Source organism: Ovis canadensis, chromosome 10 (genome assembly GCF_042477335.2).
Source record: "Ovis canadensis isolate MfBH-ARS-UI-01 breed Bighorn chromosome 10, ARS-UI_OviCan_v2, whole genome shotgun sequence".
NCBI lineage: Eukaryota > Metazoa > Chordata > Mammalia > Artiodactyla > Bovidae > Ovis > Ovis canadensis.
This window is the reverse complement of record NC_091254.1, coordinates 8,171,817-8,313,981: the sequence shown is the minus strand read 5'-3', so window position 1 is coordinate 8,313,981 and position 142,165 is coordinate 8,171,817.

Genomic DNA, 142,165 nt, shown 5'->3' with positions numbered 1-142,165 from the left:
CCGTTTCCGCCTCCTAGCTCGAGATGAGGGATCCTTTCCTGTTTCATAGGGAAAGAATTCCCGGCGTTCCCGTCGCATCTCAAGAGGAGGCGCTCTCCACAGGAAAGGCGAGAGGAACTCCAGGGTCGTGCCACCATTCCAAGAGTCCCCCAGATGTGTCAGTCCATTCCAGAGGAACCTGTTTTCCCTGCACTGCCTTGACGTTCAAGCCAAGGATCGACTCCCACCACGTGTGCACGTGGTACAGCCCTGTGGGAAAGCCTCGTGGGAAAGCCTCGTGGGAAAGACTCGAGGGAAAACCATAGATCCTTTGATCCACGCGGCGGACTGCGTGACACTGCTGCTACCGCTCTGGAGGAAAGCGCAAGTGCATGCCCGCATTCGAGACGAGGACTGACTCCCCTGGGGAGACTCCAGAAGTACCCCAAGATCCATGTCAGCACTGGAGAGGAATCCTCAGGTTCCGGCCCCGACTCCACACAAGTTCTTAGGCCCCGGCATCGACGGGAGAGGAATCCCGAGAGGCCCCCGATGAACTCGCATGGGGACTGGCCTTTCCTGAGGCCACCAGAGCGGGTCCCTGAGGTCCCCGTCGTAAGTCGAGAGCACCTGCCGCAACTCGAGGAAATCCAGGAGGTTTTGCCCTCCAAGCGAGATGAGGCCCATTTCCACTGAGGCTTCTCGAGGCTAATCACGTCTAACCACTGGAACTTCCAAAGGGTCCTTCACACCCTTGCTGCAACTCAAGAAGTTCCCCGACATAACCGTCTCCACTCGAGAGGAAGCACGTGGGGTCCCGCACACATCCAGGGGAGCCCCGTTTCCGCCTCCTAGCTCGAGATGAGGGATCCTTTCCCTGTTTCATAGGGAAAGAATTCCCGGCGTTCCCGTCGCATCTCAAGAGGAGGCGCTCTCCACAGGAAAGGCGAGAGGAACTCCAGGGTCGTGCCACCATTCCAAGAGTCCCCCAGATGTGTCAGTCCATTCCAGAGGAACCTGTTTTCCCTGCACTGCCTTGACGTTCAAGCCGAGGATCGACTCCCACCACGTGTGCACGTGGGACAGCCCTGTGGGAAAGCCTCGTGGGAAAGCCTCATGGGAAAGACTCGAGGGAAAACCATAGATCCTTTGATCCACGCGGCGGACTGCGTGACACTGCTGCTACCGCTCTGGAGGAAAGCGCAAGTGCATGCCCGCATTCGAGACGAGGACTGACTCCCCTGGGGAGACTCCAGAAGTACCCCAAGATCCATGTCAGCAGTGGAGAGGAATCCTCAGGTTCCGGCCCCGACTCCACACAAGGTCTTAGGCCCCGGCATCGATGGGAGAGGAATCCCGAGAGGCCCCCGAGGAACTCGCATGGGGACTGGCCTTTCCTGAGGCCACCAGAGCGGGTCCCTGAGGTCCCCGTCGTAAGTCGAGAGCACCTGCCGTAACTCGAGAAAATCCAGGAGGTTTTGCCCTCCAGGCGAGATGAGGCCCATTTGCGCTGAGGCTTCTCGAGGCCAATCACATCTAACCCCTGGAACTTCCAAAGGGTCCTTCACACCATTGCTGCAACTCAAGAAGTTCCCCGACATACCCGTCTCCACTCGAGAGGAAGCACGTGGGGTCCCGCACACATCCAGGGGAGCCCCGTTTCCGCCTCCTAGCTCGAGATGAGGGATCCTTTCCCTGTTTCGTAGGGAAAGAATTCCCGGCGTTCCCGTCGCATCTCAAGAGGAGGCGCTCCCCACAGGAAAGGCGAGAGGAACTCCAGGGTCGTGCCACCATTCCAAGAGTCCCCCAGATGTGTCAGTCCATTCCAGAGGAACCTTTTTTCCCTGCACTGCCTTGACGTTCAAGCCGAGGATCGACTCCCACCACGTGTGCACGTGGGACAGCCTTGTGGGAAAGCCTCGTGGGAAAGCCTCGTGGGAAAGACTCGAGGGAAAACCATAGATCCTTTGATCCACGCGGCGGACTGCGTGACACTGCTGCTACCGCTCTGGAGGAAAGCGCAAGTGCATGCCCGCATTCGAGACGAGGACTGACTCCCCTGGGGAGACTCCAGAAGTACCCCAAGATCCATGTCAGCACTGGAGAGGAATCCTCAGGTTCCGGCCCCGACTCCACACAAGGTCTTAGGCCCCGGCATCGACGGGAGAGGAATCCCGAGAGGCCCCCGAGGAACTCGCATGGGGACTGGCCTTTCCTGAGGCCACCAGAGCGGGTCCCTGAGGTCCCGGTCGTAAGTCGAGAGCACCTGCAGCAACTCGAGGAAATCAAGGAGGTTTTGCCCTCCAGGCGAGATGAGGCCCATTTCCGCTGAGGCTTCTCGAGGCTAATCACGTCTAACCACTGGAACTTCTAAAGGGTCCTTCACAACCTTGCTGCAACTCAAGAAGTTCCCCGACATACCCGTCTCCACTCGAGAGGAAGCACGTGGGTCCCGCACACATCCAGGGGAGCCCCGTTTCCGCCTCCTAGCTCGAGATGAGGGATCCTTTCCCTGTTTCGTAGGGAAAGAATTCCCGGCGTTCCCGTCGCATCTCAAGAGGAGGCGCTCTCCACGGGAAAGGCGAGAGGAACTCCAGGGTCGTGCCACCATTCCAAGAGTCCCCCAGATGTGTCAGTCCATTCCAGAGGAACCTGTTTTCCCTGCACTGCCTTGACGTTCAAGCCGAGGATCGACTCCCACCACGTGTGCACGTGGGACAGCCCTGTGGGAAAGCCTCGTGGGAAAGCCTCGTGGGAAAGACTCGAGGGAAAACCATAGATCCTTTGATCCACGCGGCGGACTGCGTGACACTGCTGCTACCGCTCTGGAGGAAAGCGCAAGTGCATGCCCGCATTCGAGACGAGGACTGACTCCCCTGGGGAGACTCCAGAAGTACCCCAAGATCCATGTCAGCACTGGAGAGGAATCCTCAGGTTCCGGCCCCGACTCCACACAAGGTCTTAGGCCCCGGCATCGACGGGAGAGGAATCCCGAGAGGCCCCCGAGGAACTCGCATGGGGACTGGCCTTTCCTGAGGCCACCAAAGCGGGTCCCTGAGGTCCCCGTCGAAAGTCGAGAGCACATGCCGCAACTTGAGGAAATCCAGGAGGTTTTGCCCTCCAGGCGAGATGAGGCCCATTTCCGCTGAGGCTTCTCGAGGGTAATCACGTCTAACCACTGGAACTTCCAAAGGGTCCTTCACACCCTTGCTGCAACTCAAGAAGTTCCCCGACATACCCGTCTCCACTCGAGATGAAGCACGTGGGTCCAGCACACATCCAGGGGAGCCCCGTTTCCGCCTCCTAGCTCGAGATGAGGGATCCTTTCCCTGTTTCGTAGGGAAAGAATTCCCGGCGTTCCCGTCGCATCTCAAGAGGAGGCGCTCTCCACAGGAAAGGGGAGAGGAACTCCAGGGTCATGCCACCATTCCAAGAGTCCCCCAGATGTGTCAATCCATTCCAGAGGAACCTGTTTTCCCTGCACTGCCTTGACGTTTAAGCCGAGGATCAACTCCCACCACGTGTGCACGTGGGACAGCCCTGTGGGAAATCCTCGTGGGAAAGCCTCGTGGGAAAGACTCGAGGGAAAACCATAGATCCTTTGATCCACGCGGCGGACTGCGTGACACTGCTGCTACCGCTCTGGAGGAAAGCGCAAGTGCATGCCCGCATTCGAGACGAGGACTGACTCCCCTGGGGAGACTCCAGAAGTACCCCAAGATCCATGTCAGCACTGGAGAGGAATCCTCAGGTTCCGGCCCCGACTCCACACAAGGTCTTAGGCCCCGGCATCGACGGGAGAGGAATCCCGAGAGGCCCCCGAGGAACTCGCATGGGGACTGGCCTTTCCTGAGGCCACCAGAGCGGGTCCCTGAGGTCCCCGTCGTAAGTCGAGAGCACCTGCCGCAACTCGAGGAAATCCAGGAGGTTTTGCCCTCCAAGCGAGATGAGGCCCATTTCCACTGAGGCTTCTCGAGGCTAATCACGTCTAACCACTGGAACTTCCAAAGGGTCCTTCACACCCTTGTTGCAACTCAAGAAGTTCCCCGACATAACCGTCTCCACTCGAGAGGAAGCACGTGGGGTCCCGCACACATCCAGGGGAGCCCCGTTTCCGCCTCCTAGCTCGAGATGAGGGATCCTTTCCCTGTTTCGTAGGGAAAGAATTCCCGGCGTTCCCGTCGCATCTCAAGAGGAGGCGCTCTCCACAGGAAAGGCGAGAGGAACTCCAGGGTCGTGCCACCATTCCAAGAGTCCCCCAGATGTGTCAGTCCATTCCAGAGGAACCTGTTTTCCCTGCACTGCCTTGACGTTCAAGCCGAGGATCGACTCCCACCACGTGTGCACGTGGGACAGCCCTGTGGGAAAGCCTCGTGGGAAAGCCTCGTGGGAAAGACTCGAGGGAAAACCATAGATTCTTTGATCCACGCGGCGGACTGCGTGACACTGCTGCTACCGCTCTGGAGGAAAGCGCAAGTGCATGCCCGCATTCGAGACGAGGACTGACTCCCCTGGGGAGACTCCAGAAGTACCCCAAGATCCATGTCAGCACTGGAGAGGAATCCTCAGGTTCCGGCCCCGACTCCACACAAGGTCTTAGGCCCCCGCATCGACGGGAGAGGAATCCCGAGAGGCCCCCGAGGAACTCGCATGGGGACTGGCCTTTCCTGAGGCCACCAAAGCGGGTCCCTGAGGTCCCCGTCGAAAGTCGAGAGCACATGCCGCAACTTGAGGAAATCCAGGAGGTTTTGCCCTCCAGGCGAGATGAGGCCCATTTCCGCTGAGGCTTCTCGAGGGTAATCACGTCTAACCACTGGAACTTCCAAAGGGTCCTTCACACCCTTGCTGCAACTCAAGAAGTTCCCCGACATACCCGTCTCCACTCGAGATGAAGCACGTGGGTCCAGCACACATCCAGGGGAGCCCCGTTTCCGCCTCCTAGCTCGAGATGAGGGATCCTTTCCCTGTTTCGTAGGGAAAGAATTCCCGGCGTTCCCGTCGCATCTCAAGAGGAGGCGCTCTCCACAGGAAAGGGGAGAGGAACTCCAGGGTCATGCCACCATTCCAAGAGTCCCCCAGATGTGTCAATCCATTCCAGAGGAACCTGTTTTCCCTGCACTGCCTTGACGTTTAAGCCGAGGATCAACTCCCACCACGTGTGCACGTGGGACAGCCCTGTGGGAAATCCTCGTGGGAAAGCCTCGTGGGAAAGACTCGAGGGAAAACCATAGATCCTTTGATCCACGCGGCGGACTGCGTGACACTGCTGCTACCGCTCTGGAGGAAAGCGCAAGTGCATGCCCGCATTCGAGACGAGGACTGACTCCCCTGGGGAGACTCCAGAAGTACCCCAAGATCCATGTCAGAACTGGAGAGGAATCCTCAGGTTCCGGCCCCGACTCCACACAAGGTCTTAGGCCCCGGCATCGACGGGAGAGGAATCCCGAGAGGCCCCCGAGGAACTCGCATGGGGACTGGCCTTTCCTGAGGCCACCAGAGCGGGTCCCTGAGGTCCCGGTCGTAAGTCGAGAGCACCTGCAGCAACTCGAGGAAATCAAGGAGGTTTTGCCCTCCAGGCGAGATGAGGCCCATTTCCGCTGAGGCTTCTCGAGGCTAATCACGTCTAACCACTGGAACTTCTAAAGGGTCCTTCACAACCTTGCTGCAACTCAAGAAGTTCCCCGACATACCCGTCTCCACTCGAGAGGAAGCACGTGGGTCCCGCACACATCCAGGGGAGCCCCGTTTCCGCCTCCTAGCTCGAGATGAGGGATCCTTTCCCTGTTTCGTAGGGAAAGAATTCCCGGCGTTCCCGTCGCATCTCAAGAGGAGGCGCTCTCCACGGGAAAGGCGAGAGGAACTCCAGGGTCGTGCCACCATTCCAAGAGTCCCCCAGATGTGTCAGTCCATTCCAGAGGAACCTGTTTTCCCTGCACTGCCTTGACGTTCAAGCCGAGCATCGACTCCCACCACGTGTGCACGTGGGACAGCCCTGTGGGAAAGCCTCGTGGGAAAGCCTCGTGGGAAAGACTCGAGGGAAAACCATAGATCCTTTGATCCACGCGGTGGACTGCGTGACACTGCTGCTACCGCCCTGGAGGAAAGTGCAAGTGCATGCCCGCATTCGAGACGAGGACTGACTCCCCTGGGGAGACTCCAGAATTACCCCAAGATCCATGTCAGCACTGGAGAGCAATCCTCAGGTTCCGGCCCCGACTCCACACAAGGTCTTAGGCCCCGGCATCGACGGGAGAGGAATCCCGAGAGGCCCCCGAGGAACTCGCATGGGGACTGGCCTTTCCTGAGGCCACCAGAGCGGGTCCCTGAGGTCCCCGTCGTAAGTCGAGAGCACCTGCCGCAACTCGAGGAAATCCAGGAGGTTTTGCCCTCCAGGCGAGATGAGGCCCATTTCCGCTGAGGCTTCTCGAGGCTAATCACGTCTAACCACTGGAACTTCCAAAGGGTCCTTCAAACCCTTGCTGCAACTCAAGAAGTTCCCCGACATACCCGTCTCCACTCGAGAGGAAGCACGTGGTGTCCCGCACACATCCAGGTGAGCCCCGTTTCCGCCTCCTAGCTCGAGATGAGGGATCCTTTCCCTGTTTCGTAGGGAAAAAATTCCCGGCGTTCCCGTCGCATCTCAAGAGGAGGCGCTCTCCACAGGAACGGCGAGAGGAACTCCAGGGTCGTGCGACCATTCCAAGACTCCCCCGGATGTGTCAGTTCATTCCAGAGGAACCTGTTTTCCCTGCACTGCCTTGACGTTCAAGCCGAGGATCGACTCCCACCACGTGTGCACGTGGGACAGCCCTGTGGGAAAGCCTCGTGGGAAAGCCTCGTGGGAAAGACTCGAGGGAAAACCATAGATCCTTTGATCCACGCGGCGGACTGCGTGACACTGCTGCTACCGCTCTGGAGGAAAGCGCAAGTGCATGCCCGCATTCGAGACGAGGACTGACTCCCCTGGGGAGACTCCAGAAGTACCCCAAGATCCATGTCAGCACTGGAGAGCAATCCTCAGGTTCCGGCCCCGACTCCACACAAGGACTTAGGCCCCGGCATCAACGGGAGAGGAATCCCGAGAGGCCCCCGAGGAACTCGCATGGGGACTGGCCTTTCCTGAGGCCACCAGAGCGGGTCCCTGAGGTCCCCGTCGTAAGTGGAGAGCACTTGCCGCAACTCGAGAAAATCCAGGAAGTTTTGCCCTCCAGGCGAGATGAGGCCCATTTCCGCTGAGGCTTCTCGAGGCTAATCACATCTAACCACTGGAACATCCAAAGGTTCCTTCTCACCCTTGCTGCAACTCAAGCAGTTCCGCGACATACCCGTCTTCACTCGAGAGGAAGCACGAGGGTCCCGCACACATCCAGGGGAGCCCCGTTTCCGCCTCCTAGCTCGAGATGAGGGATCCTTTCCCTGTTTCGTAGGGAAAGAATTCCCGGTGTTCCCGTCGCATCTCAAGAGGAGGCGCTCTCCACAGGAAAGGCGAGAGGAACTCCAGGGTCGTGCCACCATTCCAAGAGTAGCCCAGATGTGTCAGTCCATTCCAGAGGAACAGGTTTTCCCTGCACTGCCTTGACGTTCAAGCCGAGGATCGACTCCCACCACGTGTGCACGTGGGACAGCCCTGTGGGAAAGACTCGTGGGAAAGCCTCGTGGGAAAGACTCGAGGGAAAACCATAGATCCTTTGATCCACGCGGCGGACTGCGTGACTCTGCTGCTACCGCTCTGGAGGAAAGCGCAAGTGCATGCCAGCAGTCGAGACGAGGACTGACTCCCCTGGGGAGACTCCAGAAGTACCCCAAGATCCATGTCAGCACTGGAGAGGAATCCTCAGGTTCCGGCCCCGACTCCACACAAGGTCTTAGGCCCCGACATCGACGGGAGAGGATCCCGAGAGGCCCCCAGGAACTCGCATGGGGACTGGCCTTTCCTGAGGCCACCAGAGCGGGACCCTGAGGTCCCAGTCGTAAGTCGAGAGCACCTGCCGCAACTCGAGAAAATCCAGGAGGTTTTGCCCTCCAGGCGAGATGAGGCCCATTTCCGCTGAGGCTTCTCGAGGCTAATCACGTCTAACCACTGGAACTTCCAAAGGGTCCTTCACACCCTTGCTGCAACTCAAGACGTTTCCCGACATACCCGTCTCCACTCGAGAGGAAGCACGTGGGGTCCCGCACACATCCAGGGGAGCCCCGTTTCCGCCTCCTAGCTCGAGATGAGGGATCCTTTCCCTGTTTCGTAGGGAAAGAATTCCCGGCGTTCTCGTCGCATCTCAAGAGGAGGCGCTCTCCACAGGAAAGGCGAGAGGAACTCCAGGGTCGTGCCACCATTCCAAGAGTCCCCCAGATGTGTCAGTCCATTCCAGAGGAACCTGTTTTCCCTGCACTGCCTTGACGTTCAAGCCGAGGATCGACTCCCACCACGTGTGCACGTGGGACAGCCCTGTGGGAAAGCCTCGTGGGAAAGCCTCGTGGGAAAGACTCGAGGGAAAACCATAGATCCTTTGATCCACGCGGCGGAGTGCGTGACACTGCTGCTACCGCTCTGGAGGAAAGCGCAAGTGCATGCCCGCATTCGAGACGAGGACTGACTCCCCTGGGGAGACTCCAGAAGTACCCCAAGATCCATGTCAGCACTGGAGAGGAATCCTCAGGTTCCGGCCCCGACTCCACACAAGGTCTTAGGCCCCGGCATCGACGGGAGAGGAATCCCCAGAGGCCCCCGAGGAACTCGCATGGGGACTGGCCTTTCCTGAGGCCACCAGAGCGGGTCCCTGAGGTCCCCGTCGTAAGTCGAGAGCACCTGCCGCAACTCGAGAAAATCCAGGAGGTTTTGCCCTCCAGGCGAGATGAGGCACATTTCCGCTGATGCTTTTCGAGGCTAATCACGTCTAACCACTGGAACTTCCAAAGGGTCCTTCACACCCTTGCTGCAACTCAAGAAGTTCCCCGACATACCCGTCTCCACTCGAGAGGAAGCACGAGGGGTCACGCACACATCCAGGGGAGCCCCGTTTCCGCCTCCTAGATCGAGATGAGGGATCCTTTCCCTGTTTCGTAGGGAAAGAATTCCCGGCGTTCCCGTCGCATCTCAAGAGGAGGCGCTCTCCACAGGAAAGGCGAGAGGAACTCCAGGGTCGTGCCACCATTCCAAGAGTCCCCCGGATGTGTCAGTCCATTCCAGAGGAACCTGTTTTCCCTGCACTGCCTTGACGTTCAAGCCGAGGATCGACTCCCACCACGTGTGCACGTGGGACAGCCCTTTGGGAAAGCCTCGTGGGAAAGCCTCGTGGGAAAGACTCGAGGGAAAACCATAGATCCTTTGATCCACGCGGCAGACTGAGTGACACTGCTGCTACCGCCCTGGAGGAAAGCGCAAGTGCATGCCCGCATTCGAGACGAGGACTGACTCCCCTGGGGAGACTCCAGAAGTACCCCAAGATCCATGTCAGCACTGGAGAGGAATCCTCAGGTTCAGGCCCCGACTCCACACACGGTCTTAGGCCCCGGATTCGACGGGAGAGGAATCCCGAGAGACCCCCGAGGAACTCGCATGGGGACTGGCCTTTCCTGAGGCCACCAGAGTGGGTCCCTGAGGTCCCCGTCGTAAGTCGAGAGCACCTGCCGCAACTCGAGAAAATCCAGGAGGTTTTGCCCTCCAGGCGAGATGAGGCCCATTTCCGCTGAGGCTTCTCGAGGCCAATCACATCTAACCACTGGAACTTCCAAAGGTTCCTTCACACGCTTGCTGCAACTCAAGAAGTTCCCCAACATACCCGTCTCCACTCGAGAGGAAGCACGTGGTGTCCCGCACACATCCAGGGGAGCCCCGTTTCCGCCTCCTAGCTCGAGATGAGGGATCCTTTCCCTGTTTCGTAGGGAAAGAATTCCCGGCGTTCCCGTCGCATCTCAAGAGGAGGCGCTCTCCACAGGAAAGGCGAGAGGAACTCCAGGGTCGTGCCACCATTCCAAGAGTCCCCCAGATGTGTCAGTCCATTCCAGAGGAACCTGTTTTCCCTGCACTGCCTTGACGTTCAAGCCGAGGATCGACTCCCACCACGTGTGCACGTGGGACAGCCCTGTGGGAAAGCCTCGTGGGAAAGCCTCGTGGGAAAGACTCGAGGGAAAACCATAGATCCTTTGATCCACGCGGCGGACTGCGTGACACTGCTGCTACCGCTCTGGAGGAAAGCGCAAGTGCATGCCCGCATTCGAGACGAGGACTGACTCCCCTGGGGAGACTCCAGAAGTACCCCAAGATCCATGTCAGCACTGGAGAGGAATCCTCAGGTTCCGGCCCCGACTCCACACAAGGTCTTAGGCCCCGGCATCGACGGGAGAGGAATCCCCAGAGGAACTCGCATGGGGACTGGCCTTTCCTGAGGCCACCAAAGCGGGTCCCTGAGGTCCTCGTCGTAAGTCGAGAGCACATGCCGCAACTCTAGAAAATCTCGGAGGTTTTGCCCTCCAGGCGAGATGAGGCCCATTTCCGCTGAGGCTTCTCGAGGCCAATCACATCTAACCACTGGAACTTCCAAAGGGTCCTTCACACCCTTGCTGCAACTCAAGAAGGTCCCCGACATACCCGTCTCCACTCGAGAGGAAGCACGTGGGGTCCCGCACACATCCAGGGGAGCCCCGTTTCCGCCTCCTAGCTCGAGATGAGGGATCCTTTCCCTGTTTCGTAGGGAAAGAATTCCCGGCGTTCCCGTCGCATCTCAAGAGGAGGCTCTCTCCACAGGAAAGGCGAGAGGAACTCCAGGGTCGTGACACCATTCCAAGAGTCCCCCAGATGTGTCAGTCCATTCCAGAGGAACCTGTTTTCCCTGCACTGCCTTGACGTTCAAGCCGAGGATCGACTCCCACCACGTGTGCACGTGGGACAGCCCTGTGGGAAAGCCTCGTGGGAAAGCCTCGTGGGAAAGACTCGAGGGAAAACCACAGATCCTTTGATCAACGCGGCGGACTGCGTGACACTGCTGCTACCGCTCTGGAGGAAAGCGCAAGTGCATGCCCGCATTCGAGACGAGGACTGACTCCCCTGGGGAGACTCCAGAAGTACCCCAAGATCCATGTCATCACTGGAGAGGAATCCTCAGGTTCCGGCCCCGACTCCACACAAGGTCTTAGGCCCCGGCATCGACGGGAGTGGAATCCTGAGAGGCCCCCGAGGAACTCGCATGGGGACTGGCCTTTCCTGAGGCCACCAGAGCGGGTCCCTGAGGTCCCCGTCGTAAGTCGAGAGCACCTGCCGCAACTCGAGAAAATCCAGGAGGTTTTGCCCTCCAGGCGAGATGAGGCCCATTTCCGCTGAGGCTTCTCGAGGCCAATCACATCTAACCACTGGAACTTCCAAAGGGTCCTTCACACCATTGCTGCAACTCAAGAAGTTCCCCGACATACCGTCTCCACTCGAGAGGAAGCCCGTGGGGTCCCGCACACATCCAGGGGAGCTCCGTTTCCGCCCCCTAGCTCGAGATGAGGGATCCTTTCCCTGTTTCGTAGGGAAAGAATTTCCGGCGTTCCCGTCGCATCTCAAGAGGAGACGCTCTCCACAGGAAAGGCGAGAGGAACTCCAGGGTCGTGCCACCATTCCAAGAGTCCCCCAGATGTGTCAGTCCATTCCAGAGGAACCTGTTTTCCCTGCACTGCCTTGACGTTCAAGCCGAGGATCGACTCCCACCACGTGTGCACGTGGGACAGCCCTGTGGGAAAGCCTCGTGGGAAAGCCTCGTGGGAAAGACTCGAGGGAAAACCATAGATCCTTTGATCCACGGGGCGGACTGCGTGACACTGCTGCTACCGCTCTGGAGGAAAGCACAAGTGCATGCCCGCATTCGAGACGAGGACTGACTTCCCTGGGGAGACTCCAGAAGTACCCCAAGATCCATGTCAGCACTGGAGAGGAATCCTCAGGTTCCGGCCCCGACTCCACACAAGGTTTTAGGTCCCGGCATCGACGGGAGAGGAATCCCGAGAGGCCCCCGAGGAACTCGCATGGGGACTGGCCTTTCCTGAGGCCACCAGAGTGGGTCCCTGAAGTCCCCGTCGTAAGTCGAGAGCACCTGCCGCAACTCGAGAAAATCCAGGAGGTTTTGCCCTCCAGGCGAGATGAGGCCCATTTCCGCTGAGGCTTCTCGAGGCCAATCACATCTAACCACTGGAACTTCCAAAGGTTCCTTCACACGCTTGTTGCAACTCAAGAAGTTCCCCGACATACCCGTCTCCACTCGAGAGGAAGCACGTGGTGTCCCGCACACATCCAGGGGAGCCCCGTTTCCGCCTCCTAGCTCGAGATGAGGGATCCTTTCCCTGTTTCGTAGGGAAAGAATTCCCGGCGTTCCCGTCGCATCTCAAGAGGAGACGCTCTCCACAGGAAAGGCGAGAGGAACTCCAGGGTCGTGCCACCATTCCAAGAGTCCCCCAGATGTGTCAGTCCATTCCAGAGGAACCTGTTTTCCCTGCACTGCCTTGACGTTCAAGCCGAGGATCGACTCCCACCACGTGTGCACGTGGGACAGCCCTGTGGGAAAGCCTCGTGGGAAAGCCTCGTGGGAAAGACTTGAGGGAAAACCATAGATCCTTTGATCCACGCGGCGGACTGCGTGACACTGCTGCTACCGCTCTGGAGGAAAGCGCAAGTGCATGCCCGCATTCGAGATGAGGACTGACTCCCCTGGGGAGACTCCAGAAGTACCCCAAGATCCATGTCAGCACTGGAGAGGAATCCTCAGGTTCCGGCCCCGACTCCACACAAGGTCTTAGGTCCCGGCATCGACGGGAGAGGAATCCCGAGAGGCCCCCGAGGAACTCGCATGGGGACTGGCCTTTCCTGAGGCCACCAGAGCGGGTCCCTGAGGTCCCCGTCGTAAGTCGAGAGCACCTGCCGCAACTCGAGAAAATCCAGGAGGTTTTGCCCTCCAGGCGAGATGAGGCCCATTTCTGCTGAGGCTTCTCGAGGCCAATCACATCTAACCACTGGAACTACCAAAGGGTCCATCACACGCTTGCTGCAACTCAAGAAGTTCCCCGACATACCCGTCTCCACTCGAGAGGAAGCACGTGGTGTCCCGCACACATCCAGGGGAGCCCCGTTTCCGCCTCCTAGCTCGAGATGAGGGATCCTTTCCCTGTTTCGAAGGGAAAGAATTCCCGGCGTTCCCGTCGCATCTCAAGAGGAGGCGCTCTCCACAGGAAAGGCGAGAGGAACTCCAGGGTCGTGACACCATTCCAAGAGTCCCCCAGATGTGTCAGTCCATTCCAGAGGAACCTGTTTTCCCTGCACTGCCTTGACGTTCAAGCCGAGGATCGACTCCCACCACGTGTGCACGTGGGACAGCCCTGTGGGAAAGCCTCGTGGGAAAGCCTCGTGGGAAAGACTCGAGGGAAAACCATAGATCCTTTGATCCACGCGGCGGACTGCGTGACACTGCTGCTACCGCTCTGGAGGAAAGCGCAAGTGCATGCCCGCATTCGAGACGAGGACTGACTCCCCTGGGGAGACTCCAGAAGTACCCCAAGATCCATGTCAGCACTGGAGAGGAATCCTCAGGTTCCGGTCCCGACTCCACACAAGGTCTTAGGCCCCGGCATCGACGGGAGAGGAATCCCCAGAGGAACTCGCATGGGGACTGGCCTTTCCTGAGGCCACCAAAGCGGGTCCCTGAGGTCCTCGTCGTAAGTCGAGAGCACATGCCGCAACTCTAGAAAATCTCGGAGGTTTTGCCCTCCAGGCGAGATGAGGCACATTTCCGCTGAGGCTTCTCGAGGCCAATCACATCTAACCACTGGAACTTCGAAAGGGTCCTTCACACCCTTGCTGCAACTCAAGAAGGTCCCCGACATACCCGTCTCCACTCGAGAGGAAGCACGTGGGGTCCCGCACACATCCAGGGGAGCCCCGTTTCCGCCTCCTAGCTCGAGATGAGGGATCCTTTCCCTGTTTCGTAGGGAAAGAATTCCCGGCGTTCCCGTCGCATCTCAAGAGGAGGCGCTCTCCACAGGAAAGGCGAGAGGAACTCCAGGGTCGTGACACCATTCCAAGAGTCCCCCAGATGTGTCAGTCCATTCCAGAGGAACCTGTTTTCCCTTCACTGCCTTGACGTTCAAGCCGAGGATCGACTCCCACCACGTGTGCACGTGGGACAGCCCTGTGGGAAAGCCTCGTGGGAAAGCCTCGTGGGAAAGACTCGAGGGAAAACCACAGATCCTTTGATCAACGCGGCGGACTGCGTGACACTGCTGCTACCGCTCTGGAGGAAAGCGCAAGTGCATGCCCGCATTCGAGACGAGGACTGACTCCCCTGGGGAGACTCCAGAAGTACCCCAAGATCCATGTCATCACTGGAGAGGAATCCTCAGGTTCCGGCCCCGACTCCACACAAGGTCTTAGGCCCCGGCATCGACGGGAGTGGAATCCTGAGAGGCCCCCGAGGAACTCGCATGGGGACTGGCCTTTCCTGAGGCCACCAGAGCGGGTCCCTGAGGTCCCCGTCGTAAGTCGAGAGCACCTACCGCAACTCGAGAAAATCCAGGAGGTTTTGCCCTCCAGGCGAGATGAGGCCCATTTCCGCTGAGGCTTCTCCAGGCCAATCACATCTAACCACTGGAACTTCCAAAGGGTCCTTCACACCATTGCTGCAACTCAAGAAGTTCCCCGACATACCGTCTCCACTCGAGAGGAAGCCCGTGGGGTCCCGCACACATCCAGGGGAGCTCCGTTTCCGCCCCCTAGCTCGAGATGAGGGATCCTTTCCCTGTTTCCTAGGGAAAGAATTTCCGGCGTTCCCGTCGCATCTCAAGAGGAGACGCTCTCCACAGGAAAGGCGAGAGGAACTCCAGGGTCGTGCCACCATTCCAAGAGTCCCCCAGATGTGTCAGTCCATTCCAGAGGAACCTGTTTTCCCTGCACTGCCTTGACGTTCAAGCCGAGGATCGACTCCCACCACGTGTGCACGTGGGACAGCCCTGTGGGAAAGCCTCGTGGGAAAGCCTCGTGGGAAAGACTCGAGGGAAAACCATAGATCCTTTGATCCACGGGGCGGACTGCGTGACACTGCTGCTACCGCTCTGGAGGAAAGCGCAAGTGCATGCCCGCATTCGAGACGAGGACTGACTTCCCTGGGGAGACTCCAGAAGTACCCCAAGATCCATGTCAGCACTGGAGAGGAATCCTCAGGTTCCGGCCCCGACTCCACACAAGGTTTTAGGTCCCGGCATCGACGGGAGAGGAATCCCGAGAGGCCCCCGAGGAACTCGCATGGGGACTGGCCTTTCCTGAGGCCACCAGAGCGGGTCCCTGAGGTCCCCGTCGTAAGTCGAGAGCACCTGCCGCAACTCGAGAAAATCCAGGAGGTTTTGCCCTCCAGGCGAGATGAGGCCCATTTCCGCTGAGGCTTCTCGAGGCCAATCACATCTAACCACTGGAACTTCCAAAGGTTCCTTCACACGCTTGCTGCAACTCAAGAAGTTCCCCGACATACCCGTCTCCACTCGAGAGGAAGCACGTGGTGTCCCGCACACATCCAGGGGAGCCCCGTTTCCGCCTCCTAGCTCGAGATGAGGGATCCTTTCCCTGTTTCGTAGGGAAAGAATTCCCGGCGTTCCCGTCGCATCTCAAGAGGAGGCGCTCTCCACAGGAAAGGCGAGAGGAACTCCCGGGTCGTGACACCATTCCAAGAGTCCCCCGGATGTGTCAGTCCATTCCAGAGGAACATGTTTTCCCTGCACTGCCTTGACGTTCAAGCCGAGGATCGACTCCCACCACGTGTGCACGTGGGACAGCCCTGTGGGAAAGCCTCGTGGGAAAGCCTCGTGGGAAAGACTCGAGGGAAAACCATAGATCCTTTGATCCACGCGGCGGACTGCGTGACACTGCTGCTACCGCTCTGGAGGAAAGCGCAAGTGCATGCCCGCATTCGAGACGAGGACTGACTCCCCTGGGGAGACTCCAGAAGTACCCCAAGATCCATGTCAGCCCTGGAGAGGAATCCTCAGGTTCCGGCCCCGACTCCACACAAGGTCTTAGGCCCCGGCATCGACGGGAGAGGAATCCCAAGAGGAACTCCAATGGGGACTGGCCTTTCCTGAGGCCACCAGAGCGGGTCCCTGAGGTCCTCGTCGTAAGTCGAGAGCAACTGCCGCAACTCGAGAAAATCCAGGAGGTTTTGCCCTCCAGGCGAGATGAGGCCCATTTCCTCTGAGGCTTCTCTAGGCCAATCACATCTAACCACTGGAACTTCCAAAGGGTCCTTCACACCCTTGCTGCAACTCAAGAACTTCCCCGACATACCCGTCTCCACTCGAGAGGAAGCACGTGGGGTCCCGCACACATCCAGGGGAGCCCCGTTTCCGCCTCCTAGCTCGAGATGAGGGATCCTTTCCCTGTTTCGTAGGGAAAGAATTCCCGGCGATCCCGTCGCATCTCAAGAGGAAGCGCTCTCCACAGGAAAGGGGAGAGGAACTCCAGTGTCGTGCCACCATTCCAAGAGACCCCCTGATGTGTCAGTCCATTACAGAGGAACCTGTTTTCCCTGCACTGCCTTGACGTTCAAGCCGAGGATCGACTCCCACCACGTGTGCACGTGAGACAGCCCTGTGGGAAAGCCTCGTGGGAAAGCCTCGTGGGAAAGACTCGAGGGAAAACCATAGATCCTTTGATCCACGCGGCGGACTGGGTGACACTGCTGCTACCGCTCTGGAGGAAAGCGCAAGTGCATGCCCGCATTCGAGACGAGGACTGACTCCCCTGGGGAGACTCCAGAAGTACCCCAAGATCCATGTCAGCACTGGAGAGGAATCCTCAGGTTCCGGCCCCGACTCCACACAAGGTCTTAGGCCCCGGCATCGACGGGAGAGGAATCCCGAGAGGCCCCCGAGGAACTCGCATGGGGACTGGCCTTTCTTGAGGCCACCAGAGTGTGTCCCTGAGGTCCCCGTCGTAAGTCGAGAGCACCTGCCGCAACTCGAGAAAATCCAGGAGGTTTTGCCCTCCAGGCGAGATGAGGCCCATTTCCACTGAGGGTTCTCGAGGCTCATCACGTCTAACCACTGGAACTTACAAAGGGTCCTTCACACCCTTGCTGCAACTCAAGAACTTCCCCGACATACCAGTCTCCACTCGAAAGGAAGCACGTGGGTTCCCGCACACATCCAGGGGAGCCCCGTTTCCGCCTCCTAGCTCGAGATGAGGGATCCTTTCCCTGTTTCGTAGGGAAAGAATTCCCGGCGATCCCGTCGCATCTCAAGAGGAAGCGCTCTCCACAGGAAAGGCGAGAGGAACTCCAGGGTCGTGCCACCATTCCAAGAGACCCCCAGATGTGTCAGTCCATTACAGAGGAACCTGTTTTCCCTGCACTGCCTTGACGTTCAAGCCGAGGATCGACTCCCACCACGTGTGCACGTGAGACAGCCCTGTGGGAAAGCCTCGTGGGAAAGCCTCGTGGGAAAGACTCGAGGGAAATCCATAGATCCTTTGATCCACCCGGCGGACTGCGTGACACTGCTGCTACCGCTCTGGAGGAAAGCGCAAGTGCATGCCCGCATTCGAGACGAGGACTGACTCCCCTGGGGAGACTCCAGAAGTACCCCAAGATCCATGTCAGCACTGGAGAGGAATCCTCAGGTTCCGGCCCCGACTCCACACAAGGTCTTAGGCCCCGGCATCGACGGGAGAGGAATCCCCAGAGGCCCCCGAGGAACTCGCATGGGGACTGGCCTTTCCTGAGGCCACCACAGCGGGTCCCTCAGGTCCCCGTCGTAAGTCGAGAGCACCTGCCGCAACTCGAGAAAATCCACGAGGTTTTGCCCTCCAGGCGAGATGAGGCCCATTTCCGCTGAGGCTTCTCGAGGCTAATCACTTCTAACCACTGGAACTTCCAAATGGTCCTTCACACCCTTGCTGCAACTCAAGAAGTTCCCCGACATACCCGTCTCCACTCGAGAGGAAGCACGTGGTGTCCCGCCCACATCCAGGGGAGCTCCGTTTCCGACTCCTAGCTCGAGATGAGGGATCCTTTCCCTGTTTCGTTAGGAAAGAATTCCCGGCGTTCCCGTCGCATCTCAAGAGGAGGCGCTCTCCACAGGAAAGGCGAGAGGAACTCCAGGGTCGTGCCACCATTCCAAGAGTCCTCCAGATGTGTCACTCCATTCCAGAGGAATCTGTTTTCCCTGCACTGCCTTGACGTTCAAGCCAAGGATCGACTCCCACCACGTGTGCATGTGGGACAGCCCTGTGGGAAAGCCTCGTGGGAAAGCCTCGTGGAAAAGACTCGAGGGAAAACCATAGATCCTTTGATCCACGCGGCGGACTGCGTGACACTGCTGCTACCGCTCTGGAGGAAAGCGCAAGTGCATGCCCGCATTCGAGACTAGGACTGACTCCCCTGGGGAGACTCCAGAAGTACCCCAAGATCCATGTCAGCACTGGAGAGGAATCCTCAGGTTCCGGCCCCGACTCCACACAAGGTCTTAGGCCCCGGCATCGACGGGAGAGGAATCCCCAGAGGCCCCCGAGGAACTCGCATGGGGACTGGCCTTTCCTGAGGCCACCAGAGCGGGTCCCTGAGGTCCCCATCGTAAGTCGAGAGCACCTGCCGCAACTCGAGAAAATCCACGAGGTTTTGCCCTCCAGGCGAGATGAGGCCCATTTCCGCTGAGGCTTCTCGAGGCTAATCACGTCTAACCACTGGAACTTCCAAAGGGTCATTCACACCCTTGCTGCAACTCAAGAAGTTCCCCGACATGCCCGTCTCCACTCGAGAGGAAGCACGTGGGGTCCCGCACACATCCAGGGGAGTCCCGTTTCCGCCTCCTAGCTCGAGATGAGGGATCCTTTCCCTGTTTCGTAGGGAAAGAATTCCCGGCGATCCCGTCGCATCTCAAGAGGAAGCGCTCTCCACAGGAAAGGGGAGAGGAACTCCAGGGTCGTGCCACCATTCCAAGAGACCCCCAGATGTGTCAGTCCATTACAGAGGAACCTGTTTTCCCTGCACTGCCTTGACGTTCAAGCCGAGGATCGACTCCCACCACGTGTGCACGTGAGATAGCCCTGTGGGAAAGCCTCGTGGGAAAGCCTCGTGGGAAAGACTCGAGGGAAAACCATAGATCCTTTGATCCACGCGGCGGACTGCGTGACACTGCTGCTATCGCTCTGGAGGAAAGCGCAAGTGCATGCCCGCATTCGAGACGAGGACTGACTCCCCTGGGGAGACTCCAGAAGTACCCCAAGATCCATGTCAGCACTGGAGAGGAATCCTCAGGTTCCGGCCCCGACTCCACACAAGGTCTTAGGCCCCGGCATCGACGGGAGAGGAATCCCCAGAGGCCCCCGAGGAACTCGCATGGGGACTGGCCTTTCCTGAGGCCACCAGAGCGTGTCCCTGAGGTCCCCATCGTAAGTCGAGAGCACCTGCCGCAACTCGAGAAAATCCACGAGGTTTTGCCCTCCAGGCGAGATGAGGCCCATTTCCGCTGAGGCTTCTCGAGGCTAATCACGTCTAACCACTGGAACTTCCAAAGGGTCATTCACACCCTTGCTGCAACTCAAGAAGTTCCCCGACATACCCGTCTCCACTCGAGAGGAAGCACGTGGGGTCCCGCACACATCCAGGGGAGTCCCGTTTCCGCCTCCTAGCTCGAGATGAGGGATCCTTTCCCTGTTTCGTAGGGAAAGAATTCCCGGCGATCCCGTCGCATCTCAAGAGGAAGCGCTCTCCACAGGAAAGGGGAGAGGAACTCCAGGGTCGTGCCACCATTCCAAGAGACCCCCAGATGTGTCAGTCCATTACAGAGGAACCTGTTTTCCCTGCACTGCCTTGACGTTCAAGCCGAGGATCGACTCCCACCACGTGTGCACGTGAGACAGCCCTGTGGGAAAGCCTCGTGGGAAAGCCTCGTGGGAAAGACTCGAGGGAAAACCATAGATCCTTTGATCCACGCGGCGGACTGCGTGACACTGCTGCTACCGCTCTGGAGGAAAGCGCAAGTGCATGCCCGCATTCGAGACGAGGACTGACTCCCCTGGGGAGACTCCAGAAGTACCCCAAGATCCATGTCAGCACTGGAGAGGAATCCTCAGGTTCCGGCCCCGACTACACACAAGGTCTTAGGCCCCGGCATCGACGGGAGAGGAATCCCCAGAGGAACTCGCATGGGGACTGGCCTTTCCTGAGGCCACCATAGCGGGTCCCTGAGGTCCTCGTCGTAAGTCGAGAGCACCTGCCGCAATTCGAGAAAATACAGGCGGTTTTGCCCTCCAGGCGAGATGAGGCCCATTTCCGCTGAGGCTTCTCGAGGCCAATCACATCTAACCACTGGAAGTTCCAAAGGGTCCTTCACACCCTTGCTGCAACTCAAGAATTTCCCCGACATACCCGTCTGCACTCGAGAGGAAGCACGTGGGGTCCCGCACACATCCAGGGGAGCCCCGTTTCCGCCTCCTAGCTCGAGATGAGGGATCCTTTCCCTGTTTCGTAGGGAAAGAATTCCCGGCGTTCCCGTCGCATCTCAAGAGGAGGCGCTCTCCACAGGAAAGGCGAGAGGAACTCCAGGGTCGTGCCACCATTCCAAGAGTCCCCCAGATGTGTCAGTCCATTCCAGAGGAACCTGTTTTCCCTGCACTGCCTTGACGTTTAAGCCAAGGATCGACTCCCACCACGTGTGCACGTGGGACAGCCCTGTGGGAAAGCCTCGTGGGAAAGCCTCGTGGGAAAGACTCGAGGGAAAACCATGGATCCTTTGATCCATGCGGCGTACTGCGTGACACTGCTGCTACAGCTCTGGAGGAAAGCGCAAGTGCATGCCCGCATTCGAGACGAGGACTGACTCCCCTGGGGAGACTCCAGAAGTACCCCAAGATCCATGTCAGCACTGGAGAGGAATCCTCAGGTTCCGGCCCCGACTCCACAGAAGGACTTAGGCCCTGGCATCGACGGGAGAGGGATCCCGAGAGGCCCCCGAGCAACTCGCATGGGGACTGGCTTTTCCTGAGGCCACCAGAGCGGGTCCCTGAGGTCCCCGTCGTAAGTCGAGATCACCTGCCGCAACTCGAGAAAATCCAGGAGGTTTTGCCCTCCAGGCGAGATGAGGCTCATTTCCGCTGAGGCTTCTCGAGGCTAATCACGTCTAAATCCTGGAACTTCCAAAGGGTCCTTCACAACCTTGCTGCAACTCAAGAAGTTCCCCGACATACCCGTCTCCACTCGAATGGAAGCACGTGGGGTCCCCCACACATCCAGGGGAGCCCCGTTTCCGCCTCCTAGCTCGAGATGAGGGATCCTTTCCCTGTTTCGTAGGGAAAGAATTCCCGGCGTTCCCGTCGCATCTCAAGAGGAGGCGCTCTCCACAGGAAAGGCGAGAGGAACTCCAGGGTCGTGACACCATTCCAAGAGTCCCCCAGATATGTCAGTCCATTCCAGAGGAACCTGTTTTCCCTGCACTGCCTTGACGTTCAAGCCGAGGATCGACTCCCACCACGTGTGCACGTGGGACAGCCCTGTGGGAAAGCCTCGTGGGAAAGCCTCGTGGGAAAGACTCGAGGGAAAACCATAGATCCTTTGATCCACGCGGCGGACTGCGTGACACTGCTGCTACCGCTCTGGAGGAAAGCGCAAGTGCATGCCCGCATTCGAGACGAGGACTGACTCCCCTGGGGAGACTCCAGAAGTACCCCAAGATCCATGTCAGCACTGGAGAGGAATCCTCAGGTTCCGGCCCCGACTCCACACAAGGTCTTAGGCCCTGGTATCGACGGGAGAGGAATCCCGAGAGGCCCCCGAGGAACTCGCATGGGGACTGGCCTTTCCTGAGGCCACCAGAGCGGGTCCCTGAGGTCCCCGTCGTAAGTCGAGAGCACCTGCCGCAACTCGAGAAAATGCAGGAGGTTTTGCCCTCCAGGCGAGATGAGGCCCATTTCCGCTGAGGCTTCTCGAGGCCAATCACATCTAACCACTGGAACTTCCAAAGGGTCCTTCTAACCATTGCTGCAACTCAAGAAGTTCCCCGACATACCCGTCTCCACTCGAGAGGAAGCACGTGGTGTCCCGCACACATCCAGGGGAGCCCCGTTTCTGCCTCCTAGCTCGAGATGAGGGATCCTTTCCCTGTTTCGTAGAGAAAGAATTCCCGGCGTTCTCGTCGCATCTCAAGAGGAGGCGCTCTCCACAGGAAAGGCGAGAGGAACTCCAGGGTCGTGCCACCATTCCAAGAGTCCCCCAGATGTGTCAGTCCATTCCAGAGGAACCTGTTTTCCCTGCACTGCCTTGACGTTCAAGCCGAGGATCGACTCCCACCACGTGTGCACGTGGGACAGCCCTGTGGGAAAGCCTCGTGGGAAAGCCTCGTGGGAAAGACTCGCGGGAAAACCATAGATCCTTTGATCCACGCGGCGGACTGCGTGACACTGCTGCTACCGCTCTGGAGGAAAGCGCAAGTGCATGCCCGCATTCGAGACGAGGACTGACTCCCCTGGGGAGACTCCAGAAGTACCCCAAGATCCATGTCAGCACTGGAGAGGAATCCTCAGGTTCCGGCCCCGACTCCACACAAGGTCTTAGGCGCCGGCATCGACGGGAGAGGAATCCCCAGAGGCCCCCGAGGAACTCGCATGGGGACTGGCCTTTCCTGAGGCCACCAGAGCGGGTCCCTGAGGTCCCCGTCGTAAGTCGAGAGCACCTGCCGCAACTCGAGAAAATCCAGGAGGTTTTGCCCTCCAGGCGAGATGAGGCCCATTTCCGCTGAGGCTTCTCGAGGCTAATCACGTCTAACCACTGGAACTTCCAAAGGGTCATTCACACCGTTGCTGCAACTCAAGAACTTCCCCGACATACCCGTCTCCACTCGAGAGAAAGCACGTGGGGTTCCGCACACATCCAGGGGAGCCCCGTTTCCTCCTCCTAGCTCGAGATGAGGGATCCTTTCCCTGTTTCGTAGGGAAAGAATTCCCGGCGATCCCGTCGCATCTCAAGAGGAAGCGCTCTCCACAGGAAAGGGGAGAGGAACCCAGGGTCGTGCCACCATTCCAAGAGACCCCCAGATGTGTCAGTCCATTTCAGAGGAAACTGTTTTCCCTGCACTGCCTTGACGTTCAAGCCGAGGATTGACTCCCACCACGTGTGCACGTGGGACAGCCCTGTGGGAAAGCCTCGTGGGAAAGCCTCGTGAGAAAGGCTCGAGGGAAAACCATGGATCCTTTGATCCATGCGGAGGACTGCGTGACACTGCTCCTACAGCTCTGGAGGAAAGCCCAGGTTCATGCCCGCATTCGAGACGAGGACTTACTCCCCTGGGGAGACTCCAGAAGTACCCCAAGATCCATGTCAGCACTGGAGAGGAATCCTCAGGTTCCGGCCCCGACTCCACACAAGGTCTTAGGCCCCGGCATCGACGGGAGAGGAATCCCCAGAGGAACTCGCATGGGGACTGGCCTTTCCTGAGGCCACCAGAGCGGGTCCCTGAGGTCCTTGTCGTAAGTCGAGAGCACCTGCCGCAACTCGAGAAAATCCAGGAGGTTTTGCCCTCCAGGCGAGATGAGGCCCATTTCCGCTGAGGCTTCTCAAGGCTAATCACGTCTAACCACTGGAACTTCCAAAGGGTCCTTCACACCCTTGCTGCAACTCAAGAACTTCCCCGACATACCCGTCTCCACTCGAGAGGAAGCACGTGGGGTCCCTCACACATCCATGGGAGCCCCGTTTCCGCCTCCTAGCTCGAGATGAGGGATCCTTTCCCTGTTTCGTAGGGAAAGAATTCCTGGCGTTCCCGTCGCATCTCAAGAGGAGGCGCTCTCCACAGGAAAGGGGAGAGGAACTCCACTGTCGTGCCACCATTCCAAGAGACCCCCAGATGTGTCAGTCCATTCCAGAGGAACCTGTTTTCCCTGCACTGCCTTGACGTTCAAGCCGAGGATCGACTTCCACCACGCGTGCACGTGGGACAGCCCTGTGGGAAAGTCTCGTGGGAAAGCCTCGTGGGAAAGACTCGAGGGAAAACCATAGATCCTTTGATCCACGCGGCGGACTGCGTGACACTGCTGCTACCGCTCTGGAGGAAAGCACAAGTGCATGCCCGCATTCGAGACGAGGACTGACTCCCCTGGGGAGACTCCAGAAGTACCCCAAGATCCATGTCAGCACTGGAGAGGAATCCTCAGGTTCCGGCCCCGACTCCACACAAGGTCTTAGGCCCCGGCATCGACGGGAGAGGAATCCCGAGAGGCCCCCGAGGAACTCGCATGGGGACTGGCCTTTCCTGAGGCCACCAGAGCGGTTCCCTGAGATCCCCGTCGTAAGTCGAGAGCACCTGCCGCAACTCGAGAAAATCCAGGAGGTTTTGCCCTCCAGGCGAGATGAGGCCCATTTCCGCTGAGGCTTCTCGAGGCCAATCACATCTAACCACTGGAACTTCCAAAGGGTCCTTTACACCATTGCTGCAACTCAAGAAGTTCCCCGACATACCCGTCTCCACTCGAGAGGAAGCACGTGGGGTCCCGCACACATCCAGGGGAGCCCCGTTTCCGCCTCCTAGCTCGAGATGAGGAATCCTTTCCCTGTTTCGTAGGGAAAGAATTCCAGGCGTTCCCGTCGCATCTCAAGAGGAGGCGCTCTCCACAGGAAAGGCGAGAGGAACTCCAGGGTCATGCCACCATTCCAATAGTCCCCCAGATGTGTCAGTCCATTCCAGAGGAACCTGTTTTCCCTGCACTGCCTTGACGTTCAAGCCGAGGATCGACTCCCACCACGTGTGCACGTGGGACAGCCCTGTGGGAAAGCCTCGTGGGAAAGCCTCATGGGAAAGACTCGAGGGAAAACCATAGATCCTTTGATCCACGCGGCGGACTGCGTGACACTGCTGCTACCGCTCTGGAGGAAAGCGCAAGTGCATGCCCGCATTCGAGACGAGGACTGACTCCCCTGGGGAGACTCCAGAAGTACCCCAAGATCCATGTCAGCACTGGAGAGGAATCCTCAGGTTCCGGCCCCGACTCCACACAAGGTCTTAGGCCCCGGCATCGACGGGAGAGGAATCCCGAGAGGCCCCCGAGGATCTCGCATGGGGACTGGCCTTTCCTGAGGCAACCAGAGCGGGTCCCTGAGGTCCCCGTCGTAAGTCGAGAGCACCTGCCGCAACTCGAGAAAATCCAGGAGGTTTTGCCCTCCAGGCGAGATGAGGCCCATTTCCGCTGAGGCTTCTCGAGGCCAATCACGTCTAACCACTGGAACTTCCAAAGGGTCCTTCACACCCTTGCTGCAACTCAAGAAGTTCCCCGACATACCCGTCTCCACTCGAGGGGAAGCATGTGGTGTCCCGCACACATCCAGGGGAGCCCCGTTTCCGCCTCCTAGCTCGAGATGAGGGATCCTTTCCCTGTTTCGTAGGGAAAGAATTCCCGGCGTTCCCGTCGCATCTCAAGAGGAGGCGCTCTCCACAGGAAAGGCGAGAGGAACTCCAGGGTCGTGCCACCATTCCAAGAGTCCCCCAGATGTGTCAGTCCATTCCAGAGGAACCTGTTTTCCCTGCACTGCCTTGATGTTCAAGCCGAGGATCGACTCCCACCACGTGTGCACGTGGGACAGCCCTGTGGGAAAGCCTCGTGGGAAAGCCTCGTGGGAAAGACTCGAGGGAAAACCATAGATCCTTTGATCCACGCGGCCGACTGCGTGACACTGCTGCTACCGCTCTGGAGGAAAGCGCAAGTGCATGCCCGCATTCGAGACGAGGACTGACTCCCCTGGGGAGACTCCAGAAGTACCCCAAGGTCCATGTCAGCACTGGAGAGGAATCCTCAGATTCCGGCCCCTACTCCACACAAGGTCTTAGGCCCCGGCATAGACGGGAGAGGAATCCCGAGAGGCCCCCGAGGAACTCGCATGGGGACTGGCCTTTCCTGAGGCCACCAGAGCGGGTCCCTGAGGTCCCCGTCGTAAGTCGAGAGCACCTGCCGCAACTCGAGAAAATCCAGGAGGTTTTGCCCTCCAGGCGAGATGAGGCCCATTTCCGCTGAGGCTTCTCGAGGCCAATCACGTCTAACCACTGGAACTTCCAAAGGGTCCTTCACACCCTTGCTGCAACTCAAGAAGTTCCCCGACATACCCGTCTCCACTCGAGAGGAAGCATGTGGTGTCCCGCACACATCCAGGGGAGCCCCGTTTCCGCCTCCTAGCTCGAGATGAGGGATCCTTTCCCTGTTTCGTAGGGAAAGAATTCCCGGCGTTCCCGTCGCATCTCAAGAGGAGGCGATCTCCACAGGAAAGGCGAGAGGAACTCCAGGGTCGTGCCACCATTCCAAGAGTCCCCCAGATGTGTCAGTCCATTCCAGAGGAACCAGTTTTCCCTGCACTGCCTTGATGTTCAAGCCGAGGATCGACTCCCACCACGTGTGCACGTGGGACAGCCCTGTGGGAAAGCCTCGTGGGAAAGCCTCGTGGGAAAGACTCGAGGGAAAACCATAGATCCTTTGATCCACGCGGCCGACTGCGTGACACTGCTGCTACCGCTCTGGAGGAAAGCGCAAGTGCATGCCCGCATTCGAGACGAGGACTGACTCCCCTGGGGAGACTCCAGAAGTACCCCAAGGTCCATGTCAGCACTGGAGAGGAATCCTCAGATTCCGGCCCCGACTCCACACAAGGTCTTAGGCCCCGGCATAGACGGGAGAGGAATCCCGAGAGGCCCCCGAGGAACTCGCATGGGGACTGGCCTTTCCTGAGGCAACCAGAGCGGGTCCCTGAGGTCCCCGTCGTAAGTCGAGAGCACCTGCCGCAACTCGAGAAAATCCAGGAGGTTTTGCCCTGCAGGCGAAATGAGGCCCATTTCCGCTGAGGCTTCTCGAGGCCAATCACGTCTAACCACTGGAACTTCCAAAGGGTCCTTCACACCCTTGGTGCAACTCAAGAAGTTCCCCGACATACCCGTCTCCACTCGAGAGGAAGCACGTGGTGTCCCGCACACATCCAGGGGAGCCCCGTTTCCGCCTCCTAGCTCGAGATGAGGGATCCTTTCCCTGTTTTGTAGGGAAAGAATTCCAGGCGTTCCCGTCGCATCTCAAGAGGAGGCGCTCTCCACAGGAAAGGCGAGAGGAACTCCAGGGTCGTGCCACCATTCCAAGAGTCCCCCAGATGTGTCAGTCCATTCCAGAGGAAACTGTTTTCCCTGCACTTCCTTGACGTTCAAGCCGAGGATCGACTCCCACAACGTGTGCACGTGGGACAGCCCTGTGGGAAAGCCTCGTGGGAAAGCCTCATGGGAAAGACTCGAGGGAAAACCATAGATCCTTTGATCCACGCGGCGGACTGCGTGACACTGCTGCTACCGCTCTGGAGGAAAGCGCAAGTGCATGCCCGCATTCGAGACGAGGACTGACTCCCCTGGGGAGACTCCAGAAGTACCCCAAGATCCATGTCAGCACTGGAGAGGAATCCTCAGGTTCCGGCCCCGACTCCACACAAGGTCTTAGGCCCCGGCATCGACGGGAGAGGAATCCCGGCAGGCCCCCGAGGAACTCGCATGGGGACTGGCCTTTCCTGAGGCCACCAGAGCGGTTCCCTGAGATCCCCGTCGTAAGTCGAGAGCACCTGCCGCAACTCGAGAAAATCCAGGAGGTTTTACCCTCCAGGCGAGATGAGGCCCATTTCCGCTGAGGCTTCTCGAGGCCAATCACATCTAACCACTGGAACTTCCAAAGGGTCCTTCACACCATTGCTGCAACTCAAGAAGTTCCCCGACATACCCGTCTCCACTCGAGAGGAAGCACGTGGGGTCCCGCACACATCCAGGGGAGCCCCGTTTCCGCCTCCTAGCTCGAGATGAGGAATCCTTTCCCTGTTTCGTAGGGAAAGAATTCCCGGCGTTCCCGTCGCATCTCAAGAGGAGGCGCTCTCCACAGGAAAGGCGAGAGGAACTCCAGGGTCGTGACACCATTCCAAGAGTCCCCCAGATGTGTCAGTCCATTCCAGAGGAACCTGTTTTCCCTGCACTGCCTTGACGTTCAAGCCGAGGATCGACTCCCACCACGTTTGCACGTGGGACAGCCCTGTGGGAAAGCCTCGTGGGAAAGCCTCGTGGGAAAGACTCGAGGGAAAACCATAGATCCTTTGATCCACGCGGCGGACTGCGTGACACTGCTGCTACCGCTCTGGAGGAAAGCAGAAGTGCATGCCCGCATTCGAGACGAGGACTGACTCCCCTGGGGAGACTCCAGAAGTACCCCAAGATCCATGTCAGCACTGGAGAGGAATCCTCAGGTTCCGGCCCCGACTCCACACAAGGTCTTAGGCCCCGGCATCGACGGGAGAGGAATCCCGAGAGGCCCCCGAGGAACTCGCATGGGGACTGGCCTTTCCTGAGGCAACCAGAGCGGGTCCCTGAGGTCCCCGTTGTAAGTCGAAAGCACCTGCCGCAACTCGAGAAAATCCAGGAGATTTTGCCCTCCAGGTGAGATGAGGCCCATTTCCGCTGAGGCTTCTCGAGGCCAATCACATCTAACCACTGGAACTTCCAAAGGGTCCTTCACACCCTTGCTGCAACTCAAGAAGTTCCCCGACATTCCCGTCTCCACTCGAGAGGAAGCACGTGGGGTCCCGCACACATCCAGGGGAGCCCCGTTTCCGCCTCCTAGCTCGAGATGAGGGATCCTTTCCCTGTTTTGTAGGGAAAGAATTCCCGGCGTTCCCGTCGCATCTCAAGAGGAGGCGCTCTCCACAGGAAAGGCGAGAGGAACTCCAGGGTCGTGACACCATTCCAAGAGTCCCCCAGATGTGTCAGTCCATTCCAGAGGAACCTGTTTTCCCTGCACTGCCTTGACGTTCAAGCCGAGGATCGACTCCCACCACGTGTGCACGTGGGACAGCCCTGTGGGAAAGCCTCGTGGGAAAGCCTCGTGGGAAAGACTCGAGGGAAAACCATAGATCCTTTGATCCACGCGGCGGACTGCGTGACACTGCTGCTACCGCTCTGGAGGAAAGCAGAAGTGCATGCCCGCATTCGAGACGAGGACTGACTCCCCTGGGGAGACTCCAGAAGTACCCCAAGATCCATGTCAGCACTGGAGAGGAATCCTCAGGTTCCGGCCCCGACTCCACACAAGGTCTTAGGCCCCGGCATCGACGGGAGAGGAATCCCGAGAGGCCCCCGAGGAACTCGCATGGGGACTGGCCTTTCCTGAGGCAACCAGAGCGGGTCCCTGAGGTCCCCGTCGTAAGTCGAGAGCACCTGCCGAACTCGAGAAAATCCAGGAGGTTTTGCCCTCCAGGCGAGATGAGGCCCATTTCCGCTGAGGCTTCTCGAGGCCAATCACATCTAACCACTGGAACTTCCAAAGGGTCCTTCACACCCTTGCTTCAACTCAAGAAGTTCCCCGACATACCCGTCTCCACTCGAGAGGAAGCACGTGGGGTCCCGCACACATCCAGGGGAACCCCGTTTCCGCCTCCTAGCTCGAGATGAGGGATCCTTTCCCTGTTTCGTAGGGAAAGAATTCCCGGCGTTCCCGTCGCATCTCAAGAGGAGGCGCTCTCCACAGGAAAGGCGAGAGGAACTCCAGGGTCGTGCCACCATTCCAAGAGTCCCCCAGATGTGTCAGTCCATTCCAGAGGAACCTGTTTTCCCTGCACTTCCTTGACGTTCAAGCCGAGGATCGACTCCCACAACGTGTGCACGTGGGACAGCCCTGTGGGAAAGCCTCGTGGGAAAGCCTCATGGGAAAGACTCGAGGGAAAACCATAGATCCTTTGATCCACGCGGCGGACTGCGTGACACTGCTGCTACCGCTCTGGAGGAAAGCGCAAGTGCATGCCCGCATTCGAGACGAGGACTGACTCCCCTGGGGAGACTCCAGAAGTATCCCAAGATCCATGTCAGCACTGGAGAGGAATCCTCAGGTTCCGGCCCCGACTCCACACAAGGTCTTAGGCCCCGGCATCGACGGGAGAGGAATCCCGAGAGGCCCCCGAGGAACTCGCATGGGGACTGGCCTTTCCTGAGGCCACCAGAGCGGTTCCCTGAGATCCCAGTCGTAAGTCGAGAGCACCTGCCGCAACTCGAGAAAATCCAGGAGGTTTTGCCCTCCAGGCGAGATGAGGCCCATTTCCGCTGAGGCTTCTCGAGGCCAATCACATCTAACCACTGGAACTTCCAAAGGGTCCTTCACACCATTGCTGCAACTCAAGAAGTTCCCCGACATACCCGTCTCCACTCGAGAGGAAGCACGTGGGGTCCCGCACACATCCAGGGGAGCCCCGTTTCCGCCTCCTAGCTCGAGATGAGGAATCCTTTCCCTGTTTCGTAGGGAAAGAATTCCCGGCGTTCCCGTCGCATCTCAAGAGGAGGCGCTCTCCACAGGAAAGGCGAGAGGAACTCCAGGGTCGTGACACCATTCCAAGAGTCCCCCAGATGTGTCAGTCCATTCCAGAGGAACCTGTTTTCCCTGCACTGCCTTGACGTTCAAGCCGAGGATCGACTCCCACCACGTGTGCACGTGGGACAGCCCTGTGGGAAAGCCTCGTGGGAAAGCCTCGTGGGAAAGACTCGAGGGAAAACCATAGATCCTTTGATCCACGCGGCGGACTGCGTGACACTGCTGCTACCGCTCTGGAGGAAAGCGCAAGTGCATGCCCGCATTCGACACGAGGACTTACTCCCCTGGGGAGACTCCAGAAGTACCCCAAGATCCATGTCAGCACTGGAGAGGAATCCTCAGGTTCCGGCCCCGACTCCACACAAGGTCTTACGCCCCGGCATCGACGGGAGAGGAATCCCGAGACGCCCCCGAGGAACTCGCATGGGGACTGGCTTTCCTGAGGCCACCAGAGCGGGTCCCTGAGGTCCCCGTCGTAAGTCGAGAGCACCTGCCGCAACTCGAGAAAATCCAGGAGGTTTTGCCCTCCAGGCGAGATGAGGCCCATTTCCGCTGAGGCTTCTCGAGGCTAATCACATCTAACCACTTGAACTTCCAAAGGGTCCTTCACACCCTTGCTGCAACTCAAGAAGTTCCCCGACATACCCGTCTCCACTCGAGAGGAAGCACGTGGTTTCCCGCACACATCCAGGGGAGCCCCGTTTCCGCCTCCTAGCTCGAGATGAGGGATCATTTCCCTGTTTCGTAGGGAAAGAATTCCCGGCGTTCCCGTCGCATCTCAAGAGGAGGCGATCTCCACAGGAAAGGCGAGAGGAACTCCAGGGTCGTGCCACCATTCCAAGAGTCCCCCAGATGTGTCAGTCCATTCCAGAGGAACCTGTTTTCCCTGCACTGCCTTGACGTTCAAGCCGAGGATCGAATCCCACCACGTGTGCACGTGGGACAGCCCTGTTGGAAAGCCTCGTGGGAAAGACTCGTGGGAAAGACTCGAGGGAAAACCATAGATCCTTTGATCCACGCGGCGGACCGCGTGACACTGTTGCTACCGCTCTGGAGGAAAGCGCAAGTGCATGCCCGCATTCGAGACGAGGACTGACTCCCCTGGGGAGACTCCAGAAGTACCCCAAGATCAATGTCAGCACTGGAGAGGAATCCTCAGGTTCCGGCCCCGACTCCACACAAGGTCTTAGGCCCCGGCATCGACGGGAGAGGAATCCCGAGAGGCCCCCGAGGAACTCGCATGGGGACTGGCCTTTCCTGAGGCCACCAGATCGGGTCTCTGAGGTCCCCGTCGTAAGTCGAGAGCACCTGCCGCAACTCGAGAAAATCCAGGAGGTTTTGCCCTCCAGGCGAGATGAGTCCCATTTCCGCTGAGGCTTCTCGAGGACAATCACATCTAACCACTGGAACTTCCAAAGGGTCCTTCACACCCTTGCTGCAACTCAAGAAGTTCCCCGACATACCCGTCTCCACTCGAGAGGAAGCACGTGGGGTCCCTCACACATCCAGGGGAGCCCCGTTTGCGCCTCCTAGCTCGAGATGAGGGATCCTTTCCCTGTTTCGTAGGGAAAGAATTCCCGGCGTTCCCGTCGCATCTCAAGATGAGGCGCTCTCCACAGGAAAGGCGAGAGGAACTCCAGGGTCGTGCCACCATTCCAAGAGTCCCCCAGATGTGTCAGTCCATTCCAGAGGAACCTGTTTTCCCTGCACTGCCTTGACGTTCAAGCCGAGGATCGACTCCCACCACGTGTGCACGTGGGACAGCCCTGTGGGAAAGCCTCGTGGGAAAGCCTCGTGGGAAAGACTCGAGGGAAAACCATAGATCCTTTGATCCACGCGGCGGACTGCGTGACACTGCTGCTACCGCTCTGGAGGAAAGCGCAAGTGCATGCCCGCATTCGACACGAGGACTTACTCCCCTGGGGAGACTCCAGAAGTACCCCAAGATCCATGTCAGCACTGGAGAGGAATCCTCAGGTTCCGGCCCCGACTCCACACAAGGTCTTACGCCCCGGCATCGACGGGAGAGGAATCCCGAGACGCCCCCGAGGAACTCGCATGGGGACTGGCTTTCCTGAGGCCACCAGAGCGGGTCCCTGAGGTCCCCGTCGTAAGTCGAGAGCACCTGCCGCAACTCGAGAAAATCCAGGAGGTTTTGCCCTCCAGGCGAGATGAGGCCCATTTCCGCTGAGGCTTCTCGAGGCTAATCACATCTAACCACTTGAACTTCCAAAGGGTCCTTCACACCCTTGCTGCAACTCAAGAAGTTCCCCGACATACCCGTCTCCACTCGAAAGGAAGCACGTGGTTTCCCGCACACATCCAGGGGAGCCCCGTTTCCGCCTCCTAGCTCGAGATGAGGGATCCTTTCCCTGTTTCGTAGGGAAAGAATTCCCGGCGTTCCCGTCGCATCTCAAGAGGAGGCGATCTCCACAGGAAAGGCGAGAGGAACTCCAGGGTCGTGCCACCATTCCAAGAGTCCCCCAGATGTGTCAGTCCATTCCAGAGGAACCTGTTTTCCCTGCACTGCCTTGACGTTCAAGCCGAGGATCGAATCCCACCACGTGTGCACGTGGGACAGCCCTGTGGGAAAGCCTCGTGGGAAAGACTCGTGGGAAAGACTCGAGGGAAAACCATAGATCCTTTGATCCACGCGGCGGACCGCGTGACACTGCTGCTACCAGTATGGAGGAAAGCGCAAGTGCATGCCCGCATTCGAGACGAGGACTGACTCCCCTGGGGAGACTCCAGAAGTACCCCAAGATCAATGTCAGCACTGGAGAGGAATCCTCAGGTTCCGGCCCCGACTCCACACAAGGTCTTAGGCCCCGGCATCGACGGGAGAGGAATCCCGAGAGGCCCCCGAGGAACTCGCATGGGGACTGGCCTTTCCTGAGGCCACCAGATCGGGTCTCTGAGGACCCGTCGTAAGTCGAGAGCACCTGCCGCAACTCGAGAAAATCCAGGAGGTTTTGCCCTCCAGGCGAGATGAGTCCCATTTCCGCTGAGGCTTCTCGAGGACAATCACATCTAACCACTGGAACTTCCAAAGGGTCCTTCACACCCTTGCTGCAACTCAAGAAGTTCCCCGACATACCCGTCTCCACTCGAGAGGAAGCACGTGGGGTCCCTCACACATCCAGGGGAGCCCCGTTTGCGCCTCCTAGCTCGAGATGAGGGATCCTTTCCCTGTTTCGTAGGGAAAGAATTCCCGGCGTTCCCGTCGCATCTCAAGATGAGGCGCTCTCCACAGGAAAGGCGAGAGGAACTCCAGGGTCGTGCCACCATTCCAAGAGTCCCCCAGATGTGTCAGTCCATTCCAGAGGAACCTGTTTTCCCTGCACTGCCTTGACGTTCAAGCCGAGGATCGACTCCCACCACGTGTGCACGTGGGACAGCCCTGTGGGAAAGCCTCGTGTGAAAGCCTCGTGGGAAAGACTCGAGGGAAAACCATAGATCCTTTGATCCACGCGGCGGACTGCGTGACACTGCTGCTACCGCTCTGGAGGAAAGCGCAAGTGCATGCCCGCATTCGACACGAGGACTTACTCCCCTGGGGAGACTCCAGAAGTACCCCAAGATCCATGTCAGCACTGGAGAGGAATCCTCAGGTTCCGGCCCCGACTCCACACAAGGTCTTACGCCCCGGCATCGACGGGAGAGGAATCCCGAGACGCCCCCGAGGAACTCGCATGGGGACTGGCTTTCCTGAGGCCACCAGAGCGGGTCCCTGAGGTCCCCGTCGTAAGTCGAGAGCACCTGCCGCAACTCGAGAAAATCCAGGAGGTTTTGCCCTCCAGGCGAGATGAGGCCCATTTCCGCTGAGGCTTCTCGAGGCTAATCACATCTAACCACTTGAACTTCCAAAGGGTCCTTCACACCCTTGCTGCAACTCAAGAAGTTCCCCGACATACCCGTCTCCACTCGAGAGGAAGCACGTGGTTTCCCGCACACATCCAGGGGAGCCCCGTTTCCGCCTCCTAGCTCGAGATGAGGGATCCTTTCCCTGTTTCGTAGGGAAAGAATTCCCGGCGTTCCCGTCGCATCTCAAGAGGAGGCGATCTCCACAGGAAAGGCGAGAGGAACTCCAGGGTCGTGCCACCATTCCAAGAGTCCCCCAGATGTGTCAGTCCATTCCAGAGGAACCTGTTTTCCCTGCACTGCCTTGACGTTCAAGCCGAGGATCGACTCCCACCACGTGTGCACGTGGGACAGCCCTATGGGTAAGCCTCGTGGGAAAGCCTCGTGGGAAAGACTCGAGGGAAAACCATAGATCCTTTGATCCATGCGGCGGACTGCGTGACACTGCTGCTACCGCTCTGCAGGAAAGCGCAAGTGCATGCCCGCATTCGAGACGAGGACTGACTCCCCTGGGGAGACTCCAGAAGTACCCCAAGATCCATGTCAGCACTGGAGAGGAATCCTCACGTTCCGGCCCAGACTCCACACAAGGTCTTAAGCCCCGGCATCGACGGGAGAGGAATCCCCAGAGGAACTCGCATGGGGACTGGCCTTTCCTGAGGCCACCAGAGCGGGTCCCTGAGGTCCTGGTCGTAAGTCGAGAGCACCTGCCGCAACTCGAGAAAATCCAGGAGGTTTTGCCCTCCAGGCGAGATGAGGCCCATTTCCGCTGAGGCTTCTCGAGGCTAATCACGTCTAAATACTGGAACTTCCAACGGGTCCTTCACACCCTTGCTGCGACTAAAGAAGTTCCCCAACATACCCGTCTCCACTCCAGAGGAAGCACGTGGGGTCCCGCACACATCCAGGGGAGCACCGTTTCCGCCTCCTAGCTCGAGATGAGGGATCCTTTCCCTGTTTCGTAGGGAAAGAATTCCCGGCGTTCCCGTCGCATCTCAAGAGGAGGCGCTCTCCACAGGAAAGGCGAGAGGAACTCCAGGGTCGTGCCACCATTCCAAGAGTCCCCCAGATGTGTCAGTCCATTCCAGAGGAACCTGTTTTCCCTGCACTGCCTTGACGTTCAAGCCGAGGATCGACTCCCACCACGTGTGCACGTGGGACAGCCCTGTGGGAAAGCCTCGTCGGAAAGCCTCGTGGGAAAGACTCGAGGGAAAACCATAGATCCTTTGATCCACGAGGCGGACTGCGTGACACTGCTGCTACCGCTCTGGAGGAAAGCGCAAGTGCATGCCCGCATTCGAGACGAAGACTGACTCCCCTGGGGAGACTCCAGAATTACCCCAAGATCCATGTCAGCACTGGAGAGGAATCCTCAGGTTCTGGCCCCGACTTCACACAAGGACTTAGGCCCCGGCATCGACGGGAGAGGAATCCCGAGAGGCCCCCGAGGAACTCGCATGGGGACTGGCCTTTCCTGAGGCCACCAGAGCGGGTCCCTGAGGTCCTCGTCGTAAGTCGAGAGCACCTGCCGCAACTCGAGAAAATCCAGGCGGTTTTGCCCTCCAGGCAAGATGAGGCCCATTTCCGCTGAGGCTTCTCGAGGCCAATCACATCTAACCAATGGAACTTCCAAAGGGTCCTTCACACCCTTGCTGCAACTCAAGAAGTTCCCCGACATACCCGTCTCCACTAGAGAGGAAGCACGTGGGGTCCCGCACACATCCAGGGGAGCCCCTTTTCCGCCTCCTAGCTCGAGATGAGGGATCCTTTCCATGTTTCGTAGGGAAAGAATTCCCGGCGTTCCCGTCGCATCTCAAGAGGAGGCTCTCTCCACAGGAAAGGCGAGAGGAACTCCAGGGTCGTGACACCATTCCAAGAGTCCCCCAGATGTGTCAGTCCATTCCAGAGGAACCTTTTTTCCCTGCACTACCTTGACGTTCAAGCCGAGGATCGACTCCCACCACGTGTGCACGTGGGACAGCCCTGTGGGAAAGCCTCGTGGGAAAGCATCGTGGGAAAGACTCGAGGGAAAACCATAGATCCTTTGATCCACGCGGCGGACTGCGTGACACTGCTGCTACCGCTCTGGAGGAAAGCGCAAGTGCATGCCCGCATTCGAGACGAGGACTGACTCCCCTGGGGAGACTCCAGAAGTACCCCAAGATCCATGTCAGCACTGGAGAGGAATCCTCAGGTTCCGGCCCCGACTCCACACAAGGTCTTAGGCCCCGGCATCGACGGGAGAGGAATCCCGAGAGGCCCCCGAGGAACTCGCATGGGGACTGGCCTTTCCTGAGGCCACCAGAGCGGGTCCCTGAGGTCCCCGTCGTAAGTCGAGAGCACCTGCCGCAACTCGAGAAAATCCAGGAGGTTTTGCCCTCTAGGCGAGATGAGGACCATTTCCGCTGAGGCTTCTCGAGGCCAATCACATCTAACCACTGGAACTTCCAAAGGGTCTTTCACACCATTGCTGAAACTCAAGAAGATCCCCGACATACCCGTCTCCACTCGAGAGGAAGCACGTGGGGTCCCTCACACATCCAGGTGAGCCCCGTTTCCGCCTAATAGCTCGAGATGAGGGATCCTTCCCTTTTTCGTAGGGAAAGAATTCCCGGCGTTCCAGTCGCATCTCAAGAGGAGGCGCTCTCCACAGGAAAGGCGAGAGGAACTCCAGGGTCGTGCCACCATTCCAAGAGTCCCCCAGATGTGTCAGTCCATTCCAGAGGAACCTGTTTTCCCTGCACTGCCTTGACGTTCAAGCCGAGGATCGACTCCCACCACGTGTGCACGTGGGACAGCCCTGTGGGAAAGCCTCGTGGGAAAGCCTCGTGGGAAAGACTCGAGGGAAAACCATAGATTCTTTGATCCACGCGGCAGACTGCGTGACACTGCTGCTACCGCTCTGGAGGAAAGCAGAAGTGCATGCCCGCATTCGAGACGAGGACTGACTCCCCTGGGGAGACTCCAGAAGTACCCCAAGATCCATGTCAGCACTGGAGAGGAATCCTCAGGTTCCGGCCCCGACTCCACACAAGGTCTTAGGCCCCGGCATCGACGGGAGAGGAATCCCGAGAGGCCCCCGAGGAACTCGCATGGGGACTGGCCTTTCCTGAGGCAACCAGAGCGGGTCCCTGAGGTCCCCGTCGTAAGTCGAGAGCACCTGCCGAACTCGAGAAAATCCAGGAGGTTTTGCCCTCCAGGCGAGATGAGGCCCATTTCCGCTGAGGCTTCTCGAGGCCAATCACATCTAACCACTGGAACTTCCAAAGGGTCCTTCACACCCTTGCTGCAACTCAAGAAGTTCCCCGACATACCCGTCTCCACTCGAGAGGAAGCACGTGGGGTCCCTCACACATCCAGGGGAGCCCCGTTTGCGCCTCCTAGCTCGAGATGAGGGATCCTTTCCCTGTTTCGTAGGGAAAGAATTCCCGGCGTTCCCGTCGCATCTCAAGATGAGGCGCTCTCCACAGGAAAGGCGAGAGGAACTCCAGGGTCGTGCCACCATTCCAAGAGTCCCCCAGATGTGTCAGTCCATTCCAGAGGAACCTGTTTTCCCTGCACTGCCTTGACGTTCAAGCCGAGGATCGACTCCCACCACGTGTGCACGTGGGACAGCCCTGTGGGAAAGCCTCGTGGGAAAGCCTCGTGGGAAAGACTCGAGGGAAAACCATAGATCCTTTGATCCACGCGGCGGACTGCGTGACACTGCTGCTACCGCTCTGGAGGAAAGCGCAAGTGCATGCCCGCATTCGAGACGAGGACTGACTCCCCTGGGGAGACTCCAGAAGTACCCCAAGGTCCATGTCAGCACTGGAGAGGAATCCTCAGGTTCCGGCCCCGACTCCACACAAGGTCTTACGCCCCGGCATCGACGGGAGAGGAATCCCGAGACGCCCCCGAGGAACTCGCATGGGGACTGGCTTTCCTGAGGCCACCAGAGCGGGTCCCTGAGGTCCCCGTCGTAAGTCGAGAGCACCTGCCGCAACTCGAGAAAATCCAGGAGGTTTTGCCCTCCAGGCGAGATGAGGCCCATTTCCGCTGAGGCTTCTCGAGGCTAATCACATCTAACCACTTGAACTTCCAAAGGGTCCTTCACACCCTTGCTGCAACTCAAGAAGTTCCCCGACATACCCGTCTCCACTCGAAAGGAAGCACGTGGTTTCCCGCACACATCCAGGGGAGCCCCGTTTCCGCCTCCTAGCTCGAGATGAGGGATCCTTTCCCTGTTTCGTAGGGAAAGAATTCCCGGCGTTCCCGTCGCATCTCAAGAGGAGGCGATCTCCACAGGAAAGGCGAGAGGAACTCCAGGGTCGTGCCACCATTCCAAGAGTCCCCCAGATGTGTCAGTCCATTCCAGAGGAACCTGTTTTCCCTGCACTGCCTTGACGTTCAAGCCGAGGATCGAATCCCACCACGTGTGCACGTGGGACAGCCCTGTGGGAAAGCCTCGTGGGAAAGACTCGTGGGAAAGACTCGAGGGAAAACCATAGATCCTTTGATCCACGCGGCGGACCGCGTGACACTGCTGCTACCGCTCTGGAGGAAAGCGGAAGTGCATGCCCGCATTCGAGACGAGGACTGACTCCCCTGGGGAGACTCCAGAAGTACCCCAAGATCAATGTCAGCACTGGAGAGGAATCCTCAGGTTCCGGCCCCGACTCCACACAAGGTCTTAGGCCCCGGCATCGACGGGAGAGGAATCCCGAGAGGCCCCCGAGGAACTCGTATGGGGACTGGCCTTTCCTGAGGCCACCAGATCGGGTCTCTGAGGACCCGTCGTAAGTCGAGAGCACCTGCCGCAACTCGAGAAAATCCAGGAGGTTTTGCCCTCCAGGCGAGATGAGTCCCATTTCCGCTGAGGCTTCTCGAGGACAATCACATCTAACCACTGGAACTTCCAAAGGGTCCTTCACACCCTTGCTGCAACTCAAGAAGTTCCCCGACATACCCGTCTCCACTCGAGAGGAAGCACGTGGGGTCCCTCACACATCCAGGGGAGCCCCGTTTGCGCCTCCTAGCTCGAGATGAGGGATCCTTTCCCTGTTTCGTAGGGAAAGAATTCCCGGCGTTCCCGTCGCATCTCAAGATGAGGCGCTCTCCACAGGAAAGGCGAGAGGAACTCCAGGGTCGTGCCACCATTCCAAGAGTCCCCCAGATGTGTCAGTCCATTCCAGAGGAACCTGTTTTCCCTGCACTGCCTTGACATTCAAGCCGAGGATCGACTCCCACCACGTGTGCACGTGGGACAGCCCTGTGGGAAAGCCTCGTGTGAAAGCCTCGTGGGAAAGACTCGAGGGAAAACCATAGATCCTTTGATCCACGCGGCGGACTGCGTGACACTGCTGCTACCGCTCTGGAGGAAAGCGCAAGTGCATGCCCGCATTCGACACGAGGACTTACTCCCCTGGGGAGACTCCAGAAGTACCCCAAGATCCATGTCAGCACTGGAGAGGAATCCTCAGGTTCCGGCCCCGACTCCACACAAGGTCTTACGCCCCGGCTTCGACGGGAGAGGAATCCCGAGACGCCCCCGAGGAACTCGCATGGGGACTGGCTTTCCTGAGGCCACCAGAGCGGGTCCCTGAGGTCCCCGTCGTAAGTCGAGAGCACCTGCCGCAACTCGAGAAAATCCAGGAGGTTTTGCCCTCCAGGCGAGATGAGGCCCATTTCCGCTGAGGCTTCTCGAGGCTAATCACATCTAACCACTTGAACTTCCAAAGGGTCCTTCACACCCTTGCTGCAACTCAAGAAGTTCCCCGACATACCCGTCTCCACTCGAGAGGAAGCACGTGGTTTCCCGCACACATCCAGGGGAGCCCCGTTTCCGCCTCCTAGCTCGAGATGAGGGATCCTTTCCCTGTTTCGTAGGGAAAGAATTCCCGGCGTTCCCGTCGCATCTCAAGAGGAGGCGATCTCCACAGGAAAGGCGAGAGGAACTCCAGGGTCGTGCCACCATTCCAAGAGTCCCCCAGATGTGTCAGTCCATTCCAGAGGAACCTGTTTTCCCTGCACTGCCTTGACGTTCAAGCCGAGGATCGACTCCCACCACGTGTGCACGTGGGACAGCCCTATGGGTAAGCCTCGTGGGAAAGCCTCGTGGGAAAGACTCGAGGGAAAACCATAGATCCTTTGATCCATGCGGCGGACTGCGTGACACTGCTGCCACCGCTCTGGAGGAAAGCGCAAGTGCATGCCCGCATTCGAGACGAAGACTGACTCCCCTGGGGAGACTCCAGAAGTACCCCAAGATCCATGTCAGCACTGGAGAGGAATCCTCACGTTCCGGCCCAGACTCCACACAAGGTCTTAAGCCCCGGCATCGACGGGAGAGGAATCCCCAGAGGAACTCGCATGGGGACTGGCCTTTCCTGAGGCCACCAGAGCGGGTCCCTGAGGTCCTGGTCGTAAGTCGAGAGCACCTGCCGCAACTCGAGAAAATCCAGGAGGTTTTGCCCTCCAGGCGAGATGAGGCCCATTTCCGCTGAGGCTTCTCGAGGCTAATCACGTCTAAATACTGGAACTTCCAACGGGTCCTTCACACCCTTGCTGCGACTAAAGAAGTTCCCCAACATACCCGTCTCCACTCCAGAGGAAGCACGTGGGGTCCCGCACACATCCAGGGGAGCACCGTTTCCGCCTCCTAGCTCGAGATGAGGGATCCTTTCCCTGTTTCGTAGGGAAAGAATTCCCGGCGTTCCCGTCGCATCTCAAGAGGAGGCGCTCTCCACAGGAAAGGCGAGAGGAACTCCAGGGTCGTGCCACCATTCCAAGAGTCCCCCAGATGTGTCAGTCCATTCCAGAGGAACCTGTTTTCCCTGCACTGCCTTGACGTTCAAGCCGAGGATCGACTCCCACCACGTGTGCACGTGGGACAGCCCTGTGGGAAAGCCTCGTCGGAAAGCCTCGTGGGAAATACTCGAGGGAAAACCATAGATCCTTTGATCCACGAGGCGGACTGCGTGACACTGCTGCTACCGCTCTGGAGGAAAGCGCAAGTGCATGCCCGCATTCGAGACGAAGACTGACTCCCCTGGGGAGACTCCAGAATTACCCCAAGATCCATGTCAGCACTGGAGAGGAATCCTCAGGTTCTGGCCCCGACTTCACACAAGGACTTAGGCCCCGGCATCGACGGGAGAGGAATCCCGAGAGGCCCCCGAGGAACTCGCATGGGGACTGGCCTTTCCTGAGGCCACCAGAGCGGGTCCCTGAGGTCCTCGTCGTAAGTCGAGAGCACCTGCCGCAACTCGAGAAAATCCAGGCGGTTTTGCCCTCCAGGCAAGATGAGGCCCATTTCCGCTGAGGCTTCTCGAGGCCAATCACATCTAACCAATGGAACTTCCAAAGGGTCCTTCACACCCTTGCTGCAACTCAAGAAGTTCCCCGACATACCCGTCTCCACTAGAGAGGAAGCACGTGGGGTCCCGCACACATCCAGGGGAGCCCCTTTTCCGCCTCCTAGCTCGAGATGAGGGATCCTTTCCATGTTTCGTAGGGAAAGAATTCCCGGCGTTCCCGTCGCATCTCAAGAGGAGGCTCTCTCCACAGGAAAGGCGAGAGGAACTCCAGGGTCGTGACACCATTCCAAGAGTCCCCCAGATGTGTCAGTCCATTCCAGAGGAACCTTTTTTCCCTGCACTACCTTGACGTTCAAGCCGAGGATCGACTCCCACCACGTGTGCACGTGGGACAGCCCTGTGGGAAAGCCTCGTGGGAAAGCATCGTGGGAAAGACTCGAGGGAAAACCATAGATCCTTTGATCCACGCGGCGGACTGCGTGACACTGCTGCTACCGCTCTGGAGGAAAGCGCAAGTGCATGCCCGCATTCGAGACGAGGACTGACTCCCCTGGGGAGACTCCAGAAGTACCCCAAGATCCATGTCAGCACTGGAGAGGAATCCTCAGGTTCCGGCCCCGACTCCACACAAGGTCTTAGGCCCCGGCATCGACGGGAGAGGAATCCCGAGAGGCCCCCGAGGAACTCGCATGGGGACTGGCCTTTCCTGAGGCCACCAGAGCGGGTCCCTGAGGTCCCCGTCGTAAGTCGAGAGCACCTGCCGCAACTCGAGAAAATCCAGGAGGTTTTGCCCTCTAGGCGAGATGAGGCCCATTTCCGCTGAGGCTTCTCGAGGCCAATCACATCTAACCACTGGAACTTCCAAAGGGTCTTTCACACCATTGCTGAAACTCAAGAAGATCCCCGACATACCCGTCTCCACTCGAGAGGAAGCACGTGGGGTCCCTCACACATCCAGGTGAGCCCCGTTTCCGCCTAATAGCTCGAGATGAGGGATCCTTCCCTTTTTCGTAGGGAAAGAATTCCCGGCGTTCCAGTCGCATCTCAAGAGGAGGCGCTCTCCACAGGAAAGGCGAGAGGAACTCCAGGGTCGTGCCACCATTCCAAGAGTCCCCCAGATGTGTCAGTCCATTCCAGAGGAACCTGTTTTCCCTGCACTGCCTTGACGTTCAAGCCGAGGATCGACTCCCACCACGTGTGCACGTGGGACAGCCCTGTGGGAAAGCCTCGTGGGAAAGCCTCGTGGGAAAGACTCGAGGGAAAACCATAGATCCTTTGATCCACGCGGCAGACTGCGTGACACTGCTGCTACCGCTCTGGAGGAAAGCAGAAGTGCATGCCCGCATTCGAGACGAGGACTGACTCCCCTGGGGAGACTCCAGAAGTACCCCAAGATCCATGTCAGCACTGGAGAGGAATCCTCAGGTTCCGGCCCCGACTCCACACAAGGTCTTAGGCCCCGGCATCGACGGGAGAGGAATCCCGAGAGGCCCCCGAGGAACTCGCATGGGGACTGGCCTTTCCTGAGGCAACCAGAGCGGGTCCCTGAGGTCCCCGTCGTAAGTCGAGAGCACCTGCCGAACTCGAGAAAATCCAGGAGGTTTTGCCCTCCAGGCGAGATGAGGCCCATTTCCGCTGAGGCTTCTCGAGGCCAATCACATCTAACCACTGGAACTTCCAAAGGGTCCTTCACACCCTTGCTTCAACTCAAGAAGTTCCCCGACATACCCGTCTCCACACGAGAGGAAGCACGTGGGGTCCCGCACACATCCAGGGGAACCCCGTTTCCGCCTCCTAGCTCGAGATGAGGGATCCTTTCCCTGTTTCGTAGGGAAAGAATTCCCGGCGTTCCCGTCGCATCTCAAGAGGACGCGCTCTCCACAGGAAAGGCGAGAGGAACTCCAGGGTCGTGCCACCATTCCAAGAGTCCCCCAGATGTGTCAGTCCATTCCAGAGGAACCTGTTTTCCCTGCACTGCCTTGACGTTCAAGCCGAGGATCGAGTCCCACCACGTGTGCACGTGGGACAGCCCTGTGGGAAAGCCTCGTGGGAAAGCCTCGTGGGAAAGACTCGACGGAAAACCATAGATCCTTTGATCCACGCGGCGGACTGCGTGACACTGCTGCTACCGCTCTGGAGGAAAGCGCAAGTGCATGCCCGCATTCGACACGAGGACTTACTCCCCTGGGGAGACTCCAGAAGTACCCCAAGATCCATGTCAGCACTGGAGAGGAATCCTCAGGTTCCGGCCCCGACTCCACACAAGGTCTTAGGCCCCGGCATCGACGGGAGAGGAATCCCGAGACGCCCCCAAGGAACTCGCATGGGGACTGGCCTTTCCTGAGGCAACCAGAGCGGGTCCCTGAGGTCCCCGTCGTAAGTCGAGAGCACCTGCCGCAACTCGAGAAAATCCAGGAGGTTTTGCCCTCCAGGCGAGATGAGGCCCATTTCCGCTGAGGCTTCTCGAGGCCAATCACATCTAACCACTGGAACTTCCAAAGGGTCCTTCACACCCTTGCTGCAACTCAAGAAGTTCCCCGACATACCCGTCTGCACTCGAGAGGAAGCACGTGGTGTCCCGCACACATCCAGGGGAGCCCCGTTTCCTCCTCCTAGCTCGAGATGAGGGATCCTTTCCCTGTTTCGTAGGGAAAGAATTCCCGGCGTTCCAGTTGCATCTCAAGAGGAGGCACTCTCCACAGGAAAGGCGAGAGGAACTCCAGGGTCGTGACACCATTCCAAGAGACCCCCAGATGTGTCAGTCCATTACAGAGGAACCTGTTTTCCCTGCACTGCCTTGACGTTCAAGCCGAAGATCGACTCCCACCACGTGTGCACGTGGGACAGCCCTATGGGTAAGCCTCGTGGGAAAGCCTCGTGGGAAAGACTCGAGGGAAAACCATAGATCCTTTGATCCACGCGGCGGACTGCGTGACACTGCTGCTACCGCTCTGGAGGAAAGCGCAAGTGCATGCCCGCATTCGAGACGAGGACTGACTCCCCTGGGGAGACTCCAGAAGTACCCCAAGATCCATGTCAGCACTGGAGAGGAATCCTCAGGTTCTGGTCCCGACTCCACACAAGGTCTTAGGCCCCGGCATCGACGGGAGAGGAATCCCGAGAGGCCCCCGGGGAACTCGCATGGGGACTGGCCTTTCCTGAGGCCACCAGAGCGGGTCCCTGAGGTCCCCGTCGTAAGTCGAGAGCACCTGCCGCAACTCGAGAAAATCCAGGAGGTTTTGCCCTCCAGGCGAGATGAGGCCCATTTCCGCTGAGGCTTCTCCAGGCTAATCACGTCTAAATACTGGAACTTCCAACGGGTCCTTCACACCCATGCTGCGACTAAAGAAGTTCCCCAACATACCCGTCTCCACTCCAGAGGAAGCACGTGGGGTCCCGCACACATCCAGGGGAGCACCGTTTCCGCCTCCTAGCTCGAGATGAGGGATCCTTTCCCTGTTTCGTAGGGAAAGAATTCCCGGCGTTCCCGTCGCATCTCAAGAGGAGGCGCTCTCCACAGGAAAGGCGAGAGGAACTCCAGGGTCGTGCCACCATTCCAAGAGTCCCCCAGATGTGTCAGTCCATTCCAGAGGAACCTGTTTTCCCTGCACTGCCTTGACGTTCAAGCCGAGGATCGACTCCCACCACGTGTGCACGTGGGACAGCCCTGTGGGAAAGCCTCGTGGGAAAGCCTCGTGGGAAAGACTCGAGGGAAAACCATAGATCCTTTGATCCACGCGGCGGACTGCGTGACACTGCTGCTACCGCTCTGGAGGAAAGCGCAAGTGCATGCCCGCATTCGAGACGAAGACTGACTCCCCTGGGGAGACTCCAGAATTACCCCAAGATCCATGTCAGCACTGGAGAGGAATCCTCAGGTTCCGGCCCCGACTCCACACAAGGTCTTAGGCCCCGGCATCGACGGGAGAGGAATCCCGAGAGGCCCCCGAGGAACTCGCATGGGGACTGGCCTTTCCTGAGGCCACCAGAGCGGGTCCCTGAGGTCCCCGTCGTAAGTCGAGAGCACCTGCCGCAACTCGAGAAAATCCAGGCGGTTTTGCCCTCCAGGCGAGATGAGGCCCATTTCCGCTGAGGCTTCTCGAGGCTAATCACGTCTAACCACTGGAACTTCCAAAGGGTCCTTCACACCCTTGCTGCAACTCAAGAAGGTCCCCGACATACCCGTCTCCACTCGAGAGGAAGCACGTGGGGTCCCGCACACATCCAGGGGAGCCCCGTTTCCGCCTCCTAGCTCGAGATGAGGGATCCTTTCCCTGTTTCGTAGGGAAAGAATTCCCGGCGTTCCCGTCGCATCTCAAGAGGAGGCGCTCTCCACAGGAAAGGCGAGAGGAACTCCAGGGTCGTGCCACCATTCCAAGAGTCCCCCAGATGTGTCAGTCCATTCCAGAGGAACCTGTTTTCCCTGCACTGCCTTGACGTTCAAGCCGAGGATCGACTCCCACCACGTGTGCACGTGGGACAGCCCTGTGGGAAAGCCTCGTGGGAAAGCCTCATGGGAAAGACTCGAGGGAAAACCATAGATCCTTTGATCCACGCGGCGGACTGCGTGACACTGCTGCTACCGCTCTGGAGGAAAGCGCAAGTGCATGCCCGCATTCGACACGAGGACTTACTCCCCTGGGGAGACTCCAGAAGTACCCCAAGATCCATGTCAGCACTGGAGAGGAATCCTCAGGTTCCGGCCCCGACTCCACACAAGGTCTTAGGCCCCGGCATCGACGGGAGAGGAATCCCGAGAGGCCCCCGAGGAACTCGCATGGGGACTGGCCTTTCCTGAGGCCACCAGAGCGGGTCCCTGAGGTCCCCGTCGTAAGGCGAGAGCACCTGCCGCAACTCGAGAAAATCCAGGCGGTTTTGCCCTCCAGGCGAGATGAGGCCCATTTCCGCTGAGGCTTCTCGAGGCTAATCACGTCTAACCACTGGAACTTCCAAAGGGTCCTTCACACCCTTGCTGCAACTCAAGAAGTTCCCCGACATACCCGTCTCCACTCGAGAGGAAGCACGTGGGTCCCGCACACATCCAGGGGAGGCCCGTTTCCGCCTCCTAGCTCGAGATGAGGGATCCTTTCCCTGTTTCGTAGGGAAAGAATTCCCGGCGTTCCCGTCGCATCTCAAGAGGAGGCGCTCTCCACAGGAAAGGCGAGAGGAACTCCAGGGTCGTGCCACCATTCCAAGAGTCCCCCAGATGTGTCAGTCCATTCCAGAGGAACCTGTTTTCCCTGCACTGCCTTGACGTTCAAGCCGAGGATCGACTCCCACCACGTGTGCACGTGGGACAGCCCTGTGGGAAAGCCTCGTGGGAAAGCCTCGTGGGAAAGACTCGAGGGAAAACCATAGATCCTTTGATCCACGCGGCGGACTGCGTGACACTGCTGCTACCGCTCTGGAGGAAAGCGCAAGTGCATGCCCGCATTCGAGACGAGGACTGACTCCCCTGGGGAGACTCCAGAAGTACCCCAAGATCCATGTCAGCACTGGAGAGGAATCCTCAGGTTCCGGCCCCGACTCCACACAAGGTCTTAGGCCCCGGCATCGACGGGAGAGGAATCCCGAGAGGCCCCCGAGGAACTCGCATGGGGACTGGCCTTTCCTGAGGCCACCAGAGCGGGTCCCTGAGGTCCCCGTCGTAAGTCGAGAGCACCTGCCGCAACTCGAGAAAATCCAGGAGGTTTTGCCCTCCAGGCGAGATGAGGCCCATTTCCGCTGAGGCTTCTCGAGGCCAATCACATCTAACCACTGGAACTTCCAAAGGGTCCTTCACACCCTTGCTGCAGCTCAAGAAGATCCCCGACATACCCGTCTCCACTCGAGAGGAAGCACGTGGGGTCCCGCACACATCCAGGGGAGCCCCGTTTCCGCCTCCTAGCTCGAGATGAGGGATCCTTTCCCTGTTTCGTAGGGAAAGAATTCCCGGCGTTCCCGTCGCATCTCAAGAGGAGGCGCTCTCCACAGGAAAGGCGAGAGGAACTCCAGGGTCGTGCCACCATTCCAAGAGTCCCCCAGATGTGTCAGTCCATTCCAGAGGAACCTGTTTTCCCTGCACTGCCTTGACGTTCAAGCCGAGGATCGACTCCCACCACGTGTGCACGTGGGGCAGCCCTGTGGGAAAGCCTCGGGGGAAAGCCTCGTGGGAAAGAGTCGAGGGAAAACCATAGATCCTTTGATCCACGCGGCGGACTGCGTGACACTGCTGCTACCGCTCTGGAGGAAAGCGCAAGTGTATGCCCTCATTCGAGACGAGGACTGACTCCCCTGGGGAGACTCCAGAAGTACCCCAAGATCCCTGTCAGCACTGGAGAGGAATCCTCAGGTTCCGGCCCCGACTCCACACAAGGTCTTAGGCCCCGGCATCGACGGGAGAGGAATCCCGAGAGGCCCCCGAGGAACTCGCATGGGGACTGGCCTTTCCTGAGGCCACCAGAGCGGGTCCCTGAGGTCCCCGTCGTAAGTCGAGAGCACCTGCCGCAACTCGAGAAAATCCAGGAGGTTTTGCCCTCCAGGCGAGATGAGGCCCATTTCCGCTGAGGCTTCTCGAGGCTAATCACGTCTAACCACTGGAACTTCCAAAGGGTCCTTCACACCCTTGCTGCAACTCAAGAAGTTCCCCGACATACCCGTCTCCACTCGAGAGGAAGCACGTGGTGTCCCGCCCACATCCAGGGGAGCTCCGTTTCCGACTCCTAGCTCGAGATGAGGGATCCTTTCCCTGTTTCGTAGGGAAAGAATTCCGGGCGTTCCCGTCGCATCTCAAGAGGAGGCGCTCTCCACAGGAAAGGCGAGAGGAACTCCAGGGTCGTGCCACCATTCCAAGAGTCCCCCAGATGTGTCAGTCCATTCCAGAGGAACCTATTTTCCCTGCACTGCCTTGACGTTCAAGCCAAGGATCGACTCCCACCACGTGTGCACGTGGGACAGCCCTGTGGGAAAGCCTCGTGGGAAAGACTCGTGGAAAAGACTCGAGGGAAAACCATAGATCCTTTGATCCACGCGGCGGACTGCGTGACACTGCTGCTACCGCTCTGGAGGAAAGCGCAAGTGCATGCCCGCATTCGAGACGAAGACTGACTCCCCTGGGGTGACTCCAGAAGTACCCCAAGATCCATGTCAGCACTGGAGAGGAATCCTCAGGTTCCGACCCCGACTCCACACAAGGACTTAGGCCCCGGCATCGACAGGAGAGGAATCCCCAGAGGCCCCCGAGGAACTCGCATGGGGACTGGCCTTTCCTGAGGCCACCAGAGCGGGTCCCTGAGGTCCTTGTCGTAAGTCGAGAGCACCTGCCGCAACTCGAGAAAATCCAGGAGGTTTTGCCCTCCAGGCGAGATGAGGCCCATTTCCGCTGAGGCTTCTCGAGGCCAATCACATCTAACCACTGGAACTTCCAAAGGGTCCTTCACACCCTTGCTGCAACTCAAGAAGATCCCCGACATACCCGTCTCCACTCGAGAGGAAGCACGTGGGGTCCCGCACACATCCAGGGGAGCCCCGTTTCCGCCTCCTAGCTCGAGATGAGGGATCCTTTCCCTGTTTCGTAGGGAAAGAATTCCCGGCGTTCCCGTCGCATCTCAAGAGGAGGCGCTCTCCACAGGAAAGGCGAGAGGAACTCCAGGGTCATGCCACCATTCCAAGAGTCCCCCAGATGTGTCAGTCCATTCCAGAGGAACCTGTTTTCCCTGCACTGCCTTGACGTTCAAGCCGAGGATCGATTCCCACCACGTGTGCACGTGGGACAGCCCTGTGGGAAAGCCTCGGGGGAAAGCCTCGTGGGAAAGACTCGAGGGAAAACCATATATCCTTTGATCCACGCGGCGGACTGCGTGACACTGCTGCTACCGCTCTGGAGGAAAGCGCAAGTGCATGCCCGCATTCGAGACGAGGACTGACTCCCCTGGGGAGACTCCAGAAGTACCCCAAGATCCATGTCAGCACTGGAGAGGAATCCTCAGGTTCCGGCCCCGACTCCACACAAGGTCTTAGGCCCCGGCATCGACGGGAGAGGAATCCCGAGAGGCCCCCGTGGAACTCGAATGGGGACTGGCCTTTCCTGAGGCCACCAGAGCGGGTCCCTGAGGTCCCTGTCGTAAGTCGAGAGCACCTGCCGCAACTCGAGAAAATCCAGGAGGTTTTGCCCTCCAGGCGAGATGAGGCCCATTTCCGCTGAGGGTTCTGGAGGCTAATCACGTCTAACCACTGGAACTTCCAAAGGGTCCTTCACACCCTTGCTGCAACTCAAGAAGTTCCCCGACATACCCGTCTCCACTCGAGAGGAAGCACGTGGGTCCCGCACACATCCAGGGGAGCCCCGTTTCCGCCTACTAGCTCGAGATGAGGGATCCTTTCCCTGTTTTGTAGGGAAAGAATTCCCGGCGTTCTCGTCGCATCTCAAGAGGAGGCGCTCTCCACAGGAAAGGCGAGAGGAACTCCAGGGTCGTGCCACCATTCCAAGAGACCCCCAGATGTGTCAGTCCATTCCAGAGGAACCTGTTTTCCCTGCACTGCCTTGACGTTCAAGCCGAGGATCGACTCCCACCACGTGTGCACGTGGGACAGCCCTGTGGGAAAGCCTCGTGGGAAAGCCTCGTGGGAAAGACTCGAGGGAAAACCATAGATCCTTTGATCCACGCGGCGGACTGCGTGACACTGCTGCTACCGCTCTGGAGGAAAGCGCAAGTGCATGCCCGCATTCGAGACGAGGACTGACTCCCCTGGGGAGACTCCAGAAGTACCCCAAGATCCATGTCAGCACTGGAGAGGAATCCTCAGGTTCCGGCCCCGACTCCACACAAGGTCTTAGGCCCCGGCATCGACGGGAGAGGAATCCCCAGAGGAACTCGCATGGGGACTGGCCTTTCCTGAGGCCACCAGAGCGGGTCCCTGAGGTCCCCGTCGTAAGTCGAGAGCACCTGCCGCAAGTCGAGAAAATCCAGGAGGTTTTCCCTCCAGGCGAGATGTGGCCCATTTCCGCTGAGGCTTCTCGAGGCCAATCACATCTAAACACTGGAACTTCCAAAGGGTCCTTCACACCCTTGCTCTAACTCAAGAAGTTCCCCGACATACCCGTCTCCACTCGAGAGGAAGCACGTGGGGTCCCGCAAAAATCCTGGGGAGCCCCATTTCCGCCTCCTAGCTCGAGATGAGGGATCCTTTCCCTGTTTCGTAGGGAAAGAATTCCCGGCGTTCCCGTCGCATCTCAAGAGGAGGCGCTCTCCACAGGAAAGGCGAGAGGAACTAGAGGGTCGTGCCACCATTCCAAGAGTCCCCCAGATGTGTCAGTCCATTCCAGAGGAACCTGTTTTCCCTGCACTGCCTTGACGTTCAAGCCGAGGATCGACTCCCACCACGTGTGCACGTGGGGCAGCCCTGTGGGAAAGCCTCGTGGGAAAGCCTCGTGGGAAAGAGTCGAGGGAAAACCATAGATCCTTTGATCCACGCGGCGGACTGCGTGACACTGCTGCTACCGCTCTGGAGGAAAGCGCAAGTGTATGCCCTCATTCGAGACGAGGACTGACTCCCCTGGGGAGACTCCAGAAGTACCCCAAGATCCCTGTCAGCACTGGAGAGGAATCCTCAGGTTCCGGCCCCGACTCCACACAAGGTCTTAGGCCCCGGCATCGACGGGAGAGGAATCCCGAGAGGCCCCCGAGGAACTCGCATGGGGACTGGCCTTTCCTGAGGCCACCAGAGCGGGTCCCTGAGGTCCCCGTCGTAAGTCGAGAGCACCTGCCGCAACTCGAGAAAATCCAGGAGGTTTTGCCCTCCAGGCGAGATGAGGCCCATTTCCGCTGAGGCTTCTCGAGGCTAATCACGTCTAACCACTGGAACTTCCAAAGGGTCCTTCACACCCTTGCTGCAACTCAAGAAGTTCCCCGACATACCCGTCTCCACTCGAGAGGAAGCACGTGGTGTCCCGCCCACATCCAGGGGAGCTCCGTTTCCGACTCCTAGCTCGAGATGAGGGATCCTTTCCCTGTTTCGTAGGGAAAGAATTCCGGGCGTTCCCGTCGCATCTCAAGAGGAGGCGCTCTCCACAGGAAAGGCGAGAGGAACTCCAGGGTCGTGCCACCATTCCAAGAGTCCCCCAGATGTGTCAGTCCATTCCAGAGGAACCTATTTTCCCTGCACTGCCTTGACGTTCAAGCCAAGGATCGACTCCCACCACGTGTGCACGTGGGACAGCCCTGTGGGAAAGCCTCGTGGGAAAGACTCGTGGAAAAGACTCGAGGGAAAACCATAGATCCTTTGATCCACGCGGCGGACTGCGTGACACTGCTGCTACCGCTCTGGAGGAAAGCGCAAGTGCATGCCCGCATTCGAGACGAAGACTGACTCCCCTGGGGTGACTCCAGAAGTACCCCAAGATCCATGTCAGCACTGGAGAGGAATCCTCAGGTTCCGACCCCGACTCCACACAAGGACTTAGGCCCCGGCATCGACAGGAGAGGAATCCCCAGAGGCCCCCGAGGAACTCGCATGGGGACTGGCCTTTCCTGAGGCCACCAGAGCGGGTCCCTGAGGTCCTTGTCGTAAGTCGAGAGCACCTGCCGCAACTCGAGAAAATCCAGGAGGTTTTGCCCTCCAGGCGAGATGAGGCCCATTTCCGCTGAGGCTTCTCGAGGCCAATCACATCTAACCACTGGAACTTCCAAAGGGTCCTTCACACCCTTGCTGCAACTCAAGAAGATCCCCGACATACCCGTCTCCACTCGAGAGGAAGCACGTGGGGTCCCGCACACATCCAGGGGAGCCCCGTTTCCGCCTCCTAGCTCGAGATGAGGGATCCTTTCCCTGTTTCGTAGGGAAAGAATTCCCGGCGTTCCCGTCGCATCTCAAGAGGAGGCGCTCTCCACAGGAAAGGCGAGAGGAACTCCAGGGTCATGCCACCATTCCAAGAGTCCCCCAGATGTGTCAGTCCATTCCAGAGGAACCTGTTTTCCCTGCACTGCCTTGACGTTCAAGCCGAGGATCGATTCCCACCACGTGTGCACGTGGGACAGCCCTGTGGGAAAGCCTCGGGGGAAAGCCTCGTGGGAAAGACTCGAGGGAAAACCATATATCCTTTGATCCACGCGGCGGACTGCGTGACACTGCTGCTACCGCTCTGGAGGAAAGCGCAAGTGCATGCCCGCATTCGAGACGAGGACTGACTCCCCTGGGGAGACTCCAGAAGTACCCCAAGATCCATGTCAGCACTGGAGAGGAATCCTCAGGTTCCGGCCCCGACTCCACACAAGGTCTTAGGCCCCGGCATCGACGGGAGAGGAATCCCGAGAGGCCCCCGTGGAACTCGAATGGGGACTGGCCTTTCCTGAGGCCACCAGAGCGGGTCCCTGAGGTCCCTGTCGTAAGTCGAGAGCACCTGCCGCAACTCGAGAAAATCCAGGAGGTTTTGCCCTCCAGGCGAGATGAGGCCCATTTCCGCTGAGGGTTCTGGAGGCTAATCACGTCTAACCACTGGAACTTCCAAAGGGTCCTTCACACCCTTGCTGCAACTCAAGAAGTTCCCCGACATACCCGTCTCCACTCGAGAGGAAGCACGTGGGTCCCGCACACATCCAGGGGAGCCCCGTTTCCGCCTACTAGCTCGAGATGAGGGATCCTTTCCCTGTTTTGTAGGGAAAGAATTCCCGGCGTTCTCGTCGCATCTCAAGAGGAGGCGCTCTCCACAGGAAAGGCGAGAGGAACTCCAGGGTCGTGCCACCATTCCAAGAGACCCCCAGATGTGTCAGTCCATTCCAGAGGAACCTGTTTTCCCTGCACTGCCTTGACGTTCAAGCCGAGGATCGACTCCCACCACGTGTGCACGTGGGACAGCCCTGTGGGAAAGCCTCGTGGGAAAGCCTCGTGGGAAAGACTCGAGGGAAAACCATAGATCCTTTGATCCACGCGGCGGACTGCGTGACACTGCTGCTACCGCTCTGGAGGAAAGCGCAAGTGCATGCCCGCATTCGAGACGAGGACTGACTCCCCTGGGGAGACTCCAGAAGTACCCCAAGATCCATGTCAGCACTGGAGAGGAATCCTCAGGTTCCGGCCCCGACTCCACACAAGGTCTTAGGCCCCGGCATCGACGGGAGAGGAATCCCCAGAGGAACTCGCATGGGGACTGGCCTTTCCTGAGGCCACCAGAGCGGGTCCCTGAGGTCCTTGTCGTAAGTCGAGAGCACCTGCCGCAACTCGAGAAAATCCAGGAGGTTTTGCCCTCCAGGCGAGATGAGGCCCATTTCCGCTGAGGCTTCTCGAGGCCAATCACATCTAACCACTGGAACTTCCAAAGGGTCCTTCACACCCTTGCTGCAACTCAAGAAGATCCCCGACATACCCGTCTCCACTCGAGAGGAAGCACGTGGGGTCCCGCACACATCCAGGGGAGCCCCGTTTCCGCCTCCTAGCTCGAGATGAGGGATCCTTTCCCTGTTTCGTAGGGAAAGAATTCCCGGCGTTCCCGTCGCATCTCAAGAGGAGGCGCTCTCCACAGGAAAGGCGAGAGGAACTCCAGGGTCGTGCCACCATTCCAAGAGTCCCCCAGATGTGTCAGTCCATTCCAGAGGAACCTGTTTTCCCTGCACTGCCTTGACGTTCAAGCCGAGGATCGACTCCCACCACGTGTGCACGTGGGGCAGCCCTGTGGGAAAGCCTCGTGGGAAAGCCTCGTGGGAAAGAGTCGAGGGAAAACCATAGATCCTTTGATCCACGCGGCGGACTGCGTGACACTGCTGCTACCGCTCTGGAGGAAAGCGCAAGTGTATGCCCTCATTCGAGACGAGGACTGACTCCCCTGGGGAGACTCCAGAAGTACCCCAAGATCCCTGTCAGCACTGGAGAGGAATCCTCAGGTTCCGGCCCCGACTCCACACAAGGTCTTAGGCCCCGGCATCGACGGGAGAGGAATCCCGAGAGGCCCCCGAGGAACTCGCATGGGGACTGGCCTTTCCTGAGGCCACCAGAGCGGGTCCCTGAGGTCCCCGTCGTAAGTCGAGAGCACCTGCCGCAACTCGAGAAAATCCAGGAGGTTTTGCCCTCCAGGCGAGATGAGGCCCATTTCCGCTGAGGCTTCTCGAGGCTAATCACGTCTAACCACTGGAACTTCCAAAGGGTCCTTCACACCCTTGCTGCAACTCAAGAAGTTCCCCGACATACCCGTCTCCACTCGAGAGGAAGCACGTGGTGTCCCGCCCACATCCAGGGGAGCTCCGTTTCCGACTCCTAGCTCGAGATGAGGGATCCTTTCCCTGTTTCGTAGGGAAAGAATTCCGGGCGTTCCCGTCGCATCTCAAGAGGAGGCGCTCTCCACAGGAAAGGCGAGAGGAACTCCAGGGTCGTGCCACCATTCCAAGAGTCCCCCAGATGTGTCAGTCCATTCCAGAGGAACCTATTTTCCCTGCACTGCCTTGACGTTCAAGCCAAGGATCGACTCCCACCACGTGTGCACGTGGGACAGCCCTGTGGGAAAGCCTCGAGGGAAAGCCTCGTGGAAAAGACTCGAGGGAAAACCATAGATCCTTTGATCCACGCGGCGGACTGCGTGACACTGCTGCTACCGCTCTGGAGGAAAGCGCAAGTGCATGCCCGCATTCGAGACGAAGACTGACTCCCCTGGGGAGACTCCAGAAGTACCCCAAGATCCATGTCAGCACTGGAGAGGAATCCTCAGGTTCCGACCCCGACTCCACACAAGGACTTAGGCCCCGGCATCGACGGGAGAGGAATCCCCAGAGGCCCCCGAGGAACTCGCATGGGGACTGGCCTTTCCTGAGGCCACCAGAGCGGGTCCCTGAGGTCCCCGTCGTAAGTCGAGAGCACCTGCCGCAACTCGAGAAAATCCAGGCGGTTTTGCCCTCCAGGCGAGATGAGGCCCATTTCCGCTGAGGCTTCTCGAGGCTAATCACGTCTAACCACTGGAACTTCCAAAGGGTCCTTCACACCCTTGCTGCAACTCAAGAAGTTCCCCGACATACCCGTCTAAACTCGAGAGGAAGCACGTGGTGTCCCGCACACATCTAGGGGAGCCCCGTTTCCGCCTCCTAGCTCGAGATGAGGGATCCTTTCCCTGTTTCGTAGGAAAAGAATTCCCGGAGTTCCCGTCGCATCCCAAGAGGAGGCGCTCTCCACTGGAAAGGCGAGAGGAACTCCAGGGTCGTGCCACCGTTCCAAGAGTCCCCCAGATGTGTCAGTCCATTCCAGAGGAACCTGTTTTCCCTGCACTGCCTTGACGTTCAAGCCGAGGATCGCCTCCCACCACGTGTGCACGTGGGACAGCCCTGTGGGAAAGCCTCGTGGGAAAGCCTCGTGGGAAAGACTCGAGGGAAAATCATAGATCCTTTGATCCACGCGGCGGACTGCGTGACACTGCTGCTACCGCTCTGGAGGAAAGCGCAAGTGCATGCCCGCATTCGAGACGAGGACTGACTCCCCTGGGGAGACTCCAGAAGTACCCCAAGATCCATGTCAGCACTGGAGAGGAATCCTCAGGTTCCGGCCCCGACTCCACACAAGGTCTTAGGCCCCGGCATCGACGGGAGAGGAATCCCGAGACGCCCCCGAGGAACTCGCATGGGGACTGGCCTTTCCTGAGGCCACCAGAGCGGTTCCCTGAGTTCCCCGTCGTAAGTCGAGAGCACCTGCCGCAACTCGAGAAAATCCAGGAGGTTTTGCCCTCCAGGCGAGATGAGGCCCATTTCCGCTGAGGCTTCTCGAGGCTAATCACGTCTAACCACTGGAACTTCCAAAGGGTCCTTCACACCCTTGCTGCAACTCAAGAAGTTCCCCGAAATACCCGTCTCCACTCGAGAGGAAGCACGTGGTGTCCCGCCCACATCCAGGGGAGCTCCGTTTCCGACTCCTAGCTCGAGATGAGTGATCCTTTCCCTGTTTCGTAGGGAAAGAATTCCGGGCGTTCCCGTCGCATCTCAAGAGGAGGCGCTCTCCACAGGAAAGGCGAGAGGAACTCCAGGGTCGTGCCACCATTCCAAGAGTCCCCCAGATGTGTCAGTCCATTCCAGAGGAACCTATTTTTCCTGCACTGCCTTGACGTTCAAGCCAAGGATCGACTCCCACCACGTGTGCACGTGGGACAGCCCTGTGGGAAAGCCTCGTGGGAAAGACTCGTGGAAAAGACTCGAGGGAAAACCATAGATCCTTTGATCCACGCGGCGGACTGCGTGACACTGCTGCTACCGCTCTGGAGGAAAGCGCAAGTGCATGCCCGCATTCGAGACGAGGACTGACTCCCCTGGGGAGACTCCAGAAGTACCCCAAGATCCATGTCAGCAGTGGAGAGGAATCCTCAGGTTCCGGCCCCGACTCCACACAAGGTCTTAGGCCCCGGCATCGATGGGAGAGGAATCCCGAGAGGCCCCCGAGGAACTCGCATGGGGACTGGCCTTTCCTGAGGCCACCAGAGCGGGTCCCTGAGGTCCCCGTCGTAAGTCGAGAGCACCTGCCGTAACTCGAGAAAATCCAGGAGGTTTTGCCCTCCAGGCGAGATGAGGCCCATTTGCGCTGAGGCTTCTCGAGGCCAATCACATCTAACCACTGGAACTTCCAAAGGGTCCTTCACACCATTGCTGCAACTCAAGAAGTTCCCCGACATACCCATCTCCACTCGAGAGGAAGCACGTGGGGTCCCGCACACATCCAGGGGAGCCCCGTTTCCGCCTCCTAGCTCGAGATGAGGGATCCTTTCCCTGTTTCGTAGGGAAAGAATTCCCGGCGTTCCCGTCGCATCTCAAGAGGAGGCGCTCCCACAGGAAAGGCGAGAGGAACTCCAGGGTCGTGCCACCATTCCAAGAGTCCCCCAGATGTGTCAGTCCATTCCAGAGGAACCTTTTTTCCCTGCACTGCCTTGACGTTCAAGCCGAGGATCGACTCCCACCACGTGTGCACGTGGGACAGCCTTGTGGGAAAGCCTCGTGGGAAAGCCTCGTGGGAAAGACTCGAGGGAAAACCATAGATCCTTTGATCCACGCGGCGGACTGCGTGACACTGCTGCTACCGCTCTGGAGGAAAGCGCAAGTGCATGCCCGCATTCGAGACGAGGACTGACTCCCCTGGGGAGACTCCAGAAGTACCCCAAGATCCATGTCAGAACTGGAGAGGAATCCTCAGGTTCCGGCCCCGACTCCACACAAGGTCTTAGGCCCCGGCATCGACGGGAGAGGAATCCCGAGAGGCCCCCGAGGAACTCGCATGGGGACTGGCCTTTCCTGAGGCCACCAGAGCGGGTCCCTGAGGTCCCGGTCGTAAGTCGAGAGCACCTGCAGCAACTCGAGGAAATCAAGGAGGTTTTGCCCTCCAGGCGAGATGAGGCCCATTTCCGCTGAGGCTTCTCGAGGCTAATCACGTCTAACCACTGGAACTTCTAAAGGGTCCTTCACAACCTTGCTGCAACTCAAGAAGTTCCCCGACATACCCGTCTCCACTCGAGAGGAAGCACGTGGGTCCCGCACACATCCAGGGGAGCCCCGTTTCCGCCTCCTAGCTCGAGATGAGGGATCCTTTCCCTGTTTCGTAGGGAAAGAATTCCCGGCGTTCCCGTCGCATCTCAAGAGGAGGCGCTCTCCACGGGAAAGGCGAGAGGAACTCCAGGGTCGTGCCACCATTCCAAGAGTCCCCCAGATGTGTCAGTCCATTCCAGAGGAACCTGTTTTCCCTGCACTGCCTTGACGTTCAAGCCGAGGATCGACTCCCACCACGTGTGCACGTGGGACAGCCCTGTGGGAAAGCCTCGTGGGAAAGCCTCGTGGGAAAGACTCGAGGGAAAACCATAGATCCTTTGATCCACGCGGCGGACTGCGTGACACTGCTGCTACCGCTCTGGAGGAAAGCGCAAGTGCATGCCCGCATTCGAGACGAGGACTGACTCCCCTGGGGAGACTGCAGAAGTACCCCAAGATCCATGTCAGCACTGGAGAGGAATCCTCAGGTTCCGGCCCCGACTCCACACAAGGTCTTAGGCCCCGGCATCGACGGGAGAGGAATCCCGAGAGGCCCCCGAGGAACTCGCATGGGGACTGGCCTTTCCTGAGGCCACCAAAGCGGGTCCCTGAGGTCCCCGTCGAAAGTCGAGAGCACATGCCGCAACTTGAGGAAATCCAGGAGGTTTTGCCCTCCAGGAGAGATGAGGCCCATTTCCGCTGAGGCTTCTCGAGGGTAATCACGTCTAACCACTGGAACTTCCAAAGGGTCCTTCACACCCTTGCTGCAACTCAAGAAGTTCCCCGACATACCCGTCTCCACTCGAGATGAAGCACGTGGGTCCAGCACACATCCAGGGGAGCCCCGTTTCCGCCTCCTAGCTCGAGATGAGGGATCCTTTCCCTGTTTCGTAGGGAAAGAATTCCCGGCGTTCCCGTCGCATCTCAAGAGGAGGCGCTCTCCACAGGAAAGGGGAGAGGAACTCCAGGGTCATGCCACCATTCCAAGAGTCCCCCAGATGTGTCAATCCATTCCAGAGGAACCTGTTTTCCCTGCACTGCCTTGACGTTTAAGCCGAGGATCAACTCCCACCACGTGTGCACGTGGGACAGCCCTGTGGGAAATCCTCGTGGGAAAGCCTCGTGGGAAAGACTCGAGGGAAAACCATAGATCCTTTGATCCACGCGGCGGACTGCGTGACACTGCTGCTACCGCTCTGGAGGAAAGCGCAAGTGCATGCCCGCATTCGAGACGAGGACTGACTCCCCTGGGGAGACTCCAGAAGTACCCCAAGATCCATGTCAGCACTGGAGAGGAATCCTCAGGTTCTGGTCCCGACTCCACACAAGGTCTTAGGCCCCGGCATCGAAGGGAGAGGAATCCCGAGAGGCCCCCGAGGAACTCGCATGGGGACTGGCCTTTCCTGAGGCCACCAGAGCGGGTCCCTGAGGTCCCCGTCGTAAGTCGAGAGCACCTGCCGCAACTCGAGAAAATCCAGGAGGTTTTGCCCTCCAGGCGAGATGAGGCCCATTTCCGCTGAGGCTTCTCGAGGCTAATCACGTCTAAATACTGGAACTTCCAACGGGTCCTTCACACCCATGCTGCGACTAAAGAAGTTCCCCAACATACCCGTCTCCACTCCAGAGGAAGCACGTGGGGTCCCGCACACATCCAGGGGAGCACCGTTTCCGCCTCCTAGCTCGAGATGAGGGATCCTTTCCCTGTTTCGTAGGGAAAGAATTCCCGGCGTTCCCGTCGCATCTCAAGAGGAGGCGCTCTCCACAGGAAAGGCGAGAGGAACTCCAGGGTCGTGCCACCATTCCAAGAGTCCCCCAGATGTGTCAGTCCATTCCAGAGGAACCTGTTTTCCCTGCACTGCCTTGACGTTCAAGCCGAGGATCGACTCCCACCACGTGTGCACGTGGGACAGCCCTGTGGGAAAGCCTCGTGGGAAAGCCTCGTGGGAAAGACTCGAGGGAAAACCATGGATCCTTTGATCCATGCGGAGGACTGCGTGACACTGCTCCTACAGCTCTGGAGGAAAGCGCAGGTGCATGCCCGCATTCGAGACGAGGACTGACTCCCCTGGGGAGACTCCAGAAGTACCCCAAGATCCATGTCAGCACTGGAGAGGAATCCTCAGGTTCCGGCCCCGACTCCACACAAGGTCTTAGGCCCCGGCATCGACGGGAGAGGAATCCCCAGAGGAACTCGCATGGGGACTGGCCTTTCCTGAGGCCACCAGAGCGGGTCCCTGAGGTCCTTGTCGTAAGTCGAGAGCACCTGCCGCAACTCGAGAAAATCCAGGAGGTTTTGCCCTCCAGGCGAGATGAGGCCCATTTCCGCTGAGGCTTCTCGAGGCCAATCACATCTAACCACTGGAACTTCCAAAGGGTCCTTCACACCCTTGCTGCAACTCAAGAAGATCCCCGACATACCCGTCTCCACTCGAGAGGAAGCACGTGGGGTCCCGCACACATCCAGGGGAGCCCCGTTTCCGCCTCCTAGCTCGAGATGAGGGATCCTTTCCCTGTTTCGAAGGGAAAGAATTCCCGGCGTTCCCGTCGCATCTCAAGAGGAGGCGCTCTCCACAGGAAAGGCGAGAGGAACTCCAGGGTCGTGCCACCATTCCAAGAGTCCCCCAGATGTGTCAGTCCATTCCAGAGGAACCTGTTTTCCCTGCACTGCCTTGACGTTCAAGCCGAGGATCGACTCCCACCACGTGTGCACGTGGGACAGCCCTGTGGGAAAGCCTCGTGGGAAAGCCTCGTGGGAAAGAGTCGAGGGAAAACCATAGATCCTTTGATCCACGCGGCGGACTGCGTGACACTGCTGCTACCGCTCTGGAGGAAAGCGCAAGTGTATGCCCTCATTCGAGACGAGGACTGACTCCCCTGGGGAGACTCCAGAAGTACCCAAAGATCCATGTCAGCACTGGAGAGGAATCCTCAGGTTCCGGCCCCGACTCCACACAAGGTCTTAGGCCCCGGCATCGGCGGGAGTGGAATCCCGAGAGGCCCCCGATGAACTCGCATGGGGACTGGCCTTTCCTGAGGCCACCAGAGCGGGTCCCTGAGGTCCCCGTCGTAAGTCGAGAGCACCTGCCGCAACTCGAGAAAATCCAGGCGGTTTTGCCCTCCAGGCGAGATGAGGCCCATTTCCGCTGAGGCTTCTCGAGGCTAATCACATCTAACCACTAGAACATCCAAAGGGTCCTTCACACCCTTGCTGCAACTCAAGAAGGTCCCCGACATACCCGTCTCCACTCGAGAGGAAGCACGTGGGGTCCCGCACACATCCAGGGGAGCCCCGTTTCCGCCTCTTAGGTCGAGATGAGGGATCCTTTCCCTGTTTCGTAGGGAAAGAATTCCCGGCGTTCCCGTCGCATCTCAAGAGGAGGCGCTCTCCACAGGAAAGGCGAGAGGAACTCCAGGGTCATGCCACCATTCCAAGAGTCCCCCAGATGTGTCAGTCCATTCCAGAGGAAACTGTTTTCCCTGCACTGCCTTGACGTTCAAGCCGAGGATCGACTCCCACCACGTGTGCACGTGGGACAGCCCTGTGGGAAAGCCTCGTGGGAAAGCCTCGTGGGAAAGACTCGAGGGAAAACCATAGATCCTTTGATCCACGCGGCGGACTGCGTGACACTGCTGCTACCGCTCTGGAGGAAAGCGCAAGTGCATGCCCGCATTCGAGACGAGGACTGACTCCCCTGGAGAGACTCCAGAAGTACCCCAAGATCCATGTCAGCACTGGAGCGGAATCCTCAGGTTCCGGCCCCGAATCCACACAAGGTCTTAGGCCCTGGCATCGACGGGAGAGGAATCCCGAGAGGCCCCCGAGGAACTCGCATGGGGACTGGCCTTTCCTGAGGCCACCAGAGCGGTTCCCTGAGATCCCCGTCGTAAGTCGAGAGCACCTGCCGCAACTCGAGAAAATCCAGGAGGTTTTGCCCTCCAGGCGAGATGAGGCCCATTTCCGCTGAGGCTTCTCGAGGCCAATCACATCTAACCACTGGAACTTCCAAAGGGTCCTTCACACCCTTGCTGCAACTCAAGAAGTTTCCCGACATACCCGTCTGCACTCGAGAGGAAGCACGGGGGGTCCCGCACACATCCAGGGGAGCCCCGTTTCCGCCTCCTAGCTCGAGATGAGGGATCCTTTCCCTGTTTCGTAGGGAAAGAATTCCCGGCGTTCCCCTGGCATCTCAAGAGGAGGCGCTCTCCACAGGAAAGGCGAGAGGAACTCCAGGGTCGTGCCACCATTCCAAGAGTCCCCCAGATGTGTCAGTCCATTCCAGAGGAACCTGTTTTCCCTGCACTGCCTTGACGTTCAAGCCAAGGATCGACTCCCACCACGTGTGCACGTGGGACAGCCCTGTGGGAAAGCCTCGTGGGAAAGCCTCGTGGAAAAGACTCGAGGGAAAACCATAGATCCTTTGATCCACGAGGCGGACTGGGTGACACTGCTACTACCGCTCTGGAGGAAAGCGAAAGTGCATGCCCGCATTCGAGACGAAGACTGACTCCCCTGGGGAGACTCCAGAAGTACCCCAAGATCCATGTCAGCACTGGAGAGGAATCCTCAGGTTCCGGCCCCTACTCCACACAAGGACTTAGGCCCCGGCATCGACGGGAGAGGAATCCCGAGAGGCCCCCGAGGAACTCGCATGGGGACTGGCCTTTCCTGAGGCCACCAGAGCGGGTCCCTGAGGTCCCCGTCGTAAGTCGAGAGCACCTGCCGCAACTCGAGAAAATCCAGGAGGTTTTGCCCTCCAGGCGAGATGAGGCCCATTTCCGCTGAGGCTTCTCGAGGCTAATCACGTCTAACCACTGGAACATCCAAAGGGTCCTTCACACCCTTGCTGCAACTCAAGAACTTCCCCGACATACCCGTCTGCACTCGAGAGGAAGCACGTGGTGTCCCGCACACATCCAGGGGAGCCCCGTTTCCGCCTCCTAGATCGAGATGAGGGATCCTTTCCCTGTTTCGTAGGGAAAGAATTCACGGCGTTCCCGTCGCATCTCAAGAGGAGGCGCTCTCCACAGGAAAGGGGAGAGGAAATCCAGGGTCATGCCACCATTCCAAGAGACCCCCAGATGTGTCAGTCCATTACAGAGGAACCTGTTTTCCCTGCACTGCCTTGATGTTCAAGCGGAGGATCCACTCCCACCACGTGTGCACGTGGGACAGCCCTGTGGGAAAGCCTCGTGGGAAAGCCTCGTGGGAAAGACTCGAGGGAAAACCATAGATCCTCTGATCCACGCGGCGGGCTGCGTGACACTGCTGCTACCGCTCTGGAGGAAAGCGCAAGTGCATGCCCGCATTCTAGACGAGGACTGACTCCCCTGGGGAGACTCCAGAAGTACCCCAAGATCCATGTCAGCACTGGAGAGGAATCCTCAGGTTCCGGCCACGACTCCACAGAAGGACTTAGGCCCCGGCATCCATGGGAGAGGGATCCCGAGAGGCCCCCGAGGAACTCGCATGGGGACTGGCCTTTCCTGAGGCCACCAGAGCGGGTCCCTGAGGTCCCTGTCGTAAGTCGAGAGCACCTGCCGCAACTCGAGAAATTCCAGGAGGTTTTGCCCTCCAGGCGAGATGAGGCCCATTTCCTCTGAGGCTTCTCGAGGCTAATCACGTCTAACCACTGGAACATCCAAAGGGTCCTTCACACCCTTGCTGCAGCTCAAGAACTTCCCCGACATACCCGTCTCCACTCGAGAGGAAGCACGTGGGGTCCCGCACACATCCAGGGGTGCCCCGTTTCCGCCTCCTTGCTCGAGATGAGGGATCCTTTCCCTGTTTCGTAGGGAAAGAATTCCCGGCGTTCCCGTCGCATCTCAAGAGGAGGCGCTCTCCACAGGAAAGGGGAGAGGATCTCCAGGGTCGTGCCACCATTCCAAGAGACCCCCAGATGTGTCAGTCCATTACAGAGGAACCTGTTTTCCCTGCACTGCCTTGACGTTCAAGCCGAGGATCGCCTCCCACCACGTGTGCACGTGGGACAGCCCTGTGGGAAAGCCTCCTGGGAAAGACTCGAGGGAAAACCATAGATCCTTTGGTCCATGCGGCGGACTGCGTGACACTGCTGCTACCGCTCTGGAGGAAAGCGCAAGTGCATGCCCGCATTCGAGACGAGGACTGACTCCCCTGGGGAGACTCCAGAAGAACCCCTAGATCCATGTCAGCACTGGAGAGGAATCCTCAGGTTCCGGCCCCGACTCCACACAAGGACTTAGGCCCTGACATCGACGGGAGAGGAATCCCCAGAGGTCCCCGAGGAACTCGCATGGGGACTGGCCTTTCCTGAGGCCACCAGAGCGGGTCCCTGAGGTCCCCGTCGTAAGTCGAGAGCACCTGCCGCAACTCGAGAAAATCTAGGAGGTTTTGCCCTCCAGGCGAGATGAGGCCCATTTCCGCTGAGGCTTCTCGAGGCCAATCACGTCTAACCACTGGAACTTCCAAAGGGTCCTTCACACCCTTGCTGCAACTCAAGAAGTTCCCCGACATACCCGTCTCCACTCGAGAGGAAGCACGTGGGGTCCCGCACACATCCAGGGGAGCACCGTTTCCGCCTCCTAGCTCGAGATGAGGGATCCTTTCCCTGTTTCGTAGGGAAAGAATTCCCGGCGTTCCCGTCGCATCTCAAGAGGAGGCGCTCTCCACAGGAAAGGCGAGAGGAACTCCAGGGTCGTGCCACCATTCCAAGAGTCCCCCAGATGTGTCAGTCCATTCCAGAGGAACCTGTTTTCCCTGCACTGCCTTGACGTTCAAGCCGAGGATCGACTCCCACCACGTGTGCACGTGGGACAGCCCTGTGGGAAAGCCTCGTGGGAAAGCCTCGTGGGAAAGACTCGAGGGAAAACCATGGATCCTTTGATCCATGCGGAGGACTGCGTGACACTGCTCCTACAGCTCTGGAGGAAAGCGCAGGTGCATGCCCGCATTCGAGACGAGGACTTACTCCCCTGGGGAGACTCCAGAAGTACCCCAAGATCCATGTCAGCACTGGAGAGGAATCCTCAGGTTCCGGCCCCGACTCCACACAAGGTCTTAGGCCCCGGCATCGACGGGAGAGGAATCCCCAGAGGAACTCGCATGGGGACTGGCCTTTCCTGAGGCCACCAAAGCGGGTCCCTGAGGTCCTTGTCGTAAGTCGAGAGCACCTGCCGCAACTCGAGAAAATCCAGGAGGTTTTGCCCTCCAGGCGAGATGAGGCCCATTTCCGCTGAGGCTTCTCGAGGCCAATCACATCTAACCACTGGAACTTCCAAAGGGTCCTTCACACCCTTGCTGCAACTCAAGAAGATCCCCGACATACCCGTCTCCACTCGAGAGGAAGCACGTGGGGTCCCGCACACATCCAGGGGAGCCCCGTTTCCGCCTCCTAGCTCGAGATGAGGGATCCTTTCCCTGTTTCGTAGGGAAAGAATTCCCGGCGTTCCCGTCGCATCTCAAGAGGAGGCGCTCTCCACAGGAAAGGCGAGAGGAACTCCAGGGTCGTGCCACCATTCCAAGAGTCCCCCAGATGTGTCAGTCCATTCCAGAGGAACCTGTTTTCCCTGCACTGCCTTGACGTTCAAGCCGAGGATCGACTCCCACCACGTGTGCACGTGGGACAGCCCTGTGGGAAAGCCTCGTGGGAAAGCCTCGTGGAAAAGACTCGAGGGAAAACCATAGATCCTTTGATCCACGCGGCGGACTGCGTGACACTGCTGCTACCGCTCTGGAGGAAAGCGCAAGTGTATGCCCTCATTCGAGACGAGGACTGACTCCCCTGGGGAGACTCCAGAAGTACCCCAAGATCCATGTCAGCACTGGAGAGGAATCCTCAGGTTCCGGCCCCGACTCCACACAAGGTCTTAGGCCCCGGCATCGGCGGGAGTGGAATCCCGAGAGGCCCCCGATGAACTCGCATGGGGACTGGCCTTTCCTGAGGCCACCAGAGCGGGTCCCTGAGGTCCCCGTCGTAAGTCGAGAGCACCTGCCGCAACTCGAGAAAATCCAGGAGGTTTTGCCCTCCAGGCGAGATGAGGCCCATTTCCGCTGAGGCTTCTCGAGGCTAATCACATCTAACCACTAGAACATCCAAAGGGTCCTTCACACCCTTGCTGCAACTCAAGAAGGTCCCCGACATACCCGTCTCCACTCGAGAGGAAGCACGTGGGGTCCCGCACACATCCAGGGGAGCCCCGTTTCCGCCTCTTAGGTCGAGATGAGGGATCCTTTCCCTGTTTCGTAGGGAAAGAATTCCCGGCGTTCCCGTCGCATCTCAAGAGGAGGCGCTCTCCACAGGAAAGGCGAGAGGAACTCCAGGGTCATGCCACCATTCCAAGAGTCCCCCAGATGTGTCAGTCCATTCCAGAGGAAACTGTTTTCCCTGCACTGCCTTGACGTTCAAGCCGAGGATCGACTCCCACCACGTGTGCACGTGGGACAGCCCTGTGGGAAAGCCTCGTGGGAAAGCCTCGTGGGAAAGACTCGAGGGAAAACCATAGATCCTTTGATCCACGCGGCGGACTGCGTGACACTGCTGCTACCGCTCTGGAGGAAAGCGCAAGTGCATGCCCGCATTCGAGACGAGGACTGACTCCCCTGGAGAGACTCCAGAAGTACCCCAAGATCCATGTCAGCACTGGAGCGGAATCCTCAGGTTCCGGCCCCGAATCCACACAAGGTCTTAGGCCCTGGCATCGACGGGAGAGGAATCCCGAGAGGCCCCCGAGGAACTCGCATGGGGACTGGCCTTTCCTGAGGCCACCAGAGCGGTTCCCTGAGATCCCCGTCGTAAGTCGAGAGCACCTGCCGCAACTCGAGAAAATCCAGGAGGTTTTGCCCTCCAGGCGAGATGAGGCCCATTTCCGCTGAGGCTTCTCGAGGCCAATCACATCTAACCACTGGAACTTCCAAAGGGTCCTTCACACCCTTGCTGCAACTCAAGAAGTTTCCCGACATACCCGTCTGCACTCGAGAGGAAGCACGGGGGGTCCCGCACACATCCAGGGGAGCCCCGTTTCCGCCTCCTAGCTCGAGATGAGGGATCCTTTCCCTGTTTCGTAGGGAAAGAATTCCCGGCGTTCCCCTGGCATCTCAAGAGGAGGCGCTCTCCACAGGAAAGGCGAGAGGAACTCCAGGGTCGTGCCACCATTCCAAGAGTCCCCCAGATGTGTCAGTCCATTCCAGAGGAACCTGTTTTCCCTGCACTGCCTTGACGTTCAAGCCAAGGATCGACTCCCACCACGTGTGCACGTGGGACAGCCCTGTGGGAAAGCCTCGTGGGAAAGCCTCGTGGAAAAGACTCGAGGGAAAACCATAGATCCTTTGATCCACGAGGCGGACTGGGTGACACTGCTACTACCGCTCTGGAGGAAAGCGAAAGTGCATGCCCGCATTCGAGACGAAGACTGACTCCCCTGGGGAGACTCCAGAAGTACCCCAAGATCCATGTCAGCACTGGAGAGGAATCCTCAGGTTCCGGCCCCTACTCCACACAAGGACTTAGGCCCCGGCATCGACGGGAGAGGAATCCCGAGAGGCCCCCGAGGAACTCGCATGGGGACTGGCCTTTCCTGAGGCCACCAGAGCGGGTCCCTGAGGTCCCCGTCGTAAGTCGAGAGCACCTGCCGCAACTCGAGAAAATCCAGGAGGTTTTGCCCTCCAGGCGAGATGAGGCCCATTTCCGCTGAGGCTTCTCGAGGCTAATCACGTCTAACCACTGGAACATCCAAAGGGTCCTTCACACCCTTGCTGCAACTCAAGAACTTCCCCGACATACCCGTCTGCACTCGAGAGGAAGCACGTGGTGTCCCGCACACATCCAGGGGAGCCCCGTTTCCGCCTCCTAGATCGAGATGAGGGATCCTTTCCCTGTTTCGTAGGGAAAGAATTCCCGGCGTTCCCGTCGCATCTCCAGAGGAGGCGCTCTCCACAGGAAAGGGGAGAGGAAATCCAGGGTCATGCCACCATTCCAAGAGACCCCCAGATGTGTCAGTCCATTACAGAGGAACCTGTTTTCCCTGCACTGCCTTGATGTTCAAGCGGAGGATCCACTCCCACCACGTGTGCACGTGGGACAGCCCTGTGGGAAAGCCTCGTGGGAAAGCCTCGTGGGAAAGACTCGAGGGAAAACCATAGATCCTCTGATCCACGCGGCGGGCTGCGTGACACTGCTGCTACCGCTCTGGAGGAAAGCGCAAGTGCATGCCCGCATTCTAGACGAGGACTGACTCCCCTGGGGAGACTCCAGAAGTACCCCAAGATCCATGTCAGCACTGGAGAGGAATCCTCAGGTTCCGGCCACGACTCCACAGAAGGACTTAGGCCCCGGCATCCATGGGAGAGGGATCCCGAGAGGCCCCCGAGGAACTCGCATGGGGACTGGCCTTTCCTGAGGCCACCAGAGCGGGTCCCTGAGGTCCCTGTCGTAAGTCGAGAGCACCTGCCGCAACTCGAGAAATTCCAGGAGGTTTTGCCCTCCAGGCGAGATGAGGCCCATTTCCTCTGAGGCTTCTCGAGGCTAATCACGTCTAACCACTGGAACATCCAAAGGGTCCTTCACACCCTTGCTGCAGCTCAAGAACTTCCCCGACATACCCGTCTCCACTCGAGAGGAAGCACGTGGGGTCCCGCACACATCCAGGGGTGCCCCGTTTCCGCCTCCTTGCTCGAGATGAGGGATCCTTTCCCTGTTTCGTAGGGAAAGAATTCCCGGCGTTCCCGTCGCATCTCAAGAGGAGGCGCTCTCCACAGGAAAGGGGAGAGGATCTCCAGGGTCGTGCCACCATTCCAAGAGACCCCCAGATGTGTCAGTCCATTACAGAGGAACCTGTTTTCCCTGCACTGCCTTGACGTTCAAGCCGAGGATCGCCTCCCACCACGTGTGCACGTGGGACAGCCCTGTGGGAAAGCCTCGTGGGAAAGACTCGAGGGAAAACCATAGATCCTTTGGTCCATGCGGCGGACTGCGTGACACTGCTGCTACCGCTCTGGAGGAAAGCGCAAGTGCATGCCCGCATTCGAGACGAGGACTGACTCCCCTGGGGAGACTCCAGAAGAACCCCTAGATCCATGTCAGCACTGGAGAGGAATCCTCAGGTTCCGGCCCCGACTCCACACAAGGACTTAGGCCCTGGCATCGACGGGAGAGGAATCCCCAGAGGTCCCCGAGGAACTCGCATGGGGACTGGCCTTTCCTGAGGCCACCAGAGCGGGTCCCTGAGGTCCCCGTCGTAAGTCGAGAGCACCTGCCGCAACTCGAGAAAATCTAGGAGGTTTTGCCCTCCAGGCGAGATGAGGCCCATTTCCGCTGAGGCTTCTCGAGGCCAATCACGTCTAACCACTGGAACTTCCAAAGGGTCCTTCACACCCTTGCTGCAACTCAAGAAGTTCCCCGACATACCCGTCTCCACTCGAGAGGAAGAACGTGGTGTCCCGCACATATCCAGGGGAGCCCCGTTTCCGCCTCCTTGCTCGAGATGAGGGATCCTTTCCCTGTTTCGTAGGGAAAGAATTCCCGGCGTTCCCGTCGCATCTCAAGAGGAGGCGCTCTCCACAGGAAAGGCGAGAGGAACTCCAGGGTCGTGCCACCATTCCAAGAGTCCCCCAGATGTGTCAGTCCAGTCCAGAGGAACCTGTTTTCCCTGCACTGCCTTGACGTTCAAGCCGAGGATCGACTCCCACCACGTGTGCACGTGGGACAGCCCTGTGGGAAAGCCTCGTGGGAAAGCCTCGTGGGAAAGACTCGAGCGAAAACCATAGATCCTTTGATCCACGCGGCGGACTGCGTGACACTGCTGCTACCGCTCTGGAGGAAAGCGCAAGTGCATGCCCGCATTCGAGACGAGGACTGACTCCCCTGGGGAGACTCCAGAAGTACCCCAAGATCCATGTCAGCACTGGAGAGGAATCCTCAGGTTCCGGCCCCGACTCCACACAAGGTCTTAGGCCCCGGCATCGACGGGAGTGGATCCCGAGAGGCCCCCGATGAACTCGCATGGGGACTGGCCTTTCCTGAGGCCACCAGAGCGGGTCCCTGAGGTCCCCGTCGTAAGTCGAGAGCACCTGCCGCAACTCGAGAAAATCCAGGAGGTTTTGCCCTCCAGGCGAGATGAGGCCCATTTCCGCTGAGGCTTCTCGAGGCTAATCACATCTAACCACTAGAACATCCAAAGGGTCTTTCACACCCTTGCTGCAACTCAAGAAGTTCCCCGACATACCCGTCTGCACTCGAGAGGAAGAACGTGGTGTCCCGCACATATCCAGGGGAGCCCCGTTTCCGCCTCCTAGCTCGAGATGAGGGATCCTTTCCCTGTTTCGTAGGGAAAGAATTCCCGGCGTTCCCGTCGCATCTCAAGAGGAGGCGCTCTCCACAGGAAAGGCGAGAGGAACTCCAGGGTCGTGCCACCATTCCAAGAGTCCCCCAGATGTGTCAGTCCATTCCAGAGGAACCTGTTTTCCCTGCCCTGCCTTGACGTTCAAGCCGAGGATCGACTCCCACCACGTGTGCACGTGGGACAGCCCTGTGGGAAAGCCTCGTGGGAAAGCCTCGTGGGAAAGACTCGAGGGAAAACCATAGATCCTTTGATCCACGCGGCGGACTGCGTGACACTGCTGCTACAGCTCTGGAGGAAAGCGCAAGTGCATGCCCGCATTCGAGACGAGGACTGACTCCCCTGGGGAGACTCCAGAAGTACCCCAAGATCCATGTCAGCACTGGAGAGGAATCCTCAGGTTCCGGCCCCGACTCCACACAAGGTCTTAGGCGCCGGCATCGACGGGAGAGGAACCCCGAGAGGCCCACGAGGAACTCGCATGGGGACTGGCATTTCCTGAGGCCACCAGAGCGGGTCCCTGAGGTCCCCGTCGTAAGTCGAGAGCACCTGCCGCAACTCGAGAAAATCCAGGAGGTTTTGCCCTCCAGGCGAGATGAGGCCCTTTTCCGCTGAGGCTTCTCGAGGCTAATCACATCTAACCACTAGAACATCCAAAGGGTCTTTCACACCCTTGCTGCAACTCAAGAAGTTCCCCGACATACCCGTCTGCACTCGAGAGGAAGAACGTGGTGTCCCGCACATATCCAGGGGAGCCCCGTTTGCGCCTCCTAGCTCGAGATGAGGGATCCTTTCCCTGTTTCGTAGGGAAAGAATTCCCGGCGTTCCCGTCGCATCTCAAGAGGAGGCGCTCTCCACAGGAAAGGCGAGAGGAACTCCAGGGTCGTGCCACCATTCCAAGAGTCCCCCAGATGTGTCAGTCCATTCCAGAGGAACCTGTTTTCCCTGCACTGCCTTGACGTTCAAGCCGAGGATCGACTCCCACCACGTGTGCACGTGGGACAGCCCTGTGGGAAAGCCTCGTGGGAAAGCCTCGTGGGAAAGACTCGAGGGAAAACCATAGATCCTTTGATCCACGCGGCGGACTGCGTGACACTGCTGCTACCGCTCTGGAGGAAAGCGCAAGTGCATGCCCGCATTCGAGACGAGGACTGACTCCCCTGGGGAGACTCCAGAAGTACCCCAAGATCCATGTCAGCACTGGAGAGGAATCCTCAGGTTCCGGCCCCGACTCCACACAAGGTCTTAGGCCCCGGCATCGACGGGAGAGGAATCCTGAGAGGCCCCCGAGGAACTCGCATGGGGACTGGCCTTTCCTGAGGCAACCAGAGCGGGTCCCTGAGGTCCCCGTCGTAAGTCGAGAGCACCTGCCGCAACTCGAGAAAATCCAGGAGGTTTTGCCCTCCAGGCGAGATGAGGCCCATTTCCGCTGAGGCTTCTCGAGGCCAATCACATCTAACCACTGGAACTTCCAAAGGGACCTTCACACCCTTGCTGCAACTCAAGAAGTTCCCCGACATACCCGTCTCCACTCGAGAGGAAGCACGTGGGGTCCCGCACACATCCAGGGGAACCCCGTTTCCGCCTCCTAGCTCGAGATGAGGGATCCTTTCCCTGTTTCGTAGGGAAAGAATTCCCGGCGTTCCCGTCGCATCTCAAGAGGAGGCGCTCTCCACAGGAAAGGCGAGAGGAACTCCAGGGTCGTGCCACCATTCCAAGAGTCCCCCAGATGTGTCAGTCCATTCCAGAGGAACCTGTTTTCCCTGCACTGCCTTGACGTTCAAGCCGAGGATCGAGTCCCACCACGTGTGCACGTGGGACAGCCCTGTGGGAAAGCCTCGTGGGAAAGCCTCGTGGGAAAGACTCGACGGAAAACCATAGATCCTTTGATCCACGCGGCGGACTGCGTGACACTGCTGCTACCGCTCTGGAGGAAAGCGCAAGTGCATGCCCGCATTCGACACGAGGACTTACTCCCCTGGGGAGACTCCAGAAGTACCCCAAGATCCATGTCAGCACTGGAGAGGAATCCTCAGGTTCCGGCCCCGACTCCACACAAGGTCTTAGGCCCCGGCATCGACGGGAGAGGAATCCCCAGAGGCCCCCGAGGAACTTGCATGGGGACTGGCTTTCCTGAGGCCACCAGAGCGGGTCCCTGAGGTCCCCGTCGTAAGTCGAGAGCCCCTGCCGCAACTCGAGAAAATCCAGGAGGTTTTGCCCTCCAGGCGAGATGAGGCCCATTTCCGCTGAGGCTTCTCGAGGCTAATCACATCTAACCACTTGAACTTCCAAAGGGTCCTTCACACCCTTGCTGCAACTCAAGAAGTTCCCCGACATACCCGTCTCCACTCGAGAGGAAGCACGTGGTTTCCCGCACACATCCAGGGGAGCCCCGTTTCCGCCTCCTAGCTCGAGATGAGGGATCCTTTCCCTGTTTCTTAGGGAAAGAATTCCCGGCGTTCCCGTCGCATCTCAAGAGGAGGCGATCTCCACAGGAAAGGCGAGAGGAACTCCAGGGTCGTGCCACCATTCCAAGAGTCCCCCAGATGTGTCAGTCCATTCCAGAGGAACCTGTTTTCCCTGCACTGCCTTGACGTTCAAGCCGAGGATCGAATCCCACCACGTGTGCACGTGGGACAGCCCTGCGGGAAAGCCTCGTGGGAAAGACTCGTGGGAAAGACTCGAGGGAAAACCATAGATCCTTAGATCCACGCGGCGGACTGCGTGACACTGCTGCTACCGCTCTGGAGGAAAGCGGAAGTGCATGCCCGCATTCGAGACGAGGACTGACTCCCCTGGGGAGACTCCAGAAGTACCCCAAGATCAATGTCAGCACTGGAGAGGAATCCTCAGGTTCCGGCCCCGACTCCACACAAGGTCTTAGGCCCCGGCATCGACGGGAGAGGAATCCCGAGAGGCCCCCGAGGAACTCGCATGGGGACTGGCCTTTCCTGAGGCCACCAGATCGGGTCTCTGAGGTCCCCGTCGTAAGTCGAGAGCACCTGCCGCAACTCGAGAAAATCCAGGAGGTTTTGCCCTCCAGGCGAGATGAGTCCCATTTCCGCTGAGGCTTCTCGAGGACAATCACATCTAACCACTGGAACTTCCAAAGGGTCCTTCACACCCTTGCTGCAACTCAAGAAGTTCCCCGACATACCCGTCTCCACTCGAGAGGAAGCACGTGGGTTCCCTCACACATCCAGGGGAGCCCCGTTTGCGCCTCCTAGCTCGAGATGAGGGATCCTTTCCCTGTTTCGTAGGGAAAGAATTCCCGGCGTTCCCGTCGCATCTCAAGAGGAGGCGCTCTCCACAGGAAAGGCGAGAGGAACTCCAGGGTCGTGCCACCATTCCAAGAGTCCCCCAGATGTGTCAGTCCATTCCAGAGGAACCTGTTTTCCCTGCACTGCCTTGACGTTCAAGCCGAGGATCGACTCCCACCACGTGTGCACGTGGGACAGCCCTGTGGGAAAGCCTCGTGGGAAAGCCTCGTGGGAAAGACTCGAGGGAAAACCATAGATCCTTTGATCCACGCGGCGGACTGCGTGACACTGCTGCTTCTACCGCTCTGGAGGAAAGCGCAAGTGCATGCCCGCATTCGAGACGAGGACTGACTCCCCTGGGGAGACTCCGGAAGTACCCCAAGATCCATGTCAGCAATGGAGAGGAATCCTCAGGTTCCGGCCCCGACTCCACACAAGGTCTTAGGCCCTGGCATCGACGGGAGAAGAATCCCGAGAGGCCCCCGAGGAACTCTCATGGGGACTGGCCTTTCCTGAGGCCACCAGAGCGGGTCCCTGAGGTCCCCGTCGTAAGTCGAGAGCACCTGCCGCAACTCGAGAAAATCCAGGAGGTTTTGCCCTCCAGGCGAGATGAGGCCCATTTCCGCTGAGGCTTCTCGAGGCTAATCACGTCTAACCACTGGAACTTCCAAAGGGTCCTTCACACCCTTGCTGCAACTCAAGAAGTTCCCCGACATACCCGTCTCCACTCGAGAGGAAGCACGTGGTGTCCCGCCCACATCCAGGGGAGCTCCGTTTCCGACTCCTAGCTCGAGATGAGGGATCCTTTCCCTGTTTCGTAGGGAAAGAATTCCGGGCGTTCCCGTCGCATCTCAAGAGGAGGCGCTCTCCACAGGAAAGGCGAGAGGAACTCCAGGGTCGTGCCACCATTCCAAGAGTCCCCCAGATATGTCAGTCCATTCCAGAGGAACCTATTTTCCCTGCACTGCCTTGACGTTCAAGCCAAGGATCGACTCCCACCACGTGTGCACGTGGGACAGCCCTGTGGGAAAGCCTCGAGGGAAAGCCTCGTGGAAAAGACTCGAGGGAAAACCATAGATCCTTTGATCCACGCGGCGGACTGCGTGACACTGCTGCTACCGCTCTGGAGGAAAGCGCAAGTGCATGCCCGCATTCGAGACGAAGACTGACTCCCCTGGGGAGACTCCAGAAGTACCCCAAGATCCATGTCAGCACTGGAGAGGAATCCTCAGGTTCCGACCCCGACTCCACACAAGGACTTAGGCCCCGGCATCGACGGGAGAGGAATCCCCAGAGGCCCCCGAGGAACTCGCATGGGGACTGGCCTTTCCTGAGGCCACCAGAGCGGGTCCCTGAGGTCCCCGTCGTAAGTCGAAAGCACCTGCCGCAACTCGAGAAAATCCAGGCGGTTTTGCCCTCCAGGCGAGATGAGGCCCATTTCCGCTGAGGCTTCTCGAGGCTAATCACGTCTAACCACTGGAACTTCCAAAGGGTCCTTCACACCCTTGCTGCAACTCAAGAAGTTCCCCGACATACCCGTCTCCACTCGAGAGGAAGCACGTGGGTCCCGCACACATCCAGGGGAGGCCCGTTTCCGCCTCCTAGCTCGAGATGAGGGATCCTTTCCCTGTTTCGTAGGGAAAGAATTCCCGGCGTTCCCGTCGCATCTCAAGAGGAGGCGCTCTCCACAGGAAAGGCGAGAGGAACTCCAGGGTCGTGCCACCATTCCAAGAGTCCCCCAGATGTGTCAGTCCATTCCAGAGGAACCTGTTTTCCCTGCACTGCCTTGACGTTCAAGCCGAGGATCGACTCCCACCACGTGTGCACGTGGGACAGCCCTGTGGGAAAGCCTCGTGGGAAAGCCTCGTGGGAAAGACTCGAGGGAAAACCATAGATCCTTTGATCCACGCGGCGGACTGCGTGACACTGCTGCTACCGCTCTGGAGGAAAGCGCAAGTGCATGCCCGCATTCGAGACGAGGACTGACTCCCCTGGGGAGACTCCAGAAGTACCCCAAGATCCATGTCAGCACTGGAGAGGAATCCTCAGGTTCCGGCCCCGACTCCACACAAGGTCTTAGGCCCCGGCATCGACGGGAGAGGAATCCCGAGACGCCCCCGAGGAACTCGCATGGGGACTGGCCTTTCCTGAGGCCACCAGAGCGGGTCCCTGAGGTCCACGTCGTAAGTCGAGAGCACCTGCGGCAACTCGAGAAAATCCAGGCGGTTTTGCCCTCCAGGCGAGATGAGGCCCATTTCCGCTGAGGCTTCTCGAGGCTAATCACGTCTAACCACTGGAACTTCCAAAGGGTCCTTCACACCCTTGCTGCAACTCAAGAACTTCCCCGACATACCCGTCTAAACTCGAGAGGAAGCACGTGGGTCCCGCACACATCCAGGGGAGCCCCGTTTCCGCCTCCTAGCTCGAGATGGGGGATCCTTTCCCTGTTTCGTAGGAAAAGAATTCCCGGAGTTCCCGTCGCATCCCAAGAGGAGGCGCTCTCCACAGGAAAGGCGAGAGGAACTCCAGGGTCGTGCCACCATTCCAAGAGTCCCCCAGATGTGTCAGTCCATTACAGAGGAACCTGTTTTCCCTGCACTGCCTTGACGTTCAAGTCGAGGATCGCCTCCCACCACGTGTGCACGTGGGACAGCCCTGTGGGAAAGCCTCGTGGGAAAGACTCGAGGGAAAACCATAGATCCTTTGGTCCATGCGGCGGACTGCGTGACACTGCTGCTACCGCTCTGGAGGAAAGCGCAAGTGCATGCCCGCATTCGAGACGAGGACTGACTCCCCTGGGGAGACTCCAGAAGAACCCCTAGATCCATGTCAGCACTGGAGAGGAATCCTCAGGTTCCGGCCCCGACTCCACACAAGGACTTAGGCCCTGGCATCGACGGGAGAGGAATCCCCAGAGGTCCCCGAGGAACTCGCATGGGGACTGGCCTTTCCTGAGGCCACCAGAGCGGGTCCCTGAGGTCCCCGTCGTAAGTCGAGAGCACCTGCCGCAACTCGAGAAAATCTAGGAGGTTTTGCCCTCCAGGCGAGATGAGGCCCATTTCCGCTGAGGCTTCTCGAGGCCAATCACGTCTAACCACTGGAACTTCCAAAGGGTCCTTCACACCATTGCTGCAACTCAAGAAGTTCCCCGACATACCCGTCTCCACTCGAGAGGAAGAACGTGGTGTCCCGCACATATCCAGGGGAGCCCCGTTTCCGCCTCCTTGCTCGAGATGAGGGATCCTTTCCCTGTTTCGTAGGGAAAGAATTCCCGGCGTTCCCGTCGCATCTCAAGAGGAGGCGCTCTCCACAGGAAAGGCGAGAGGAACTCCAGGGTCGTGCCACCATTCCAAGAGTCCCCCAGATGTGTCAGTCCAGTCCAGAGGAACCTGTTTTCCCTGCACTGCCTTGACGTTCAAGCCGAGGATCGACTCCCACCACGTGTGCACGTGGGACAGCCCTGTGGGAAAGCCTCGTGGGAAAGCCTCGTGGGAAAGACTCGAGCGAAAACCATAGATCCTTTGATCCACGCGGCGGACTGCGTGACACTGCTGCTACCGCTCTGGAGGAAAGCGCAAGTGCATGCCCGCATTCGAGACGAGGACTGACTCCCCTGGGGAGACTCCAGAAGTACCCCAAGATCCATGTCAGCACTGGAGAGGAATCCTCAGGTTCCGGCCCCGACTCCACACAAGGTCTTAGGCCCCGGCATCGACGGGAGTGGATCCCGAGAGGCCCCCGATGAACTCGCATGGGGACTGGCCTTTCCTGAGGCCACCAGAGCGGGTCCCTGAGGTCCCCGTCGTAAGTCGAGAGCACCTGCCGCAACTCGAGAAAATCCAGGAGGTTTTGCCCTCCAGGCGAGATGAGGCCCATTTCCGCTGAGGCTTCTCGAGGCTAATCACATCTAACCACTAGAACATCCAAAGGGTCTTTCACACCCTTGCTGCAACTCAAGAAGTTCCCCGACATACCCGTCTGCACTCGAGAGGAAGAACGTGGTGTCCCGCACATATCCAGGGGAGCCCCGTTTCCGCCTCCTAGCTCGAGATGAGGGATCCTTTCCCTGTTTCGTAGGGAAAGAATTCCCGGCGTTCCCGTCGCATCTCAAGAGGAGGCGCTCTCCACAGGAAAGGCGAGAGGAACTCCAGGGTCGTGCCACCATTCCAAGAGTCCCCCAGATGTGTCAGTCCATTCCAGAGGAACCTGTTTTCCCTGCCCTGCCTTGACGTTCAAGCCGAGGATCGACTCCCACCACGTGTGCACGTGGGACAGCCCTGTGGGAAAGCCTCGTGGGAAAGCCTCGTGGGAAAGACTCGAGGGAAAACCATAGATCCTTTGATCCACGCGGCGGACTGCGTGACACTGCTGCTACCGCTCTGGAGGAAAGCGCAAGTGCATGCCCGCATTCGAGACGAGGACTGACTCCCCTGGGGAGACTCCAGAAGTACCCCAAGATCCATGTCAGCACTGGAGAGGAATCCTCAGGTTCCGGCCCCGACTCCACACAAGGTCTTAGGCGCCGGCATCGACGGGAGAGGAACCCCGAGAGGCCCACGAGGAACTCGCATGGGGACTGGCATTTCCTGAGGCCACCAGAGCGGGTCCCTGAGGTCCCCGTCGTAAGTCGAGAGCACCTGCCGCAACTCGAGAAAATCCAGGAGGTTTTGCCCTCCAGGCGAGATGAGGCCCTTTTCCGCTGAGGCTTCTCGAGGCCAATCACATCTAACCACTGGAACTTCCAAAGGGTCCTTCACACCATTGCTGCAACTCAAGAAGTTCCCCGACATACCCGTCTCCACTCGAGAGGAAGCACGTGGTGTCCCGCACACATCCAGGGGAGCCCCGTTTCCGCCTCCTAGCTCGAGATGAGGGATCCTTTCCCTGTTTCGTAGGGAAAGAATTCCCGGCGTTCCCGTCGCATCTCAAGAGGAGGCGCTTTCCACAGGAAAGGCTAGAGGAACTCCAGGGTCGTGCCACCATTCCAAGAGTCCCCCAGATGTGTCAGTCCATTCCAGAGGAACCTGTTTTCCCTGCACTGCCTTGACGTTCAAGCCAAGGATCGACTCCCACCACGTGTGCACGTGGGACAGCCCTGTGGGAAAGCCTCGTGGGAAAGCCTCGTGGAAAAGACTCGAGGGAAAACCATAGATCCTTTGATCCACGAGCCGGACTGGGTGACACTGCTACTACCGCTCTGGAGGAAAGCGCAAGTGCATGCCCGCATTCGAGACGAAGACTGACTCCCCTGGGGAGACTCCAGAAGTACCCCAAGATCCATGTCAGCACTGGAGAGGAATCCTCAGGTTCCGGCCCCGACTCCACACAAGGACTTAGGCCCCGGCATCGACGGGAGAGGAATCCCGAGAGGCCCCCGAGGAACTCGCATGGGGACTGGCCTTTCCTGAGGCCACCAGAGCGGGTCCCTGAGGTCCCCGTCGTAAGTCGAGAGCACCTGCCGCAACTCGAGAAAATCCAGGAGGTTTTGCCCTCCAGGCGAGATGAGGCCCATTTCCGCTGAGGCTTCTCGAGGCTAATCACGTCTAACCACTGGAACATCCAAAGGGTCCTTCACACCCTTGCTGCAACTCAAGAACTTCCCCGACATACCCGTCTGCACTCGAGAGGAAGAACGTGGTGTCCCGCACACATCCAGGGGAGCCCCGTTACCGCCTCCTTGCTCGAGATGAGGGATCCTTTCCCTGTTTCGTAGGGAAAGAATTCCCGGCGTTCCCGTCGCATCTCAAGAGGAGGCGCTCTCCACAGGAAAGGGGAGAGGATCTCCAGGGTCGTGCCACCATTCCAAGAGACCCCCAGATGTGTCAGTCCATTACAGAGGAACCTGTTTTCCCTGCACTGCCTTGACGTTCAAGCCGAGGATCGCCTCCCACCACGTGTGCACGTGGGACAGCCCTGTGGGAAAGCCTCGTTGGAAAGCCTCGTGGGAAAGACTCGAGGGAAAACCATAGATCCTTTGATCCATGCGGCGGACTGCGTGACACTGCTGCTACCGCTCTGGAGGAAAGCGCAAGTGCATGCCCGCATTCGAGACGAGGACTGACTCCCCTGGGGAGACTCCAGAAGAACCCCAAGATCCATGTCAGCACTGGAGAGGAATCCTCAGGTTCCGGCCCCGACTCCACACAAGGACTTAGGCCCTGGCATCGACGGGAGAGGAATCCCCAGAGGTCCCCGAGGAACTCGCATGGGGACTGGCCTTTCCTGAGGCCACCAGAGCGGGTCCCTGAGGTCCCCGTCGTAAGTCGAGAGCACCTGCCGCAACTCGAGAAAATCCAGGAGGTTTTGCCCTCCAGGCGAGATGAGGCCCATTTCCGCTGAGGCTTCTCGAGGCCAATCACGTCTAACCACTGGAACTTCCAAAGGGTCCTTCACACCCTTGCTGCAACTCAAGAAGTTCCCCGACATACCCGTCTGCACTCGAGAGGAAGAACGTGGTGTCCCGCACATATCCAGGGGAGCCCCGTTTCCTCCTCCTAGCTCGAGATGAGGGATCCTTTCCCTGTTTCGTAGGGAAAGAATTCCCGGCGTTCCCGTCGCATCTCAAGAGGAGGCGCTCTCCACAGGAAAGGCGAGAGGAACTCCAGGGTCGTGCCACCATTCCAAGAGTCCCCCAGATGTGTCAGTCCATTCCAGAGGAACCTGTTTTCCCTGCACTGCCTTGACGTTCAAGCCGAGGATCGACTCCCACCACGTGTGCACGTGGGACAGCCCTGTGGGAAAGCCTCGTGGGAAAGCCTCGTGGGAAAGACTCGAGGGAAAACCATAGATCCTTTGATCCACGCGGCGGACTGCGTGACACTGCTGCTACCGCTCTGGAGGAAAGCGCAAGTGCATGCCCGCATTCGAGACGAGGACTGACTCCCCTGGGGAGACTCCAGAAGTACCCCAAGATCCATGTCAGCACTGGAGAGGAATCCTCAGGTTCCGGCCCCGACTCCACACAAGGTCTTAGGCCCCGGCATCGACGGGAGAGGAATCCTGAGAGGCCCCCGAGGAACTCGCATGGGAACTGGCCTTTCCTGAGGCAACCAGAGCGGGTCCCTGTGGTCCCCGTCGTAAGTCGAGAGCACCTGCCGCAACTCGAGAAAATCCAGGAGGTTTTGCCCTCCAGGCGAGATGAGGCCCATTTCCGCTGAGGCTTCTCGAGGCCAATCACATCTAACCACTGGAACTTCCAAAGGGACCTTCACACCCTTGCTGCAACTCAAGAAGTTCCCCGACATACCCGTCTCCACTCGAGAGGAAGCACGTGGGGTCCCGCACACATCCAGGGGAACCCCGTTTCCGCCTCCTAGCTCGAGATGAGGGATCCTTTCCCTGTTTCGTAGGGAAAGAATTCCCGGCGTTCCCGTCGCATCTCAAGAGGAGGCGCTCTCCACAGGAAAGGCGAGAGGAACTCCAGGGTCGTGCCACCATTCCAAGAGTCCCCCAGATGTGTCAGTCCATTCCAGAGGAACCTGTTTTCCCTGCACTGCCTTGACGTTCAAGCCGAGGATCGAGTCCCACCACGTGTGCACGTGGGACAGCCCTGTGGGAAAGCCTCGTGGGAAAGCCTCGTGGGAAAGACTCGACGGAAAACCATAGATCCTTTGATCCACGCGGCGGACTGCGTGACACTGCTGCTACCGCTCTGGAGGAAAGCGCAAGTGCATGCCCGCATTCGACACGAGGACTTACTCCCCTGGGGAGACTCCAGAAGTACCCCAAGATCCATGTCAGCACTGGAGAGGAATCCTCAGGTTCCGGCCCCGACTCCACACAAGGTCTTAGGCCCCGGCATCGACGGGAGAGGAATCCCCAGAGGCCCCCGAGGAACTTGCATGGGGACTGGCTTTCCTGAGGCCACCAGAGCGGGTCCCTGAGGTCCCCGTCGTAAGTCGAGAGCCCCTGCCGCAACTCGAGAAAATCCAGGAGGTTTTGCCCTCCAGGCGAGATGAGGCCCATTTCCGCTGAGGCTTCTCGAGGCTAATCACATCTAACCACTTGAACTTCCAAAGGGTCCTTCACACCCTTGCTGCAACTCAAGAAGTTCCCCGACATACCCGTCTCCACTCGAGAGGAAGCACGTGGTTTCCCGCACACATCCAGGGGAGCCCCGTTTCCGCCTCCTAGCTCGAGATGAGGGATCCTTTCCCTGTTTCGTAGGGAAAGAATTCCCGGCGTTCCCGTCGCATCTCAAGAGGAGGCGATCTCCACAGGAAAGGCGAGAGGAACTCCAGGGTCGTGCCACCATTCCAAGAGTCCCCCAGATGTGTCAGTCCATTCCAGAGGAACCTGTTTTCCCTGCACTGCCTTGACGTTCAAGCCGAGGATCGACTCCCACCACGTGTGCACGTGGGACAGCCCTGTGGGAAAGCCTCGTGGGAAAGCCTCGTGGGAAAGACTCGAGGGAAAACCATAGATCCTTTGATCCACGCGGCGGACTGCGTGACACTGCTGCTACCGCTCTGGAGGAAAGCGCAAGTGCATGCCCGCATTCGAGACGAGGACTGACTCCCCTGGGGAGACTCCGGAAGTACCCCAAGATCCATGTCAGCAATGGAGAGGAATCCTCAGGTTCCGGCCCCGACTCCACACAAGGTCTTAGGCCCCGGCATCGACGGGAGAAGAATCCCGAGAGGCCCCCGAGGAACTCTCATGGGGACTGGCCTTTCCTGAGGCCACCAGAGCGGGTCCCTGAGGTCCCCGTCGTAAGTCGAGAGCACCTGCCGCAACTCGAGGAAATCCAGGAGGTTTTGCCCTCAAGGCGAGATGAGGCCCATTTCCGCTGAGGCTTCTCGAGGCCAATCACATCTAACCACTGGAACTTCCAAAGGGTCCTTCACACCCTTGCTGCAACTCAAGAAGTTCCCCGACATACCCGTCTGCACTCGAGAGGAAGCACGTGGTGTCCCGCACACATCCAGGGGAGCCCCGTTTCCGCCTCCTAGCTCGAGATGAGGGATCCTTTCCCTCTTTCGTAGGGAAAGAATTCCCGGCGTTCCAGTCGCATCTCAAGAGGAGGCGCTCTCCACAGGAAAGGCGAGAGGAACTCCAGGGTCGTGACACCATTCCAAGAGACCCCCAGATGTGTCAGTCCATTACAGAGGAACCTGTTTTCCCTGCACTGCCTTGACGTTCAAGCCGAAGATCGACTCCCACCACGTGTGCACGTGGGACAGCCCTATGGGTAAGCCTCGTGGGAAAGCCTCGTGGGAAAGACTCGAGGGAAAACCATAGATCCTTTGATCCATGCGGCGGACTGCGTGACACTGCTGCTACCGCTCTGGAGGAAAGCGCAAGTGCATGCCCGCATTCGAGACGAGGACTGACTCCCCTGGGGAGACTCCAGAAGTACCCCAAGATCCATGTCAGCACTGGAGAGGAATCCTCACGTTCCGGCCCCGACTCCACACAAGGTCTTAAGACCCGGCATCGACGGGAGAGGAATCCCCAGAGGAACTCGCATGGGGACTGGCCTTTCCTGAGGCCACCAGAGCCGGTCCCTGAGGTCCTGGTCGTAAGTCGAGAGCACCTGCCGCAACTCGAGAAAATCCAGGAGGTTTTGCCCTCCAGGCGAGATGAGGCCCATTTCCGCTGAGGCTTCTCGAGGCTAATCACGTCTAAATACTGGAACTTCCAACGGGTCCTTCACACCCATTCTGCGACTAAAGAAGTTCCCCAACATACCCGTCTGCACTCCAGAGGAAGCACGTGGGGTCCCGCACACATCCAGGTGAGCACCGTTTCCGCCTCCTAGCTCGAGATGAGGGATCCTTTCCCTGTTTCGTAGGGAAAGAATTCCCGGCGTTCCCGTCGCATCTCAAGAGGAGGCGCTCTCCACAGGAAAGGCGAGAGGAACTCCAGGGTCGTGCCACCATTCCAAGAGTCCCCCAGATGTGTCAGTCCATTCCAGAGGAACCTGTTTTCCCTGCACTGCCTTGACGTTCAAGCCGAGGATCGAGTCCCACCACGTGTGCACGTGGGACAGCCCTGTGGGAAAGCCTCGTGGGAAAGCCTCGTGGGAAAGACTCGACGGAAAACCATAGATCCTTTGACCCACGCGGCGGACTGCGTGACACTGCTGCTACCGCTCTGGAGGAAAGCGCAAGTGCATGCCCGCATTCGACACGAGGACTTACTCACCTGGGGAGACTCCAGAAGTACCCCAAGATCCATGTCAGCACTGGAGAGGAATCCTCAGGTTCCGGCCCCGACTCCACACAAGGTCTTAGGCCCCGGCATCGACGGGAGAGGAATCCCGAGAGGCCCCCGAGGAACTCGCATGGGGACTGGCCTTTCCTGAGGCCACCAGATCGGGTCTCTGAGGTCCCCGTCGTAAGTCGAGAGCACCTGCCGCAACTCGAGAAAATCCAGGAGGTTTTGCCCTCCAGGCGAGATGAGTCCCATTTCCGCTGAGGCTTCTCGAGGACAATCACATCTAACCACTGGAACTTCCAAAGGGTCCTTCACACCCTTGCTGCAACTCAAGAAGTTCCCCGACATACCCGTCTCCACTCGAGAGGAAGCACGTGGGTTCCCTCACACATCCAGGGGAGCCCCGTTTGCGCCTCCTAGCTCGAGATGAGGGATCCTTTCCCTGTTTCGTAGGGAAAGAATTCCCGGCGTTCCCGTCGCATCTCAAGAGGAGGCGCTCTCCACAGGAAAGGCGAGAGGAACTCCAGGGTCGTGCCACCATTCCAAGAGTCCCCCAGATGTGTCAGTCCATTCCAGAGGAACCTGTTTTCCCTGCACTGCCTTGACGTTCAAGCCGAGGATCGACTCCCACCACGTGTGCACGTGGGACAGCCCTGTGGGAAAGCCTCGTGGGAAAGCCTCGTGGGAAAGACTCGAGGGAAAACCATAGATGCTTTGATCCACGGGGCGGACTGCGTGACACTGCTGCTTCTACCGCTCTGGAGGAAAGCGCAAGTGCATGCCCGCATTCGAGACGAGGACTGACTCCCCTGGGGAGACTCCGGAAGTACCCCAAGATCCATGTCAGCAATGGAGAGGAATCCTCAGGTTCCGGCCCCGACTCCACACAAGGTCTTAGGCCCTGGAATCGACGGGAGAAGAATCCCGAGAGGCCCCCGAGGAACTCTCATGGGGACTGGCCTTTCCTGAGGCCACCAGAGCGGGTCCCTGAGGTCCCCGTCGTAAGTCGAGAGCACCTGCCGCAACTCGAGAAAATCCAGGAGGTTTTGCCCTCCAGGCGAGATGAGGCCCATTTCCGCTGAGGCTTCTCGAGGCTAATCACGTCTAACCACTGGAACTTCCAAAGGGTCCTTCACACCCTTGCTGCAACTCAAGAAGTTCCCCGACATACCCGTCTCCACTCGAGAGGAAGCACGTGGTGTCCCGCCCACATCCAGGGGAGCTCCGTTTCCGACTCCTAGCTCGAGATGAGGGATCCTTTCCCTGTTTCGTAGGGAAAGAATTCCGGGCGTTCCCGTCGCATCTCAAGAGGAGGCGCTCTCCACAGGAAAGGCGAGAGGAACTCCAGGGTCGTGCCACCATTCCAAGAGTCCCCCAGATGTGTCAGTCCATTCCAGAGGAACCTATTTTCCCTGCACTGCCTTGACGTTCAAGCCAAGGATCGACTCCCACCACGTGTGCACGTGGGACAGCCCTGTGGGAAAGCCTCGAGGGAAAGCCTCGTGGAAAAGACTCGAGGGAAAACCATAGATCCTTTGATCCACGCGGCGGACTGCGTGACACTGCTGCTACCGCTCTGGAGGAAAGCGCAAGTGCATGCCCGCATTCGAGACGAAGACTGACTCCCCTGGGGAGACTCCAGAAGTACCCCAAGATCCATGTCAGCACTGGAGAGGAATCCTCAGGTTCCGACCCCGACTCCACACAAGGACTTAGGCCCCGGCATCGACGGGAGAGGAATCCCCAGAGGCCCCCGAGGAACTCGCATGGGGACTGGCCTTTCCTGAGGCCACCAGAGCGGGTCCCTGAGGTCCCCGTCGTAAGTCGAAAGCACCTGCCGCAACTCGAGAAAATCCAGGCGGTTTTGCCCTCCAGGCGAGATGAGGCCCATTTCCGCTGAGGCTTCTCGAGGCTAATCACGTCTAACCACTGGAACTTCCAAAGGGTCCTTCACACCCTTGCTGCAACTCAAGAAGTTCCCCGACATACCCGTCTCCACTCGAGAGGAAGCACGTGGGTCCCGCACACATCCAGGGGAGGCCCGTTTCCGCCTCCTAGCTCGAGATGAGGGATCCTTTCCCTGTTTCGTAGGGAAAGAATTCCCGGCGTTCCCGTCGCATCTCAAGAGGAGGCGCTCTCCACAGGAAAGGCGAGAGGAACTCCAGGGTCGTGCCACCATTCCAAGAGTCCCCCAGATGTGTCAGTCCATTCCAGAGGAACCTGTTTTCCCTGCACTGCCTTGACGTTCAAGCCGAGGATCGACTCCCACCACGTGTGCACGTGGGACAGCCCTGTGGGAAAGCCTCGTGGGAAAGCCTCGTGGGAAAGACTCGAGGGAAAACCATAGATCCTTTGATCCACGCGGCGGACTGCGTGACACTGCTGCTACCGCTCTGGAGGAAAGCGCAAGTGCATGCCCGCATTCGAGACGAGGACTGACTCCCCTGGGGAGACTCCAGAAGTACCCCAAGATCCATGTCAGCACTGGAGAGGAATCCTCAGGTTCCGGCCCCGACTCCACACAAGGTCTTAGGCCCCGGCATCGACGGGAGAGGAATCCCGAGACGCCCCCGAGGAACTCGCATGGGGACTGGCCTTTCCTGAGGCCACCAGAGCGGGTCCCTGAGGTCCACGTCGTAAGTCGAGAGCACCTGCGGCAACTCGAGAAAATCCAGGCGGTTTTGCCCTCCAGGCGAGATGAGGCCCATTTCCGCTGAGGCTTCTCGAGGCTAATCACGTCTAACCACTGGAACTTCCAAAGGGTCCTTCACACCCTTGCTGCAACTCAAGAACTTCCCCGACATACCCGTCTAAACTCGAGAGGAAGCACGTGGGTCCCGCACACATCCAGGGGAGCCCCGTTTCCGCCTCCTAGCTCGAGATGGGGGATCCTTTCCCTGTTTCGTAGGAAAAGAATTCCCGGAGTTCCCGTCGCATCCCAAGAGGAGGCGCTCTCCACAGGAAAGGCGAGAGGAACTCCAGGGTCGTGCCACCATTCCAAGAGTCCCCCAGATGTGTCAGTCCATTCCAGAGGAACCTGTTTTCCCTGCACTGCCTTGACGTTCAAGCCGAGGATCGACTCCCACCACGTGTGCACGTGGGACAGCCCTGTGGGAAAGCCTCGTGGGAAAGCCTCGTGGGAAAGACTCGAGGGAAAACCATAGATCCTTTGATCCACGCGGCGGACTGCGTGACACTGCTGCTACCGCTCTGGAGGAAAGCGCAAGTGCATGCCCGCATTCGAGACGAGGACTGACTCCCCTGGGGAGACTCCAGAAGTACCCCAAGATCCATGTCAGCACTGGAGAGGAATCCTCAGGTTCCGGCCCCGACTCCACACAAGGTCTTTGGCCCCGGCATCGACGGGAGAGGAATCCCGAGAGGCCCCCGAGGAACTCGCATGGGGACTGGCCTTTCCTGAGGCCACCAGAGCGGGTCCCTGAGGTCCCCGTCGTAAGTCGAGAGCACCTGCCGCAACTCGAGAAAATCCAGGAGGTTTTGCCCTCCAGGCGAGATGAGGCCCATTTCCGCTGAGGCTTCTCGAGGCCAATCACATCTAACCACTGGAACTTCCAAAGGGTCCTTCACACCATTGCTGCAACTCAAGAAGTTCCCCGACATACCCGTCTCCACTCGAATGGAAACACGTGGTGTCCCGCCCACATCCAGGGGAGCTCCGTTTCCGCCTCCTAGCTCGAGATGAGGGATCCTTTCCCTGTTTCGTAGGGAATGAATTCCCGGCGTTCCCGTCGCATCTCAAGAGGAGGCGCTCTCCACAGGAAAGGCGAGAGGAACTCCAGGGTCGTGCCACCATTCCAAGAGTCCCCCAGATGTGTCAGTCCATTCCAGAGGAACCTGTTTTCCCTGCACTGCCTTGACGTTCAAGCCGAGGATCGACTCCCACCACGTGTGCACGTGGGACAGCCCTGTGGGAAAGCCTCGTGGGAAAGCCTCGTGGGAAAGACTCGAGGGAAAACCATAGATCCTTTGATCCACGCGGCGGACTGCGTGACACTGCTGCTACCGCTCTGGAGGAAAGCGCAAGTGCATGCCCGCATTCGAGACGAGGACTGACTCCCCTGGGGAGACTCCAGAAGTACCCCAAGATCCATGTCAGCACTGGAGAGTAATCCTCAGGTTCCGACCCCGACTCCACACAAGGACTTAGGCCCCGGCATCGACGGGAGATGAATCCCCAGAGGCCCCCGAGGAACTCGCATGGGGACTGGCCTTTCCTGACGCCACCAGAGCGGGTCCCTGAGGTCCCCGTCGTAGGTCGAGAGCACCTGCCGCAACTCGAGAAAATCCAGGAGGTTTTGCCCTCCAGGCGAGATGAGGCCCATTTCCGCTGAGGCTTCTCGAGGCTAATCACGTCTAACCACTGGAACTTCCAAAGGGTCCTTCACACCCTTGCTGCAACTCAAGAAGTTCCCCGACATACCCGTCTCCACTCGAGAGGAAGCACGTGGGTCCCGCACACATCCAGGGGAGCCCCGTTTCCGCCTCCTAGCTCGAGATGAGGGATCCTTTCCCTGTTTCGTAGGGAAAGAATTCCCGGCGTTCCCGTCGCATCTCAAGAGGAGGCGCTCTCCACAGGAAAGGCGAGAGGAACTCCAGGGTCGTGCCACCATTCCAAGAATCCCCCAGATGTGTCAGTCCATTCCAGAGGAACCTTTTTTCCCTGCACTGCCTTGACGTTCAAGCCGAGGATCGACTCCCACCACGTGTGCACGTGGGACAGCCCTGTGGGAAAGCCTCGTGGGAAAGCCTCATGGGAAAGACTCGAGGGAAAACCATAGATCCTTTGATCCACGCGGCGGACTGCGTGACACTGCTGCTACCGCTCTGGAGGAAAGCGCAAGTGCATGCCCGCATTCGAGACGAGGACTGACTCCCCTGGGGAGACTCCAGAAGTACCCCAAGATCCATGTCAGCACTGGAGAGGAATCCTCAGGTTCCGGCCCCGACTCCACACAAGGTCTTAGGCCCCGGCATCGACGGGAGAAGAATCCCGAGAGGCCCCCGAGGAACTCGCATGGGGACTGGCCTTTCCTGAGGCCACCAGAGCTGGTCCCTGAGGTCCCCGTCGTAAGTCGAGAGCACCTGCCGCAACTCGAGAAAATCCAGGAGGTTTTGCCCTCCAGGCGAGATGAGGCCCATTTCCGCTGAGGCTTCTCGAGGCCAATCACATCTAACCACTGGAACTTCCAAAGGGTCCTTCACACCATTGCTGCAACTCAAGAAGTTCCCCGACATACCCGTCTCCACTCGAGAGGAAGCACGTGGGGTCCCGCACACATCCAGGGGAGCCCCGTTTCCGCCTCCTAGCTCGAGATGAGGGATCCTTTTCCTGTTTCGTAGGGAAAGAATTCCCGGCGTTCCCGTCGCATCTCAAGAGGAGGCGCTCTTCACAGGAAAGGCGAGAGGAACTCCAGGGTCGTGCCACCATTCCAAGAGTCCCCCATATGTGTCAGTCCATTCCAGAGGAACCTGTTTTCCTGCACTGCCTTGACGTTCAAGCCGAGGATCGACTCCCACCACGTGTGCACGTGGGACAGCCCTGTGGGAAAGCCTCGTGGGATAGCCTCGTGGGCAAGACTCGAGGGAAAACCATAGATCCTTTGATCCACGCGGCGGACTGCGTGACACTGCTGCTACCGCTCTGGAGGAAAGCGCAAGTGCATGCCCGCATTCGAGACGAGGACTGACTCCCCTGGGGAGACTCCAGAAGTACCCCAAGATCCATGTCAGCACTGGAGAGGAATCCTCAGGTTCCGGCCCCGACTCCACACAAGGTCTTTGGCCCCGGCATCGACGGGAGAGGAATCCCGAGACGCCCCCGAGGAACTCGCATGGGGACTGGCCTTTCCTGAGGCCACCAGAGCGGTTCCCTGAGGTCCCCGTCGTAAGTCGAGAGCACCTGCCGCAACTCGAGAAAATCCAGGAGGTTTTGCCCTCCAGGCGAGATGAGGCCCATTTCCGCTGAGGCTTCTCGAGGCCAATCACATCTAACCACTGGAACTTCCAAAGGGTCCTTCACACCATTGCTGCAACTCAAGAAGTTCCCCGACATACCCGTCTCCACTCGAATGGAAACACGTGGTGTCCCGCCCACATCCAGGGGAGCTCCGTTTCCGCCTCCTTGCTCGAGATGAGGGATCCTTTCCCTGTTTCGTAGGGAATGAATTCCCGGCGTTCCCGTCGCATCTCAAGAGGAGGCGCTCTCCACAGGAAAGGCGAGAGGAACTCCAGGGTCGTGCCACCATTCCGAGAGTCCCCCAGATGTGTCAGTCCATTCCAGAGGAACCTGTTTTCCCTGCACTGCCTTGACGTTCAAGCCGAGGATCGACTCCCACCACGTGTGCACGTGGGACAGCCCTGTGGGAAAGCCTCGTGGGAAAGCCTCGTGGGAAAGACTCGAGGGAAAACCATAGATCCTTTGATCCACGCGGCGGACTGCGTGACACTGCTGCTACCGCTCTGGAGGAAAGCGCAAGTGCATGCCCGCATTCGAGACGAGGACTGACTCCCCTGGGGAGACTCCAGAAGTACCCCAAGATCCATGTCAGCACTGGAGAGGAATCCTCAGGTTCCGGCCCCGACTCCACACAAGGTCTTAGGCCCCGGCATCGACGGGAGAAGAATCCCGAGAGGCCCCCGAGGAACTCGCATGGGGACTGGACTTTCCTGAGGCCACCAGAGCGGTTCCCTGAGGTTCCCGTCGTAAGTCGATAGCACCTGCCGCAACACGAGAAAATCCAGGAGGTTTTGCACTCCAGGAGAGATGTGGCCCATTTCCGCTGAGGCTTCTCGAGGCCAATCACATCTAACCACTGGAACTTCCAAAGGGTCCTTCACACCATTGCTGCAACTCAAGAAGTTCCGCGACATGCCCGTCTCCACTCGAGAAGAAGCACGTGGTGTCCCGCACACATCCAGGGGAGCCCCGTTTCTGCCTCCTAGCTCGAGATGAGGGATCCTTTCCCTGTTTCGTAGGGAAAGAATTCCCGGCGTTCCCGTCGCATCTCAAGAGGAGGCGCTCTCCACAGGAAAGGCGAGAGGAACTCCAGGGTCGTGCCACCATTCCAAGAGTCCCCCAGATGTGTCAGTCCATTCCAGAGGAACCTGTTTTCCCTGCACTGCCTTGACGTTCAAGCCGAGGATTGACTCCCACCACGTGTGCACGTGGGACAGCCCTGTGGGAAAGCCACGTGGGAAAGCCTCGTGGGAAAGACTCGACGTAAAACCATAGATCCTTTGATCCACGCGGCGGACTGCGTGACACTGCTGCTACCGCTCTGGAGGAAAGCGCAAGTGCATGCCCGCATTCGAGACGAGGACTGACTCCCCTGGGGAGACTCCAGAAGTACCCCAAGATCCATGTCAGCACTGGAAGGAATCCTCAGGTTCCGGCCCCGATTCCACACAAGGTCTTAGGCCCCGGCATCGACGGGAGAGGAATCCCGAGAGGCCCCCGAGGAACTCGCATGGGGACTGGACTTTCCTGAGGCCACCAGAGCGGGTCCCTGAGGTCCCCGTCGTAAGTCGAGAGCACCTGCCGCAACTCGAGAAAATCCAGGAGGTTTTGCCCTCCAGGCGAGATGAGGCCCATTTCCGCTGAGGCTTCTCGAGGCCAATCACATCTAACCACTGGAACTTCCAAACGGTCCTTCACACCATTGCTGCACCTCAAGAAGTTCCCCGACATACCCGTCTCCACTCGAGAGGAAGCACGTGGGGTCCCGCACACATCCAGGGGAGCCCCGTTTCCGCCTCCTAGCTCGAGATGAGGGATCCTTTCCCTGTTTCGTAGGGAAAGAATTCCCGGCGTTCCCGTCGCATCTCAAGAGGAGGCGCTCTCCACAGGATAGGCGAGAGGAACTGCAGGGTCATGCCACCTTTCCAAGGGTCACCCAGATGTGTCAGTCCATTCCAGAGGAAACTGTTTTCCCTGCACTGCCTTAACGTTCAAGCCGAGGATCGACTCCCACCACGTGTGCACGTGGGACAGCCCTGTGGGAAAGCCTCGTGGGAAAGCCTCGTGGGAAAGACTCGAGGGAAAACCATAGATCCTTTGATCCACGGGGCGGACTGCGTGACACTGCTGCTACCGCTCTGGAGGAAAGCGCAAGTGCATGCCCGCATTCGAGACGAGGACTGACTTCCCTGGGGAGACTCCAGAAGTACCCCAAGATCCATGTCAGCACTGGAGAGGAATCCTCAGGTTCCGGCCCCGACTCCACACAAGGTTTTAGGTCCCGGCATCGACGGGAGAGGAATCCCGAGAGGCCCCCGAGGAACTCGCATGGGGACTGGCCTTTCCTGAGGCCACCAGAGTGGGTCCCTGAGGTCCCCGTCGTAAGTCGAGAGCACCTGCCGCAACTCGAGAAAATCCAGGAGGTTTTGCCCTCCAGGCGAGATGAGGCCCATTTCCGCTGAGGCTTCTCGAGGCCAATCACATCTAACCACTGGAACTTCCAAAGGTTCCTTCACACGCTTGCTGCAACTCAAGAAGTTCCCCGACATACCCGTCTCCACTCGAGAGGAAGCACGTGGTGTCCCGCACACATCCAGGGGAGCCCCGTTTCCGCCTCCTAGCTCGAGATGAGGGATCCTTTCCCTGTTTCGTAGGGAAAGAATTCCCGGCGTTCCCGTCGCATCTCAAGAGGAGACGCTCTCCACAGGAAAGGCGAGAGGAACTCCAGGGTCGTGCCACCATTCCAAGAGTCCCCCAGATGTGTCAGTCCATTCCAGAGGAACCTGTTTTCCCTGCACTGCCTTGACGTTCAAGCCGAGGATCGACTCCCACCACGTGTGCACGTGGGACAGCCCTGTGGGAAAGCCTCGTGGGAAAGCCTCGTGGGAAAGACTTGAGGGAAAACCATAGATCCTTTGATCCACGCGGCGGACTGCGTGACACTGCTGCTACCGCTCTGGAGGAAAGCGCAAGTGCATGCCCGCATTCGAGACGAGGACTGACTCCCCTGGGGAGACTCCAGAAGTACCCCAAGATCCATGTCAGCACTGGAGAGGAATCCTCAGGTTCCGGCCCCGACTCCACACAAGGTCTTAGGTCCCGGCATCGACGGGAGAGGAATCCCGAGAGGCCCCCGAGGAACTCGCATGGGGACTGGCCTTTCCTGAGGCCACCAGAGCGGGTCCCTGAGGTCCCCGTCGTAAGTCGAGAGCACCTGCCGCAACTCGATAAAATCCAGGAGGTTTTGCCCTCCAGGCGAGATGAGGCCCATTTCTGCTGAGGCTTCTCGAGGCCAATCACATCTAACCACTGGAACTACCAAAGGGTCCATCACACGCTTGCTGCAACTCAAGAAGTTCCCCGACATACCCGTCTCCACTCGAGAGGAAGCACGTGGTGTCCCGCACACATCCAGGGGAGCCCCGTTTCCGCCTCCTAGCTCGAGATGAGGGATCCTTTCCCTGTTTCGAAGGGAAAGAATTCCCGGCGTTCCCGTCGCATCTCAAGAGGAGGCGCTCTCCACAGGAAAGGCGAGAGGAACTCCAGGGTCGTGCCACCATTCCAAGAGTCCCCCAGATGTGTCAGTCCATTCCAGAGGAACCTGTTTTCCCTGCACTGCCTTGACGTTCAAGCCGAGGATCGACTCCCACCACGTGTGCACGTGGGACAGCCCTGTGGGAAAGCCTCGTGGGAAAGCCTCGTGGGAAAGACTCGAGGGAAAAACATAGATCCTTTGATCCACGCGGCGGACTGCGTGACACTGCTGCTACCGCTCTGGAGGAAAGCGCAAGTGCATGCCCGCATTCGAGACGAGGACTGACTCCCCTGGGGAGACTCCAGAAGTACCCCAAGATCCATGTCAGCACTGGAGAGGAATCCTCAGGTTCCGGCCCCGACTCCACACAAGGTCTTAGGCCCCGGCATCGACGGGAGAGGAATCCCCAGAGGAACTCGCATGGGGACTGGCCTTTCCTGAGGCCACCAAAGCGGGTCCCTGAGGTCCTCGTCGTAAGTCGAGAGCACATGCCGCAACTCTAGGAAATCTCGGAGGTTTTGCCCTCCAGGCGAGATGAGGCACATTTCCGCTGAGGCTTCTCGAGGACAATCACATCTAACCACTGGAACTTCGAAAGGGTCCTTCACACCCTTGCTGCAACTCAAGAAGGTCCCCGACATACCCGTCTCCACTCGAGAGGAAGCACGTGGGGTCCCGCACACATCCAGGGGAGCCCCGTTTCCGCCTCCTAGCTCGAGATGAGGAATCCTTTCCCTGGTTCGTAGGGAAAGAATTCCCGGCGTTCCCGTCGCATCTCAAGAGGAGGCGCTCTCCACAGGAAAGGCGAGAGGAACTCCAGGGTCGTGACACCATTCCAAGAGTCCCCCAGATGTGTCAGTCCATTCCAGAGGAACCTGTTTTCCCTTCACTGCCTTGACGTTCAAGCCGAGGATCGACTCCCAACACGTGTGCACGTGGGACAGCCCTGTGGGAAAGCCTCGTGGGAAAGCCTCGTGGGAAAGACTCGAGGGAAAACCACAGATCCTTTGATCAACGCGGTGGACTGCGTGACACTGCTGCTACCGCTCTGGAGGAAAGCGCAAGTGCATGCCCGCATTCGAGACGAGGACTGACTCCCCTGGGGAGACTCCAGAAGTACCCCAAGATCCATGTCATCACTGGAGAGGAATCCTCAGGTTCCGGCCCCGACTCCACACAAGGTCTTAGGCCCCGGCATCGACGGGAGTGGAATCCTGAGAGGCCCCCGAGGAACTCGCATGGGGACTGGCCTTTCCTGAGGCCACCAGAGCGGGTCCCTGAGGTCCCCGTCGTAAGTCGAGAGCACCTACCGCATCTCGAGAAAATCCAGGAGGTTTTGCCCTCCAGGCGAGATGAGGCCCATTTCCGCTGAGGCTTCTCGAGGCCAATCACATCTAACCACTGGAACTTCCAAAGGGTCCTTCACACCATTGCTGCAACTCAAGAAGTTCCCCGACATACCGTCTCCACTCGAGAGGAAGCCCGTGGGGTCCCGCACACATCCAGGGGAGCTCCGTTTCCGCCCCCTAGCTCGAGATGAGGGATCCTTTCCCTGTTTCGTAGGGAAAGAATTTCCGGCGTTCCCGTCGCATCTCAAGAGGAGACGCTCTCCACAGGAAAGGCGAGAGGAACTCCAGGGTCGTGCCACCATTCCAAGAGTCCCCCAGATGTGTCAGTCCATTCCAGAGGAACCTGTTTTCCCTGCACTGCCTTGACGTTCAAGCCGAGGATCGACTCCCACCACGTGTGCACGTGGGACAGCCCTGTGGGAAAGCCTCGTGGGAAAGCCTCGTGGGAAAGACTCGAGGGAAAACCATAGATCCTTTGATCCACGGGGCGGACTGCGTGACACTGCTGCTACCGCTCTGGAGGAAAGCGCAAGTGCATGCCCGCATTCGAGACGAGGACTGACTTCCCTGGGGAGACTCCAGAAGTACCCCAAGATCCATGTCAGCACTGGAGAGGAATCCTCAGGTTCCGGCCCCGACTCCACACAAGGTTTTAGGTCCCGGCATCGACGGGAGAGGACTCCCGAGAGGCCCCCGAGGAACTCGCATGGGGACTGGCCTTTCCTGAGGCCACCAGAGCGGGTCCCTGAGGTCCCCGTCGTAAGTCGAGAGCACCTGCCGCAACTCGAGAAAATCCAGGAGGTTTTGCCCTCCAGGCGAGATGAGGCCCATTTCCGCTGAGGCTTCTCGAGGCCAATCACATCTAACCACTGGAACTTCCAAAGGTTCCTTCACACGCTTGCTGCAACTCAAGAAGTTCCCCGACATACCCGTCTCCACTCGAGAGGAAGCACGTGGTGTCCCGCACACATCCAGGGGAGCCCCGTTTCCGCCTCCTAGCTCGAGATGAGGGATCCTTTCCCTGTTTCGAAGGGAAAGAATTCCCGGCGTTCCCGTCGCATCTCAAGAGGAGGCGCTCTCCACAGGAAAGGCGAGAGGAACTCCAGGGTCGTGCCACCATTCCAAGAGTCCCCCAGATGTGTCAGTCCATTCCAGAGGAACCTGTTTTCCCTGCACTGCCTTGACGTTCAAGCCGAGGATCGACTCCCACCACGTGTGCACGTGGGACAGCCCTGTGGGAAAGCCTCGTGGGAAAGCCTCGTGGGAAAGACTCGAGGGAAAACCATAGATCCTTTGATCCACGCGGCGGACTGCGTGACACTGCTGCTACCGCTCTGGAGGAAAGCGCAAGTGCATGCCCGCATTCGAGACGAGGACTGACTCCCCTGGGGAGACTCCAGAAGTACCCCAAGATCCATGTCAGCACTGGAGAGGAATCCTCAGGTTCCAGCCCCGACTCCACACAAGGTCTTAGGCCCCGGCATCGACGGGAGAGGAATCCCGAGAGGCCCCCGAGGAACTCGCATGGGGACTGGCCTTTCCTGAGGCCACCAGAGCGGGTCCCTGAGGTCCCCGTCATAAGTCGAGAGCACCTGCCGCAACTCGACAAAATCCAGGAGGTTTTGCCCTCCAGGCGAGATGAGGCCCATTTCCGCTGAGGCTTCTCGAGGCCAATCACATCTAACCACTGGAACTTCCAAAGGTTCCTTCACACGCTTGCTGCAACTCAAGAAGTTCCCCGACATACCCGTCTCCACTCGAGAGGAAGCACGTGGTGTCCCGCACACATCCAGGGGAGCCCCGTTTCCGCCTCCTAGCTCGAGATGAGGGATCCTTTCCCTGTTTCGTAGGGAAAGAATTCCCGGCGTTCCCGTCGCATCTCAAGAGGAGGCGCTCTCCACAGGAAAGGCGAGAGGAACTCCAGGGTCGTGACACCATTCCAAGAGTCCCCCAGATGTGTCAGTCCATTCCAGAGGAACATGTTTTCCCTGCACTGCCTTGACGTTCAAGCCGAGGATCGACTCCCACCACGTGTGCACGTGGGACAGCCCTGTGGGAAAGCCTCGTGGGAAAGCCTCGTGGGAAAGACTCGAGGGAAAACCATAGATCCTTTGATCCACGCGGCGGACTGCGTGACACTGCTGCTACCGCTCTGGAGGAAAGCGCAAGTGCATGCCCGCATTCGAGACGAGGACTGACTCCCCTGGGGAGACTCCAGAAGTACCCCAAGATCCATGTCAGCACTGGAGAGGAATCCTCAGGTTCCAGCCCCGACTCCACACAAGGTCTTAGGCCCCGGCATCGACGGTAGAGGAATCCCGAGACGCCCCCGAGGAACTCGCATGGGGACTGGCCTTTCCTGAGGCCACCAGAGCGGGTCCCTGAGGTCCCCGTCGTAAGTCGAGAGCACCTGCCGCAACTCGAGAAAATCCAGGAGGTTTTGCCCTCCAGGCGAGATGAGGCCCATTTCCGCTGAGGCTTCTCGAGGCCAATCACATCTAACCACTGGAACTTCCAAAGGGTCCTTCACACCCTTGCTGCAACTCAAGAAGTTCCCCGACATACCCGTCTCCACTCGAGAGGAAGCACGTGGTGTCCCGCACACATCCAGGGGAGCCCCGTTTCTGCCTCCTAGCTCGAGATGAGGGATCCTTTCCCTGTTTCGTAGGGAAAGAATTCCCGGCGTTCCCGTCGCATCTCAAGAGGAGGCGCTCTCCACAGGAAAGGCGAGAGGAACTGAAGGGTCGTGCCACCATTCCAAGAGTCCCCCAGATGTGTCAGTCCATTCCAGAGGAACCTGTTTTCCCTGCACTGCCTTGACGTTCAGGCCGAGGATTGACTCCCACCACGTGTGCACGTGGGACAGCCCTGTGGGAAAGCCTCGTGGGAAAGCCTCGTGGGAAAGACTCGAGGGAAAACCATAGATCCTTTGATCCACGCGGCGGACTGCGTGACACTGCTGCTACCGCTCTGGAGGAAAGCGCAAGTGCATGCCCGCATTCGAGACGAGGACTGACTCCCCTGGGGAGACTCCAGAAGTACCCCAAGATCCATGTCAGCACTGGAGAGGAATCCTCAGGTTCCGGCCCCGACTCCACACAAGGTCTTAGGTCCCGGCATCGACGGGAGAGGAATCCCGAGAGGCCCCCGAGGAACTCGCATGGGGACTGGCCTTTCCTGAGGCCACCAGAGCGGGTCCCTGAGGTCCCCGTCGTAAGTCGAGAGCACCTGCCGCAACTCGAGAAAATCCAGGAGGTTTTGCCCTCCAGGCGAGATGAGGCCCATTTCTGCTGAGGCTTCTCGAGGCCAATCACATCTAACCACTGGAACTACCAAAGGGTCCATCACACGCTTGCTGCAACTCAAGAAGTTCCCCGACATACCCGTCTCCACTCGAGAGGAAGCACGTGGTGTCCCGCACACATCCAGGGGAGCCCCGTTTCCGCCTCCTAGCTCGAGATGAGGGATCCTTTCCCTGTTTCGAAGGGAAAGAATTCCCGGCGTTCCCGTCGCATCTCAAGAGGAGGCGCTCTCCACAGGAAAGGCGAGAGGAACTCCAGGGTCGTGCCACCATTCCAAGAGTCCCCCAGATGTGTCAGTCCATTCCAGAGGAACCTGTTTTCCCTGCACTGCCTTGACGTTCAAGCCGAGGATCGACTCCCACCACGTGTGCACGTGGGACAGCCCTGTGGGAAAGCCTCGTGGGAAAGCCTCGTGGGAAAGACTCGAGGGAAAACCATAGATCCTTTGATCCACGCGGCGGACTGCGTGACACTGCTGCTACCGCTCTGGAGGAAAGCGCAAGTGCATGCCCGCATTCGAGACGAGGACTGACTCCCCTGGGGAGACTCCAGAAGTACCCCAAGATCCATGTCAGCACTGGAGAGGAATCCTCAGGTTCCAGCCCCGACTCCACACAAGGTCTTAGGCCCCGGCATCGACGGGAGAGGAATCCCGAGAGGCCCCCGAGGAACTCGCATGGGGACTGGCCTTTCCTGAGGCCACCAGAGCGGGTCCCTGAGGTCCCCGTCATAAGTCGAGAGCACCTGCCGCAACTCGAGAAAATCCAGGAGGTTTTGCCCTCCAGGCGAGATGAGGCCCATTTCCGCTGAGGCTTCTCGAGGCCAATCACATCTAACCACTGGAACTTCCAAAGGGTCCTTCACACCATTGATGCAACTCAAGAAGTTCCCCGACATACCCGTCTCCACTCGAGAGGAAGCACGTGGGGTCCCGCACACATCCAGGGGAGCCCCGTTTCCGCCTCCTAGCTCAAGATGAGGGATCCTTTCCCTGTTTCGTAGGGAAAGAATTCCCGGCGTTCCCGTCGCATCTCAAGAGGAGGCGCTCTCCACAGGAAAGGCGAGAGGAACTCCAGGGTCGTGCCACCATTCCAAGAGTCCCCCAGATGTGTCAGTCCATTCCAGAGGAACCTGTTTTCCCTGCACTGCCTTGACGTTCAAGCCGAGGATCGACTCCCACCACGTGTGCACGTGGGACAGCCCTGTGGGAAAGCCTCGTGAGAAAGCCTCGTGGGAAAGACTCGAGGGAAAACCATAGATCCTTTGATCAACGCGGCGGACTGCGTGACACTGCTGCTACCGCTCTGGAGGAAAGCGCAAGTGCATGCCCGCATTCGAGACGAGGACTGACTCCCCTGGGGAGACTCCAGAAGTACCCCAAGATCCATGTCAGCACTGGAGAGGAATCCTCAGGTTCCGGCCCCGACTCCACACAAGGTCTTAGGCCCCGGCATCGACGGGAGTGGAATCCTGAGAGGCCCCCGAGGAACTCGCATGGGGACTGGCCTTTCCTGAGGCCACCAGAGCGGGTCCCTGAGGTCCCCGTCGTAAGTCGACAGCACCTGCCGCAACTCGAGAAAATCAAGGAGGTTTTGCCCTCCAGGCGAGATGAGGCTCATTTCCGCTGAGGCTTCTCGAGGCCAATCACATCTAACCACTGGAACTTCCAAAGGGTCCTTCACGCCATTGCTGCAACTCAAGAAGTTCCCCGACATACCGTCTCCACTCGAGAGGAAGCACGTGGGGTCCCGCACACATCCAGGGGAGCTCCGTTTCCGCCTCCTAGCTCGAGATGAGGGATCCTTTCCCTGTTTCGTAGGGAAAGAATTCCCGGCGTTCCCGTCGCATCTCAAGAGGAGACGCTCTCCACAGGAAAGGCGAGAGGAACTCCAGGGTCGTACCACCATTCCAAGAGTCCCCCAGATGTGTCAGTCCATTCCAGAGGAACCTGTTTTCCCTGCACTGCCTTGACGTTCAAGCCGAGGATCGACTCCCACCACGTGTGCACGTGGGACAGCCCTGTGGGAAAGCCTCGTGGGAAAGCCTCGTGGGAAAGACTTGAGGGAAAACCATAGATCCTTTGATCCACGCGGCGGACTGCGTGACACTGCTGCTACCGCTCTGGAGGAAAGCGCAAGTGCATGCCCGCATTCGAGACGAGGACTGACTCCCCAGGGGAGACTCCAGAAGTACCCCAAGATCCATGTCAGCACTGGAGAGGAATCCTCAGGTTCCGGCCCCGACTCCACACAAGGTCTTTGGCCCCGGCATCGACGGGAGAGGAATCCCGAGAGGCCCCCGAGGAACTCGCATGGGGACTGGCCTTTCCTGAGGCCACCAGAGCGGGTCCCTGAGGTCCCCGTCGTAAGTCGAGAGCACCTGCCGCAACTCGAGAAAATCAGGAGGTTTTGCCCTCCAGGCGAGATGAGGCCCATTTCTGCTGAGGCTTCTCGAGGCCAATCACATCTAACCACTGGAACTACCAAAGGGTCCATCACACGCTTGCTGCAACTCAAGAAGTTCCCCGACATACCCGTCTCCACTCGAGAGGAAGCACGTGGGGTCCCGCACACATCCAGGGGAGCCCCGTTTCCGCCTCCTAGCTCGAGATGAGGGATCCTTTCCCTGTTTCGAAGGGAAAGAATTCCCGGCGTTCCCGTCGCATCTCAAGAGGAGGCGCTCTCCACAGGAAAGGCGAGAGGAACTCCAGGGTCGTGCCACCATTCCAAGAGTCCCCCAGATGTGTCAGTCCATTCCAGAGGAACCTGTTTTCCCTGCACTGCCTTGACGTTCAAGCCGAGGATCGACTCCCACCACGTGTGCACGTGGGACAGCCCTGTGGGAAAGCCTCGTGGGAAAGCCTCGTGGGAAAGACTCGAGGGAAAACCATAGATCCTTTGATCCACGCGGCGGACTGCGTGACACTGCTGCTACCGCTCTGGAGGAAAGCGCAAGTGCATGCCCGCATTCGAGACGAGGACTGACTCCCCTGGGGAGACTCCAGAAGTACCCCAAGATCCATGTCAGCACTGGAGAGGAATCCTCAGGTTCCAGCCCCGACTCCACACAAGGTCTTAGGCCCCGGCATCGACGGGAGAGGAATCCCGAGAGGCCCCCGAGGAACTCGCATGGTGACTGGCCTTTCCTGAGGCCACCAGAGCGGGTCCCTGAGGTCCCCGTCATAAGTCGAGAGCACCTGCCGCAACTCGAGAAAATCCAGGAGGTTTTGCCCTCCAGGCGAGATGAGGCCCATTTCCGCTGAGGCTTCTCGAGGCCAATCACATCTAACCACTGGAACTTCCAAAGGGTCCTTCACACCATTGATGCAACTCAAGAAGTTCCCCGACATACCCGTCTCCACTCGAGAGGAAGCACGTGGGGTCCCGCACACATCCAGGGGAGCCCCGTTTCCGCCTCCTAGCTCAAGATGAGGGATCCTTTCCCTGTTTCGTAGGGAAAGAATTCCCGGCGTTCCCGTCGCATCTCAAGAGGAGGCGCTCTCCACAGGAAAGGCGAGAGGAACTCCAGGGTCGTGCCACCATTCCAAGAGTCCCCCAGATGTGTCAGTCCATTCCAGAGGAACCTGTTTTCCCTGCACTGCCTTGACGTTCAAGCCGAGGATCGACTCCCACCACGTGTGCACGTGGGACAGCCCTGTGGGAAAGCCTCGTGAGAAAGCCTCGTGGGAAAGACTCGAGGGAAAACCATAGATCCTTTGATCAACGCGGCGGACTGCGTGACACTGCTGCTACCGCTCTGGAGGAAAGCGCAAGTGCATGCCCGCATTCGAGACGAGGACTGACTCCCCTGGGGAGACTCCAGAAGTACCCCAAGATCCATGTCAGCACTGGAGAGGAATCCTCAGGTTCCGGCCCCGACTCCACACAAGGTCTTAGGCCCCGGCATCGACGGGAGTGGAATCCTGAGAGGCCCCCGAGGAACTCGCATGGGGACTGGCCTTTCCTGAGGCCACCAGAGCGGGTCCCTGAGGTCCCCGTCGTAAGTCGACAGCACCTGCCGCAACTCGAGAAAATCAAGGAGGTTTTGCCCTCCAGGCGAGATGAGGCTCATTTCCGCTGAGGCTTCTCGAGGCCAATCACATCTAACCACTGGAACTTCCAAAGGGTCCTTCACGCCATTGCTGCAACTCAAGAAGTTCCCCGACATACCGTCTCCACTCGAGAGGAAGCACGTGGGGTCCCGCACACATCCAGGGGAGCTCCGTTTCCGCCTCCTAGCTCGAGATGAGGGATCCTTTCCCTGTTTCGTAGGGAAAGAATTCCCGGCGTTCCCGTCGCATCTCAAGAGGAGACGCTCTCCACAGGAAAGGCGAGAGGAACTCCAGGGTCGTACCACCATTCCAAGAGTCCCCCAGATGTGTCAGTCCATTCCAGAGGAACCTGTTTTCCCTGCACTGCCTTGACGTTCAAGCCGAGGATCGACTCCCACCACGTGTGCACGTGGGACAGCCCTGTGGGAAAGCCTCGTGGGAAAGCCTCGTGGGAAAGACTTGAGGGAAAACCATAGATCCTTTGATCCACGCGGCGGACTGCGTGACACTGCTGCTACCGCTCTGGAGGAAAGCGCAAGTGCATGCCCGCATTCGAGACGAGGACTGACTCCCCTGGGGAGACTCCAGAAGTACCCCAAGATCCATGTCAGCACTGGAGAGGAATCCTCAGGTTCCGGCCCCGACTCCACACAAGGTCTTAGGTCCCGGCATCGACGGGAGAGGAATCCCGAGAGGCCCCCGAGGAACTCGCATGGGGACTGGCCTTTCCTGAGGCCACCAGAGCGGGTCCCTGAGGTCCCCGTCGTAAGTCGAGAGCACCTGCCGCAACTCGAGAAAATCCAGGAGGTTTTGCCCTCCAGGCGAGAAGAGGCCCATTTCTGCTGACGCTTCTCGAGGCCAATCACATCTAACCACTGGAACTACCAAAGGGTCCATCACACGCTTGCTGCAACTCAAGAAGTTCCCCGACATACCCGTCTCCACTCGAGAGGAAGCACGTGGTGTCCCGCACACATCCAGGGGAGCCCCGTTTCCGCCTCCTAGCTCGAGATGAGGGATCCTTTCCCTGTTTCGAAGGGAAAGAATTCCCGGCGTTCCCGTCGCATCTCAAGAGGAGGCGCTCTCCACAGGAAAGGCGAGAGGAACTCCAGGGTCGTGCCACCATTCCAAGAGTCCCCCAGATGTGTCAGTCCATTCCAGAGGAACCTGTTTTCCCTGCACTGCCTTGACGTTCAAGCCGAGGATCGACTCCCACCACGTGTGCACGTGGGACAGCCCTGTGGGAAAGCCTCGTGGGAAAGCCTCGTGGGAAAGACTCGAGGGAAAACCATAGATCCTTTGATCCACGCGGCGGACTGCGTGACACTGCTGCTACCGCTCTGGAGGAAAGCGCAAGTGCATGCCCGCATTCGAGACGAGGACTGACTCTCCTGGGGAGACTCCAGAAGTACCCCAAGATCCATGTCAGCACTGGAGAGGAATCCTCAGGTTCCGGCGCCGACTCCACACAAGGTCTTAGGTCCCGGCATCGACGGGAGAGGAATCCCGAGAGGCCCCCGAGGAACTCGCATGGGGACTGGCCTTTCCTGAGGCCACCAGAGCGGGTCCCTGAGGTCCCCGTCGTAAGTCGAGAGCACCTGCCGCAACTCGAGAAAATCCAGGAGGTTTTGCCCTCCAGGCGAGATGAGGCCCATTTCCGCTGAGGCTTCTCGTGGCTAATCATGTCTAACCACTGGAACTTCCAAAGGGTCCTTGACACCCTTGCTGCAACTCAAGAAGTTCCCCGACATACCCGTCTCCACTCGTGAGGAAGCACGTGGGTCCCGCACACATCCAGGGGAGCCCCGTTTCAGCCTCGTAGCTCGAGATGAGGGATCCTTTCCCTGTCTCGTAGGGAAAGAATTCCCGGCGTTCCCGTCGCATCTCAAGAGGAGGCGCTCTCCCTAGGAAAGCGAGAGGAACTCCAGGGTCGTGACACCATTCCAAGAGTCCCCCAGATTTGTCAGTCCATTCCAGAGGAACCTGTTTTCCCTGCACTGCCTTGACGTTCAAGCCGAGGATCGACTCCCACCACGTGTGCACGTGGGACAGCCCTGTGGGAAAGCCTCGTGGGAAAGCCTCGTGGGAAAGACTCGAGGGAAAACCATAGATCCTTTGATCCACGCGGCGGACTGCGTGACACTGCTGCTACCGCTCTGGAGGAAAGCGCAAGTGCATGCCCGCATTCGAGACGAGGACTGACTCCCCTGGGGAGACTCCAGAAGTACCCCAAGATCCATGTCAGCACTGGAGAGGAATCCTCAGGTTCCGGCCCCGACTCCACAAAAGGTCTTAGGCCCCGGCATCGACGGGAGAGGAATCCCGAGAGGCCCCCGAGGAACTCGCATGGGGACTGGCCTTTTCTGAGGCCACCAGAGCGGGTCCCTGAGGTCCCCATCGGAAGTCGAGAACACCTGCCGCAACTCGAGAAAATCCAGGAGGTTTTGCCCTCCAGGCGAGATGAGGCCCATTTCCGCTGAGGCTTCTCGAGGCCAATCACATCTAACCACTGGAACTTCCAAAGGGTCCTTCACACCCTTGCTGCAACTCAAGAAGTTACCTGACATAACCGTCTCCACTCGAGAGGAAGCACGTGGTGTCCCGCACACATCCAGTGTAGCCCCGTTTCCGCCTCCTAGCTCGAGATTAGGGATCCTTTCCCTGTTTCGTAGGGAAAGAATTCCCGGCGTTCCCGTCGCATCTCAAGAGGAGGCGCTCTCCACAGGAAAGGCGAGAGGAACTCCAGGGTCATGCCACCATTCCAAGAGTCCCCCAGATGTGTCAGTCCATTCCAGAGGAACCTGTTTTCCCTGCACTGCCTTGACGTTCAAGCCGAGGATCGACTCCCACCACGTGTGCACGTGGGACAGCCCTGTGGGAAAGCCTCGTGGGAAAGCCTCGTGGGAAAGACTCGAGGGAAAACCATAGATCCTTTGATCCACGCGGCGGACTGCGTGACACTGCTGCTACCGCTCTGGAGGAAAGCGCAAGTGCATGCCCGCATTCGAGACGAGGACTGACTCCCCTGGGGAGACTCCAGAAGTACCCCAAGATCCATGTCAGCACTGGAGAGGAATCCTCAGGTTCCGGCCCCGACTCCACACAAGGTCTTCGGCCCCGGCATCGACGGGAGAGGAATCCCGAGAGGCCCCCGAGGAAGTCGCATGGGGACTGGCCTTTCCTGAGGCCACCAGAGCGGGTCCCTGAGGTCCCGGTCGTAAGTCGAGAGCACCTGCCGCAACTCGAGAAAATCCAGGAGGTTTTGCCCTCCAGGCGAGATGAGGCCCATTTCCGCTGAGGCTTCTCGAGGCCAATCACATCTAACCACTGGAACTTCCAAAGGGTCCTTCACACCCTTGCTGCAACTCAAGAAGTTCCCCGACATACCCGTCTCCACTCGAGAGGAAGCACGTGGGGTCCCGTAAAAATCCAGGGGAGCCCCATTTCCGCCTCCTAGCTCGAGATGAGGGATCCTTTCCCTGTTTCGTAGGGAAAGAATTCCCGGCGTTCCCGTCGCATCTCAAGAGGAGGCGCTCTCCACAGGAAAGGCGAGAGGAACTCCAGGGTCGTGACACCATTCCAAGAGTCCCCCAGATGTGTCAGTCCATTCCAGAGGAACCTGTTTTCCCTGCACTGCCTTGACGTTCAAGCCGAGGATCGACTCCCACCACGTGTGCACGTGGGACAGCCCTGTGGGAAAGCCTCGTGGGAAAGCCTCGTGGGAAAGACTCGAGGCAAAACCATAGATCCTTTGATCCACGCGGCGGACTGCGTGACACTGCTGCTACCGCTCTTTAGGAAAGCGCAAGTGCATACCCGCATTTGAGACGAGGACTGACTCCCCTGGGGAGACTCCAGAAGTACCCCAAGATCCATGTCAGCACTGGAGAGGAATCCTCAGGTTCCGGCCCCGACTCCATACAAGGTCTTAGGCCCCGGCATCGACGGGAGAGGAATCCCGAGAGGCCCCCGAGGAACTCGCATGGGGACTGGCCTTTCCTGAGGCCACCAGAGCGGGTCCCTGAGGTCCCCGTCGTAAGTCGAGAGCACCTGCCGCAACTCGAGAAAATCCAGGAGGTTTTGCCCTCCAGGCGAGATGAGGCCCATTTCCGCTGAGGCTTCTCGAGGCTAATCACATCTAAACACTGGAACTTCCAAAGGGTCCTTCACACCCTTGCTGCAACTCAAGAAGTTCCCCGACATAACCGTCTCCACTTGAGAGGAAGCACGAGGTTCCCGCACACATCCAGGGGAGCCCCGTTTCCGCCTCCTAGCTCGAGATGAGGGATCCTTTCCCTGTTTCGTAGGGAAAGTATTCCCGGCGTTCCCGTCGCATCTCAAGAGGAGGCGCTCTCCACAGGAAAGGCGAGAGGACTCCAGCGTCGTGCCACCATCCAAAGTGTCCGCCAGATATGTCAGTCCATTCCAGAGGAACCTGTTTTCCCTGCACTGCCTTGACATTCAAGCTGAGGATCGACTCCCACCACGTGTGCACGTGGGACAGCCCTGTGGGAAGGCCTCGTGGGAAAGCCTCCTGGGAAAGACTCGAGGGAAAACCATAGATCCTTTGATGCACGCGGCGGACTGCTTGACACTGCTGCTACCGCTCTGGAGGATAGCGCAAGTGCATGCCCGCATTCCAGACGAGGACTGACTCCCCTGGGGAGACTCCAGAAGTACCCCAAGATCCATGTCAGTACTGGAGAGGAATCCTCAGGTTCCGGCCCCGACTCCACACATGGTCTTCGGCCCCGGCATCGACGGGAGAGGAATCCCGAGAGGCCCCCGAGGAAGTCGCATGGGGACTGGACTTTCCTGAGGCCACCAGAGCGGGTCTCTGAGGTCCCCGTCGTAAGTCGTGAGCACATGCCGCAACTCGAGAAAATCCAGGAGGTTTTGCCCTCCAGGCGAGATGAGGCCCATTTCCGCTGAGGCTTCTCGAGGCTAATCACATCTAACCACTGGAACTTCCAAAGGGTCCTTCACACCCTTGCTGCAACTCAAGAAGTTCCCCGACATACCCGTCTCCACTCGAGAGGAAGCACGTGGGGTCCCGCACACATCCAGGGGAGCCCCGTTTCCGCCTCCTAGCTCGAGATGAGGGATCCTTTCCCTGTTTCGTAGGGAAAGAATTCCCGGCGTTCCCGTCGCATCTCAAGAGGAGGCGCTCTCCACATGAGAGGCGAGAGGAACTCCAGGGTCGTGCCACCATTCCAAGAGACGCCCAGATGTGTCAGTCCATTCCAGAGGAACCTGTTTTCCCTGCACTGCCTTGACGTTCAAGCCGAGGATCGACTCCCACCACGTGTGCACGGGGGACAGCCCTGTGGGAAAGCCTCGTGGGAAAGCCTCGTGGGAAAGACTCGAGGGAAATCCATAGATCCTTTGATCCACGCGGCGGACTGCGTGACACTGCTGCTACCGCTCTGGAGGAAAGCGCAAGTGCATGTCCGCATTCGAGACGAGGACTGACTCCCCTGGGGAGACTCCAGAAGTACCCCAAGATCCATGTCAGCACTGGAGAGGAATCCTCAGGTTCGGGCCCCGACTCCACACAAGGTCTTAGGCCCCGTTATCGACGGGAGAATAATCCCGAGAGGCCTCCGAGGAATTCGCATGGGGACTGGCCTTTCCTGAGGCCACCAGAGCGGGTCCCTGAGGTCCCCGTCGTAAGTCGAGAGCACCTGCCGCAACTCGAGAAAATCCAGGAGGTTTTGCTCTCCAGGCGAGATGAGGCCCACTTCCGCTGAGGCTTCTCGAGGCTAATCACTTCTAACAACTGGAACTTCCAAAGGGTCCTTCACACCCTTGCTGCAACTCAAGAAGTTCCCCGACATACCCGTCTCCACTCGAGAGGAAGCACGTGGGGTCCCGCACACATCCAGGGGAGCCCCGTTTCCGCCTCCTAGCTCGAGATGAGGGATCCTTTCCCTGTTTTGTAGGGAAAGAATTCCCGGCGTTCCCGTCGCATCTCAAGAGGAGGCGCTCTCCACAGGAAAGCCTAGAGGAACTCCAGGGTCGTGGCACCATTTCAAGAGACCCCCAGATGTGTCAGTCCATTCCAGAGGAACCTGTTTTCCCTGCACTGCCTTGACGTTCACGCCGAGGATCGACTCCCACCACGTGTGCACGTGGGACAGCCCTGTGGGAAAGCCTCGTGGGAAAGCCTCGTTGGAAAGACTCGAGGGAAAACCATAGATCCTTTGATCCACGCGGTGGACTGCGTGACACTGCTGCTACAGCTCTGGAGGAAAGCGCAAGTTAATGCCCGCATTCGAGACGAGGACTGACTCCCCTGGGGAGACTCCACAAGTACCCCAAGATCCATGTCAGCACTGGAGAGGAATCCTCACGTTCCGGCCCCGACTCCACACAAGGTCTTAGGCCTCAACATCGACGGGAGAGGAATCCCGAGAGGATCCGAGGAACTCGCATGGGGACTGGCCTTTCCTGAGGCCACCAGAGCGGGTCTCTGAGGTCCCCGTCGTAAGTCGAGAGTACCTGCCGCAACTCGAGAAAATCCAGGAGGTTTTGCTCTCCAGGCGAGATGAGGCCCACTTCCGCTGAGGCTTCTCGAGGCTAATCACTTCTAACCACTGGAACTTCCAAAGGGTCCTTCACACCCTTGCTGCAACTCAAAAAGTTCCCCGACATACCCGTCTCCACTCGAGAGAAAGCACGTGGGGTTCCGCACACATCCAGGGGAGCCCCATTTCCGCCTCCTAGCTCGAGATGAGGGATCCTTTCCCTGCTTCGTAGGGAAAGAATTCCCGGCGTTCCCGTCGCATCTCAAGAGGAGGCGCTCTCCACAGGAAAGGCGAAAGGAACTCCAGGGTCGTGCCACCATTCCAAGAGTCCCCCAGATGTGTCAGTCCATTCCAGAGGAACTTGTTTTCCCTGCACTGCCTTGACGTTCAAGCCGAGGATCGACTCCCACCACGTGTGCACGTGGGACAGCCCTGTGGGAAGGCCTCGTGGGAAAGCCTCGTGGGAAAGACTCGAGGGAAAACCATAGATCCTTTGATGCACGCGGCGGACTGCTTGACACTGCTGCTACCGCTCTGGAGGATAGCGCAAGTGCATGCCCGCATTCCAGACGAGGACTGACTCCCCTGGGGAGACTCCAGAAGTACCCCAAGATCCATGTCAGCACTGGAGAGGAATCCTCAGGTTCCGGCCCCGACTCCACACAAGGTCTTCGGCCCCGGCATCGACGGGAGAGGAATCCCGAGAGGCCCCCGAGGAACTCGCATGGGGACTGACCTTTCCTGTGGCCACCAGAGCGGGTCTCTGAGGTCCCCGTCGTAAGTCGTGAGCACATGCCGCAACTCGAGAAAATCCAGGAGGTTTTGCCCTCCAGGCGAGATGAGGCCCATTTCCGTTGAGGCTTCTCGAGGCTAATCACATATAACCACTGGAACTTCCAAAGGGTCCTTCACACCCTTGCTGCAACTCAAGAAGTTCCCCGACATAACCGTCTCCACTCGAAAGGAAGCACGAGGTTCCCGCACACATCCAGGGGAGCCCCGTTTCCGCCTCCTAGCTCGAGATGAGGGATCCTTTCCCTGTTTCGTAGGGAAAGAATTCCCGGCGTTCCCGTCGCATCTCAAGAGGAGGCGCTCTCCACAGGAAAGGCGAGAGGACTCCAGCGTCGTGCCACCATCCAAAGTGTCCCCCAGATATGTCAGTCCATTCCAGAGGAACCTGTTTTCCCTGCACTGCCTTGACGTTCAAGCTGAGGATCGACTCCCACCACGTGTGCACGTGGGACAGCCCTGTGGGAAGGCCTCGTGGGAAAGCCTCCTGGGAAAGACTCGAGGGAAAACCATAGATCCTTTGATGCACGCGGCGGACTGCTTGACACTGCTGCTACCGCTCTGGAGGATAGCGCAAGTGCATGCCCGCATTCCAGACGAGGACTGACTCCCCTGGGGAGACTCCAGAAGTACCCCAAGATCCATGTCAGCACTGGAGAGGAATCCTCAGGTTCGGGCCCCGTCTCCACACAAGGTCTTAGGCCCCGGTATCGACGGGAGAATAATCCCGAGAGGCCCCCGAGGAATTCGCATGGGGACTGGCCTTTCCTGAGGCCACCAGAGCAGGTCCCTGAGGTCCCCGTCGTAAGTCGAGAGCACCTGCCGCAACTCGAGAAAATCCAGGAGGTTTTGCCCTCCAGGCGAGATGAGGCCCATTTCCGCTGAGGCTTCTCGAGGCTAATCACGTCTAACCACTTGAACTTCCAAAGGGTCTTTCACACCCTTGCTGCAACTCTAGAAGTTCCCCGACATACCCGTCTCTACTCGAGAGGAAGTACGAGGGTCCCGCACACATCCAGGGTAGCCCCGTTTCCGCCTCCTAGCTCGAGATGAGGGATCCTTTCCCTGTTTCGTATGAAAGAATTCCCGGCATTCCCGTCGCATCTCAAGAGGAGGCGCTCTCCACAGGAAAGGCGAGAGGAACTCCAGGGTCGTGCCACCATTCCAAGAGACCCCCAGATGTGTCAGTCCATTCCAGAGGAACCTGTTTTCCCTGCACTGCCTTGACGTTCAAGCCGAGGATCGACTCCCACCACGTGTGCACGTGGGACAACCCAGTGGGAAAGCCTCGTGGGAAAGCCTCGTGGGAAAGACTCGAGGGAAAACCATAGATCCTTTGATCCACGCGGTGGACTGCGTGACACTGCTGCTACCGCTCTGGAGGAAAGCGCAAGTGCATGCCCGCATTCGAGACGAGGACTGACTTCCCTGGGGAGACTCCAGAAGTACCCCAAGATCCATGTCAGCACTGGAGAGGAATCCTCAGGTTCCGGCCCCGACTCCACACAAGGTCTTAGGCCCCAGCATCGCCGGGAGAGGAATCCCGAGAGGACCCGAGGAACTCGCATGGGGACTGGCCTTTCCTGAGGCCACCAGAGCGGGTCCCTGAGGTCCCGGTCGTAAGTCGAGAGCACCTGCCGCAACTAGAGAAAATCCAGGAGGTTTTGCCCTCCAGGCGATATGAGGCCCATTTCCGCTGAGGCTTCTCGAGGCTAATCACGTCTAACCACTGGAACTTCCAAAGGGTCCTTCACACTCTTTCTGCAACTCAAGAAGTTCCCCGACATACCCGTATCCACTCGAGAGGAAGCACGAGGGTCCCGCACACATCCAGGGGAGCCCCGTTTCTGCCTCCTAGCTCGAGATGAGGGATCCTTTCCCTGTTTCGTATGGAAAGATTTCCCGGCGTTCCCGTCGCATCTCAAGAGGAGGCGCTCTCCACAGGAAAGGCGAGAGGACTCCAGCGTCGTGCCACCATTCAAAGAGTCCCCCAGATATGTCAGTCCATTCCAGAGGAACGTGTTTTCCCTGCACTGCCTTGACGTTCAAGCCGAGGATCGACTCCCACCACGTGTGCACGTGGGACAGCCCTGTGGGAAAGCCTCGTGGGAAAGCCTCGTGTGAAAGACTGGTGGGAAAATCATAGATCCTTTGATGCACGTGGCGGACTGCTTGACACTGCTGCTACCGCTCTGGAGGATAGCGCAAGTGCATGTCCGCATCCCAGACGAGGACTGACTCCCCTGGGGAGACTCCAGAAGTACCCCAAGATCCATGTCAGCACTGAGAGGAATCCTCAGGTTCCGGCCCCGACTCCACACAAGGTCTTAGGCCCCGGCATCGACGGGAGAGGAATCCCGAGATGCCCCCGAGGAAGTCGCATGGGGACTGGCCTTTCCTGAGGCCACCAGAGCGGGTCCCTGAGGTCCCCGTCGTAAGTCGAGAGCACCTGCCGCAACTCGAGAAAATCCAGGAGGTTTTGCCCTCCAGGCGAGATGAGGCCCATTTCCGCTGAGGCTTCTCGAGGCTAATCACGTCTAACCACTTGAACTTCCAAAGGGTCCTTCACACCCTTGCTGCAACTCACGAAGTTCCCCGACATACCCGTCTCCACTCGAGAGGAAGCACGTGGGGTAACGCAAACATCCAGGGGAGCCCGATTTCCGCCTCCTAGCTCGAGATGACGGATCCTTTCCCTGTTTCGTAGGGAAAGAATTCCCGGCGTTCCCGTCGCATCTCAAGAGGAGGCGCTCTCCACAGGAAAGGCGAGAGGAACTCCAGGGTCGTGCCACCATTCCAAGAGTCCCCCAGATGTGTCAGTCCATTCCAGAGGAACCGGTTTTCCCTGCACTGCCTTGACGTTCAAGCCGAGGATCGAGTCCCACCACGTGTGCACGTGGGACAGCCCTGTGGAAAGCCTCGTGGGAAAGACTCGTGGGAAAGACTCGAGGGAAAACCATAGATCCTTTGATCCACGCGGCGGACTGCGTGACACTGCTGCTACCGCTCTGGAGGAAAGCGCAAGTGCATGCCCGCATTCGAGACGAGGACTGACTCCCCTGGGGAGACTCCAGAAGTACCCCAAGATCAATGTCAGCACTGGAGAGGAATCCTCAGGTTCCGGCCCCGACTCCACACAAGGGCTTAGGCCCCGGCATCGACGGGAGAGGAATCCCGAGAGGCCCCCGAGGAACTTGCATGGGGACTGGCCTTTCCTGAGGTCACCAGAGCGGGTCCCTGAGGTCCCCGTCGTAAGTCGAGAGCACCTGCCGCAACTCGAGAAAATCCAGGAGATTTTGCCCTCCAGGCGAGATGAAGCCCATTTCCGCTGAGGCTTCTCGAGGCTAATCACATCTAACCACTTGAACTTCCAAAGGGTCCTTCACACCCTTGCTGCAACTCTAGAAGTTCCCCGACATACCCGTCTCCACTCGAGAGGAAGTACGAGGGTCCCGCACACATCCAGGGTAGCCCCGTTTCCGCCTTCTAGCTCGAGATGAGGGATCCTTTCCCTGTTTCTTATGAAAGAATTCCCGGCATTCCCGTCGCATCTCAAGAGGAGGCGCTCTCCACAGGAAAGGCGAGAGGAACTCCAGGGTCGTGCCACCATTCCAAGAGACCCCCAGATGTGTCAGTCCATTCCAGAGGAACCTGTTTTCCCTGCACTGCCTTGACGTTCAAGCCGAGGATCGACTCCCACCACGTGTGCACGTGGGACAACCCAGTGGGAAAGCCTCGTGGGAAAGCCTCGTGGGAAAGACTCGAGGGAAAACCATAGATCCTTTGATCCACGCGGTGGACTGCGTGACACTGCTGCTACCGCTCTGGAGGAAAGCGCAAGTGCATGCCCGCATTCGAGACGAGGACTGACTCCCCTGGGGAGACTCCAGAAATACCCCAAGGTCCATGTCAGCACTGGAGAGGAATCCTCAGGTTCCGGCCCCGACTCCACACAAGGTCTTAGGCCCCAGCATCGCCGGGAGAGGAATGCCGAGAGGCCCCCGAGGAACTCGCATGGGGACTGGCCTTTCCTGAGGCCACCAGAGCGGGTCCCTGAGGTCCCCGTCGTAAGTCGAGAGCACATGCCGCAACTCGAGAAAATCCAGGAGGTTTTGCCCTCCAGGTGAGATGAGGCCCATTTCCGCTGAGGCTTCTCGAGGCCAATCACATCTAACCACTGGAACTTCCAAAGGGTCCTTCACACCCTTGCTACAACTCAAAAAGTTCCCCGACATACCCGTCTCCACTCGAGAGGAAGCACGTGGGGTCCCGCACACATCCAGGGGAGCCCCGTTTCCGCCTCCTAGCTCGAGATGATGGATCCTTTCCCTGTTTCGTAGGGAAAGAATTCCGGCGTTCCCGTCGCATCTCAAGAGGAGGCGCTCTCCATAGGAAAGGCGAGAAGAACTCCAGGGTCGTGACACCATTCCAAGAGTCCCGCAGATGTGTCAGTCCATTCCAGAGGAACCTGTTTTCCCTGCACTGCCTTGACGTTCAAGCCGAGGATCGACTCCCACCACGTGTGCACGTGGGACAGCCCTGTGAGAAAGCCTCGTGGGAAAGCCTCGTGGGAAAGACTCGAGGGAAAACCATAGATCCTTTGATTAACGCGGCGGACTACGTGACACTGCTGCTACCGCTCTGGAGGAAAGCGCAAGTGCATGCCCGCATTCGAGACGAGGACGACTCCCCTTGGGAGACTCCAGAAGTACCCCAAGATCCATGTCAGCACTGGAGAGGAATCCTCAGGTTCTGGCTCCGACTCCACACAAGGTCTTAGGCCCCGGCATCGACGAGAGAGGAATCCCGAGAGGCCCCCGAGGAACTCGCATGGGGACTGGCCTTTCCTGAGGCCACCAGAGCGGGTCCCTGAGGTCCACGTCGTAAGTCGAGAGCACCTGCCGCAACTCGAGAAAATCCAGGAGGTTTTGCCCTCCAGGCGATTTGAGGCCCATTTCCGCTGAGGGTTCTCGTGGCTGATCACATCTAACCACTGGAACTTCCAAAGGGTCCTTCACACCCTTGCTGCAACTCAAGAAGTTCCCCGACATACCCGTCTCCACTCGAGAGGACGCACGTGGGTCCCGCACACATCCAGGGGAGCCCCTTTTCCGCCTCCTAGCTCGAGATGAGGGATCCTTTCCCTGTTTAGTAGGGAAAGAATTCCCGGCGTTCCCGTCGCATCTCAAGAGGAGGCGCTCTGCACAGGAAAGGCGAGAGGAACTCCAGGGTCGTGCCACCATTCCAAGAGTCCCCCAGATGTGTCAGTCCATTCCAGAGGAACCGGTTTTCCCTGCACTGCCTTGACGTTCAAGCCGAGGATCGACTCCCACCACGTGTGCACGTGGGACAGCCCTGTGGGAAAGCCTCGTGGGAAAGCCTCGTGGGAAAGACTCGAGGGAAAACCATAGATCCTTTGATCCACGCGGCGGACTGCGTGACACTGCTGCTACCGCTCTGGAGGAAAGCGCAAGTGCATGCCCGCATTCGAGACGAGGACTGACTCCCCTGGGGAGACTCCAGAAGTACCCCAAGATCCATGTCAGCACTGGAGAGGAATCCTCAGGTTCCGGCCCCGACTCCACACAAGGTCTTAGGCCCCGGCATCGACGGGAGAGGAATCCCGAGAGGCCCCCGAGGAACTCGCATGGGGACTGGCCTTTCCGGAGGCCACCAGAGCGGGTCCCTGAGGTCCCCGTCGTAAGTCGAGAGCACCTGCCACAACTCGAGAAAATCCAGGAGGTTTTGCCCTCCAGGCGAGATGAGGCCCATTTCCGCTGAGGCTTCTCGAGGCCAATCACGTCTAACCACTGGAACTTCCAAAGGGTCCTTCACACCCTTGCTGCAACTCAAGAAGTTCCCCGACATACCCGTCTCCACTAGAGAGGAAGCACGTGGGGTCCCGCACACATCCAGGGGAGCCCCGTTTCCGCCTCCTAGCTCGAGATGAGGGATCCTTTCCCTGTTTCGTAGGGAAAGATTCCCCGGCGTTCCCGTCGCATCTCAAGAGGAGGCGCTCTCCACAAGAAAGGCGAGAGGAACTCCAGGGTCGTGCCACCATTCCAAGAGTCCCCCAGATGTGTCAGTCCATTCCAGGGAACCTGTTTTCCCTGCACTGCCTTAACGTTCAAGCCGACGATCGACTCCCACCACGTGTGCACGTGGGACAGCCCTGTGGGAAAGCCTCGTGGGAAAGCCTCGTGGGAAAGACTCGAGGGAAAACCATAGATCCTTTGACCCACGCGGCGGACTGCGTGACACTGCTGCTACCGCTCTGGAGGAAAGTGCAAGTGCAATCCCGCATTCGAGACGAGGACTGACTCCCCTGGGGAGACTCCAGAAGTACCCCAAGATCCATGTCAGCACTGGAGAGGAATCCTCAGGTTCCGGCCCCGACTCCACACAAGGTCTTAGGCCCCGGCATCGACGGGAGAGGAATCCCAAGAGGCCCCCGAGGAACTCGCATGGGGACTGGCCTTTCCTGAGGCCACCAGAGCGGGTCCCTGAGGTCCCCGACGTAACTCGTGAGCACCTGCCGCAACTCGAGAAAATCCAGGAGGTTTTGCCCTCCAGGCGAGATGAGGCCCATTTCCGCTGAGGCTTCTCGAGGCTAATCACGTCTAACCACTGGAACTTCCAAAGGGTCCTTCACACCCTTGCTAAAACTCAAGCAGTTCTGCGACATACCCGTCTCCACTCGAGAGGAAACACGTGGGGTCCCGCACACATCCAGGGGAACCCCGTTTCCGCCTCCTAGCTCGAGATGAGGGATCCTGTCCCTGTTTCGTAGGGAAAGAATTCCCGGCGTTCCCGTCGCATCTCAGGAGGAGGCGCTCTCCACAGGAAAGGCGAGAGGAACTTCAGGGTCGTGCCACAATTCCAAGAGTCCCCCAGATGTGTCAGTCCATTCCATAGGAACCTGTTTTCCCTGCACTGCCTTGACTTTCAAACCGAGGATCGACTCCCACCACGTGCGCACGTGAGACAGCCCTGTGGGAAAGCCTCGTGGGAATGCCTCGTGGGAAAGACTCGAGGGAAAACCATAGATCCTTTGATCCACGCGGCGGACTGCGTGACACTGCTGCTACCGCTCTGGAGGAAAGCGCAAGTGCATGCCCGCATTCGAGACGAGGACTGACTCCCCTGGGGAGACTCCAGAAGTACCCCAAGATCCATGTCAGCACTGGAGAGGAATCCTCAGGTTCCCGCCCCGACTCCACACAAGGTCTTAGGCCCCGGCATCGACGGGAGAGGAATCCCGAGAGGCCCCGAGGAACTCGCATGGGGAATGGCCTTTCCTGAGGCCACCAGAGCGGGTCCCTGAGGTCCCCGTCGTAAGTCGAGAGCACCTGCCGCAACTCGAGAAAATCCAGGAGGTTTTGCCCTCCAGGCGAGATGAGGCCCATTTCCGCTGAGGCTTCTCGAGGCCAATCACGTCTAACCATTGGAACTTCCAAAGGGTCCTTCACACCCTTGCTGCAACTCAAGAAGTTCCCCGACATACCCGTCTCCACTCGAGAGGAAGCACGTGGGGTCCCGCACACATCCAGGGGAGCCCCGTTTCCGCCTCCCAGCTCGAGATGAGGGATCCTTTCCCTGTTTCGTAGGGAAAGAATTCCGGGCGTTCCCGTCGCATCTCAAGAGGAGGCGCTCTCCACAGGAAAGGCGAGAGGAACTCCAGGGTCGTGCCACCATTCCAAGAGTCCCCCAGATGTGTCAGTCCATTCCAGAGGAACCTGTTTTCCCTGCACTGCCTTGACGTTCAAGCCGAGGATCGACTCCCACCACGTGTGCACGTGGGACAGCCCTGTGGGAAAGCCTCGTGGGAAAGCCTCGTGGGAAAGACTCGAGGGAAAACCATAGATACTTTGATCCACGCGGCGGACTGCGTGACACTGCTGCTACCGCTCTGGAGGAAAGCGCAAGTGCATGCCCGCATTCGAGACGAGGACTGACTCCCCTGGGGAGACTCCAGAAGTACCCCAAGATCCATGTCAGCACTGGAGAGGAATCCTCAGGTTCCGGCCCCGACTCCACACAAGGTCTTAGGCCCCGGCATCGACGGGAGAGGAATCCCGAGAGGCCCCCGAGGAACTCGCTTGGGGACTGGCCTTTCCTGAGGCCAGCAGAGCGGGTCCCTGAGGTCCCCTTCGTAAGTCGAGAGCACCTGTCGCAACTCGAGAAAATCCAGGAGGTTTTGCCCTCCAGGCGAGATGAGGCCCATTTCCGCTGAGGCTTCTCGAGGCTAATCACGTCTAACCACTGAACTTCCAAAGGGTCCTTCACACCCTTGCTGCAACTCAAGAAGTTCCCCGACATAACCGTCTCCACTCGAGAGGAAGCACGTGGGTCCCGCACACATCCAGGGGAGCCCCGTTTCCGCCTCCTAGCTCGAGATGAGGGATCCTTTCCCTGTTTCGTAGGGAAAGAATTCCCGGCGTTCCCGTCGCATCTCAAGAGGAGGCGCTCTCCACAGGAATGGGGAGAGGAACTCCAGGGTCGTGCCACCATTCCAAGAGTCCCCCAGATGTGTCAGTCCATTCCAGAGGAACCTGTTTTCCCTGCACTGCCTTGACGTTCAAGCCGAGGATCGACTCCCACCACGTGTGCACGTGGGACAGCCCTGTGGGAAAGCCTCGTGGGAAAGCCTCGTGGGAAAGACTCGAGGGAAAACCATAGATCCTTTGATCCACGCGGCGGACTGCGTGACACTGCTGCTACCGCTGTGGAGGAAAGTGCAAGTGCATGCCCGCATTCGAGACGAGGACTGACTCCCCTGGGGAGACTCCAGAAGTACCCCAAGATCCATGTCAGTACTGGAGAGGAATCCTCAGGTTCCGGCCCGACTCCACACAAGGTCTTAGGCCCCGGCATCGACGTGAGAGGAATCCCGAGAGGCCCCCGAGGAACTCGCTTGGGGACTGGCCTTTCCTGAGGCCACCAGAGCGCGTCCCTGAGGTCCCCGTCGTAAGTCGAGAGCACCTGCCGCAACTCGAGAAAATCCAGGAGGTTTTGCCCTCCAGGCGAGATGAGGCCCATTTCCGCTGAGGCTTCTCGAGGCCAATCACATCTAACCACTGGAACTTCCAAAGGGTCCTTCACACCCTTGCTGCAACTCAAGAAGTTCCCCGACATACCCGTCTCCACTCGTGAGGAAGCACGTGGTGTCCTGCACACATCCAGGGGAGCCCCGTTTCCGCCTCCTAGCTCGAGATGAGGGATCCTTTCCCTGTTTCGTAGGGAAAGAATTCCCGGCGTTCCCGTCGCATCTCAAGAGGAGGCGCTCTCCACAGGAAAGGCGAGAGGAACTCCAGGGTCGTGCCACCATTCCAAGAGTCCCCCAGATGTGTCAGTCCATTCCAGAGGAACCTGTTTTCCCTGCACTGCCTTGACGTTCAAGCCGAGGATCGACTCCCACCACGTGTGCACGTGGGACAGCCCTGTGGGAAAGCCTCGTGGGAAAGCCTCGTGGGAAAGACTCGAGGGAAAACCATAGATCCTTTGATCCACGCGGCGGACTGTGTGACACTGCTGCTACCGCTCTGGAGGAAAGCGCAAGTGCATGCCCGCATTCGAGACGAGGACTGACTCCCCTGGGGAGACTCCAGAAGTACCCCAAGATCCATGTCAGCACTGGAGAGGAATCCTCAGGTTCCGGCCCCGACTCCACACAAGGTCTTAGGACCCGGCATCGACGGGAGAGGAATCCCGAGAGGCCCCCGAGGAACTCGCATGGGTACTGGCCTTTCCTGAGGCCACCAGAGCGGGTCCCTGAGGTCCCCGTCGTAAGTCGAGAGCACCTGCCGCAACTCGAGATAATCCAGGAGGTTTTCACCTCCAGGCGAGATGAGGCCCATTTCCGCTGAGGCTTCTCGAGGCCAATCACATCTAACCACTGGAACTTCCAAAGGGTCCTTCACACCCTTGCTGCAACTCAAGAAGTTCCCCGACATACCCGTCTGCACTCGAGAGGAAGCACCTGGGGTCCCGCACACATCCAGGGGAGCCCCGTTTCCGCCTCCTAGCTCGAGATGAGGGATCCTTTCCCTGTTTCGTAGGGAAAGAATTCCCGGCGTTCCCGTCGCATCTCAAGAGGAGGCGCTCTCCACAGGAAAGGCGAGAGGAACTCCAGGGTCATGCCACCATTCCAAGAGTCCCCCAGATGTGTCAGTCCATTCCAGAGGAACCTGTTTTCCCTGCACTGCCTTGACGTTCAAGCCGAGTATCGACTCCCACCAAGTGTGCACGTGGGACAGCCCTGTGGGAAAGCCTCGTGGGAAAGCCTCGTGGGAAAGACTCGAGGGAAAACCACAGATCCTTTGATCCACGCGGCGGACTGCGTGACACTGCTGCTACCAGTATGGAGGAAAGCGCAAGCGCATGCCCGCATTCGAGACGAGGACTGACTCCGCTGCGGAGACTCCAGAAGTACCCCAAGGTCCATGTCAGCACTGGAGAGGAATCCTCAGGTTCCGGCCCCGACTCCACACAAGGTCTTAGGACCCGGCATCGACGGGAGAGGAATCCCGAGAGGCCCCCTAGGAACTCGCGTGAGGACTGGCCTTTCCTGAGGCCACCAGAGCGGGTCCCTGAGGTCCCCGTCGTAAGTCGAGAGCACCTGCCGCAACTCGAGAAAATCCAGGAGGTTTTGCCCTCCAGGCGTGATGAGGCCCATTTCCGCTGAGGCTTCTCGAGGCCAATCACGTCTAACCACTGGACCTTCCAAAGGGTCCTTCACACCCTTGCTGCAACTCAAGAAGTTCCCCGACATACCCGTCTCCACTCGAGAGCAAGCACGTGGTGTCCCGCACACATCCAGGGGAGCCCCGTTTCCGCCTCCTAGCTCGAGATGAAGGATCCTTTCCCTGTTTCGTAGGGAAAGAATTCCCGGCGTTCCCGTCGCATCTCAAGAGGAGGCGCTCTCCACAGGAAAGGCGAGAGGAACTCCAGGGTCGTGACACCATTCCAAGAGTCCCCCAGATGTGTCAGTCCATTCCAAAGGAACCTGTTTTCCCTGCACTGCCTTGACGTTCAAGCCGAGGATCGACTCCCACCACGTGTGCACGTGGGACAGCCCTGTGGGAAAGCCTCGTGGGAAAGCCTCGTGGGAAAGACTCGAGGGAAAACCATAGATCCTTTGATCCACGCGGCGGACTGCGTGACACTGCTGCTACCGCTCTGGAGGAAAGCGCAAGTGCATGCCCGCATTCGAGACGAGGACTGACTCCCCTGGGGAGACTCCAGAAGTACCCCAAGATCCATGTCAGCACTGGAGAGGAATCCTCAGGTTCCGGCCCCGACTCCACACAAGGTCTTAGGCCCCGGCATCGACGGGAGAGGAATCCCGAGAGGCCCCCGAGGAACTCGCATGGGGACTGGCCTTTCCTGAGGCCACCAGAGCGTGTCCCTGAGGTCCCCGTCGTAAGTCGAGAGCACCTGCCGCAACTCGAGAAAATCCAGGAGGTTTTCACCTCCAGGCGAGATGAGGCCCATTTCCGCTGAGGCTTCTGGAGGCCAATCACATCTAACCACTGGAACTTCCAAAGGGTCCTTCACACCCTTGCTGCAACTCAAGAAGTTCCCCGACATACCCGTCTGCACGCGAGAGGAAGCACCTGGGGTCCCGCACACATCCAGGGGAGCCCCGTTTCCGCCTCCTAGCTCGAGATGAGGGATCCTTTCCCTGTTTCGTAGGGAAAGAATTCCCGGCGTTCTCGTCGCATCTCAAGAGGAGGCGCTCTCCACAGGAAAGGCGAGAGGAACTCCAGGGTCATGCCACCATTCCAAGAGTCCCCCAGATGTGTCAGTCCATTCCAGAGGAACCTGTTTTCCCTGCACTGCCTTGACGTTCAAGCCGAGGATCGACTCCCACCAAGTGTGCACGTGGGACAGCCCTGTGGGAAAGCCTCGTGGGAAAGCCTCGTGGGAAAGACTCGAGGGAAAACCACAGATCCTTTGATCCACGCGGCGGACTGCGTGACACTGCTGCTACCAGTATGGAGGAAAGCGCAAGTGCATGCCCGCATTCGAGACGAGGACTGACTCCGCTGGGGAGACTCCAGAAGTACCCCAAGGTCCATGTCAGCACTGGAGAGGAATCCTCAGGTTCCGGCCCCGACTCCACACAAGGTCTTAGGACCCGGCATCGACGGGAGAGGAATCCCGAGAGGCCCCCGAGGAACTCGCGTGAGGACTGGCCTTTCCTGAGGTCACCAGAGCGGGTCCCTGAGGTCCCCGTCGTAAGTCGAGAGCACCTGCCGCAACTCGAGAAAATCCAGGAGGTTTTGCCCTCCAGGCGAGATGAGGCCCATTTCCGCTGAGGCTTCTCGAGGCCAATCACGTCTAACCACTGGAACTTCCAAAGGGTCCTTCACACCCTTGCTGCAACTCAAGAAGTTCCCCGACATACCCGTCTCCACTCGAGAGGAAGCACGTGGTGTCCCGCACACATCCAGGGGAGCCCCGTTTCCGCCTCCTAGCTCGAGATGAGGGATCCTTTCCCTGTTTCGTAGGGAAAGAATTCCCAGCGTTCCCGTCGCATCTCAAGAGGAGGCGCTCTCCACAGGAAATGCGAGAGGAACTCGAGGGTAGTGCCACCATTCCAAGAGTCCCCCAGATGTGTCAGTCCATTCCAGAGGAACCTGTTTTCCCTGCACTGCCTTGACGTTCAAGCCGAGGATCGACTCCCACCACGTGTGCACGTGGGACAGCCCTGTGGGAAAGCCTCGTGGGAAAGCCTCGTGGGAAAGACTCGAGGGAAAACCATAGATCCTTTGATCCACGCGGCGGACTGCGTGACACTGCTGCTACCAGTATGGAGGAAAGCGCAAGTGCATGCCCGCATTCGAGACGAGGACTGACTCCCCTGGGGAGACTCCAGAAGTACCCCAAGATCCATGTCAGCACTGGAGAGGAATCCTCAGGTTCCGGCCCCGACTCCACACAAGGTCTTAGGCCCCGGCATCGACGGGAGAGGAATCCCGAGAGGCCCCCGAGGAACTCGCATGGGGACTGGCCTTTCCTGAGGCCACCAGAGCGGGTCCCTGTGGTCCCCGTCGTAAGTCGAGAGCACCTGCCGCAACTCGAGAAAATCCAGGAGGTTTTGCCCTCCAGGCGAGATGAGGCCCATTTCCGCTGAGGCTTCTCGAGGCCAATCACATCTAACCACTGGAACTTCCAAAGGGTCCTTCACACCCTTGCTGCAACTCAAGAAGTTCCCCGACATACCCGTCTCCACTCAAGAGGAAGCACGTGGGTCCCGCACACATCCAGGGGAGCCCCTTTTCCGCCTCCTAGCTCGAGATGAGGGATCCTATCCCTGTTTCGTAGGGAAAGAATTCCCGGCGTTCCCGTCGCATCTCAAGAGGAGGCGCTCTCCACAGGAAAGGCGAAAGGAACTCCAGGGTCGTGCCACCATTCCAAGAGTCCCCCAGATGTGTCAGTCCATTCCAGAGGAAACTGTTTTCCCTGCACTGCCTTGACGTTCAAGCCGAGGATCGACTCCCACCACGTGTGCACGTGGGACAGCCCTGTGGGAAAGCCTCGTGGGAAAGCCTCGTGGGAAAGACTCGAGGGAAAACCATAGATCCTTTGATCCACGCGGCGGACTGCGTGACACTGCTGCTACCGCTCTGGAGGAAAGCGCAAGTGCATGCCCGCATTCGAGACGAGGACTGACTCCCCTGGGGAGACTCCAGAAGTACCCCAAGATCCATGTCAGCACTGGAGAGGAATCCTCAGGTTCCGGCCCCGACTCCACACAAGGTCTTAGGCCCCGGCATCGACGGGAGAGGAATCCCGAGACGCCCCAGAGGAACTCGCATGGGGACTGGCTTTTCCTGAGGCCAACAGAGCGGTTCCCTGAGGTCCCCGTCGTAAGTCGAGAGCACCTGCCGCAACTCGAGAAAATTCAGGAGGTTTTGCCCTCCAGGCGAGATGAGGCCCATTTCCGCTGAGGCTTCTCGAGGCCAATCACATCTAACCACTGGAACTTCCAAAGGGTCCTTCACACCATTGCTGCAACTCAAGAAGTTCCCCGACATACCCGTCTCCACTCAAGAGGAAGCACGTGGGGTCCCGCACACATCCAGGGGAGCCCCGTTTCCGCCTCCTAGCTCGAGATGAGGGATCCTTTCCCTGTTTCGTAGGGAAAGAATTCCCGGCGTTCCCGTCGCATCTCAAGAGGAGGCGCTCTCCACAGGAAAGGCGAGAGGAACTCCAGGGTCGTGCCACCATTCCAAGAGTCCCCCAGATGTGTCAGTCCATTCCAGAGGAACCTGTTTTCCCTGCAATGCCTTGACGTTCAAGCCGAGGATCGACTCCCACCACGTGTGCACGTGGGACAGCCCTGTGGGAAAGCCTCGTGGGAAAGCCTCGTGGGAAAGACTCGAGGGAAAACCATAGATCCTTTGATCCACGCGGCGGACTGCGTGACACTGCTGCTACCGCTCTGGAGGAAAGCGCAAGTGCTTTCCCACATTCGAGACGAGTACTGACTCCCCTTGGGAGACTCCAGAAGTACCCCAAGATCCATGTCAGCACTGGAGAGGAATCCTCAGGTTCCGGCCCCGACTCCACACAAGGTCTTAGGCCCCGGCATCGACGGGAGAGGAATCCCGAGAGGCCCCCGAGGAACTCGCATGGGGACTGGCCTTTCCTGAGGCCACCAGAGCGGGTCCCTGAGGTCCCCGTCGTAAGTCGAGAGCACCTGCCGCAACTCGAGAAAATCCAGGAGGTTTTCACCTCCAGGCGAGATGAGGCCCATTTCCGCTGAGGCTTCTCGAGGCCAATCACATCTAACCACTGGAACTTCCAAAGGGTCCTTCACACCCTTGCTGCAACTCAAGAAGTTCCCCGACATACCCGTCTGCACTCGAGAGGAAGCACCTGGGGTCCCGCACACATCCAGGGGAGCCCCGTTTCCGCCTCCTAGCTCGAGATGAGGGATCCTTTCCCTGTTTCGTAGGGAAAGTATTCCCGGCGTTCCCGTCGCATCTCAAGAGGAGGCACTCTCCACAGGAAAGGCGAGAGGAACTCCAGGGTCATGCCACCATTCCAAGAGTCCCCCAGATGTGTCAGTCCACTCCAGAGGAACCTGTTTTCCCTGCACTGCCTTGACGTTCAAGCCGAGGATCGACTCCCACCACGTGTGCACGTGGGACAGCCCTGTGGGAAAGCCTCGTGGGAAAGCCTCGTGGGAAAGACTCGAGGGAAAACCATAGATCCTTTGATCCACGCGGCGGACTGCGTGACACTGCTGCTACCGCTCTGGAGGAAAGCGCAAGTGCATGCCCGCATTCGAGACGAGGACTGACTCCCCTGGGGAGACTCCAGAAGTACCCCAAGATCCATGTCAGCACTGAAGAGGAATCCTCAGGTTCCGGCCCCGACTCCACACAAGGTCTTAGGCCCCGGCATCGACGGGAGAGGAATCCCGAGAGGCCCCCGAGGAACTCGCATGGGGACTGGCCTTTCCTGAGGCCACCAGAGCGGGTCCCTGAGGTCCCCGTCGTAAGTCGAGAGCACCTGCCGCAACTCGAGAAAATCCAGGAGGCTTTGCCCTCCAGGCGAGATGAGGCCCATTTCCGCTGAGGCTTCTCGAGGCCAATCACATCTAACCACTGGAACTTCCAAAGGGTCCTTCACACCCTTGCTGCAACTCAAGAAGTTCCCCGACATACCCGTCTGCACTCGAGAGGAAGCACGTGGGGTCCCGCACACATCCAGGGGAGCCCCGTTTCCGCCTCCTAGCTCGAGATGAGGGATCCTTTCCCTGTTTCGTAGGGAAAGAATTCCCGGCGTTCCCGTCGCATCTCAAGAGGAGGCGCTCTCCACAGGAAAGGCGAGAGGAACTCCAGGGTCGTGCCACCATTCCAAGAGTCCCCCAGATGTGTCAGTCCATTCCAGAGGAACCGGTTTTCCCTGCACTGCCTTGACGTTCAAGCCGAGGATCGACTCTCACCACGTGTGCACGTGGGACAGCCCTTTGGGAAAGCCTCGTGGGAAAGCCTCGTGGGAAAGACTCGAGGGAAATCCATAGATCCTTTGATCCACGCGGCAGACTGCGTGACACTGCTGCTACCGCTCTGGAGGAAAGCGCAAGTGCATGCCCGCATTCGAGACGAGGACTGACTCCCCTGGGGAGACTCCAGAAGTACCCCAAGATCCAAGTCAGCACTGGAGAGGAATCCTCAGGTTCCGGCCCCGACTCCACACACGGTCTTAGGCCCCGGCATCGACGGGAGAGGAATCCCGAGCGGCCCCCAAGGAACTCGCATGGGGACTGGCCTTTCCTGAGGCCACCAGAGCGGTTCCCTCAGGTCCCCGTCGTAAGTCGAGAGCACCTGCCGCAACTCGAGAAAATCCAGGAGGTTTTGCCCTGAAGGGGAGATGAGGCCCATTTCCGCTGAGGCTTCTCGAGGCCAATCACGTCTAACCACTGGAACTTCCAAAGGGTCCTTCACACCCTTGCTGCAACTCAATAAGTTCCCCGACATACCCGTCTGCACTCGAGAGGAAGCACGTGGTGTCCCGCACACATCCAGGGGAGCCCCGTTTCCGCCTCCTAGCTCGAGATGAGGGATCCTTTCCCTGTTTCGTAGGGAAAAAATTCCCGGCGTTCCCGTCGCATCTCAAGAGGAGGCGCTCTCCACAGGAAAGGCGAGAGGAACCCCAGGGTGGTGCCACCATTCCAAGAGTCCCCCAGATGTGTCAGTCCATTCCAGAGGAACCTGTTTTCCCTGCACTGCCTTGACGTTCAAGCCGAGGATCGACTCCCACCACGTGTGCACGTGGGACAGCCCTGTGGGAAAGCCTCGTGAGAAAGCCTCGTGGGAAAGACTCGAGGGAAAACCATAGATCCTTTGATCCACGCGGCGGACTGCGTGACACTGCTGCTACCGCTCTGGAGGAAAGCGCAAGTGCATGCCCGCATTCGAGACGAGGACTGACTCCCCTGGGGAGACTCCAGAAGTACCCCAAGATCCATGTCAGCACTGAAGAGGAATCCTCAGGTTCCGGCCCCGACTCCACACAAGGTCTTAGGACCCGGCATCGACGGGAGAGGAATCCCGAGAGGCCCCCGAGGAACTCGCATGGGGACTGGCCTTTCCTGAGGCCACCAGAGCGGGTCCCTGAGGTCCCCGTCGTAAGTCGAGAGCTCCTGCCGCAACTCGAGAAAATCCAGGAGGTTTTGCCCTCCAGGCGTGATGAGGCCCATTTCCGCTGAGGCTTCTCGAGGCCAATCACATCTAACCACTGGAACTTCCAAAGGGTCCTACACACCCTTGCTGCAACTCAAGAAGTTCCGCGACATACCCGTCTCCACTCGAGGCGAAACACGTGGGGTCCCGCACACATCCACGGGAGCCCCTTTTCCGCCTCCTAGCTCGAGATGAGGGATCCTTTCCCTGTTTCGTAGGGAAAGAATTCCCGGCGTTCCCGTCGCATCTCAAAAGGAGGAGCTCTGCACAGGAAAGCCGAGAGGAACTCAAGGGTCGTGCCACCATTCCAAGAGACCCCAGATGTGTCAGTCCATTCCAGAGGAACCTGTTTCCCTGCACTGCCTTGACGTTCAAGCCGAGGATCGACTCCCACCACGTGTGCACGTGGGACAGCCCTGTGGGAAAGCCTCGTGGGAAAGCCTCGTGGGAAAGACTCGAGGGAAAACCATAGATCCTTTGATCCACGCGGCGGACTGCGTGACACTGCTGCTACCGCTCTGGAGGAAAGCGCAAGTGCATGCCCGCATTCGAGACGAGGACTGACTCCCCTGGGGAGACTCCAGAAGTACCCCAAGATCCATGTCAGCACTGGAGAGGAATCCTCAGTTTCCGGCCCGGAATCCACACAAGGTCTTAGGCCCCGGCATCGACGGGAGAGGAATCCCCAGAGGCCCCAGAGGAACTCGCATGGGGACTGGCCTTTCCTGAGGCCACCAGAGCGGGTCCCTGAGGTCCCCGTCGTAAGTCGAGAGCACCTGCCGCAACTCGAGAAAATCCAGGAGGTTTTGCACTCCAGGCGAGATGAGGCCCATTTCCGCTGAGGCTACTCGAGGCTAATCACGTCTAACCACTGGAACTTCCAAAGGGTCCTTCACACCCTTGCTGCAACTCAAGAAGTTCCCCGACATACACGTCTCACTCGAGAGGAAGCACGTGGGGTCCCGCACACATCCAGGGGAGCCCCGTTTGCCCCTCCTAGCTCGAGATGAGGGATCCTTTCCCTGTTTCGTAGGGAAAGAATTCCCGGCGTTCCCGTCGCATCTCAAGAGGAGGCGCTCTCCACAGGAAAGGCGAGAGGAACTCCAGGGTCGTGCCACCATTCCAAGAGTCCCCCAGATGTGTCAGTCCATTCCAGAGGAACCTGTTTTCCCTGCACTGCCTTGACGTTCAAACCGAGGATCGACTCCCACCACGTGTGCACGTGGGACAGCCCTGTGGGAAAGCCTCGTGGGAAAGCCTCGTGGGAAAGACTCGAGGGAAAACCATAGATCCTTTGATCCACGCAGCGGACTGCGTGACACTGCTGCTACCGCTCTGGAGGAAAGCGCAAGTGCATGCCCGCATTCGAGACGAGGACTGACTCCCCTGGGGAGACTCCAGACGTACCCCAAGATCCATGTCAGCACTGGAGAGGAATCCTCAGATTCCGGCCCCGTCTCCACACAAGGTCTTAGGCCCCGGCATCGACGCGAGAGGAATCCCGAGAGGCCCCCGAGGAACTCGCATGGGGACTGGCCTTTCCTGAGGCCACCAGAGCGGGTCCCTGAGGTCCCCGTCGTAAGTCGAGAGCACCTTCCGCAACTCGAGAAAATCCAGGAGGTCTTGGCCTCCAGGCGAGATGAGGCCCATTTCTGCTGAGGCTTCTCGAGGCCAATCACATCTAACCACTGGAACTTCCAAAGGGTCCTTCACACCATTGCTGCAACTCAAGAAGTTCCCCGACATACCCGTCTCCACTCGAGAGGAAGCACGTGGGATCCCTCACACATCCAGGGGAGCCCCGTTTCCGCCTCCTAGCTCGAGATGAGGGATCCTTCCCTTTTTCGTAGGGAAAGAATTCCCGGCGTTCCCGTCGCATCTCAAGAGGAGGCGCTCTCCACAGGAAAGGCGAGAGGAACTCCAGGGTCTTGACACCATTCCAAGAGTCCCCCAGATGTGTCAGTCCATTCCAGAGGAACCTGTTTTCCCTGCACTGCCTTGACGTGCAAGCCGAGGATCGACTCCCACCACGTGTGCACGTGGGACAGCCCTGTGGGAAAGCCTCGTGGGAAAGCCTCGTGGGAAAGACTCGAGGGAAAACCATAGATCCTTTGATCCACGCGGCGGACTGCGTGACACTGCTGCTACTGCTCTGGAGGAAAGCGCAAGTGCATGCCCGCATTCGAGATGAGGACTGACTCCCCTGGGGAGACTCCAGACGTACCCCAAGATCCATGTCAGCACTGGAGAGGAATCCTCAGGTTCCGGCCCCGACTCCACACTAGGTCTTAGGCCCCGGCATCGACGGGAGAGGAATCCCGAGACGCCCCCGAGGAACTCGCATGGGGACTGGCCTTTCCTGAGGCCACCAGAGCGGGTCCCTGTGGTCCCCGTCGTAAGTCGAGAGCACCTGCCGCAACTCGAGAAAATCCAGGAGGTTTTGCCCTCCAGGCGAGATGAGGCCCATTTCCGCTGAGGCTTCTCGAGGCTAATCACGTCTAACCACTGGAACTTCCAAAGGGTCCTTCACACCCTTGCTGCAACTCAAGAAGTTCCCCGACATACCCGTCTCCACTCGAGAGGAAGCACGTGGTGTCCCGCACACATCCAGGGGAGCCCCGTTTCCGCCTACTAGCTCGAGATGAGGGATCCTTTCCCTGTTTCGTAGGGAAAGAATTCCCGGCGTTCCCGTCGCATCTCAAGAGGAGGCGCTCTCCACAGGAAAGGCGAGAGGAACTGAAGGGTCGTGCCACCATTGCAAGAGTCCCCTAGATGTGTCAGTCCATTCCAGAGGAACCTGTTTTCCCTGAACTGCCATGACGTTCAAGCCGAGGATCGACTCCCACCACGTGTGCACGTGGGACAGCCCTGTGGGAAAGCCTCGTGGGAAAGCCTCGTGGGAAAGACTCGAGGGAAAACCATAGATCCTTTGATCCACGCGGCGGACTGCGTGACACTGCTGCTACCGCTCTGGAGGAAAGCGCAAGTGCATGCCCGCATTCGAGACGAGGACTGACTCCCCTGGGGAGACTCCAGACGTACCCCAAGATCCATGTCAGCACTGGAGAGGAATCCTCAGGTTCCGGCCCCGACTCCACACAAGGTCTTAGGCCCCGGCATCAACGGGAGAGAAATCCCGAGACGCCCCCGAGGAACTCGCATGGGGACTGGCCTTTCCTGAGGCCACCAGAGCGGGTCCCTGAGGTCCCCGTCGTAAGTCGAGAGCACCTGCCGCAACTCGAGAAAATCCAGGAGGTTTTGCCCTCCAGGCGAGATGAGGCCCATTTCCGCTTAGGCTTCTCGAGGCCAATCATATCTAACCACTGGAACTTCCAAAGGGTCCTTCACACCATTGCTGCAACTCAAGAAGTTCCCCGACATACCCGTCTCCACTCGAGAGGAAGCACGTGGGGTCCCGCACACATCCAGGGGAGCCCCGTTTCCGCCTCCTAGCTCGAGATGAGGGATCCTTTCCCTGTTTCGTATGGAAAGAATTCCCGGCGTTCCCGTCGCATCTCAAGAGGAGGCACTCTCCACAGGAAAGGCGAGAAGAACTCCAGGGTCGTGACACCATTCCAAGAGTCCCCCAGATGTGTCAGTCCATTCCAGAGGAACCTGTTTTCCCTGCACTGCCTTGACGTTCAAGCCGAGGATCGACTCCCACCACGTGTGCACGTGGGACAGCCCTGTGGGAAAGCCTCGTGGGAAAGCCTCGTGGGAAAGACTCGAGGGAAAACCATAGATCCTTTGATCCACGCGGCGGACTGCGTGACACTGCTGCTACCGCTCTGGAGGAAAGCGCAAGTGCATGCCCGCATTCAAGACGAGGACTGACTCCCCTGGGGAGACTTCAGAAGTACCCCAAGATCCATGTCAGCACTGGAGAGGAATCCTCAGGTTCCGGCCCCGACTCCACACAAGGTCTTAGGCCCCGGCATCGACGGGAGAGGAATCCCGAGAGGCCCCCGAGGAACTCGCATGGGGACTGGCCTTTCCTGAGGCCACCAGAGCGGGTACCTGAGGTCCCCGTCGTAAGTCGAGAGCACCTGCCCCAACTCGAGAAAATCCAGGCGGTTTTGCCCTCCAGGCGAGATGAGGCCCATTTCCGCTGAGGCTTCTCGAGGCTAATCACGTCTAACGACTGGAAATTCCAAAGGGTCCTTCACACCCTTGCTGCAACTCAAGAAGGTCCCCGACATACCCGTCTCCACTCGAGAGGAAGCACGTGGTGTCCCACACACATCCAGGGGAGCCCCGTTTCCGCCTCCTAGCTCGAGATGAGGGATCCTTTCCCTGTTTCGTAGGGAAAGAATTCCCGGCATTCCCGTCGCATCTCAAGAGGAGGCGCTCTACACAGGAAAGGCGAGAGGAACTCCAGGGTCGTGCCACCAATCCAAGAGTCCCCCAGATGTGTCAGTCCATTCCAGAGGAACCTGTTTTCCCTGCACTGCCTTGACGTTCAAGCCGAGGATCGACTCCCACCACGTGTGCATGTGGGACAGCCCTGTGGGAAAGCCTCGTGGGAAAGCCTCGTGGGAAAGACTCGAGGGAAAACCATAGATCCTTTGATCCACGCGGCGGACTGCGTGACACTGCTGCTACCGCTCTGGAGGAAAGCGCAAGTGCATGCCCGCATTCGAGACGAAGACTGACTCCCCTGGGAGACTCCAGAAGTACCCCAAGATCCATGTCAGCACTGGAGAGGAATCCTCAGGTTCCGACCCCGACTCCACACAAGGACTTAGGCCCGGCATCGACGGGAGAGGAATCCCCAGAGGCCCCCGAGGAACTCGCATGTGGACTGGCCTTTCCTGAGGCCACCAGAGCGGGTCCCTGAGGTCCCCGTCGTAAGTCGAGAGCACCTGCCGCAACTCGAAAAAATCCAGGCGGTTTTGCCCTCCAGGCGAGATGAGGCCCATTTCCGCTGAGGCTTCTCGAGGCTAATCACGTCTAACGACTGGAAATTCCAAAGGGTCCTTCACACCCTTGCTGCAACTCAAGAAGTTCCCCGACATACCCGTCTGCACTCGAGAGGAAGCACGTGGTGTCCCACACACATCCAGGGGAGCCCCATTTCCGCCTCCTAGCTCGAGATGAGGGATCCTTTCCCTGTTTCGTAGGGAAAGAATTCCCGGCATTCCCGTCGCATCTCAAGAGGAGGCGCTCTCCACAGGAAAGGCGAGAGGAACTCCAGGGTCGTGCCACCATACCAAGAGTTCCCCAGATGTGTCAGTCCATTCCAGAGGAACCTGTTTTCCCTGCACTGCCTTGACGTTCAAGCCGAGGATCGACTCCCACCACGTGTGCACGTGGGACAGCCCTGTGGGAAAGCCTCGTGGGAAAGCCTCGTGGGAAAGACTCGAGGGAAAACCATAGATCCTTAGATCCACGCGGCGGACTGCGTGACACTGCTACTACCGCTCTGGAAGAAAGCGCAAGTGCATGCCCGCATTCGAGACGAGGACTGATTCCCCTGGGGAGACTCCAGAAGTACCCCAAGATGCATGTCAGCACTGGAGAGGAATCCTCAGGTTCCGGCCCCGACTCCACACAAGGTCTTAGGCCCCGGCATCGACGGGAGAGGAATCCCGAGAGGCCCCCGAGGAACTCGCATGTGGACTGGTCTTTCCTGAGGCCACCAGAGCGGGTCCCTGAGGTCCCTGTCGTAAGTCGAGAGCACCTGCCGCAACTCGAGAAAATCCAGGCGGTTTTGCCCTCCAGGTGAGATGAGGCCCATTTCCGCTGAGGCTTCTCGAGGCCAATCACGTCTAACCACTGGAACTTCCAAAGGGTCCTTCACACCCTTGCTGCAACTCAAGAAGTTCCCCGACATACACGTCTCACTCGAGAGGAAGCACGTGGGGTCCCGCACACATCCAGGGGAGCCCCTTTTCCGCCTCCTAGCTCGAGATGAGGGATCCTTTCCATGTTTCTTAGGGAAAGAATTCCCGGCGTTCCCGTCGCATCTCAAGAGGAGGCACTCTCCACAGGAAAGGCGAGAGGAACTCCAGGGTCTTGCCACCATTCCAAGAGTCCCCCAGATGTGTCAGTCCATTCCAGAGGAACCTGTTTTCCCTGCACTGCCTTGACGTTCAAGCCGAGGATCGACACCCACCACGTGTGCACGTGGGACAGCCCTGTGAGAAAGCCTCGTGGGAAAGCCTCGTGGGAAAGACTCGAGGGAAAACCATAGATCCTTTGATCCACGCGGCGGACTGCGTGACACTGCTGCTACCGCTCTGGAGGAAAGCGCAAGTGCATGCCCGCATTCGAGAGGAGGAGTGACTCCCCTGGGGAGACTCCAGAAGTACTCCAAGATCCATGTCAGCACTGGAGAGGAATCCTCAGGTTCCGGCCCCGACTCCACACAAGGTCTTAGGCCCCGGCATCGACGGGAGAGGAATCCCGAGAGGCCCCCGTGGAACTCGCATGGGGACTGGCCTTTCCTGAGGCCACCAGAGCGGGTCCCTGAGGTCCCCGTCGTAAGTCGAGAGCACCTGCCACAACTCGAGAAAATCCAGGAGGTTTTGCCGTCCAGGCCAGATGAGGCCCATTTCCGCTGAGGCTTCTCGAGGCCAATCTCGTCTAACCACTGGAACTTCCAAAGGGTCCTTCACACCCTTGCTGCAACTCAAGAAGTTCCCCGACATACCCGTCTCCACTCGAGAGGAAGCACGTGGGGTCCCGCACACATCCAGGGGAGCCCCGTTTCCGCCTCCTAGCTCGAGATGAGGGATCCTTTCCCTGTTTCGTAGGGAAAGATTCCCCGGCGTTCCCGTCGCATCTCAAGAGGAGGCGCTCTCCACAAGAAAGGCGAGAGGAACTCCAGGGTCGTGCCACCATTCCAAGAGTCCCCCAGATGTGTCAGTCCATTCCAGGGAACCTGTTTTCCCTGCACTGCCTTAACGTTCAAGCCGACGATCGACTCCCACCACGTGTGCACGTGGGACAGCCCTGTGGGAAAGCCTCGTGGGAAAGCCTCGTGGGAAAGACTCGAGGGAAAACCATAGATCCTTTGACCCACGCGGCGGACTGCGTGACACTGCTGCTACCGCTCTGTAGGAAAGTGCAAGTGCAATCCCGCATTCGAGACGAGGACTGACTCCCCTGGGGAGACTCCAGAAGTACCCCAAGATCCATGTCAGCACTGGAGAGGAATCCTCAGGTTCCGGCCCCGACTAAACACAAGGTCTTAGGCCCCGGCATCGACGGGAGAGGAATCCCGAGAGGCCCCCGAGGAACTCGCATGGGGACTGGCCTTTCCTGAGGCCACCAGAGCGGGTCCCTGAGGTCCCCGTCGTAAGTCGAGAGCACCTGCCGCAACTCGAGAAAATCCAGGAGGTTTTGCCCTCCAGACGAGATGAGGCCCATTTCCACTGAGGCTTCTCGAGGCTAATCACGTCTAACCACTGGAACTTCCAAAGGGTCCTTCACACCCTTGCTGCAACTCAAGAAGTTCCCCGAAATACACGTCTCCACTCGAGAGGAAGCACGTGGGGTCCCGCACACATCCAGGGGAGCCCCGTTCCCGCCTCCTAGCTCGAGATGAGGGATCCTTTCCCTGTTTCGTAGGGAAAGAATTCCCGGCGTTCCCGTCGCATCTCAAGAGGAGGCGCTCTCCACAGGAAAGGCGAGAGGAACTCCAGGGTCGTGCCACCATTCCAAGAGTCCCCCAGATGTGTCAGTCCATTCCAGAGGAACCTGTTTTCCCTGCACTGCCTTGACGTTCAAGCCGAGGATCGACTCCCACCACGTGTGCACGTGGGACAGCCCTGTGGGAAAGCCTCGTGGGAAAGCCTCGTGGGAAAGACTCGAGGGAAAACCATAGATTCTTTGATCCACGAGGCGGACTGCGTGAAACTGCTGCTACCGCTCTGGAGGAAAGCGCAAGTGCATGCCCGCATTCGAGACGAGGACTGACTCCCCTGGGGAGACTCCAGAAGTACCCCAAGATCCATGTCAGCACTGGAGAGGAATCCTCAGGTTCCGGCCCCGACTCCACACAAGGTCTTAGGCCCCGGCATCGACGGGTGAGGAATCCCGAGAGGCCCCCGAGGAACTCGCATGGGGCTGGCCTTTCCTGAGGCCACCAGAGCGGGTCCCTGAGGTCCCCGACGTAACTCGAGAGCACCTGCCGCAACTCGAGAAAATCCAGGAGGTTTTGCCCTCCAGGCGAGATGAGGCCCATTTCCGCTGAGGCTTCTCGAGGCTAATCACGTCTAACCACTGGAACTTCCAAAGGGTCCTTCACACCCTTGCTAAAACTCAAGCAGTTCTGCGACATACCCGTCTTCACTCGAGAGGAAGCACGTGGGGTCCCACACATCCAGGGGAACCCCGTTTCCCCCTCCTAGCTCGAGATGACGGATCCTTTCCCTGTTTCGTAGGGAAAGATTTTCCGGCGTTCCCGTCGCATCTCAAGAGGAGGCGCTCTCCACAGAAAAGGCGAGAGGAACTCCAGGGTCATGCCACCATTCCAAGAGTCCCCCAGATGTGTCAGTCCATTCCAGAGGAACCTGTTTTCCCTTCACTGCCTTGACGTTCAAGCCGAGGATCGACTCCCACCACGTGTGCACGTGGGACAGCCCTGTGGGAAAGCCTCGTGGGAAAGCCTCGTGGGAAAGACTCGAGGGAAAACCATAGATCCTTTGATCCACGCGGCGGACTGCGTGACACTGCTGCTACCGCTCTGGAGGAAAGCACAAGTGCATTCCCGTATTCGAGACGAGGACTGACTCCCCTGGGGAGGCTCCAGAAGTACCCCAAGATCCATGTCAGCACTGGAGAGGAATCCTCAGGTTCCGGCCCCGACTCCACACAAGGTCTTAGGCCCCGGCATCGACGGGAGAGGAATCCCGAGAGGCCCCCGAGGAACTCGCATGGGGACTGTCCTTTCCTGAGGCAACCAGAGCGGGTCCCTGAGGTCCCCGTCGTAAGTCGAGAGCACCTGCCGCAACTCGAGAAAATCCAGGCGGTTTTGCCCTCCAGGCGAGATGAGGCCCATTTCCGCTGAGGCTTCTCGAGGCTAATCACGTCTAACCACTGGAACTTCCAAAGGGTCCTTCACACCCTTGCTGCAACTCAAGAAGTTCCCCGACATACCCGTCTCCACTCGAGAGGAAGCACGTGGGGTCCCGCACACATCCAGGGGAGCCCCGTTTCCGCCTCCTAGCTCGAGATGAGGGATCCTTTCCCTGTTTCGTAGGGAAAGAATTCCCGGCATTCCCGTCGCATCTCAAGAGGAGGCGCTCTACACAGGAAAGGCGAGAGGAACTCCAGGGTCGTGCCACCAATCCAAGAGTCCCCCAGATGTGTCAGTCCATTCCAGAGGAACCTGTTTTCCCTGCACTGCCTTGACGTTCAAGCCGAGGATCGACTCCCACCACGTGTGCATGTGGGACAGCCCTGTGGGAAAGCCTCGTGGGAAAGCCTCGTGGGAAAGACTCGAGGGAAAACCATAGATCCTTTGATCCACGCGGCGGACTGCGTGACACTGCTGCTACCGCTCTGGAGGAAAGCGCAAGTGCATGCCCGCATTCGAGACGAAGACTGACTCCCCTGGGAGACTCCAGAAGTACCCCAAGATCCATGTCAGCACTGGAGAGGAATCCTCAGGTTCCGACCCCGACTCCACACAAGGACTTAGGCCCGGCATCGACGGGAGAGGAATCCCCAGAGGCCCCCGAGGAACTCGCATGTGGACTGGCCTTTCCTGAGGCCACCAGAGCGGGTCCCTGAGGTCCCCGTCGTAAGTCGAGAGCACCTGCCGCAACTCGAAAAAATCCAGGCGGTTTTGCCCTCCAGGCGAGATGAGGCCCATTTCCGCTGAGGCTTCTCGAGGCTAATCACGTCTAACGACTGGAAATTCCAAAGGGTCCTTCACACCCTTGCTGCAACTCAAGAAGTTCCCCGACATACCCGTCTGCACTCGAGAGGAAGCACGTGGTGTCCCACACACATCCAGGGGAGCCCCATTTCCGCCTCCTAGCTCGAGATGAGGGATCCTTTCCCTGTTTCGTAGGGAAAGAATTCCCGGCATTCCCGTCGCATCTCAAGAGGAGGCGCTCTCCACAGGAAAGGCGAGAGGAACTCCAGGGTCGTGCCACCATACCAAGAGTTCCCCAGATGTGTCAGTCCATTCCAGAGGAACCTGTTTTCCCTGCACTGCCTTGACGTTCAAGCCGAGGATCGACTCCCACCACGTGTGCACGTGGGACAGCCCTGTGGGAAAGCCTCGTGGGAAAGCCTCGTGGGAAAGACTCGAGGGAAAACCATAGATCCTTAGATCCACGCGGCGGACTGCGTGACACTGCTACTACCGCTCTGGAAGAAAGCGCAAGTGCATGCCCGCATTCGAGACGAGGACTGATTCCCCTGGGGAGACTCCAGAAGTACCCCAAGATCCATGTCAGCACTGGAGAGGAATCCTCAGGTTCCGGCCCCGACTCCACACAAGGTCTTAGGCCCCGGCATCGACGGGAGAGGAATCCCGAGAGGCCCCCGAGGAACTCGCATGTGGACTGGTCTTTCCTGAGGCCACCAGAGCGGGTCCCTGAGGTCCCTGTCGTAAGTCGAGAGCACCTGCCGCAACTCGAGAAAATCCAGGCGGTTTTGCCCTCCAGGTGAGATGAGGCCCATTTCCGCTGAGGCTTCTCGAGGCCAATCACGTCTAACCACTGGAACTTCCAAAGGGTCCTTCACACCCTTGCTGCAACTCAAGAAGTTCCCCGACATACACGTCTCACTCGAGAGGAAGCACGTGGGGTCCCGCACACATCCAGGGGAGCCCCTTTTCCGCCTCCTAGCTCGAGATGAGGGATCCTTTCCATGTTTCTTAGGGAAAGAATTCCCGGCGTTCCCGTCGCATCTCAAGAGGAGGCACTCTCCACAGGAAAGGCGAGAGGAACTCCAGGGTCTTGCCACCATTCCAAGAGTCCCCCAGATGTGTCAGTCCATTCCAGAGGAACCTGTTTTCCCTGCACTGCCTTGACGTTCAAGCCGAGGATCGACACCCACCACGTGTGCACGTGGGACAGCCCTGTGAGAAAGCCTCGTGGGAAAGCCTCGTGGGAAAGACTCGAGGGAAAACCATAGATCCTTTGATCCACGCGGCGGACTGCGTGACACTGCTGCTACCGCTCTGGAGGAAAGCGCAAGTGCATGCCCGCATTCGAGAGGAGGAGTGACTCCCCTGGGGAGACTCCAGAAGTACTCCAAGATCCATGTCAGCACTGGAGAGGAATCCTCAGGTTCCGGCCCCGACTCCACACAAGGTCTTAGGCCCCGGCATCGACGGGAGAGGAATCCCGAGAGGCCCCCGTGGAACTCGCATGGGGACTGGCCTTTCCTGAGGCCACCAGAGCGGGTCCCTGAGGTCCCCGTCGTAAGTCGAGAGCACCTGCCACAACTCGAGAAAATCCAGGAGGTTTTGCCGTCCAGGCCAGATGAGGCCCATTTCCGCTGAGGCTTCTCGAGGCCAATCTCGTCTAACCACTGGAACTTCCAAAGGGTCCTTCACACCCTTGCTGCAACTCAAGAAGTTCCCCGACATACCCGTCTCCACTCGAGAGGAAGCACGTGGGGTCCCGCACACATCCAGGGGAGCCCCGTTTCCGCCTCCTAGCTCGAGATGAGGGATCCTTTCCCTGTTTCGTAGGGAAAGATTCCCCGGCGTTCCCGTCGCATCTCAAGAGGAGGCGCTCTCCACAAGAAAGGCGAGAGGAACTCCAGGGTCGTGCCACCATTCCAAGAGTCCCCCAGATGTGTCAGTCCATTCCAGGGAACCTGTTTTCCCTGCACTGCCTTAACGTTCAAGCCGACGATCGACTCCCACCACGTGTGCACGTGGGACAGCCCTGTGGGAAAGCCTCGTGGGAAAGCCTCGTGGGAAAGACTCGAGGGAAAACCATAGATCCTTTGACCCACGCGGCGGACTGCGTGACACTGCTGCTACCGCTCTGGAGGAAAGTGCAAGTGCAATCCCGCATTCGAGACGAGGACTGACTCCCCTGGGGAGACTCCAGAAGTACCCCAAGATCCATGTCAGCACTGGAGAGGAATCCTCAGGTTCCGGCCCCGACTAAACACAAGGTCTTAGGCCCCGGCATCGACGGGAGAGGAATCCCGAGAGGCCCCCGAGGAACTCGCATGGGGACTGGCCTTTCCTGAGGCCACCAGAGCGGGTCCCTGAGGTCCCCGTCGTAAGTCGAGAGCACCTGCCGCAACTCGAGAAAATCCAGGAGGTTTTGCCCTCCAGACGAGATGAGGCCCATTTCCACTGAGGCTTCTCGAGGCTAATCACGTCTAACCACTGGAACTTCCAAAGGGTCCTTCACACCCTTGCTGCAACTCAAGAAGTTCCCCGAAATACACGTCTCCACTCGAGAGGAAGCACGTGGGGTCCCGCACACATCCAGGGGAGCCCCGTTCCCGCCTCCTAGCTCGAGATGAGGGATCCTTTCCCTGTTTCGTAGGGAAAGAATTCCCGGCGTTCCCGTCGCATCTCAAGAGGAGGCGCTCTCCACAGGAAAGGCGAGAGGAACTCCAGGGTCGTGCCACCATTCCAAGAGTCCCCCAGATGTGTCAGTCCATTCCAGAGGAACCTGTTTTCCCTGCACTGCCTTGACGTTCAAGCCGAGGATCGACTCCCACCACGTGTGCACGTGGGACAGCCCTGTGGGAAAGCCTCGTGGGAAAGCCTCGTGGGAAAGACTCGAGGGAAAACCATAGATTCTTTGATCCACGAGGCGGACTGCGTGAAACTGCTGCTACCGCTCTGGAGGAAAGCGCAAGTGCATGCCCGCATTCGAGACGAGGACTGACTCCCCTGGGGAGACTCCAGAAGTACCCCAAGATCCATGTCAGCACTGGAGAGGAATCCTCAGGTTCCGGCCCCGACTCCACACAAGGTCTTAGGCCCCGGCATCGACGGGTGAGGAATCCCGAGAGGCCCCCGAGGAACTCGCATGGGGCTGGCCTTTCCTGAGGCCACCAGAGCGGGTCCCTGAGGTCCCCGACGTAACTCGAGAGCACCTGCCGCAACTCGAGAAAATCCAGGAGGTTTTGCCCTCCAGGCGAGATGAGGCCCATTTCCGCTGAGGCTTCTCGAGGCTAATCACGTCTAACCACTGGAACTTCCAAAGGGTCCTTCACACCCTTGCTAAAACTCAAGCAGTTCTGCGACATACCCGTCTTCACTCGAGAGGAAGCACGTGGGGTCCCACACATCCAGGGGAACCCCGTTTCCCCCTCCTAGCTCGAGATGACGGATCCTTTCCCTGTTTCGTAGGGAAAGATTTTCCGGCGTTCCCGTCGCATCTCAAGAGGAGGCACTCTCCACAGAAAAGGCGAGAGGAACTCCAGGGTCATGCCACCATTCCAAGAGTCCCCCAGATGTGTCAGTCCATTCCAGAGGAACCTGTTTTCCCTTCACTGCCTTGACGTTCAAGCCGAGGATCGACTCCCACCACGTGTGCACGTGGGACAGCCCTGTGGGAAAGCCTCGTGGGAAAGCCTCGTGGGAAAGACTCGAGGGAAAACCATAGATCCTTTGATCCACGCGGCGGACTGCGTGACACTGCTGCTACCGCTCTGGAGGAAAGCACAAGTGCATTCCCGTATTCGAGACGAGGACTGACTCCCCTGGGGAGGCTCCAGAAGTACCCCAAGATCCATGTCAGCACTGGAGAGGAATCCTCAGGTTCCGGCCCCGACTCCACACAAGGTCTTAGGCCCCGGCATCGACGGGAGAGGAATCCCGAGAGGCCCCCGAGGAACTCGCATGGGGACTGTCCTTTCCTGAGGCAACCAGAGCGGGTCCCTGAGGTCCCCGTCGTAAGTCGAGAGCACCTGCCGCAACTCGAGAAAATCCAGGCGGTTTTGCCCTCCAGGCGAGATGAGGCCCATTTCCGCTGAGGCTTCTCGAGGCTAATCACGTCTAACCACTGGAACTTCCAAAGGGTCCTTCACACCCTTGCTGCAACTCAAGAAGTTCCCCGACATACCCGTCTCCACTCGAGAGGAAGCACGTGGGGTCCCGCACACATCCAGGGGAGCCCCGTTTCCGCCTCCTAGCTCGAGATGAGGGATCCTTTCCCTGTTTCGTAGGGAAAGAATTCCCGGCGTTCCCGTCGCATCTCAAGAGGAGGCGCTCTCCACAGGAAAGGGGAGAGGAACTCCAGGGTCGTGCCACCATTCCAAGAGTCCCCCAGATGTGTCAGTCCATTCCAGAGGAACCTGTTTTCCCTTCACTGCCTTGACGTTCAAGCCGAGGATCGACTCCCACCACGTGTGCACGTGGGACAGCCCTGTGGGAAAGCCTCGTGGGAAAGCCTCGTGGGAAAGACTCGAGGGAAAACCATAGATCCTTTGATCCACGCGGCGGACTGCGTGACACTAATGCTACCGCTCTGGAGGAAAGCGCAAGTGCATGCCCGCATTCGAGACGAGGACTGACTCCCCTGGGGAGACTCCAGATGTACCCCAAGATCCATGTCAGCACTGGAGAGGAATCCTCAGGTTCCGGCCCCGACTCCACACAAGGTCTTAGGCCCCGGCATCGACGGGAGAGGAATGCCGAGAGGCCCCTGAGGAACTCGCATGCGGACTGGCCTTTCCTGAGGCCACCAGAGCGGGTCCCTGAGGTCTCCGTCGTAAGTCGAGAGCACCTGCCGCAACTCGAGAAAATCCAGGAGGTTTTGCCATCCAGGCGAGATGAGGCCCATTTCCGCTGAAGCTTCTCGAGGCTAATCACGTCTAACCACTGGAACTTCCAAAGGGTCCTTCACACCCTTGCTGCAACTCAAGAAGTTCCCCGACATACCCGTCTCCACTCGAGAGGAAGCACGTGGTGTCCCGCCCACATCCAGGGGAGCCCCGTTTCCGCCTCCTAGCTCGAGATGAGGGATCCTTTCCCTGTTTCGTAGGGAAAGAATTCCCGGCGTTCCCGTCGCATCTCAAGAGGAGGCGCTCTCCACAGGAAAGGCGAGAGGAACTCCAGGGTCGTGCCACCATTCCAAGAGTCCCCCAGATGTGTCAGTCCATTCCAGAGGAACCTGCTTTCCCTTCACTGCCTTGACGTTCAAGCCGAGGATCGACTCCCACCACGTGTGCACGTGGGCCAGCCCTGTGGGAAAGCCTCGTGGGAAAGCCTCGTGGGAAAGACTCGAGGGAAAACCATAGATCCTTTGATCCACGCGGCGGACTGCGTGACACTGCTGCTACCGCTGTGGAGGAAAGCGCAAGTGCATGCCCGCATTCGAGACGAGGACTGACTCCCCTGGGGAGACTCCAGAAGTACCCCAAGATCCATGTCAGCACTGAAGAGGAATCCTCAGGTTCCGGCCCCGACTCCACACAAGGTCTTAGGACCCGGCATCGACGGGAGAGGAATCCCGAGAGGCCCCCGAGGAACTCGCATGGGGACTGGCCTTTCCTGAGGCCACCAGAGCGGGTCCCTGAGGTCCCCGTCGTAAGTCGAGAGCACCTGCCACAACTCGAGAAAATCCAGGAGGTTTTGCCCTCCAGGCGAGATGAGGCCCATTTCCACTGAGGCTTCTCGAGGCCAATCACGTCTAACCACTGGAACTTCCAAAGGGTCCTTCACACCCTTTCTGCAACTCAAGAAGTTCCCCGACATACCCGTCTCCACTCGAGAGGAAGCACGTGGGTCCCGCACACATCCAGGGGAGCCCCGTTTCCGCCTCCTAGCTCGAGATGAGGGATCCTTTCCCTGTTTCGTAGGGAAAGAATTCCCGGCGTTCCC